We start from the raw sequence: 105,941 nt of genomic DNA on the forward strand, positions 1-105,941 counted from the left end.
TCTCAAGTCTACATTTCACAGAGCTGTCTTTTTTTCTGTTAGTGTGCCAATACCAATCGCACATTCACAAACATTTTAGTATTGCACTTCTGGTAAATGCAGGAAAATTCACCGTCTTTAACAGAAGCCCTTGGGAAGACAGCCCAGAATCACTTCGACAAGAGGACTTGCCTTAAGCTTTGCATCGCTATGTTGTAGGTCACTGTAGCAACGGGAACGTTTTGCTGATTGAATATTACTCGAAATATTTTTATTATTTGTACTAGAGGTTTGAAAAGAGACCCAATTGTAGAGTGCTTCATGCAGATTTCATATATTCCATTAGCTTCTGTTTAGCTGCTTCTTGAGTTATGTCCTACACAACAGCAAAATATAGTCATATTTGCAGGCACTTTCTTGTGTATTAAATTTTCACAAAAAGCAGTGTGCTGCAGTTAACTCAACTCCCTGTAGACTGCAAGGTGCCGATATCTATTCAAACAGCACGTAAAGTTACTAGAAGTATGCAAGATTAGTAGGCAGGCAGGCCTGCATACTAATCTTGCATACCTCTCATGTACTCTGAAAAAAAATTATTGAGAATACTTCAATAATTTTTTCACACAATAGCATGAGAATGAGCTTGTGCACTTATAATTGTCCTACACAAATTAAATTTCGCGTACATACTCTTCAAGATAAGCAGAACACCAATATCTAATTGAAATTGCAATCTGCAAAAATTATTTAAAGTGGCCTAATATTTTTTGCATAGTTCCAGAAATTGTACAAGCTGTTTGGATAGGTATCGCCACTTTGCGGTATACAACTAGCTAAATAAGATACAGCATGAAACTATTTGTGAAACTTTTATAAACAAGTGCCCATAAAAATATATTGCCACTATGTAGGACATAACTAAAGAACACCAGCTACACAAAAACCAATGACAATTCAAATCTACATAAAACTCCCTATGAATGGCCGTACATTCAAATTTCTAGCACAAATAATTTAAAAAGTTGTTTCGAGGAGCATTTCCCCTTAAGTGGGTGTCAGTGTTTCTACCAAAGGGTTACAAAATACCTTGAGGCATACCATAGGGAGTTTTATATATAGCACACACGCATCTGCCTAAAAAGCCCCATGCCCTGCTTGCATTCCTTAGACATTTTCCTGCGTTCTGTTGTATGTCACCGTTTGCATCCCTTAACACTGACGGCGCAAACCCCAAAAAAACAGCCTATTAACACACTGAATCTTTAGGCTGTAAAGGGGTTGTATGCGAATGGGGGCAGCCAACTCTAGCATGAGAATAAAGAAACATTTGTTCTCGCATTAATGAAACCAGTCAAAATATAATCTCGCAAATGTGGAAATGAATGCACGAAGAACCTTGCCGATTGTTACATTAGTGTCCCGAACAAGATCTTTTGATGTTTATAATTCCTAGTTTAATTCACTTTCCTATATTAACTGGGCTCTGACCTAGAATAATAAGTGTAGGAGACTAACCCAGGCCTGGAAGCCAATATTTAAATCTGAAATAGACAATCATTCCCCGACCACATGGCACTGCTACGTCATCAGAAGAAGCATGCATCCATGGACATATAGTCTGTAAAATTATTTTTACATGATCTGTAGCGTTACTCTTGCACTAACAAATTCTGAAAATTTGGAAATACATCTGCTATTTAAAGCACTGTTGCAAACCCATGTTTTTGAGAAATGCAATACTCAAAAGGTGTAATACAACCAATGTGTGCATGAAACCTATGCAGCTGCCTTTGACATTCGTCAGTGTGGCAAATAAGCACTGAGAAATGCCAAGGGTATCATAGCTTTCATGTTTCAAACCTTGTATGCGAGTACCAGTATCTTTGCAGTGAAAGGAAGTCACATTATTACCAGACTCATGAGGGGAATTTATGTTTCTCTAGTTCAATATATTCTTTCTTGTGCTCCTATATCCTTGAGTTTTTCAAAAATAACGGGTGCTTGAAATAAGTGCTCTATATTGCTCTCAAATTTATCCTGCACCAGAGCCTGTGTTATGTTACATTTCTTGAACACATTGCAGTGCTGTAGATTATCAAAGGAAGAAAAAATGCAGTAAGTTCGCATTTTAGCCTTCTGTACAACAAGAATTAAGAACCTATCAATTACATCCACAAGTACAAAAGAACTACGAGAAACGGGGCTTAAAGGCAGGTATACATTAGAATAGCAGGAGCTGATGGTGAGAATTCTAAGAGAAAGGAACTATTAAAAACTAGATACTAAAGACACATATGAATTATAATAACAGAAATATTTGCAAAGAATTCGAAGAGACAAATAGAATGTCTGTTCAAATCACTCCACCCCAACACTCATCCATGGTTCGATAAGTGATCACAGTCGGTGATGCTGTTTGGATAGATGAAAGTGAGGCACAGCTGTCAAATAGGTAGCACATGTAGAGGGGTCACCAAAGGTTGCACGCTGGTTGCCTTGATCTCCGGACTCCCTCGACCCTGATGCGTTGAGCCTGGTTATACGTCGTTTGCACGAGGCCTGGCCCGAGTGTGCGGCATGGCTTGGGTAAAATTTCGAGGCAACCTGAAAAACACAGATCCATATATTTAGCCCCAAAATATTCTGTACCATAGGGCAAATCTGAAGTTTACCCTCTGCACATAGCAGATGACGAAAACAGACACAAGTCACCAGACTCAAGGTATATAAATGTGCAAAAGTGGAAATGAATGCAAAGAGCTGCTTATAGGATGGAATCCTTCATTTTGTCTTTTGTGGATCAATAATAGTATATTAACATAAAGTGTACATGACCCTCCCTATTTGTGTAGGTAGGCTATTCCATGCCAGCTGTTCCAACCTGGCACACGACCACTTGGAATTTTATTTTGAACACTGAGGGCCCTTCAATATAGAACAAATCTCAATTTCACGCAATAATTAAAGCAAAAAAAATTTTTACTGGCATAAACATTATGTCAAATTTTCTGTAACGCACCAAAGAATGCATCATAAAATGGCATAGCCAAAAATATGGTTCCTTCATTAAGAGGGCCGAATCTTTAACGACAATGAAGAGAGGCCTTACACCAAAAACTTAACTGCTTATTAGCCACGACTCAGTTTATTATGGCAGATTAAAAATGGACAAAATGGCTTATTAACTTTATTTTCATAGAAGTGACCTACAGCAAAAGCTGCAAATTTATGCAATCTATGTGTTTAGGACTTGGCCTGTGTGCAAGAATGGTATCAGAAAGATACATTATGCAGCAGTGCAGAGAGAGGAGGATGAACTTGGAAAAGAAGTCAGTTTTGGCGTACGTTTATCGGCCTACTTACCATTGAGGCAGCCCTAGTAAATTTATGCCAAATACCATGTATGAGAGTACATTGTATTGTTTTTAAATTGGTAAAGCTTTATCAAAGTAGTTTTTGTGTTAAGCAAGAAAAAAATTGTACAAGTGGTCTCTTGTAGTTTCAAAATTTGCATCGCATTTCGCCTAATACACATAGCCTCTTGGCGGCTAAGACAAAATGCATGGACTTGAGCATCCCTGCACGGATAGCAGGGAGTCTAAACTGCTTCGAAGTTACTTCTGTTATTGCTGAGTGACTACAAGCCATTTCACTCAAAAAGACGCCGCTTAATTACAGGTATTTACCTGAATTTTTCTGTCGGCTGTCAGCCTGCTGGCATCATCACTAAGGCTGCCAACTCCCTAGTGGACATAGTCGGGACATGGTGGCGGCTGGATGCAGTAACAGAAGCCACCAAAGGCTCCCAACTACCTAGTGGACGTAGTCAGGACAGGGTGGTGGCAGGACGCAGGGGTAGGAGCCGCCAGAGTGCACCTGCAACAAATTTGCACAAATGTTCTTAGTCCTACCATGTCACGATTTACAATAAAAATTGAGCTGTCTGTGTAACATGGCTACCAATACAAATAAAGATAAACAGTTAGGTCCTACGACACAACTAGAAGCCCGACAAAAAGAAACAGTACTTATGTTTATGAAAATCCAAACAATGAAACAAAAATGTGTAACTGGTTTGTGCATGGAAGCTCGGTTTAAACCTGAGCTCATACCATCAAGTGACCTGCTAAGTCAACTGTAAGCCTGCCACCTGAAAATGTCATTGTAAATTCTTTTACATGCATTATGTTAAGCTTCATTAATACAAGTTCAAAATCTTTTAATATAAGTAAATCACCAAGGTAATTCAATTAACGAATTCCAGTGGTCGTTAATGCAACAAAGTGCAAGCTCGGAATGAAGCTGGCCAAACTGGGCAGTGAAAAATAACAATGTGATTCTCTACATCTTGTTTTCCTGGTTTTCGCTCTAGCACTGGAATATACAAGAATTTTGACATTCCTGATATTTCACCCTGCTAATTTTTATGCCATAATGCATAATACTTCAGCAAGAGCAATGATGCTTTCTTTTAACTGTAAATAGTGATAGAACAAGAAAATTTATTGGAGCCAACGTTTTGAGAAGAAAAATCTTCTCTGTCGAAATATTGGCTCCAGCGATTCTTGTTCAACGGCTCTTCATCAGTTCATGTCTCTGTCTTCCTGTGCACCTCTGTACTTTCAATGTTATGTCAATAAAACTGTAATAACGGATCATTAGTAAATGTAGCTGATGAGGAACTTGGGCTTGTTGGTAGATAACAACAGAGTAACTGCGCAACGTAGAGATACGGACAAAGGAGGCTTGTGTGTGTTGTCTCTTCCAGCCATGTCTCCCCTTTGGGCGATTACTCTGTCTAAATGTAAAACTGTTACCCTTTGCACAATAATAGTAAAATGCATAAAGACAGGAAAGTGGACACAAAAATTACAACAAATGGCATCATATGCTAATGAGATATGCAAAAGTGCCTGCTACGATCTGTCTCACCCATAACGTGCTGGATAAGATGGCGTCTTCTTCTGAATGTTGGCATTTCTTGAATACCTAAAGTACATTTCAAAATTACAAAAATACACAGAACAACAGCAGTAGCAGAAGAGACAATGCATTGTTTAGTAAAAGAAAGTAAACTAATCTCTGATACACCGCAGACGAAATTTCCTTTATTAAATTAGTCGAAAAATACACCACACCTCATCTCATTCAATGCTGTGAGCGGTTCTTGGTACAAGAAAAAAAGGTATTTCTGCATGAAAACAGTAAAATAATCATAGCCTTCTACTTTTACAAAATACGCTACAGCGACTAAGCCAACTACGGCTGTATATACTTAAAATTGTTATATGCACATTGCAATAGCCAAGACAGGATAAATTTGGGTTCATATACAGCTCACCGGGAGATACAACTTTGCAATCAACTCATTCCTGCTTGCCAAATATCTGCACTAACATAAGACTACAAATAAAAAGACCCTCTTTTTCATAAAACACCGGACTCAAAATAGAAAATCCAGTAGCAATATTACAATTTCACCACATAACACAGCCAGGTTTTGTAAGCCTAGTAGGATTTACTATATAAATGTTGCAGCATATTCATGCTTTCAAATATTTACAACCGTGAAAATAAAGATTAAGTAAAAATAATACATTATATATAGGCTTAGATTGTGAGCTAATGTGTTTTCTACTTACAGCCAAATGCACAAAAAATTTGTTCTCTTTCAGCGCTTTTAAAGCGCTGTGTCTGTTCGCTTGTGCATGCAGCCGCTTTACCGCTCTTAAAATTTCTGTGCTGCCACATCGCCTGACACTGCCGTACAGCGTTGTAGCGCTTTTATTATTCGCGGTAATATACCTAAAGCGCTAGTAAATCTTCAGAATACACAAGCTGCCTTTTCGACTACCTGTCTTCGCCATGCGAAAGTCACACTGGCGCTAGTATTGTATCTACACTTCAAGTTACGCAGTACTTGATATTCTACGTATTTTTCGATGCGACAGCCCACTCGTCACTAAAGTCCTTAAGAACGGTGTTTCTCCTGGCAGTAGAGCTTTGCAATAATTTCAGATGCTCTCCTGAGGCTTCCGTCGGTCAGTAGTATTTTCGCATACATACGCGCACGCATGCCTAAGAAACGTCTGTGAACTGCCAAGAGAAACGTGGCGAAAAATGTAGCCATACCGGAAGGGCCGAGTACGCGCCGTTTGTAAACTCGGAACAAAAGCTGATATGCTTACCTGAGACGTTAAGAGAAATATGGCACAGGTCACTCCCCGCTGGTAGTCGTTCGTATGCATCTGGTCGTCTCAGTCCGTTGCGATCTCCCATATCACAATAAAAGATGCTGTGCAAACCGCAGCACTTCGGGCGCTTGTGACGGTCCGGCGAGCTGCACTTGCGCGATGTCGGCAAAGACGAAATAGGCGACACGCTGCTACTGGCGGCGGTCCCCCTCGTCGCAATCACACAGCACGGACAGAAGCTCCCACCGTTACTTGCCGCAACGCCTGGTTGCAGTCGCCCCTAACGCGGCGATTTCAAAACCACTCAACGACAACGTACCCGCGCGTGATGCAGCGCAACTGTAAAACGCGTCATGCTACTGACGGCTTCGGCTTTGGATCATTTTGTGTCTGCACAACTGGGCAAAACAGTTGCGCTAGTTTCGGTTTTGTTTCCTTGCGTTGAAATAAAAACTGTTTTGCTCACTGATAATTTTACGTTACTTAAGTAATGTTCACGAATGAAACAGCCATGAATTTAACACGTGTCTTGAAATACCCGCTACGTTCACTTGGCAGAAGCAAAATTTGCTCGTCCGAGTGTGGTTGTGTTTGAAATATCTATCGCTGGGCTGTCGGAGCGTGCTCGAAGTGTGAAGACGCGGCGTAATTGTCCTTAATTTGCTTAGCTATAATGGTGCGGCTGCCCTTGATTTCTGTCGAGTGCAGTTTGCTCTGATGTAAGGTAGAACTACAAAGCCACCCATGTTACTGAATGATCTAGTGCACCTGAAGCTGCCAGAACTCCGGTATTTCCTCCACAAGTTCTTGCGACTGTGTGCCGCGATCACAAAATGGGAGCGTAGTCATTTGGCGGAGATTTAGCAACACATTTTCTAGAGCTATCGTTCACCGCTATATCACGACATGGAGAAGCAGCGGGGTTGGTCCTTAGTGAAATTTTCTATTTATTGCGAATTTTGCGATAGCAATTATATGGACACAACCGTCGAAATATATCTGTCGGTGTTGCCGTGACCTTACGCATAAAGTCAAGTGCGATAAGATCCTATCCTGCGCCGTTAGCTGTGCGCGTTAAAAGAAGTGTACGAGGGCGAGCCGAGATGTATAGTGTCTGGATGGGTGCCCCAAGTATCTATAGGTGGTCACGTGATAAAACGCGCGCAAGCCGGGGAAAGGAGGCGCTTATTTAGCACGCTTCTCCTCTGGCCGTTGCTCTAGCCCGGTCTGGCGCCACTCTCGCTCTGTCTTGGAGATAATTTCCGATGGGCGCAAAGCGGCGAGGGGAGGGGGGGTGAGGTGAAGGGCGCTTTTATTGCGCCATTTCAAGTTTCGGAGGCGCTTCGAAGGATGAGGCAGCAGCAGTGTTCTGTCCGCTCTGTTCGCGCCCTTCATCACGCCGAGGCTGTGACAGCGAGTGTTCGCGGTCATTGAGTGAAATCTGTTCATGTTTGCACGTGCGCGTGTGACCCCGTGCTTGCTAATTTACGGAGTAAGCGATTGTTTACTGCAGTTTATTCAGGTGATGAAACTACGAACCTTGGTTCGTGCAGTTGTTCGTGCAGTGGTTCATGCAGCATTGGGGGGAAACTGCTACATTTTTCTTTTTAAATTTCTAGGGGGTTCAAAAGCAGTGCTGCGTTCGTTAATGTTTGTTTCTGGTCGCGGAACGCAACGCACTCCGGTAGCCCAGTGGCTTTGGTGTTCCGCTGCTGAGCTCGAGGTAACGGGAACAATCACACCCGCAGCAGTCGCGTTCCAATGGGGGCAGAATGCGAAAACGCGCGTATATTGTGCATTCCGTGCGCGTTAAATAACCCGAGCTGCTGAAAATAAATCTGCAGTTTTCCATTACCGTGCGCCTCAAAACAAGATCTTGATTTTGGAACCTAAATCCTCAAAATTTAACTTTACGTAGTGCAATTACATTTACAATCGACACTGTTGAGTGCGCCTATACTGAACTTGTTATCTCGTTGCTGTGCTCTCTGTAGTAGCCAATGCTATATTTTTTAGATTTACTTATGGTCAGAATCCAGTTTGACAAATCTGGGTATTCCTTAGCATAGGATGCCAGCGTGTGAGATATTAACAAACATGTTCAAGGAAAATCGATATTTAGAGTTCGATGTAATTGCAGAACATGACAAGCTTGACGAAAGAATGATACACCGCATTACAACCAGGACAGGAAACCGAGGGCCTGCCTAAAACATAAGACGTTATCCGGTATTTCTTCTCCTGCATTTTAATCTTTCTCTCGCCAGACTCATCTCGAATATCAGAGGAGTCGCGATCTTGCACGACGACTCTTCGCGTGCTATTAAGAGTCAAACGACCCACACACAAATGTTGACTCTTGTTTTGTGACTCTACCCGCGCGAAAATGGGTCTTCGTAAGAAAAAAGAGAGTCAAGTTGCCGTGACTCACTTTTTACTCTCTTTTTTCTTAGAGTGTACTTACGGGGCCGGGTGATGGAACTTTTGAGGCATATACACGTAATAACTTATTGCGATGCCTCTCCTTATCAAAACACTGACGATAATGGCGGAATTACTGCGAGCACCATAATCGTGGCTGTGAAATTCGCGAGAAGTGTCAAGAACAGCTCCCACTGAGTAAAAACCACTTGACTGCTCCTCGTTCACTCCGTAATGGTAGGCTGACAGAAAACGGCGCCAGCGACCAGGAACACTACAGTGCATACCTGCACTCGATCTTTTTTGTTGAGATAACATTCAGGCCCTAATCGGTCAATATTCTAGGTTCCCGCCATAACGAGCAGACCACAGGTCCCTCTTATATCTATGGCAGAGGTGAACACACTTCTCCGCATACGAAGATGTGTCCGTGTCCTGCTGCACTTATTCCAAAGAATTTCCGAAATAAAGGTTGACAGGACTTCTTAGCGAGAAGTGCAATAGTCCTTAGTGCAATGCCAAGTGAACTTTATCCTAGTGTGAACAAGATTTCATTCGAGTAGGCCAGAGCCGAATGGTTTTACAATACCTTTCGTCTGGCCTGGCACGCAAGTGATTACGTGGTGCTGTCCACATCACGTTGTAGCCTCTGAAATGATTGCGCTCTCGTTGCTGGTGTTCCCAGGAATAGTATTGAAAATGAGAGGAACAGTAAGAAGGAAGTGACATTTTCTCCCCTTTTTTCTTGCCCCGTAGCGTCGCGCTTTAAAAGCGGGATCGCGGAATCTTTCTTAGGAACGCCACTTCAATTACAATAACGTTTATTTCAAGCACACAGAACAATAAAACATTCACACGAATAAATTGCGAAAATAAAAAAAAAATCAAACGATAAACAAAGGCGCTGAAAGAGAGCGGCGCCCCCGCTTCGCTGCACCATCGTCCCGAGTTCGGCGGCGCCGAGACTAGCTCGCAGCGGTAGCCGCGAGCGTGCTCGACAAGCCTCGGCCGACGAGACCAGCAGCTCAGCGTGGCGGGGTGAACAACCCGCCTCCACGCGTCTAGGGAAGAGACGGGTGTTGCCCGCCACGGTGACGGCAGCGAGCGCACCGTCAGCTCCTCGGCTGCCGGCGATACAGGGCGGGAGGCAGCACGAGCGCCCGGAGGACCTGCTGCTGTTCCGCAGGGACAGCTGGGACGCGGTGCTGCCGAGATGACGGCCGGCACAAGCGCGATGCTGCACCAGCTGACGGGCGCCTCCGGTCGACATCGCGCTGCGTCCCGAGCCTACACCGCCGTACGGCCGGCAACCCTGGGCCAGGGCAACCTGCCGGAAGAAGAGGAAATTGTGCGATTCTGTGCGACTGAGCCACGAAGAGGATCAATAACTCTTAATAAATATCCTAATAAACTTAACACGTCTTAATAGATACGCACCAGCTCTCATATTTTTCTACTGTTTACCTTTATTTACTCAACGTATTGTCAATTGTATTTTTCACTTCACTGACTGTATTTCTGGCCTATACTCTTGCATTTTTGTTCAGATCATTGAAGTTCACATGATCTTTACGCCCTTATGCCCCCTTATGTAATGCGTTCAGGCCTTTAAGGATAAATAGATGAAATGAAATGAAATGTGTAACATTCGGCACTCGCAGGAAATAAAATATTTTGTATAGCAGATTGAAAGCCCCATCGGACCGTGTAGGACTATTCGAGTATTCGGGGGTGTCTGAAGCGGCTAATAAGGGGGTTTCTGTACGGATAATTTATTATGCTGCAGAGGAAACCATAGTTATTTCAAATTCTTTAGTTTGAAGAATGAACTGAACATTTATCTGTCTCTTCTAGGCAAGAAGGCCTAACCGCAGTCACATGACGTTAGAACATTATCGAAGTTTTGCCCGAAATGATTCGCAACGATGTCACGAGGACCAAGGCGATTTTAGATGTTTGTTCAAGGAATGGGAGCAAGGAGAAGTGTATGCAGAGAAATCTTATAGGCATGTGTAGATACACCAAGGGCTTTGACGTCTCTGTGTCAGAGGGGTAACTAACCTGTGCCCCTATAACAGGATAATAATAATAATATTTGGGGTTTTACGTGCCAAAACCACTTTCTGATTATGAGGCACGCCGTAGTGGAGGACTCCGGAAATTTTGACCACCTGGGGTTCTTTAACGTGCACCTAAATCTAAGCACACGGGTATAACAGGATAGGCCATGTGTGACAAATACAAGAAATTTACAGAAGCCACTAAATGTCCCGCGCTATTCCATTAAGTGATATTTGTGATACCTATAAGTAGAATGATATGTGAAGGTAATATACATTATTTATTCTGTATTTACACACAATAATAGTGCGTTTACTGGTACTACTTTGTTGGTCGAATTTCCATGCTATACATGGTGTTCCAACTAACGTTAGCCAAATTGTTAAAGAAAGCGTTTACAGTATAGAATATGAGCTCCCACAGAGTTCGGTATTCAGTCCTCTTCAGCCACCGGGACAGTATTGTTATGTAATTACATAGCGGGCCAGAGAAGGTTAGATAAAGAAGATAATAATTTTTAAATTAAGAATATGTCTTTCGACGAGGAAGCTTTGGTTAAGTCATTCACAGCTCTCAATGAATCTTTTTCAGCCCGATATGTCCTGCGTAATTATTTTTTTCAGCACTTTCCCTGTAACAAAAATACGAAAAAATGACGTGGTTTTAGGCTTTCGTGCTCCGCGACGCATGAGCTCCCAAAAACTAGTAGAATAAACTAACTCCCCTCATTCCACGATTCGGCAACCACCAGGCCATGGCGAAGTGGAACACCGGAGTTGGAATGATTCAGGAAATATTCCACACATTTTCCAACAATCGGTATGGAATGTAAGCGGAATGATGGACCAGTCGGCAAGGTGGGATGGCAGTGGAATGGGAGCCCGAGATTGCGCACTGTAGTTTGAGTGGAATGGGCACGTAGTCCTGGAAAGGTAGTGTCTATTTTACATGAGTCTACAAGACAAGAAAACTTGCCAATAAGACTAAAGTAGACGTGGTAAATTCATTACACTTCTCAATTTTGACTCAATATCGGCTCTTTTAGTATTCACCTACAGGTGACTACCTCTGCAGCGGTAATTATAAGGAACACGGTAGTCTACGCTTTCGAAGACCCGGGAGAATTTCTGCATTCCGATCTTGAACCGCATTGAAAGACAACAGCTTGACCTGTACGACTCAAGGATTGAGGCCAAAAACAAATGGTCACACCCTGCGCAAGTCTACATTGATTAGGAAAGCACACGATGTTTTTTTCAATCACTGTCTATTACCGAGAAGGTGCGAGAAGAGGTAGAGAGGCGTGGTGAAAAAAATGGTGTTCGTAAACGCTCCAGTGGCTGTGAACAAAAAGAACAGATCATACCGCAATACATATCAATGCGTTTCGCCTTTTGCTTCATGTTAGTCTTCAAAGGAACAGAATGAGCTAGCTGGACGCATGACATGTGCAAACGTGTAAGATTATTTTTTACTTTGCTTCACTATACTCAGAATTTCGTCAGAATAATGAAAGATTTTGGAAAATGGTCGATTTTATTCAGAAAACATATAAACCTTGCTTGTATCGCAACGAAGAGCACGGCGCGGGGCTTCCTTTAGTATCCCTACCGGGCCCAATAGATTCAGGCCCTGTCCGGCCCGGGCCAACCCGGTTCGGTTCAACCAGTTAACCCTTGAGTGTATGCGAAGCATGCTGAAGTTCTCCGTTATTTTGAAGATACTAAACGCACACAAATTTGAAGAGGTAGATTTCACTGGGTCACTTTCAGCTGCAGTTGCTGTTTTAATGAATAAATAATAAATGTGGGAAAATATTTAAAATAAATTATGGGGTTTTACGTGCCCAACCCACTTGCTGATTACGAGGCACGCCATCGTGGAGGACTCCGGAAAGTTTGACCACCTGGGGTTCTTTAACGTGCACAGGCCGCCATTGGAATCGTTTAACGTTAGAACGTTATCTAGTGAGGCGAGTCTAGCCGTGTTATTGGCGAAATTAGAGGGTAGTAAATGAGATATAATAGGGCTCAGTGAGGTTAGGAGGACAAAAGAAGCATATGCAGTGCAAGAAGCGGGCACGTACTGTGCTACCGGGGCTTAGCGGAGAGACGGGAACTAGGAGTCGGATTCCTTATTAATAAGGATGTAGCTGCTAACATACAGGAATTCTATAGCATTAACGAGAGGGTGGCAGGTCTTGTTGTGACAGTTAATAAGAGGTACAAACTGAAGGTAGTACAGGTCTACGCCCCTACATCCAGCCATGATGACCAGGAAGTCGAAGGCTTTTATGAAGACGTGGAATCGGTGATGGGTAAAGTCAAAACAAAATACACTATACTGACGGGCGACTTCACTGCCAGGGTAGCTGGAGACAAGTCAGTGGGGGAATATGGCATAGACTCTAGGAATAGCAGGGGAGAGTTATTAGTACAGTTTGCAGAAGAGAATAATCTGCGCATAATGAATACCTTTTTCCGCAAGCGGGTTAGGCGAAAGCGGACGTGGAGGAGCCCGAATGGTGAGACTAGAAATGAAATCGACTTCATACTCTGCGCTAACCCTGGCATCATACAAGATGTAGACGTGCTCGGCAAGGTGCGCTGCAGTGACTATAGGATGTTAAGAACTAATTAGCCTAGACTTGAGGAGGGAACGGAAGAAACTGGTACATCAGAAGCCAATCAATGAGTTAGCGGTAAGAGGAAAACTAGTGGAATTCCGGATCAAGCTACAGAACAGGTATTCGGCTTTAACTCAGGAAGACGACCTTAGTGTTGAAGGAATGAACGACAATCTTATGTGCATCATTAGGGAGTGTGCAATAGAAGTCGGTGGTAACTCCGTTGGACGGGAGACCAGTAAGCTATCGCAGGAGACGAAAGATCTGATCAAGAAACGCCAATGTATGAAAGCCTCTAACCTTACACCTAGTATAGAACTGTCAGAACTTTCTAAGTTAATCAACAAGCGTGAGACAGCTCATATAAGGAAGTATAATATGGATAGAATTGAACGTGCTCTCAGAAACGGAGGAAGCTTAAAAGCAGTGAAGAAGAAACTAGTGTTGCGTTTCGCCTGCAACGCGCGGTTTTGCCGGCGCGACTGCGGCGGGGCGGCAGACATTTTGGCCCGTTCGGCGTCGCCGCAACGCTCCCCGCCAGGCGTTTCCAGGCGTTTCCAGGCATGTTCCGATGCCACGTGTCTTCATGTGCGTGTGTGAGTGTATGTGCCATTGTGGCCGAACGGCGGCGATGCGATAGCAGGGGGTCACCCTCTCCTTCCAGTCATTGTGCCCGACCAGAGGCGCTCCGAGAGCCGAAGTTACCTTCTCCTCCCAGTCTTTGTGCCCGACCGGCGGCAGTGTGCGTCACCTTAGCCCATTGTACAATCACGTGCTCGTCTATTGAGGGGTTCCTTCTTGCCCTCAACTGCGAGAGTATAAAAACAGCTGCCCCCGGACGCCAAAAGGAGGGCTCCGATTTCTTCTGTTGAGTAAAGTGCTCTCCCGTCTCTCTACTTCGGTCAACCTGACCGCCAACTCTTTGCAATGTTAAAATAAACAAGTTGTTTTGTTGTTACCAGTCGACTCATGCTTTGCCGGGACCTTCGGATGCTTCCAGTTGTACCCCAGGCCGCCAGGCCAACGCTACCCTTGGGGCTTGCGACCCAGGTACAACCACGGGCGTAAGCGCCGAGTCCCCAACCGATCGCACCAGCGGTGCGACCACAACAACTCGCGCCATCGGTGCGATCCAAACAACTGCCTGCCAGCGGTGAGATCGCGACAACGGAGGCCAGCAGCGAAGAGATGCAGTTGACTGTATGCTGAGCAGCTCAACAACGATCCGGGAGCAGTGCAACGAGCCCTGTGTGATGACTGGTTGCCTGCAGCGGAACGACTGCGCTGAACTCTTGACTGCGAGGTTTGGTGAGTGCGGGACTTTCTTCTTCTGAGCTTTGCCAGGCTTTTGTTAGTGTCAGAAACAGAGCTGGTAATTGTGGTTGTCGTTGCTGCCGGGATAGTTTGCGGCAAGACAATAGTAAGCAGTAGAGAAAGCAGCATTCAGAGCAGCCATGGATTTGAAGTCGTTGCGCAAACCGAAATTGTTGGAGCTTGCAAGAGAGTTGGGTCTGGATGTCTCAGACAAACTCAGAAAACCGGAACTGCTAAAGGCTATTCTTGAGTTAGAAGCTGAGGATGACGAGCTGTCGGAATGCCTTGAGACCATTGAGGAAAGGGAGACTGCAAAAAGACAGGAGCGCGAACTTAAAGAACAGAAAGAGCGAGAGCAACAAGAGAAAAAAGAAGAGCGTGACCGTCAACACGCTTTGGAAATGAAGCGTCTCGAGATAGAGATGGAACGCGCTCGTAATGGAAGTCAGGCACACGGTGCAGGAGAACGCGTATTGTTCAAAATGACTGACCTGATGCGGCCGTTTAAGCTTGGAGAGGACATTGGTTTGTTCCTGGTTAACTTTGAGCGAACGTGCGAGAAGCAGGGGTTCTCTCGGGAAACGTGGCCACAGCGCTTGCTCACTTTGTTACCCGGCGAGGCGGCCGACGTAGTCGCTCGCTTGGATAGAGAGGAGGCAGAGGATTTCGACACAGTGAAATCGAGTCTTCTAAAAAAGTACCGGCTGTCTGCGGAGGCGTTCCGTCGGAAGTTTCGGGAAAATGAGAAAAGCAGAAGTGAGTCATACACAGAGTTTGCGTACAAGCTTATGTCAAACATGCAAGAGTGGCTCAAAGAAGAGAAAGCGTTCGGTGACCACGATAAAGTTCTGCAGTGCTTCGGGCTAGAACAGTTTTATAGTCGGTTACCGGAGAACGTGCGGTACTGGGTCTTGGATAGGCCAGACGTTTGTACGGTGGCTAAAGCCGCTGAGCTAGCCGAGGAGTTTGTGACGCGTCGGGCTCGCGGAGCTAAGGACGGTCAAAAGGGTGAATTTGGCTCGAAGTTTGAGAGGCCGAAGTTCCCACCCATGAGAGCAAAGGGGAACACGCGTAGTGCGGATGCGAGTGGAAGCAGTGCGACCGAACCTAAGGAGACGGCGGCAGCCGAAGCCGAACGCAGAAAGCGGTTCGAGATGAGGCAAGCGCGCGTTTGTTATACGTGCCAGAAGCCGGGTCACTTTTCGGCGCAGTGTCCGGAAACAACACCAAAAGTTGTGTTTTTTTCAATAGGCAGCACTGACGAGAACATGAAGCTTCTCGAGCCTTACATGCGAGACCTCCTCGTGAACGGGAAAGAGTGCCGAGTGCTTCGCGATTCCGCAGCTACAATGGATGTAGTTCACCCGTCTTATGTAGAACCCCATATGTTCACGGGCGAGTGCGCATGGATCAAGCAAGCCGTGGAAGCTCATAGCGTGTGTCTGCCGGTAGCAAAAGTGCTTATTGAAGGACCTTTCGGAGCGCTTGAGACGGAGGCGGCAGTGTCATCTATGCTGCCCCCCCAGTACCCGTACCTATTTTCAAACAGGTCCGATCACCTCCTGCGCGTGAAGGGGCTTTTGTTTGGTGAAGCTAGTGTTCAGGCCTTAACCAGGTCGAAGGTTCGGGAGCTCGCTGCAAAGGCGGTAGTTGCGGGGCCGACGTTATCAAACAACGAAAAAGGGTCAGAGGTGCAGCAAGCTGATATTCAGAGCACGCCCGAACTGAATAAAATTGAGTCTGTAACGTTAAAGGCACCAGATACTGGAGAGGAAAATCCCGATGCGGGAAAGTTAGAAGAGCTATCTACTGATTTGCTCATCGCGCCTACGTCAGACGGACTTGATAGGTTGCTAAAGGTCAGCCGGTCGGCTTTGATAGCCGAGCAAAAGAAGGATGGTAGCCTAGAAAACATACGCTGCAATGTCAAGGAAGGTATCGCCAGGAAAAATGCGCGTTTTGTGGAAAGAGGTGGAGTCCTGTACCGGAAGTATCTAGACCGCAGAGGAGTGGAGTTCGATCAGCTGATCGTGCCTCAATGCTATCGTCAGGATCTGTTGCGCTTGACGCATGGGGGTTCGTGGTCCGGACACCTAGGAGTTAAGAAAACTAAGGACCGTCTCTTGCAAGAGTACTATTGGCCAGGGTGTTTTCGGGACGCAGACCATTTCGTGAGGACATGTGACACCTGTCAGCGGGTGGGCAAACCAGGGGACAAATCAAGGGCGCCGTTGAAGTTGGTACCTATCATTACGGAGCCTTTTAGACGGCTCGTTATTGATACAGTGGGACCTCTGCCGGTAACAGCCACGGGGTACAGACACATTTTGACTGTGATCTGCCCAGCGACAAAGTTCCCTGAAGCAGTGCCGCTTAAAGAACTCAGCTCAGTTGAGATGGTCAATGCACTACTGTCCATATTTGCGCGAGTTGGTTTTCCTGCGGAAATCCAATCAGATCAGGGCACAGTGTTTACTAGCGCTTTGACGACAACTTTTCTCGAAAGGTGTGGGGTAAAGCTGCTACACAGCTCAGTGTACCACCCACAGTCGAATTCCGTTGAGAAGCTCCACTCCGTCATGAAGCGCGTGTTGAGAGCCTTGTGTTTTGAACATCAAACTGACAGGGAGCTGTGTCTGCCTGGGGTGATGTTTGCGTTAAGAACCGCGCCGCATGCAGCTACGGGGTTTTCGCCAGCTGAGCTGGTGTACGGTCGCTCGCTTCGGTCTCCGCTTCGCATGCTTCGAGAATCATGGGAAGGCAGGGGCGACGACCCAGTCGTGGTGGAGTACGTGCTTAAGCTCCTCGAACGCTTAAGAAGGGCACAGGAGTTGTCAGGTGAAGCAATGACAAAGGCCCAGCAGAGGGCCAAGGTTTATTATGATCGGACAGCCAGGGCCCGTCGTTTTGAGGTGGGCGATGAGGTCATGATATTGCGCACATCGCTAAACAACAAACTAGACGTGCAGTGGGAGGGCCCAGCACGAATTGTTCAGAAACTGTCGGACGTTAACTACGTGGTAAGTCTGCCAGGAAAGCGGAAAGTACAGCAAGTTTACCACTGTAATCTGCTCAAACCTTATAGACAAAGGGAAGCAGTGGTGTGCATGATGGTAAACGTTCCTGAAGAGCTTCCGGTCGAGCTTCCGGGACTAGGCTCAGTGACGAACAGGGAAGACACCGGTCAAGTCATTAGTGACCTTATCAGTAAAGCACCGCTGTCGCCCGAGCAGAAAACCGAACTACACCAGCTATTACAAGAGTTTCAAGGTCTGTTCTCTGAGAGGCCTGGTAGGACTTCTGTACTTACTCATGATATAGAACTTACCTCCCCAGAGCCAGTACGATCCAAGGCGTATCGGGTGTCACCCCGCCAGAGCGATGTTATGGAGGCTGAGGTAAAGAAAATGCTACAGCTCGGTGTTATTGAGGCAGGTGAGAGTGATTATACCTCCCCTTTGATTTTAGTTGAGGTACCGGGCAAGGAACCTCGTCCTTGCGTCGACTACCGCAGGCTTAATTCCATCACTAAGGATCAAATTTATCCCATCCCTAACATCGAGGAGCGCCTTGAGAAAGTTAGTAGCGCTCAGTTTATTTCCACCCTAGATCTTGTCAGGGGATATTGGCAGGTTCCACTTACAGAAGAGGCTAGTAGGTATGCGGCGTTCATTTCACCAATGGGAACATTCCGTCCTAAAGTGTTGAGTTTTGGTTTGAAGAACGCGCCATACTGTTTTTCAAGCCTCATGGATAAAGTGTTGCGGGGACAGCAAGAATTCGCTTTACCGTATCTAGACGACGTAGCGATATTCTCGGCATCCTGGTCTGAGCATATGGCACACTTGCGGGCAGTGCTAACCCGCCTGCGCGAAGCGGGCTTGACAGTAAAGGCTCCTAAGTGCCAGTTAGCACAGGCCGAGGTTGTCTACCTCGGTCACGTGATTGGTCAGGGTCGTCGCCGCCCCTCTGAAATAAAAGTAGCCGCTGTGCGAGACTTTCCGCAACCGCGCACAAAGACCGATATTCGGTCGTTCTTAGGTGTCGCCGGCTACTATCAGAGGTACATCCCCAGGTACTCTGATATCGCGGCTCCCCTGACGGATGCTCTAAGAAAGACAGAGCCTCAAACAGTCGTCTGGGACGAGGCAAAGGAAAGAGCTTTTAGCGCCCTAAAGAGTGCCCTAACAAGCCAGCCTGTGCTACGATCGCCAGACTATACAAAAGGGTTCGTTGTTCAGTGCGATGCTAGTGAGCGAGGCATGGGCGTTGTACTGTGCCAACGGGAAAAGGGAGAAGTAGAACACCCCGTCCTGTATGCTAGTCGTAAGCTGACCAGTCGTGAGCAGGCGTATAGCGCCACCGAGAAAGAGTGTGCATGTCTCGTGTGGGCCGTTCAGAAATTGTCATGCTATCTAGCCGGCTCGAGGTTTATCATTGAGACGGATCACTGCCCTCTCCAATGGCTGCAGACCATCTCTCCCAAAATTGGCCGCCTCCTGCGCTGGAGCCTCGCTTTACAACAATATTCCTTTGAGGTGCGTTACAAAAAGGGGAGTCTCAACGGTAACGCCGATGGCTTAAGTCGAAGCCCCTAACGTAGGAATCAGCCTCAAAATTGTTTGTTACTGATGTTTTTCTTCCTGAGGCAGGATTTTTTTTAACATATTGCTTTTGTTTAGTGTTTCAAAGTGATGATATGCTTTCTAGTGCAATTTTCCATTTTGTGGACGCGTTCTGAGTGATGCTAGACTACTGTAAGGAACTAGGCAGTGGTATAAAAAGGGGAAAGAGCCTGGCAGGGCTTAGTGAGGGTTGTGCCGTGCTTGCTGACTGAGCGGTTGAGTTTCAGCGTAGTTCTAACGCTTGCCGGGAACGAGAACAAAAATGTGAACTCTCCCGAAGTCACTTTGCAGTGTCCCGTGCGAACCTGAACGAGAGAACGAGGCCTTCTCTGTGCGCTGCGCTCAAGAAACGTCGAGGGACGCCCGACTTCGGTTATGAGCATCATCGAGCGACATCCCTCCGGACAGCGGATGCAGTCCCCTGCCCATCGGGATCTCCTTCCCCCGGCGGGGCGGTCTGTTGCGTTTCGCCTGCAACGCGCGGTTTTGCCGGCGCGACTGCGGCGGGGCGGCAGACATTTTGGCCCGTTCGGCGTCGCCGCAACGCTCCCCGCCAGGCGTTTCCAGGCGTTTCCAGGCATGTTCCGATGCCACGTGTCTTCATGTGCGTGTGTGAGTGTATGTGCCATTGTGCCCGAACGGCGGCGATGCGACAGCAGGGGGTCACTCTCTCCTTCCAGTCATTGTGCCCGACCAGAGGCGCTCCGAGAGCCGAAGCTACCTTCTCCTCCCAGTCTTTGTGCCCGACCGGCGGCAGTGTGCGTCACCTTAGCCCATTGTACAATCACGTGCTCGTCTATTGAGGGGTTCCTTCTTGCCCTCAACTGCGAGAGTATAAAAACAGCTGCCCCGGGACGCCAAAAGGAGGGCTCCGATTTCTTCTGTTGAGTAAAGTGCTCTCCCGTCTCTCTACTTCGGTCAACCTGACCGCCAACTCTTTGCAATGTTAAAATAAACAAGTTGTTTTGTTGTTACCAGTCGACTCATGCTTTGCCGGGACCTTCGGATGCTTCCAGTTGTACCCCAGGCCGCCAGGCCAACGCTACCCTTGGGGCTTGCGACCCAGGTACAACCACGGGCGTCAGCGCCGAGTCCCCAACCGATCGCACCAGCTGTGCGACCACAACAACTCGCGCCATCGGTGCGATCCAAACACTAGGAATAGGCAAGAATCAGATGTATGCGTTAAGAGACAAAGCCGGCAATATCGTTACTAATATGGATGAGATAGTTCAAGTGGCTGAGGAGTTCCATATAGATTTATACAGCACCAGTGGCACCCAAGACGATAATGTGAGAGAGAATGGTCTAGAGGAACTTGAAATCCCACAAGTAACGCAGGAAGAAGTAAAGAACGCCTTGGGAGCTATGCGAAGGGGGAAGGCAGCTGGGGAGAATCAGGTAACAGCAGATTTGTTGAAGGATGGTGGGTACATTGTCCTAGAAGGACTGGCCACCCTATATACACAATGCCTCATGACCTTGAACGTACGGAATCTTTGAAGAACGCTAACATAATCCTAATCCATAAGAAAGGGGACGCCAAAGACTTGAAAAATTATAGACCGATCAGCTTACTGTCCGTTGCCTACAAAGTATTTACTAAGGTAATCGCAAATAGAATAAGGAACACCTTATACTTTTGTCAACCAAAGGACCAGGCAGGATTCCGTAAAGGCTGCTCAACAATAGACCATATTCACACTATCATCATGTGATAGAGAAATGTGCAGAATATAACCAATCCTTACATATAGCTTTCATTGATTACGAAAAAGCGTTTGATTTATTTTAAACCTCAGCAGTCATGGAGGCATTATGGAATCAGGGTGTAGATGAACCATATGTAAAAATCCCGGAAGATATTTATCGCGGCTCCACAGACACCGTAGTCCTCCATAAAGAAAGCAACAAAATCCCAATAAAGAAAGGCGTCAGATAGGGTGATACGATCTCTCCAATGCTATTCACAGCATGTTTACAGGAGGTATCCAGAGACCTGGAGTGGGAAGGATTGGGGATAAAAGTTGATGGAGAATACCTTAGCAACTTGAGATTCGCTGATGATATTGCCTTGCTTAGTAACTCAGGAGACCGATTACAATGCATGCTCACTGACATGGAGAGGCAAAGCAGAAGGGTGGGTCTGAAAATTAATCTGCAGTAAACTAAAGTAATGTTTAACAGTTTTGGAAGAGAACAGCACTTTACGATAGGTAGTGAGGCACTGGAAGTGGTAAGGGAATACATCTACTTAGGGCAGGTAGTGACCACGGATCCGGATCATGAGACTGAAATAACCAGAAGACTCAAAATGGGCTGGGGTGCATTTGGCAGGCATTCTCAAATCATGAACAGTAGGTTGCCGCTATCCCTCAAGAGAAAAGTGTATAACAGCTGTGTCTTACCAGTACTCACGTATGGGGCAGAAACCTAGAGGCTTACGAAAAGGGTTCTGCTGAAATTGAGGACGACGCAACGAGCTATGGAAAAAAGAATGATGGGTGTAACGTTAAGGGATAAGAAAAGAGCAGATTGGGCGAGGGAACAAACGCGGGTTAATGACATCTTAGTTGAAATCAAGAAAAAGAAATGGGCATGGGCAGGACATGTATAATGAAGAGGGAAGATAACCGATGGTCATTAAGTATTACGGACTGGATTCCAAGGGAAAAGTAGCGTAGAAGGGGGGGGGGCAGAAAGTTAAGTGGGCGGATGAGATTAAGAAGTTTGCAGGGACAACATGGCCACAATTAGTACATGACCGGGGCAGTTGAAGTATGGGAGAGGCCTTTGCCCTGCAGTGGGCGTAACCAGGCTGATGATGATGACCTAAATATAAGTACACCGGTGTTTTCGCATTTGGCCCCCATCTAAATGCGGCCGCCGTGGCCGGGATTCGATCCCGCCAACTCGTGCTCAGCAGCCCAACACCATTGCCACTGAGCAACCACGGCGGATATCAAAGGAGCACGGCAGGAACACGACAAAGGGAGGACAAGGAAAATGGGTGTTACACTCCCGTGATTGTGGGTGTGCTCCGTCTTTTGACAACACTGCAGTCTTGTTCAGAGGCAAAGATGGTTGCACGCGCGTGAATGTTGAAGCTACGGTAATGAATAGTGATGATTAGTAGTGCGTCAGCTCATCGCCTCTTTTGTGATTTGCGAAATGAACAACTTTTCTTGAAGGCAGCTGGTAACAAGTGCTTCGTAATGCACACGCGTTGGTATGATAAATTCATTCGTTATGTTCTTTTCTTGTTTGTCTATTTTGCAGTATATATTCAGAACATCTGGCATTAAGCGTTAGTTGGAAGTTAGCGCCTTGTCATAAACGCACGGCGGCCCTCAGCCGCAAAGGCTTCCACGGTGATGCTTCACCGCTAGACTCCAAACGCCGCTCCCTGGGAAGGTGCTTCGCCGCCGAGGTGCGGCCATGTCGGAACGCGCAGTGCTCTCTCCCTTGATGGCACCCTTCTTGGACACACTGCACGCGCCCGGTAGTGCAGAGCTGCAACCTCCTCCTCCGGTGTACATAAAAGGCCGGCGCCTCTGGCGTTCCGTGCCTTTTCGTCATCGTACTTCGTCCTCGTTAAGAAGTAAACGCATTATTCCTTGGCCTACCTCTTGCCTCGTGACTGTCAGCATCTCCTTCAGCCCATACCTCTGACCTTCGTGTCATGCTGCCCATGGGAGCTTGGTGACTCTCATAACAGCCTGTTTCGTTCGTGTCTCTGTCTGCGGCTTTGCAAGTTCTGCACTAGAACACCAAAAAGTATCTTTGTATGTTTGTATCTAACGGTTTTCTCGCATGCCTGGGTCACTGTGAAATACATGGCTGAATGGTGAGAGCATCGGGCTGATATGCTTGGGGAACTGGTTTCGAAACCAACCGTCTGACAAACTTCACTCACTGAGTGTGTGGGAATGTTGTATATATGTATTTGCCGCTCTTCGATGAAACTCTTTGGCGCCAACATGGAGCACTAGGTATGTCCCAGTAAGTGCGTGCCGCTCATCAATGAACGGTATTTGAAGCCAACTTGTGTAAGCTTGATATGTGCCACTCGTTACGATGGTGGCAATGCGTTGTTTTGCTGTATTGATTCAATGCTGAACCCATTACCGTCGATAGTCATCGCGAGGTGGGTTCTGCGGTTTTAAATGCGGTTAGCATTATTAGGATATTTCACGCATTTTGCCGGGGATATCTGTCGGTCTGTATATCTGGCTGCCTAGGTGGCTGCGTATCAACCGTTTTCCCGCCAAATTGGGTCACTGGGTAGTTCAAGGTCTACTGGTTAGAGCATGGCGCCGTTGTGGTGAGGGAACCGGGTTCGAAAGCAATAGTCGGGCCAACTTGGGTCATGGGTACATGAGATTTTATATGTGCCGCTCATGAGTTAGCCCGCTTCACGCCAATTTGTGTTATTGGGGATGGGCTACTACTTAAGTGCAGCTCTTCACTGAACCTTGTTCACCTCAACTTGAATTACAGGGGTCGTGAAACTAGCCATGTGCCACACATCAGTGAACATCATTGATGGCAATTTGGGTAATTGGGTGTGTGCAAGTGGGTACATGCCGCTGTTCAATGAACCTCTTAACCGCAAACTTGGTAATTGGGTGTATATCGCTGAATGTGCCAGAAGGTATGTGTCGCTATGCAATAAACGTTTTTCACGGCCAACTTAGATTACTGAGTACGTTCCGCCCTTCAATGAACGTATTTTACGCCGACTTGGGTCACTAGCTATGTGTAACTGGGTATATGCCGACCTTCAATGAACCTCTGTGACGCCGACTTGATTCACTGAGTATTTGCCATGCCACTGCGTATATGCTCTGTCATTCAACGAGAAAAGTCAAAAATTTCTCCGATGGTAGGTGGAGTCGAACTCGTGTCATAAGTATTTAGAACATATTGTCCGAATTTTAATGCACACGTGCGCCACACGAGAAATTTGTTGTGGTGGCGCTAGATGGCGCAGTGTGTCCAGAGCGAAGCGCAAGAGAGGAGCCAGGCTGCATACATGCTTCACACATGACGCATCTCTGCGGTGTCTATACGATGTATGGCTACACTGCTTCATTGCCAATCGCATTAACGTCGACACTCATCGTGACATGTGTTCTGCCACAATCACTCTAGCCTACACCGCCGGTGCGTCTCAAAAATGAGCTGCTGGCCAACGCTACCGGGGCATATAGTTGGCGTGGTGACCAATGGTACGATTTTCTCAGTGATCAAAGAGTACCGTTAATGTAGAGTAATCTATGCAGTGCATCGCTGCCGTGTCGTGGCCTGCCCCTTACAAAAATGAGGTTGGACTGTCTATAAAAAGTCTATATACATTTTATAGACGGCCTTGCCTTTCTATAGATTTGGTCTTTTGTTGATACAAAGTCCACAGACGAAAGTCGATAAGATTTCTATTTATTTTTGTCTCCGGGCATACTATAGTCCGTCTATAGGAAAAAAGTCGCTAAGACGTTTGTTTCTTTTTGTCTATGTCCGCTCTATAGACTGGCTGTAGACGAAAGTCAATGCAGCCTCTATTTACTTTTGTCCATTCTATACCTATAGACTGTCTATAGATGAAAGTCGATAAAGTTTCTATCCCTTTTTGTCTACTCGAATTCTATAGACTGTCTGTCTATAGAAGTCGATATTTGTTTCGTTTTGTCTACTTTCGCCCTATAGATTACCTGTAGACAAAATTCGATGCAGTCTCCATTTATCCTTATTGGTTCTTTGTCTATAGACTGTCTATAGACTGTCTATAGACTGTCTATAGACGAGAGTCGGTAAGGTATTGATTACTTTTGTCTAATATGGTTTATAGATGGTCTGTAGACAAAAGTTGATAAGGATAAGGTTTTTTTTCTATGATGGTGAGCTTGAAATTCACATCCTCCAGTACACAGCATTTGCAGGCTTGGAGTGACGCCAGTCACCGGCAAAAGATGCTGAAAGCGAGTGGGGCTATACTAATCCAGGTACAACCAAATTAGGAAGTCCCGCTAAGCTTGAACAAGACACTCCCTCACCAGAACAGGAATTGGCCTCCCTGGTGCAGCATTCGGCGAACCCCTCCCACAAGACTCACTCAACTACCTAATGGCCTTCAGTACCCAGCAGCTGCGGAGCTCTTGACCAAGACGACGGTCAGACCTGTAACGCAGCAGAGTCTGCTAAGAATCTCTGGGTCCCGACAGGCCGCCAATGGAAACTGACCCTTGCAACGTTTAACACCCGGACACTCTCGAGTGAGGGTAACTTAGCAGGACTCTTTGAGGAACTATCAGACATTGTTTGGTATATCATCGGCCTTAGCGAGATTAGGAGAACTGGTGAAGCTTATACATTGCTGAATAACGGGCATGTCCTCTGCTATAGACGTCTCCTAGATAAGAAGCAATACGGGGTAAGATTCCTAATTGACAAATTCTACAGCAATAATGAGAGGGTAGCTGCAATAAGAGGTGTAGATTAAAGGTGGTACAAGCCTACGCTCCAACATCCAGTCTCGATGATCGGGAAGTAGATCCATTTTATGATGATGTTGAATTAGCGATGAGAAAAGTGCAAACTCAGTATAATGTAGTAATGGGCGACTTCAATCCAAAAGTGGGGGAAAAGCAGGCTGGTGAACAAGCAATAGGCAACTACGGCGTTGATTCTAGGAACGCTAGAGGAGCAATGCTGGTAGAATTCGCAGAAATGAAGAAGCTTCGAATAATGAACCTCCTTTTCAGGAAGCGTAGCAACAGAAAGTGGACTTCATTGACTTCATACTTTCTGCTGATCCCAGCATAGTGCAGGATTTATAAGTGATAGGTAGGGTAAAGTGAAGTGATCATAGGTAAGTGAGGGCTAGGATTCACCTCAATTTGAAGACAGAAAGAACAAAATTGGTCAAGAAGAAACAGGTCAACCTAGAGGCAGTGAGGGTAAAAGCATACAAGTTCAGGCTGGTGCTTGGAAACAAATATGCAGCCTTAGAAAAGAGAGATGATGATATAGAGCTAATGAATGAAACCGTAACTAGGTTGGCTTCAGAGGCAGCCGTTGAAGTGGGAGGCAAGGCATCAAGGCAACCAGTAGGAAAACTCCCCCAAGCAACAAAGGACCTAATAAAGGAACGACGAAAAGTGAGAGTGTTACACTAAAGAGATAACATGGAATTCGCGGAACTGCCAAAACTGATCAACAATGCGAAAATAAGCGATACTGGAAACTATAACGTGAGAAAGGCTGAAGAAGCCGTAAAAAATGGACGCAGCCCGAAATAAGTGAGAAAGAAACTTGGCATAGGATAAACCAAGATGTATGCACTAAAAGCTAAGCAGGGTAATAGGATAGGGATAACATTAATAAAGTGCCGGCAAACGACGGTTTAACGCGTCGTGACGCTAGACAAGCCTCGACCCGGGATTATGCCCTACTCTGCACTACCCCAGTTGGGCCCGTTTGTAGTGGGTCTTGGGGCTTGTGCTTTTCGAGCGCACCCCGAACCTTCTGGACGGCCCATAATTGTGTGTCCTTGTCTGCAGACTCCAGTGCACCTTGCAGTTCGGGCGGGAAAGTCCTGGAGGTAGCTGCTGTCGGGAACCTGGCACAGTTCTACATGATGTGCCATTGGTCCACCGGACCCGCTGCACCAACACCGTACAGCCCACTCGGATAGAGCTCTGGGTGAAGCACGTGCAGCATTGCGGGGGCGAGGAGTGAACGCGGTCTGTTTTTGCCTTAGGATTACGGCCTCCTCCCGACTGAGTGCCAGGTGGGGAGGCGGCATTGCAGGGTAATATCATCAGCAATCTCTAAGATATAGTAAAAGCAGCGGAAGAATTCTATGCTGGCCTGTGCAGTACCCAGAGCAGTCGGGAACCTCAATTAGAAACAGTAATGAACAGGATGCAGAAATTCCTCCTATACCTAGCGATGAGGTCGGAAGGGCCTTGCAAGACATGAAACGAGGAAGATCGGCAGGAGAAGGTGGAATAACGGTCGATTTATTCAAAGATGGATGAGACATAATACTTGGAAAACTGGCGGCTCTCTATAAGAAGTGTCTATCGACTGCAAGGGTACCAGAAAACTGGAAGAATGCAAACATTACACTAATTCACAAAAAGGGAGACGTTAAAGAATTGAAAAATTATAGGCGCATTAGCTTACTCCCAGTATTGTATAAAATATTTACCAAAATAATCTCCAATAGAATAAGGCCAACACTGGACTTTAGTCAACCAAGGGAACAGGCTAGCTTCTGGAAGGGATACTCTACAATGAATCACATCCATGTCATTAATCAGGTAATGGAGAAATCCGCTGAGTACAATCAGCCTCTCGATTGGGGGCGAGCTCCACCACTGGAAAAGCAGGCGCCACCGTCAGCGTGACATGCATGAGGGATCACGTGGAAACAGCGACCGCGTCGGCTGCTTCGGAAGCGCCGAAGCGAGCTGAAAACGAAAGTTTAAAGTCCCACCTGCGCTGCGATTCTGATTAAGCGTTGAGGCTTTCACGCCTTGGGTGTCTCCTTGACAACATTTGCAATCACTATAATAGGTAGTGGCTGCCTTTGGAAGCGTGCAGCATGGTAGGCTACTGCTCGGTGCCACAGGGCCGGACGTGCGCAATGGAGCCCCGGTGACTGCCTTATTCACACGTCGCCGAAGGACAAGAAGCTGCGTGAAGCTTGGCTCACGAAACTAAGGACCGGCAAACAGCCATCAGCTACAACTCGGGTATGCAGCAAGCACAGTAGCAGAAAACGCGCACTGAGACGTTCGCCCGCGCTCGCTGGCCGACTAATGTCACGACGGTTTGGCCTATGAACTTGTTGGTGCTAGACACTGGGAAGTTTACGGAAATGGAAAGGGAGTGGTAAGCAACACATTAAACAAAGGCATGGCATATGGTCATGTTTGTGTTATGAATTAACGCACTGGATTACGAAGCAGCAGCGCGAAATTGCCCGCTGAGTGCATACAGTGGGACGCAACTTTAGAAATAATATTGAAACGTCCAAGAAATTAGAAGAAAAATAATACTGAATCGTCGCGACGGTACATCACAAGTGCCGTAGGCGTCGAAGTATCTTGTTAAAACGAAATTGTTTTTGAACAGCTCTGATAACGTCCACGCAACATTGGTTACTTCTGGACTGTCAAGTGCTCATATTCTGCGGGCTAAATCTCACGGCAATGTGCGAAAACGCGCTCACAGCGAAAGCAAAACATTGTGCGCGGACGTGCATGCAGATGCGCAGCCGGTCGCTGCGAACACGTGCGATCGCTGCATGCATTGAGGCTTCGTTCTGTTATGCGCCATTTGGTTATACGGACAACCCTCTGTAAGAACATATTTCACATAGTTTGCGCTCAGCGACTGCCGACCTTTCACGCAAGCCGGTTCGGGAGACTCCATCGCGGCGACCGCGCGCAGTTGTTTTCATTGTACGTATTCGGTAAAGAGATGGCGTCTATAAATAATGCTGCGCTTTCAGTTTGCCCAAGACTATTATATCGACAGCAATTTATATTATCAGGTTCCCTCGTTTTGAGAGTACTTCCAGAAATGTGCAGGAGGGCTGCCACGTAGTGTTTTTATTAAGCACCGTAAGCCAAACCTATGAGGAGCGCGAAGCGTGATCCCTCATACTACGCAAGGGCGGCGCTTCCGACAGATGGCGACTCCGTAAGTCCTCCCCTCAAATATGGCTTTCATGGATTACGAAAAAGGCATTTGATTCAGCAGAGATACAAACAGTCATAGCGGCATTGCGTAATGAAGGAGTACAAAATGCTTATGTAAATACCTTGGAAGATATCTATAGAAGTTCTACGGGTACATTAATTCTACACAAGAAAATCAGGAAGATACCCATAAAGGAAGGGGTCAGGCAGGGAGACACAATCTCTCCAATGCTATTCACTGCGTGCTTGGAAGAAGCATTCAAGCTATTAAACTGGGAAGGGTTAGGAGTAAAGATCGACGGCGAATATCTCAGCAACCTTCGGTTTGCCGATGACATTGTTCTATTCAGCAACAATGCAGACGAGTTACAAGAAATGATTGAGTACCCTAACAGAGAGGGTGTAAGAGTGGGATCGCATATTAATATGCAGAAGACAAAGATAATGATAAATAGCCGGGCAAAGGAACAAGAGTTCAGGATCGCCAGTCAGCCTCTGGAGTTTGTGAAGGATTACGTTTGCCTAGGTCAATAAATCACAGGGAACCCTTATCATGAGAAGGAAATTCACAGAAGAATAAAAATGGGTTCGATCGCATACCGCAGACATTGCCAGCTGCTGACTGGAAGCTCACCATTATCATTGAAAAGGAAAGTCCACAATCGGCATTTTACCAATGCTGACATATGGGGCAGAGACTTGGGGACTGACAAAGAAGCTTGAGAACAAGGACAGCGCGAAGAGCGATGGAACGAAGATTGCAAGGCATAACGTTAAGAGACAGAAAGAGAGCGGTTTGGATCCGAGAGCAGACAGGTATAGACGACATTCTAATTGACATCAAGAGAAAGAAATGGAGCTAGGCAGGTCATGTAATGCGTAGGTTAGATAACCGTTGGACCATTAGGGTTACAGAATGGGTACCAAGAGAAGGGAAACGCAATCGAGGACGACTTCGTCGTGCACTGGACATAAAACAGGCTGCTGCTGCTGCTGATGATGATGATGTGTACATTTCTTTTTGTCTATTCCCAGCCTACATAGTTCCTCACACACACACACACACGCACACACACACACACACACACACACACACACACACACACACACACACACACACACACACACACACACACACACACACACACACACACACACACACACACACACACACACACACACACACGCACGCACGCACGCACACACACACACACACACACACACACACACATGCGCTCGCCGCTCGAGGCACATTGCGTGTAATCGCGGGCGTTTTCATGTTCGGGAAAAACACTTCTATGGAGCACGTCTTGAGCAACAGAAAGCTGTATCGGGAGTTTCTCATGTTGCTCTACATTTTCCCATTGAGAATTTTATCTAATTATAGTAATTGAGAGAAATTATAATAACACTAACTATCTAATCAGGGGGAATGCAAAAAAAGGAGACGACAAACAACATTATGTTGGTTCTCTCCAGCTACGTAGCATTTCCATATTGCAAAGTCTGGCTCAACTTAAGTGAAAGTGCCCGTATACTTCTTTACAATTGGAATTGTTCTCCACGGTTTTCTATATCACAGCCGATGAAGGCCATGGGGTGGGACGTCACCAAAGGACATGTTAACTTGAGCGAACTGCCCGTATACCGATTGTGGTAAGGTGTGAGATGAAGTAGAAAAACAGCATGAAGCCTGCGATAAGCTCAGTCACTCGCTACTCCGTAACTTAGCCGAAAGAACTAGGGAAGAATAAATTAGTTGCTCGGGGAAGCACCTTTACAGGTTTCAAACTGAAGGCATCGCGTTTGACGATAGTTGGAAGATTTCATTTTTTTTGTCTCTTTTATGAACAGTTTAGCAGCAGAAGTTATTTTTCGGGCTATTTGAAAAGCGTTAAGCGCCTTTCCATGCTTCGGCGTTGTGAAGTTGACGTGCTGTTAATCACTAGGCAGCTGCTGACGCAGAGTCGCATTTTGCCAATCGTGCATGGTTTGAAGCCCTTGTCGTGCGTGCGTAATAAGTGTTCCGGCTTTCATTAATGTTGCGTTCAGTGCCGTCTTCTACAGACTGTATACTACATGAGCTGTAAAAAAGAAAAAAAAACAAGCCAGATTATTCATTTGGTGGTCTTTTCTTAGTAGATAAGGCACATATTATTAAAATAATTTAGCGTACATTGTACTTGTTTTATCCTTATCAACAGACCTAAGAGACCGCAACATGTTTTAGCTGATAAGTAACCTTATCAATACCCGCCCCCCCCCCCCCCCCCAATCATGAGCATTCTACTGAAATTGTGGCAAATGTATTCATCTCGGAGTATGAGGAAAGAGCCCATGCAGACTGTTCTAAGCGGAAATAAATTGCAATTCATAACGTGATTGTTCAAAACTGCAGTCACTATTCGCAGCATGTTCGTTCGGCACGGGCATATTGCATTAACACCCGAAAAATGTGCACATTCCAGCCGGGTATCTTTGTTTCAGCAATTATTATTATAGGAATTGTTTGGGATTCTCGCATTTGTTTATTATTTGGATAAATACGCTATGTGTCCCTTGAACCTGTCTTGAAACAAAACGTACCGTTCATACTCTAACTTAATTAATAAAGGGAAAATCCGACATGCACCCTTCCGTAGCAATTGCTACAAACGAAACCCATAGGGGTTCCTCGAAAGAAAAAACCTCGCAGTTGAAGAAAAATTCGTCGCGGACCAGGGCAAAATTTTTTTCTGTTTATGCAACATATGAGAGTGCAGCTGGTTCAGGAGAATTATTAAGCTATCGATAATAATGCATAAGTACAGATGACAAGCAACACGTCGACATAATATTACACATTCAAAATTTTTTGTGGCGCCATATGTAAACGAAAATGTTAACTAACTTGTATTTAACAGATAGCTAACAGATATCCTTCGATTAAGCGGTTGCATTGCATGCAACTGCAATATTTCTTAAATGTTCTCGTGCACAAATACTCATGTCTTCCATAGAGATTCACGGCTACATGCCTTTGAGATATTTCGACCGCTTCCATCCGCATGCATGATTTTCTATGTACAGTTCCCTGGGTATGTTCCCATATGCATGCTGGATGCAGTACATATTTACACACATTTCCAATAAACTGCTTATTAGCAACCCCAGCAGCGAGTGTTTATATATAATCGAAACATAGTTGGCAAAATGTATGATTTATATAGATAGTATATAAGTTGTCGATCCCGGCTATTTTAGCCAATCTGGGCAACGAAAATAAAAGATTTAAAAGAACCCGGTGCAAGATATGCTAGAATAAAAAGACCTACAAGCCATATCTCTGACGGCTGCACACTATAAGTCCTAAATTCTGATCTTACTGCACTGTCTTTTTTTGCATTATTCTTCGTTGAACAGCTTCACTGAATTTATGTTAGCTCGGACACCCTGTATCGACAACAGTCCACAAATAGTGTAAGGCTAAAGTCTATGCATTAGCTATAGACCGATCTGCAGGAATTTTCTACAGACAGTCTATGAACTTATGACCTTACCCTTTTGTAGCTAGTCTAAAAAATGTGCGAGTCTATAGACACTCTATAAACTGTTTATAGATTAATGAAAATTCATGTTTGTAGACAAATGTCTGCAGAATGTCTATAGAGAAAAGTGTATAGGACTATACAGTTCTACTTTTGTAGACTATTATGCTAAGTCTATAGAATGCCTACTGACAAATGTCTATAGATAGCCTATAGACATTTGCTTATAGACATGTTACAGACTTCAGTCTGCAAAACGAAAACTGTATATATCTACATTTTTGTAGACTGAAGTTTGTGTAATGTCTATAGACAGATGTCTATAGATAGTATAAATACATTTGCTTATAGACATTTTATAGATTTGAGTCTACAAAAGTAGAGCTGCTGTATAGAGTTCTATTTTTGTAGACTGAAGTCTATGGAATGTCTATAGACAAATGTCTATTGATAGCCTATAGACATTTACTGATAGACATATTATAGATTAGAGTCTACAAAAGTAGAACTGCTGTATAGAATTCTATTTTTTCTACAATTTCTATTTTATAATTTTTTTAGCTTTTGTTTGGAGAAACCTAGAGAGTGTCTAAGCCTTTGCTTTGTCTCTTGGCTTTTTTTATGTGGGAGGTGTTTCGGAAGAGATGACCAAATAAATCACAGGCTTGCAGCCTGTCATACGGCCAACTATAACGAATTTGACATGTCTTGGAGACATTTGTTTTAAAAGTGCAACAACAGAACATATTTTTCGATCACGTCATTTATTTGCGATTTCAGCCCGCAAGGCTAAGATTACTGCTGAAACAGCCCTGGTTAAGAGCAGTGTACATATGTTAAGAGATTACCGGCAACAATGCACTGCAAGGACAACAGGCCCCATAGCGTGTTTGTTCTCGTGGGAAAAATAGTACGTGACATTACTTGTAACGTTGTGAACAGGTCAAAAATATGTGTTAGTTAATAGGCCCGCAAGAGGGACGGGGGAGGGGGGGAAGGTGGCGCAAGTAATAAGGAATTGTACCAATAGCGTTTTACTTACTGTAATTGGAGGATTGGAATAGATTAGTTCAACCACTCGAGGAGTGGGAATGGTCCAACTGTCAGAATTCCGAGGAGCTAAAAGGAGGGGAATCACATAAACCACAGCTCTGCGGAATGGAGTAGGAATAGAATCGAGCGCCCCCACTCCCGGCACCATGCCATTACATCCAGTGCTTGGACCAATTCGAGCGCAGCTCTACAAACACAAAGACGACCGCGCCACCTGGGCGAAACGCGTCGAAGGCCCGTCAGCTGCCGCACGATCACGCGCCGCCAACGAGCAATCCTGCACAACCTAAATATATAGGCAGTGCGCAGACTGGTACCCTAGGTAGGGGCTAGAGCTCGCGAAAACTATAGTGTTTTCCCCAACTGGGCGGAGTACCAGGCGACCAAACTCCTTGCCCTGCGCACGTTGCCGTACGACGCCATCTGGCGTCTACCTTCATGAGATCCCGATACAAACACTGGTGCCACGCTGCTATTTTCAAAGGCCCCCACTTGGTGAAGCGACGGGGCCCGCCCAGGTCAGGGGACATTGGCTTGGTCCGATACACAGATGACAGTAAACTGAGCGTGTCCAATTAGCAGCAACCAGGTTCCCCAGCTAGTATTAATGACTAAGCACTATATGAGTGCTTCCCCGGGACAGACGTCCGTCCGTCTGTCTGAACGCATGACACGATGCCCTCCATAAGTATACATGGGATCCTAAGGGAGTATATATTTATTATTTATATAAAAATACCTTGCAGGCCTCAAAGTAAGGCATTCAGTAAGGGGGGCAGCACATAGACAATACATAGAACATATGACATGTATAGAACCGTAGCAGTTTACATACTACAACCGTAAGTGCAACCGAGGTAAAAAAGAATTACTTAGCTCACGATTCACTAATAAAAAAACGTAATATAATGATCGATACTAGCGCCTCGGCGATAGTATTGCCGTAAGGTATGCGCTAATTGGCTGGTTGAGCAAAATCGCATTAGGCAGCTGATACGTTTTTGCTAAAACAATCAATCAGTGCGCGCAGATGGTGAAGGCGTGGCCGAGCCGATAGTATCGCCGAAGTGGATCGTTTCAGGATACGGCCCCAGTTAGCCTCACCTCGTGTGTAGCCTCCAAAGGCAGCTGCTGCTTGGCGTAGCCATCCCGGCCATGTCGCTGTTGCACTCGGCCTTGCAGTTGCTCAGCGTCGTCAACCGAAGCGGCAGCGTGTCGCGCAGGTGCATGTGTGGTCTGCAGCCCAAGACCTCCAACCTGTAATCGGGCCAAGCAACTGCGCTCCAATCCTTGTCGGGGTGATTGCCACTCACGGCAGCTTCCAATCCACGCGTAACCGGCTTCTCCGAACTGCGTTGACAACACAGGGCGTAACCGAACACAGCGTTTGAAACGCACTTGCCAAAGACTGCTGCTGTTTCAATGAAACGTTTCCTTTTTTGTATAGTTATGGCGTTTTCGGATGAGCTGTGCAGCCAGTGCTTACCCACGTCTACCAGAGAACTGAAAGACCAATAGCTACTCTTCGCCCTATTCATAAATCACTCCTGGTCGATGTGATTGCCGCCAGTTTACTGGACAGTTTCTTCTTGAGGCTTAGGACGCAAAATTTGCTTTTTCCCAAGGAAAAGAAAAGGAAATTGTTTCTGCTGCGGCCTTTCTTCCAAGATTCAGTGGAGGGCAGCTCAGCTGTTCATTTTTCGCCGAGCTGCGTTTAGAATTCATTAGGCGGCATCTGCAGGAATTCTCTCGCTTTGCAAAGTGTATACGAGTGCAGTTTTTTCGTTTGTTAAAATGTTAAGCGCGCCTCGATCATTGAAGGAGCCTGAATGGAATCTCTTTCCACCACAACAATATCCCGTCTTCGCTTCTAGAGCATTCTCTTGTGACACCGCGCCGACTAAGTTTTGTGCAACCCTCTTTTGGCAGTTAAAGGGTGCATTCATATTCGTCTGCTAAGTAGATGCCAAGTAAAGAGTGAATGACGAAAGTACGCAGTACTTGCTGTGTTCGCGTAAACCGATCGACGACTTCTTTCTAGGTACCAAACTCGAGGGCGGATAAATCGTGCCCGACAGGTGCGTGATTCCCCTGACCCGTGGTTGTTCTTTCTACGAAATTTCGCGTGCATATATAGCGCAGGTCGCGCCGCTCCCCACGAGAAACGAGCGTGCATTACCACTGTTGTGGGTGCCTCCATCGTGCTTCCGCGCGGACAAGGTGGATCGCCAGAATCGGTGATTACCGGCGGGCGCGTCGTCGGCGGTAACCAAGACGCGACATGTCATCTCACTAGTGCGTCCGATGAGCGCTACTTGCATTGTGAGCGAACTGCAGCCCTGTCTTTCTATGTAGACTTCTTGCAGTGCTGCATACACACACCTTGCGTTTCTACCGCTCGATCGATTGTACTGACTTCAATGCTCCGTTTTTTTGTAGCTTCCGTAAAATGAAATTTCAATACACGATACAGTCTGATTTGTAGCGCGTCTATTTATGGAAAATACTACAGTCAGTTGTGAAGAAGTTTTACTGCCATGAGGGATTGGCCGTATGTGTAAATATATAAATAAAATAAAAGTGGGCTCTGAAGCCTTTGTCAAACCCAGTTCTGGAGATGTATTCTCGGGCGATCACTTGCGGCGGCGGTATAGTGGGCAGGCCAAACGCGAGAAAGGATTCCTCGTTGGCGCACGTGGACTGAGTCTCACGAAATCTCGCGAAAGTGGCACTATCTCTGATAGTGGTCGCACGAGAATATCTCCTCCGATTATGACTACCGAAAGGTTTGTGCCTTCAGGTCATCGCCCATGTACATCTCTTAAAGTGCAAAGCCCGCAATATAGTGCCGACGTCCCGGGTGCATTTGGCGCATGAGACCGGTGCAGGAGATTGACCGCGAAAGTGCAAAACTAGCGAAGGAAGTGGCACTATTTGCAAGATGAAAGAAACAAAAGAAACAGGAGTGGTTGTCCTCTGACTTCTCTGAAAAATGTATACATTTCTCGCGAACCGTATTTGCATCCGCAAATAAAATGACGTCGTGCGGTACCGCAATTTGAGCTCGGCGACTAAAGAGGAGGGTTTAGCTCAGTACCAACTCCTATTTCTCTAAACGCAGAAATGTTGTGATTAGACAACAGAGCTCAACCGATTTGCATGAGAGTTGATTCTTTTATGTGCGCTTACATTCCGATAGGCGCAAGCAGAATTTCGGTTTAGGGCGTATGAGCTTTTACTAGTTTTGCAGAAATTGGTACGTTAAAAATATATATAAGCACTAAGCATGAATGTTCTTAACTCTGCAACAAAAAAAAAGTACCGTTGTTCTGTAAACCTGTTAGAGCATCTCTTACGGGCAAATGTGACACGCGAGTTCAAAGGTTACATGAAATTGATGCAATATTTGCAAGGGTTGTTTAAGCTACTTACTCACACATTAGTGGTATACTTAGCGCAGTGTTTAATTGATCACTTTTATTCTTGTTATATGTTTTTAAATGTGCAGTTTGCACCATTGCGATGTTACGCCTTTGTGAGGCAGCGTGAGGCAGAGTGAGGCAGCGTGAGGCAGCTGTACATCCTCCGGAAGGTGGTTGAAGACTTCATCTGCCTTCACCGCCTAATGTGAAGCGACCAACGGAAAAGTGTCGCCGCCCAAGCGCACATCAAGGTCAGAGCATGGTAAAAGCAGCAACATGGATGCGCCAGCTAATCATGCGTGCGACTGTTTAAAGGGGCATATCAAGAAGGAACCTAACTACCACGCAGGTGTCTCAAGATCACACTGTGCTAAAATGTGAACGAAACGGTGCGTTGTGTACGGTCGGCGAGGGCATTAAGAGTTTTCTTTTTATTTCACTTCTGTGACTACATTATCATCGCTCTGCGACAACAGCGTAGTTATTGCAACAACACGAAATACTGTTGCTGGCTTAGCGCAATGTGAGGTGTATAAGCACGGCAATAAATCGCATTACTATACGCAAATCAATATGTTTTATGCACCCTGGCTGATACACCTTACTACAGCTATACTTTCCTTATAGGGCACAGTAATAAATAACCTCAATTACGTTTTGTTAGCAGGACATAGCAAATAGTAAATGTCATTTCACAAACTGAGGATATTCGTAACGGCCCTTGGATATGGAGCACAAAAGACCCAATTATCTTTACCTGTATATCATTCGGTGCCCGGTGCCCTGCGATACGTCCTCCACCTGGTGACCAGCTCCTTGCACGGTGCACGGTGCTTGCATGGAGTTGTACTCAGGCAGGTTGTCCTTGACGTCCATCTCAACGAACCGGTCGCACTCGGCCCTCGGAACCAGTCTCCGCCGATGTGCGGCGCTGCTGCTGCAAGCCTCCTCCTCAGCCATGTTCACAGTCTTGACCGCAGGGTCGCAGCTCCTCGGGAGGACGTCCTCCATGGCCAAGTAGCCGAACGTGTAGGACGCGTCGGCCTTGGCTTTCTCTGGAAGTAGGTCGTGCAATATGGACGAAGGCATCTTCTGGGGTGACGGCGCTTCTGAGAAGGCGGATGCACCGCCGTGGAGGAGACGATAAGTTCGGATGCCGCTCGGTACATCGATTCCCATGGCTGACGCTAAGCCAGGCCCGTTCTTCGGAGAGATGCTCGGATATGCGCGCGCCACAGCCCCCGGCGCGTTCGAAAGTGCGAGCAGGCTTTTCCTGTGCCACACGAGCCTCTCGCGCCAGCGCACGAGGGCACGACCTCGGTGTCGTTCTTCTTTTTCCTTTACTCCATCTTGAGGTTTGTGTTTCGACTGGTCTCCAATATCTCATCGGTCCTCACTTTAAAACATTTCGACAATGGCAATGACTCTGGAAAATAAAATATCCCAGGGAGAGAGAGATAGAGACAATAAACACTTTTCTTTACCGTGTAGTCCGTTGTATTACGGCTCCGATTCGGACCAAATGTGGGATAATGGGATTTCCAGGCAGATCAAACAGTTAGCAGGAATTCAGGATAACCTCACCTTGCTAAATTTTGTTTTCGTAATTATCTCTCTGTAAATTTTTGTATTCTTTCTTTTAATTCCATTTTTCACAGCATGACATTTTTTGCCATAAGTTTCAACTTCCAAATCGCCTTTATCCTTTTTTTTCTCTTTACCCTTAACTTTTCTTTATTCAATTCACATAAGCTCTGAATTAGTGGACAATCGCCCACTGCACGAATGCGTGACGTACCTCCGTAAAAAAAAAAGAAGAAAAAAGAAAACAAGAACCAGGCGTGAATTGCCAACAAACTGCTAACATCAATGTGATTACGGTAAATGTGACATAAGAATAATTATTTCCTTTGGACTTGCTGTAGAAAATTAAGGATTATCACCATCTACTCGTTGTTTTTGCATTCGTAAATGGGGTGTCCTGGGTGGCGTTAGCCACGTTTTAAGAAATATCAATCAATCAATCAATTTATCTAACTATAAAATCTTACCAATGTGTTCAGGCACGAAGAAAACTGGCATACAGTGGCAGCAAGTTGATAAGCGTACAGAGAGCACTTTGGTTAATAAATAACCTCCTGCATTAGAGTAAATTTACATGTAACATATACACAACTAGGCACATCTTATAAACACATCTAATTATACAAGTATGAAATTCGCTCTTCGCAAATTATCAATATGAGAAATAGAAATTACTAGGAACAGAACTGTTGATAAAGCTTATACTCAGTTACTGGCAGTATTTACTTAATACCGCGGCTGCTGGGAGGTACATTCTAAATTTATGTCACTCGTATAACAAGACTTGAATTCTAAACGTATCACTCGTTTTAACGTAATCAGTACGACATTCGTTGAGTTTCTTTTGTTCTAGATTACGTGTGGTAGACCGGTGGAATTGATCTTTAATTGAGCCTTTAAGTGGTTTAAAATACGGACAATTATTTGACCTTAGAGTGTCCGATCTTTGGTCCTCTACCAGCTGCAATTATTCTGGGATAAATATCCGACTAAAGAGAGAAGATAATTTAAACAAGTTTTTACCTTTTGAATTCTGTGCCTGGCTTCACACCGGAAATCATGTGGGGTCTTAGGGTCTCACAGGAGTACTGACTCCCGCGGGTTCGAGCTTAGCGAGCCACAGGGCTGCGTCAGTCGTCGCCTCGAGCGCCGCTGCGCGCGAGCTCAGGCCGCAAGGGCTACCGGGTGACGCACGCAAGAACACAGTATTGCCCTGAGTTAACTGATAGAGTTTATTTATCTGGCGCCACCAGACATTGCACAAACGCCTGGTCTCAAGGCGGCGGGGAACCAAAGGGGTCCCCCACCAAGGGCGGAAAATGTAGTCAGGGACGCCGATAGCACGTCGCTGCGAGAGCACAGGCTGAAGCTGGGACACGGCACTAGGAAAAGTCCCGGCGGCTATGCTACTTGCTCTCGCGATAACCAATGGGCCAATTCGCGAGAACTCGGGCAATCTCCTTCGAGTTGGGCCTCCGATGAGTGCGGCTCGGCGTGGTACGACCTCGCGCGAGCACTAGGCACCCGTTCTTCGGCTTAGCGTCCGGACAGGATGAACACGAGGTACGCGCCCCCCGCACGGGCAAAGGCACCGTGCGTGAGCTCAGACCTAGTCGCAAAGGTGTCGGCGGACGAGAGGAAGCATGTACGTACCCGGTACAGTCCCGAGGGAGAACAGGCACGCTAACCCCACGAGAGTAGCCGCCGGGGGCGTTTCGTGACGTCGAAGCTCCACCCCATGCTCCGCCTTCACCGCGAACCATCGCTAGTGGAGCGCCACCGCTGAACTCTGGTTCGGAGCGAGTGAAGAAGTGAGGCGTAGGGATTGCAGAACAGGTGAAATGCGCCTGCGCAATGGTGCGTCGAATTCCCCAAATCCGCACAACCTAAAACAACACATTCAGTCGCTTTCATAGAGCTATGTCCTGCGTCAATAACTTTTTTTTTTACAAGAAAGTGTTATATGCAGGGGTGCACCATCAGCTTCCTCTAAGGCATGTGACGTCGGCGCATCGAATCGCGGGCACAATTCGACGGCGACCTCTTCGCAGGGCCATTGGACGCCAGAGAGTGGGGACCAAGAGCTCCGATGTGGTCTCGAACTGTTTCAAAGCAGACGACCCAACTGTCGCCTCTCATTTCCTGACATTATACAGCAATGGCGAGATGAGTGTCTCTGTCAGTAGGAGGCGTTTAGAGGCAGTGACCTAAAGTTGAAATTTCGAGTTGAAGTGTGCACTGAAAGACCAGTTTTTTTGTGTATAATCATATTGGGCCATATAATCTTAGTTACAATATAAACTGAGAACACTGCGATCGCCATGTCATGGCTGGTTTACCTATCACCGCAGCCTTCATGAAACATCGTCATGCACCAAATAGTGGGGACATTGTCACAAGCTTTAGTGTTTCCCTTCGCTTCATTCCCTATAATGCTCTGTAATCCACGCCAACACCTTGCAAATGCGTAGAGCCGCACCTTGTGCCATGATTTATCAAACGTAGCACACAAGCGGACTTTATGGTTTAGGCCGATGACGGTATCCTTCGACATACGAGGGACGTTACGAAAGTAAGTTTCGTCATTAATTTTCAGTCGTAAACTTTTTTGGCAAAAGAAAATACACCATGGAATGACGGACTGGGCACCTTGCATTATTTTTGCATATAGTTGACATCGACATTGAGACATTTGTCGTAGCGTGCAATCAGTTTGAAGAAAACACTCTGGCAAAGCTTGGTGCCCTGCGATGCAAGGCCTGAGACCTGACCTCTTCACCATACACGATCTGTAGGCGTTCATGGATGACGGACACACTGGTCCAACGTGTCCATTCATACCAGCTAACAATACGCATTCCCATTGGCGACCACGTTGTCAGCAAACGTCTGTCTGCCATCGTGATGTGTACTAGAACACATACAGTTTCATAGAATAATAACGAGGGGGAACTCTGGCGCTAGTGTCTTCGGGAGCTGCAATGGGAGTGGTTGAGCCAGCATAGGAATTATGGGAAGAACATGGATTTGCCTAAGCTTCGTCCTTCTGGCTTCAAACGGCTTCGTGAGTTTGCAAACTCGTCGTTTTCAACAAAGTGCTGGGTAATAAATAATTAGGTACACATTATTAAAATTATCCGGCGGCAGAATTCGAACACAGGACCTCTAGCACAGACTCCCGATATTGAAAGCATTACGCCACGGAGGCATGTATCGTCAAACAACATATAAATCCCTTATGAATTGATCGCGGGGAAGCCAGTGCCTTTAGACGCTTCGCGCGTTTCAATTTGGCCACCTCGACAAGCTTAACCGTTGCAATTAACAGCGGTTTTGCTTGTTGGCGGCGACTTTGGCACTTAGAAAAGTTTAGATTGCTGTGAAATTTATAATGAAGGCATACAAAGCGGAAAAACGAATCAACAAGAACGTCTGAATCCACAAGCACGAAGATCAGACAAAGCCATGTACTTCGCGTCATTCCCATGGTGGCTCATTGATTGCAGCGCTAGAGTTCCCTCTGATATATTGTAGGAAACTCTATGCTCGAACATCCTCGGGCACGACGGTCTGCTGCTACTTTCTCTTTTTCGGCGCTCTGCACATGCGTCATTCCTCCTCCGCTGTAGCTCCTTCGGTCGTTGAACCAGCGACGGGCGTGGATCAATTCTTATGACGATTGTTTGTTTCACCTGGTGTACCATCTTCTCCTACAAAAAAAAATGACGAAACCTACTTTCGGAACGTCCTTTGTAACTGCAGAAAGTAACAGAATACTAACACTTCGGATCCACATAACACCGAATTCAGTCTGGACAATACATATAGTTCGTAAAGCTAACAAAAGACTAGGCTACATTAGACGAATGCTTAAATACACTACGCCAGAAACGAAGCTGGCATGTTACGAATTGGTAAGAGCGATAGCTGAATGCCCCTGCGAGGCCTGGGGCCTACACACACAGACGTGTATCGCACAACTGGAACAGGCTCAACGGCGCGCGTTTTATTTCCTCTTCTTACAGTAGAAAATACTCAGTATGTTCAGTTTATCAGCTACCAAACTTATCCTTTCCTGATTCAAGAATAAATAACAACAGGGTTACTCTCTTTCACAGTAAAGTGGGCGACCATGTGTTAAATGAAAAAAAATTCGGTACATGCGCGAGACAACACTGTATGTTACACGAAAGAAACATAATACACATGTAGAGCAAAAATGGTTCACAAACTGGTTTCAGTAATCGTTTTCCTTAGAAGAAGCACGAAGCTGTAACAGCTAGGCTGCCAGCAAACGTTGTGGATATAGAAAAACCATGAGGAGCTGTCTTCCATCCTACTCGATTGTTTTAGTACTGCATTCCATTATTTTCTAGCACTGTATTATGGCGTTGTACTGTACTGGTATTGCACCAAGTGTATTACTTGATATTCTTTGGTTTGCGTATTACCGCTCCTATTTTGTACCTAGCTACGTTTGACTACAGTATGTATAAAGCAACGATAGTTTCATTTATGGCAACGGTTTAGCTGAACTTCCTTGGCTCTGAGTGATGGCTTATGCCTCCCTCGTTCGCCGCGTTCCGAAGCGGCAGCTTTGATCGCAAGGTATTCTTGTTCTTAGCATTGCCCAGTTGATTGGTCTGGAAGTTTCCAGAGTGGTAGACCATACTTACGGGGCCGGGTGATGGAAGTTTTGAGGCATATACACGTAATGACTCATTGCGATGCCTCTCCTTATCAAAACACTGCGACGATAATGGCGGAATTACTGCAAGCACCATAATCGTGGCTGTGAAATTCGCGAGAAGTGTCAAGAACAGTTCCCACTGAGTAAAGACCACTTGACTGCTCCTCGTTCACTCCGTAATGGTAGGGCGACAGAAAACGGCGCCAGCGACCAGGAACACTACAGTGCATACCTGCACTCGATCTTTTTTGTTGAGATAACATTCAGGCCCTAATCTGTCAATATTCTAGGTTCCCGCCATAACGAGCAGACCACAGGTGCCTCTTACATCTTTGGCAGAGGTGAACACACTTGTGTGCATACGAAGATGTGTCCGTGTCCTGCTGCACTTATTCCAAAGAATTTCCGAAAGAAAGGTTGGCACGACTTCTTAGCGAGAAGTGCAATGGGCCTTAGTGCAATTCCAAGTGAACTTTATCCTAGTGTGTACAAGATTTCGTTTGAGTAGGCCAGAGCCGAATTGTTTTACAGTACCTTTCGTCTGGCCTGGCACGCAAGTGATTACGTGGTGCTGTCCACTTCACGTTGTAGCCTCTGAAATGATTGCGCTCTCGTTGCTGGTGTTCCCAGGAAGAGTATTGAAAATGAGAGGAACAGTAAGAAGGAAGTGACATTTTCCCCCCTTTTTTCTTGCCCCGTAGCGTCGCGCATTAAAAGCGGGATCGCGGAATCTTTCTTAGGAACGCCACTTCAATTACAATAACGTTTATTTCAAGCACACAGAACAATAAAACATTCACACGAATAAATTGCGAAAATCCAAAAAATTTCAAACGATAAACACAGGCGCTGAAAGAGAGCGGCGCCCCCGCTTCGCTGCACCATCGTCCCGATTTCGGCGGCGCCGAGACTAGCTCGCAGCGGTAGCCGCGAGCGTGCTCGACAAGCCTCGGCCAACGAGACCAGCAGCTCAGCGTGGCGGGGTGTAGAACCCGCCTCCACGCGTCCAGTGAAGAGACGGGTGTTGCCCGGCACGGTGACAGCAGCGAGCGCACCGTCTGCTCCTCAGCTACCGACGATACAGGACGGGAGGCAGCACGAGCGCCCGGAGGACCTGCTGCTTATCCGCAGGGACAGCTGGGACGCGGCGCTGCCGAGATGGCGGCCGGCACAAGCGCGATGCTGCACCAACAGACGGGCGCCTCCGGTCGACATCGCGCTGCGTCCCGCGCCTACACCACCGTGCGGCCGGCAACCCTGGGCCGAGGCAACCTGCCGGAAGAAGAGGAAATTGTGCGATTCTGTGCGACTGAGCCACGAAGAGAATAGATACGCACCAGCTCTCATATTTTTCTACTGTTTACCTTTATTTACTCAACGTATTGTCAATTGTATTTTCACTTCACTGACTGTATTTCTGGCGTATACTCTTGCATTTTTGTTCAGATCATTGAAGTTCACATGATCTTTATGCCCTTATGCCCATTATGTAATGCGTTCAGGCCTTTAAGGATAAATAGATGAAATGAAATGTGTAACATGAGGCACACGCAGGAAATAAAATATTTTGCATAGCAGATTGAAAGCCCCATCGGACCGTGTAGGACTATTCGAGTATTCGGGCGTGTCTGAAGCGGCTAATAAGGGTGTTTCTGTACGGATAACATATTATGCTGCAGAGGAAACCATAGTTATTTCAAATTCTTTAGTTTGATGAATGAACTGAACATTTATCTGTCTCTTCTAGGCAAGAAGGCCTAACCGCAGTCACATGACGTTAGAACATTATCGAAGTTTTGCCCGAAATTATGCGCAACGATGTAACGAGGACCAAGGCGATTTTAGATGTTTGTTCAAGGAATGGGAGCAAGGAGAAGTGTATGCAGAGAAATCTAATAGGCATGTGTAGATACACCAAGGGCTTTGACGTCTCTGTGTCAGAGTGGTACCTAACCAGTGCCCCTATAACAGGATAGGCCATATGTGACAAATGCAAGAAATTCACAGAAGCCACTAAATGTCCCGCGCTATTCCATTAAGTGATATTTGTGATACCTATAAGTAGAATGATATGTGAAGGTAATATACATTATTTATTCTTTATTTACACACAATAATAGTGCGTTTAATGGTAATACTTTGTTAGTCGAATTTCCATGCTATACATGGTGTTCCAACTAACGTTAGCCAAATTGTTAAAAACAGAGTTTACAATATAGAATATGAGCTCCCACAGAGTTCGGTATTCAGTCCTCTTCAGCCACCGGGACAGTATTGTTATGTAATTACATAGCGGGCCAGAGAAGGTTAGATAAAGAGGATAATAATTTTTAAATTAAGAATATGTCTTTCGACGAGGAAGCTTTGGTTAAGTCATTCACAGCTCTCACTGAATCTTTTTCAGCCCGATGTGTCCTGTGTAATTATTTTTTGCAGCACTTTCCCTGTAGCAACAAAAATGTGAAAAAATGCCGTGGTTTTAGGCTTCCGTGCTCCTCGACGCATGAGCTCCCAAAAAGTAGTAGAATAAACTAACTCCCCTCACTCCATGATTCGGCAACCACCAGGCCATGGCGAAGTGGAACACCGGAGTTGGAATGATTCTGGAAATATTCCACACATTTTCCAACACTCGGTATAAAATGTAAGCGAAATGATGGACCAGTCGGCAAGGTGGCATGGCAGTGGAATGGGAGCCCGACATTGCGCACTGTAGTTTGAATGGAATGGGCACGTAGTCCTTGAAAGGCAGTGTCTATTTTAAATGAGTCTAGAAGACCGGAAAACTTGCCAATTAGACTAGAGTAGACTTGTTAAATTCATTACAGTTCTCAATTTTTACTCAATATTGGCTCTTTTATTATTCACCTACAGGTGACTACCTCTGCCACGGTAAGTATAGGGAACACGGTAGTCTACGCTTTTGAAGACCCGGAAGAATTTCTGCATTCCAATCTTGAACTGCATTGAAAGACAACAGCTTGACCTGTACGACTCAAGGATTGAGGCTAAAAACAAACGGTCACACCCTGCGCAAGTCTACGTTGATTCGGAAAGCACACGATGTTTTTTTTTAAATCACTGTCTATTACCGAGAAGACGCGAGAAGAGGTAGAGAGGCGTGCTGAAAAAAATGGTGTTCGTAAACGCTCCAGTGGCTTTGAACAAAAAAAAAAATAGATCATCCCGCAATACATATCAATGCGTTTCGCCTTTTGCTTCGTGTTAGTCTTCAAAGGAACAGAATGAGCTAGCTGGACGCATGACATGTGCAACCGTGTAAGATTATATTGTACTTTGCTTCACTATAATCAGAATTTCGTCAGAATAATGAAAGATTTTGTAAAATGGTGGATTTTATTCAGAAATCATATAAACCTTGCTTGTATCGCAACGAAGAGCACTGCGCGGGGCGTCCTTTAGGATCCCTACCGGGCCCAATATATTCAGGCCCTGTCCGGCCGGGCAAACCCGGTCCGGTTCAACCAGTTAGCCGTTGAGTGTATGCGAAGCATGGTGAAGTTCTCAGTTATTTTGAAAATACTAAACGCACACAAATTTGAAAAGGTAGATTTCACTGGGTCGCTTGCCGCTGCAGTTTCTGTTTTAAGAAATAAATAACAAATGTGGGAAAATATTTAAAATAAATTTTGGGGTTTTACGTGCCAAAACCACTTGCTGATTATGAGGCACGCCATAGTGGAGGACTCCGGAAAGTTGGACCACCTGGGGTTCCTTAACATGCACAGGCCGCCATTGGAATCTGAACCTGGCAACGTTTGACGTTAGAACGTTGTCTAGTGAGGCGAGTCTAGCAGTGTTATTGGAGGAATTAGAGGGTAGTAAATGGGATATAATAGGGCTCCGTGAGGTTAGGAGGACAAAAGAAGCTTATACAGTGCTAAAAAGCGGGCACATACTGTGCTACCGGGGCTTAGCGGAGAGACGAGAACTGGGAGTCAGATTCCTGATTAATAAGGATATAGCTAGTAACATACAGGAATTCTGTAGCGTTAACGAGAGGGTGGCAGGTCTTGTTGTGAAACTTAATAAGAGGTACAAATCGAAGGTAGTACAGGTCTACGCCCCTACATCCAGTCATGATGACCAGGAAGTCGAAAGCTTTTATGAAGACGTGGAATCAACGATGGGTAAAGTCAAAACAAAATACACTATACTGATGGGCGACTTCCATGCCAGGGTAGGCAAGAAGCAGGCTTGAGACAAGTCAGTGCGGGAATATGGCATAGGCTCTAGGAATAGCAGGGGAGAGTTATTAGTAGAGTTTGCAGAACAGAATAATATGCGCATAATGAATACCCTTTTCCGCAAGCCGGTTAGACTAAAGTGGACGTGGAGGAGGCGGAATGGTGAGACTAGAAATGAAATCGATTTCATAGAAATGAAATCGATTTCATACTCTGCGCTAACCCTGGCATCATACAAGATGTAGACGTGCTCGGCAAGGTGCGCTGCAGTGACCATATGATGGTAAGAACTCAAATTAGCCTAGACTTGAGGAGGGAACAGAAGAAACTGGTACATAAGCCAATCAATGAGTTATTGGTAAGAGGGAAACTAGAGGAATTCCGGATCAAGATACAGAACAGGTATTCGGCTTTAACTAAGGAGGAGGACCTTAGTGTTGAAGCAATGAACGGCAATCTTATGGGCATCATTAAGGAGTGCGCAATAGAAGTCGGTGGTAACTCCGTTAGACAGGAGACCAGTAAGCTATCGCAGGAGACGAAAGATCTGATCAAGAAACGCCAATGTATGATACCTCTAACCCTACAGCTAGAATAGAACTGGCAGAACTTTCTAAGTTAATCAACAAGCGTAAGACAGCTGACATAAGAAAGTATAATATGGATAGAATTGAACACGCTCTCAGGAACGGAGGAAGCCTAAAAGCAGGGAACAAGAAACTAGGAATAGGCACGAATCAGATGTATGCGTTAAGAGACAAAGCCGGCAATATCGTTACTAATATGGATGAGATAGTTCAAGTGGCTGAGGAGTTCTATAGAGATTTATACAGTACCAGTAACACCCACGACGATAATGTGAGAGAGAATAGTCTAGAGGAACTTGAAACCCCACAAGTAACGCCGGAAGAAGTAAAGAACGCCTTGGGAGCTATGGAAAGGGGGAAGGCAGCTGGGAGGATCAGGTAACAGCAGATTTGTTGAAGGATGGTGGGAACATTGTCCAAGAAAGACTGGCCACCCTATATACACAATGTCTCATGACCTCAAACGTACCGGAATCTTGGAAGAACGCTAACATAATCCTAATCCATAAGAAAGGGGACGCCAAAGACTTGAAAAATTATAGACCGATCAGCTCACTGTCCATTGCCTACAAAGTATTTACTAAGGTAATCGCAAATAGAATCAGTAACAACTTCTGGAAACCAAAGGACCAGGCAGGATTCCGTAAATGCTGCTCAACAATAGACCATATTCACACTATGAATCAGGTGATAGAGAAATGTGCGGAATATAACCAACCGTTATATATAGCTTTCATTGATTAAGAAAAAGCGTTTGATTCAGTCGAAACATCAGCAGTCATGGAGGCATTACGGAATCATGGCGTAGATGAGCCATATGTAAAAATACTGGAAGATATATATAGCGGCTCCACAGCCACCGTTGTCCTCCATAAAGAAAGCAACAAAATCCCAATAAAGAAAGGCGTCAGACAGGGAGATACGATCTCTCCAATGATATTAACGGCATGTTTACAGGAGGTATTTAGAGACCTTGAGTGGGGAGAATTGGGGATAAAGGTTCATGGAGAATACCTTAGCAACTTGAGATTCGCTGATGATATTGGCTTGCTTAGTAACTCAGGAGACCGATTGCAATGCATGCTCACTGACCTGGAGAGTCAAAGCAGAAGGGTGGGTCTGAAAATTAATCTGCAGTAAACTAATGTTTAACTGTCTCGGAAGAGAACAGCAGTTTACAATAGGTAGCGAGGCACTGGAAGTGGTAAGGGAATACATCTACTTAGGGCAGGTAGTGAGCACGGATCCGGATCATGAGACTGAAATAACCAGAAGACTCAAAATGGGCTGGGGTGCATTTGGCAGGCATTCTCCAATCATGAACAGCAGGTTGCCGCTATCCCTGAAGAGAAAAGTGTATAGCAGCTGTGTCGTACCAGTACTCACGTATGGGGCAGAAACCTGGAGGCTTACGAAAAGGATTCTGCTGAAATTGAGGACGACGCAACGAGCTATGGAAAGGAGAATGATGGGTGTAACGTTAAGGGATAAGAAAAGAGCAGATTGGTTGAGGGAACAAACAGGGGTAAATCAAGAAAAAGAAATGGGCATGGGCCGGACATGTAATGAGGAGGGAAGATAACCGATGGTCATTAAGGGTTGCGGACTGGATTCTAAGGGAAGGGAAGCGTAGCAGGGGGCGGCAGAAAGTTAGGTGGGCGGATGACATTAAGACGTTTGCAGGGACAACATGGCCACAATTAGTACATGACCGGGGTAGTTAAAGAAGTGTGGGAGAGGCCTTTGCCCTGCAGTGGGCGTAACCATGCTGATGTTGATGATCTAAATATAAGTACACCGGTGTTTTCGCATTTCGCCCCCATCGAAATGCGGCCGCCGTGGCCGGAATTCCATCCCGCCAACTCGTGCTCAGCAGCCCAACACCATAGCCACTGAGCAACCACGGCGGATTGGGAAAATATCAAAGGAGCACGGTGTTTGGATCGGACCGCTGGTACGATCTGTTGGGAACTCGGCGCTGACGCCCGTGGTTGTACCTGGGTCGCAAGCCCCAAGGGTAGCGTTGGCCTGGCGGCCTGGGGTACAACTGGAAGCCTCCGAAGGTCCCGGCAAAGCATGAGTCGACTGGTAACAACGAAACAACTTGTTTATTTTAACATCGCAAAGAGTTGGTGGTCAGGTTTGACCGAAGTAGAGAGACGGGAGAGCACTTCACTCAACAGAAGAAATCGGAGCCCTCCCTTTGGCGTCCGGGGGCAGCTGTTTTTATACTCTCGCAGTTGAGGGCAAGAAGGAACCCCTCAAAAGACGAGCACGTGAATGTACAATGGGCTAATGGTGACGCACACTGTCGTAGCGATGCCGTAGCACCATGTCGAGCACGATCTCGTAGCACCCTGTCGTGGCGCTGCCGGTCGGACACAATGACTGTAATGAGAGGATGGTCCCTGCTTTGGCATCGCCTGTTTCGGGCATAATGACTGGAACGAGATCCCTGCTTTGGCATCGCCTGTTTCGGGCCCAATAACTGGAATGAGATCCCTGCTTTGGCATCGCCTGTTTCGGGCACAATGACTGGAATGCGAGGATGATCCCTAGGCGGTCGCACCGCCGCAGTCGCGCCTGGAAACACCTGGCGAAGAGTGTTGCGGCGACGACGATCGGGCCAAAATGTCTGCCGCCCCGCCGCAGTCGCGCCGGCAAAACCACGTGTCGCAGGCGAAACGCAACAGACCGCCCCGCCGGGGGAAGGAGATCCCGATGGACAGGGGACTGCATCCGCTGTCCGGAGGGATGTCGCTCGATGATGCTCATAACCGAAGTCGGGCGTCCCTCGACGTTTCTTGAGCGCAGCGCACAGAGAAGGCCTCGTTCTCTCGTTCAGGTTCGCACGGGACACTGCAAAGTGACTTCGGGAGAGTTCACATTTTTGTTCTCGTTCCCGGCAAGCGTTAGAACTACGCTGAAACTCAACCGCTCAGTCAGCAAGCACGGCACAACCCTCACTAAGCCCTGCCAGGCTCTTTCCCCTTCTTATACCACTGCCTAGTTCCCTACAGTAGTCTAGCATCACTCAGAACGCGTCCACAAATTGAAAAATTGCATTAGAAAGCATATCATCACTTTGAAACACTAAACAAAAGCAATATGTTAAAAAAAAATCCTGCCTCAGGAAGAAAAACATCAGTAACAAACAATTTTGAGGCTGATTCCTACGTTAGGGGCTTCGACTTAAGCCATCGGCGTTACCGTTGAGACTCCCCTTTTTGTAACGCACCTCAAAGGAATATTGTTGTAAAGCGAGGCTCCAGCGCAGGAGGCGGCCATTTTTGGGAGAGATGGTCTGCAGCCATTGGAGAGGGCAGTGATCCGTCTCAATGATAAACCTCGAGCCGGCTAGATAGCATGACAATTTCTGAACGGCCCACACGAGACATGCACACTCTTTCTCGGTGGCGCTATACGCCTGCTCACGACTGGTCAGCTTACGACTAGCATACAGGACGGGGTGTTCTACTTCTCCATTTTCCCGTTGGCACAGTACAACGCCCATGCCTCGCTCACTAGCATCGCACTGAACAATGAACTCTTTTGTATAGTCTGGCGATCGTAGCACAGGCTGGCTTGTTAGGGCACTCTTTAGGGCGCTAAAAGCTCTTTCCTTGGTCTCGTCCCAGACGACTGTTTGAGGCTCTGTTTTTCTTAGAGCATCCGTCAGGGGAGCCGCGATATCAGAGTACCTAGGGATGTACCTCTGATAGTAGCCGGCGACACCTAAGAACGACCGAATATCGGTCTTTGTGCGCGGTTGCGGAAAGTCTCGCACAGCGGCCACTTTTATTTCAGAGGGGCGGCGACGACCCTGACCAATCACGTGACCGAGGTAGACAACCTCGGCCTGTGCTAACTGGCACTTAGGAGCCTTTACTGTCAAGCCTGCTTCGCGCAGGCGGGTTAGCACTGCCCGCAAGTGTGTCATATGCTCAGACCAGGATGCGGAGAATATCGCTACGTCGTCTAGATACGGTAAAGCGAATTCTTGCTGTCCCCGCAACACTTTATCCATGAGACTTGAAAAACAGTATGGCGCGTTCTTCAAACCAAAACTCAACACTTTAGGACGGAATGTTCCCATTGGTGAAATGAACGCCGCATACCTACTAGCCTCTTCTGTAAGTGGAACCTGCCAGTAACCCCTGACAAGATCTAGGGTGGAAATAAACTGAGCGCTACTAACTTTCTCAAGGCGCTCCTCGATGTTAGGGATCGGATAAATTTGATCCTTAGTGATGGAATTAAGCCTGCGGTAGTCGACGCAAGGACGAGGTTCCTTGCCCGGTACCTCAACTAAAATCAAAGGGGAGGTATAATCACTCTCACCTGCCTCAATAACACCGAGCTGTAGCATTTTCTTTACCTCAGCCTCCATAATATCGCTCTGGCGGGGTGACACCCGATACGCCTTGGATCGTACTGGCTCTGGGGAGGTAAGTTCTATATCATGAGTAAGTACAGAAGTCCTACCAGGCCTCTCAGAGAACAGACCTTGAAACTCTCGTAATAGCTGGTGTAGTTCGGTTTTCTGCTCAGGCGACAGCGGTGCTTTACTGATAAGGTCACTAATGACTTGACCGGTGTCTTCCCTGTTCGTCACTGAGCCTAGTCCCGGAAGCTCGACCGGAAGCTCTTCAGGAACGTTTACCATCATGCACACCACTGCTTCCCTTTGTCTATAAGGTTTGAGCAGATTACAGTGGTAAACTTGCTGTGCTTTCCGCTTTCCTGGCAGACTTACCACGTAGTTAACGTCCGACAGTTTCTGAACAATTCGTGCTGGGCCCTCCCACTGCACGTCTAGTTTGTTGTTTAGCGATGTGCGCAATATCATGACCTCATCGCCAACCTCAAAACGACGGGCCCTGGCTGTCCGATCATAATAAACCTTGGCCCTCTGCTGGGCCTTTGCCATTGCTTCACCTGACAACTCCTGTGCCCTTCTTAAGCGTTCGAGGAGCTTAAGCACGTACTCCACCACGACTGGGTCGTCGCCCCTACCTTCCCATGATTCTCGAAGCATGCGAAGCGGAGATCGAAGCGAGCGACCGTACACCAGTTCAGCTGGCGAAAACCCCGTAGCCGCATGCGGCGCGGTCCTTAAAGCAAACATCACCCCAGGCAGACACAGCTCCCAGTCAGTTTGATGTTCAAAACACAAGGCTCTCAACACGCGCTTCATGACGGAGTGGAGCTTCTCAACGGAATTCGACTGTGGGTGGTACACTGAGCTGTGTAACAGCTTTACCCCACACCTTTCGAGAAAAGTTGTCGTCAAAGCGCTAGTAAACACTGTGCCCTGATCTGATTGGATTTCCGCAGGGAAACCAACTCGCGCAAATATGGACAGTAGTGCATTAACTATCTCAACTGAGCTGAGTTCTTTAAGCGGCACTGCTTCAGGGAACTTTGTCGCTGGGCAGATCACAGTCAAAATGTGTCTGTACCCCGTGGCTGTTACCGGCAGAGGTCCCACAGTATCAATAACGAGCCGTCTAAAAGGCTCCGTAATGATAGGTACCAATTTCAACGGCGCCCTCGATTTGTCCCCTGGTTTGCCCACCCGCTGACAAGTGTCACATGTCCTCACGAAATGGTCTGCGTCCCGAAAACACCCTGGCCAATAGTACTCTTGCAAGAGACGGTCCTTAGTTTTCTTAACTCCTAGGTGTCCGGACCACGAACCCCCGTGTGACAAGCGCAACAGATCCTGACGATAGCATTGAGGCACGACCAGTTGATCGAACTCCACTCCTCGGTGGTCTAGATACTTCCGGTACAGGACTCCACCTCTTTCCACAAAACGCGCAGTTTTCCTGGCGATACCTTCTTTGACATTGCAGCGCACGTTTTCCAGGCTGCCATCCTTTTTTTGCTCGGCTATCAAAGCCGACCGGCTGACTCTTAGCAACCTATCAAGTCCGTCTGACGTAGGCGCGATGAGCAAATCTGTAGATAGCTCTTCTAACTTTCCCGTGTCGGGCGTTTCCTCTCCAGTATCTGGCGCCTTTAACGTTACAGACTCAAGTTTATTCAGTTCGGGCGTGCTCTGAATATCAGCTTGCTGCGCCTCTGACCCTTTTTCGTTGTTTGATAACGTCGGCCCCGCAACTACCGCCTTTGCAGCGAGCTCCCGAACCTTCGATCTGGTTAAGGCCTGAACACTAGCTTCACCAAACAAAAGCCCCTTCTCGCGCAGGAGGTGATCGGACCTGTTTGAAAATAGGTACGGGTACTGGGGTGGCAGCATAGATGACACTGCCGCCTCTGTCTCAAGCGCTCCGAAAGGTCCTTCAATAAGCACCTTTGCTACTGGCAGACACACGCTATGAGCTTCCACGGCTTGCTTGATCCATGCGCACTCGCCCGTGAACATATGGGGTTCTACGTAAGATGGGTGAACTACATCCATCGTAGCTGCGGAATCGCGAAGCACTCGGCACTCTTTCCCGTTCACGAGGAGGTCTCGTATGTAAGGCTCGAGAAGCTTCATGTTCTCGTCAGTGCTGCCTATTGAAAAAAACACAACTTTTGGTGTTGTTTCCGGACACTGCGCCGAAAAGTGACCCGGCTTCTGGCACGTATAACACAAGCGCGCTCGCCTCATCTCGAACCGCTTTCTGCGTTTGGCTGCCGCCGTCTCTTTACGTTTGGTCGGACTGCTTTCGCTCGCATCCGCACTACGCGTGTCCCCCTTTGCTCTTATGGGTGTGAACTTCGGCCTCTCGAACTTCGAGCCAAATTCACCCTTTTGACCATCCTTAGCTCCGCGAGCTCGACGCGTCACAAACTCCTCGGCTAGCTCAGCGGCTCTAGCCACCGTACTCACGTCTGGCCTATCCAAGACCCAGTATCGCACGTTCTCCGGTAACCGACTATAAAACTGTTCTAGCCCGAAACACTGCAGAACTTTATCGTGGTCACCAAACGCTTTCTCTTCTTTGAGCCACTCCTGCATGTTCGACATAAGCCTATACGCAAACTCTGTATATGACTCACTTCTGCCTTTCTCATTTTCCCGAAACTTCCGACGGAACGCCTCCGCAGACAGCCGGTACTTTTTTAGCAGACTCGATTTTACTTTGTCGAAATCCTCTGCTTCCTCTCTATCCAAGCGAGCGACTACGTCGGCCGCCTCGCCGGGTAACAAAGTGAGCAAGCGCTGTGGCCACGTTTCCCGAGAGAACCCCTGCTTCTCGCACGTTCGCTCAAAGTTAACCAGGAACAAACCAATGTCCTCTCCAAGCTTAAACGGCCGCATTAGGTCAGTCATTTTGAACAATACGCGTTCTCCTGCACCGTGTGCCTGACTTCCATTACGAGCGCGTTCCATCTCTATCTCGAGACGCTTCATTTCCAAAGCGTGTTGATGGTCACGCTCTTCTTTTTCTTTCTCTTTTTGTTCTTTAAGTTCGCGCTCCTGTCTTTTTGCAGTCTCCCTCTCTTCAATAGTCTCAAGGCATTCCGACAGCTCGTCATCCTCAGCCTCTAACTCAAGAATAGCCTTTAGCAGTTCAGGTTTTCTTAGTTTGTCTGAGACATCCAGACCCAACTCTCTTGCAAGCTCCAACAATTTCGGTTTGCGCAACGACTTCAAATCCATGGCTGCTCTGAATGCTGCTTTCTCTACTGCTTACTATTGTCTTGCCGCAAACTAACCCGGCAGCAACGACAACCACAATTACCAGCTCTGTTTCTGACACTAACAAAAAGCCTGGCAAAGCTCAGAAGAAGAAAGTCCCGCACTCACCAAACCTCGCAGGCAGGAATTCCGCGCAGTCGTTCCGCTGCAGGCAACCAGTCGTCACACAGGGCTCGTTGCACTGCTCCCGGATCGTCGTTGAGCTGCTCAGCATACAGTCAACTGCATCTCTTCGCTGCTGGCCTCCGTTGTCGCGATCTCACCGCTGGCAGACAGTTGTTTTAAGTCGGAGGTGATCTCACCGCTGCCAACCAGATGTTTGGATCGGACCGCTGGTACGATCTGTTGGGAACTCGGCGCTGACGCCCGTGGTTGTACCTGGGTCGCAAGCCCCAAGGGTAGCGTTGGCCTGGCGGCCTGGGGTACAACTGGAAGCCTCCGAAGGTCCCGGCAAAGCATGAGTCGACTGGTAACAACGAAACAACTTGTTTATTTTAACATCGCAAAGAGTTGGTGGTCAGGTTTGACCGAAGTAGAGAGACGGGAGAGCACTTCACTCAACAGAAGAAATCGGAGCCCTCCCTTTGGCGTCCGGGGGCAGCTGTTTTTATACTCTCGCAGTTGAGGGCAAGAAGGAACCCCTCAAAAGACGAGCACGTGAATGTACAATGGGCTAATGGTGACGCACACTGTCGTAGCGATGCCGTAGCACCATGTCGAGCACGATCTCGTAGCACCCTGTCGTGGCGCTGCCGGTCGGACACAATGACTGTAATGAGAGGATGGTCCCTGCTTTGGCATCGCCTGTTTCGGGCATAATGACTGGAACGAGATCCCTGCTTTGGCATCGCCTGTTTCGGGCCCAATAACTGGAATGAGATCCCTGCTTTGGCATCGCCTGTTTCGGGCACAATGACTGGAATGCGAGGATGATCCCTAGGCGGTCGCACCGCCGCAGTCGCGCCTGGAAACACCTGGCGAAGAGTGTTGCGGCGACGACGATCGGGCCAAAATGTCTGCCGCCCCGCCGCAGTCGCGCCGGCAAAACCACGTGTCGCAGGCGAAACGCAACAACGGCAGGAACACGACAAAGGGAGGACAAGGAAAATTGGTGTTACACTCCCGTGATTGTGGGTGTGCTCCGTCTTTTGACAACACTGCAGTCTTGTTCAGAGAAAAAGATGGTTGCACGCGCGTGAATGTTGAAGCTACGGTAATGGATAATGAGGATTAGTAGTGCGTCAGCTCATCGCTTCTTTTGTTATTTGCGAAATAAACCTTTATTGAAGGCAGCTGGTAACAAGCGCTTAGTAATGCACACGCGTTGGTATGATCAATTGATTCGTTATGTTCTTTTCTTTTTTGTATATTTTTCAGTATATATTCAGAACATCTGGCATTAAGCGTTAGTTGGAAGTTAGCGCCTTGTCGTAAACGCGCGGGGGCCCTCAGCCGCAAAGGCTTCCACTGTGATGCTTCACCGCTAGACTCCAAACACCGCTTCCTGAGAAGGTGCTTCGCCGCCGAGCTGCGGCCATGTCGGAACGCGCAGTGCTCTCTCCCTTGATGCCACCCTTCTTGGACACACTGCACGCGCCCGGTAGTGCAGAGCTGCAACCTCCTCCTCCGGTGTACATAAAAGGCCGGCGCCTCTGGCGTTCCGTGCCTTTTCGTCATCGTACTTCGTCCTCGTTAAGAAGTAAACGCATTATTCCTTGACCTACCTCTTGCCTCGTCACTGTCAGCATCTCCTTCTGCCCATACCTTTGACCTTCGTGTCATGCTGCCCATGGGAGCTTGGTGCATCTCATAACAGCCTGTTTCGTTCGTGTCTCTATCTGCTGCTTTGCAAGTTCTGCGCTAGAACACCAAGAAGTATCTTTGTATGTTTGTATCTAACGGTTTTCTCGCACACCTGGGTCATTGTGTCATCCATGGCCGAATGATTAGAGCATCGGGCTGATATGCTTAGGGAACTGGTTTCCAAACCAACTGTCTGACAAACTTGACTCATTGAGCATGTGGGAATCTTGTATATATGTATGTGCCGCTCTTCAATGAACCGCTTTACAGCCGACATGGGTCACTGTAGATGCGGGACTGGGTATGAACTGCTTTTCAATGAAACTCTTTGGCGCCAACATAGAGCACTAGGTATGTGCCAGTAAGTGCGTGCCGCTCATCAATGAACCGTATTTGAAGCCAACTTGTGTAAGCTTGGTATGTGCCACTCGTTACGACGGTGGCAATATGTTGTTTTGCTGTATTGATTCAATGCTGAAACCATTACCGTCGATAGTCATCGCGAGGTGGGTTCAGCGGTTTTAAATGCGGTTAGCATTATTAAGATATTTCACGCATTTTGCCGGGGATATCTGTCGGTCTGTATATCTGGCTGCCTGTGTGACTGCGTATCTAACCGTTTTCCCGCCATATTGGGTCACTGGGTAGTTCATGGTCTACTGTTTAGAGCATCGCGACATTGTGGTGAGAGAACCATGTTCGAAAGCAATAGTCGGGCCAACTTGGGTCATGGGTATATGAGATTTTATATCTGCCTCTCATGAGTTAGCCCGCTTCAGCCAATTTGTGTTATTGGGGATGTGCTACTACATAAGTGCAGCTCTTCAATGAACCTTGTTCACGTGAACTTGGATTACAGGGGTCGCGAAACTAGCCATGTGCCCCACATCAGTGAACATCATTCATGGCAATTTGGGTAATTAGGTGTGTGCAAGTGGGTACATGCCGCTGTCCAATGAACCTCTTAACCGCACACTTGGTAATTGGGTGTATATCACTGAATGCGCCAGAAGGTATGTGTCGCTATTCAATAACCGTTTTTCACGGCCAACTTGGGTTACTGAGTACGTTCCGCTCTTCAATGAACGTATTTTACGCCGACTTGGGTCACTACCTATGTGTAACTGGGTATATGCCGACCTTCAATGAACTTCTGTGACGCCAACTTGATTCACGGAGTATTTGCCATGCCACTGCGTATATACGCTGTAATTCAACGACAAAAGTCACAAATTTGACTTTTGGGTGGAGTCAAACTCGTGTCATAAGTATTTAGAACATATTGTCTCAATTTTAATGCACACGTGCGTCACACGAGAAATTCGTAGTGGTGGCGCTAGATGGAGCAGTGTGTCCAGAGCGAAGCGCGAGAGAGGAGCCAGGCTGCATACATGCTTGAGACATGACGCATCTCTGCGGTGTCTATACGGTGTATTGCTACACTGCTTCATTGCCAATCGCATTAACGTCGACACTCATCGTGACATGTGTTCTGCCACAATAACTCTAGCCTACACCGCCGGTGCGTCTGAAAAATGAGCAGCTGGCCCACGCTACCGGGGCATATAGTTGGCGAGATGACCAATGGTACGATTTTCTCAGTGATCAAAGAGTACCGTTAATGTGCAGTAATCTATGCAGTGCACCGCTGCCGTGTCGTGGCCTGCCCCTTACAAAAATGAGGTTGGACTGTCTATAGAAAGTCTATATACTTTTTATAGACGACCTTGCCTTTCTATAGATTTGGTCTTTTGTTGATACAAAGTTCATAGACGAAAGTCCATAAGGTTACTATTTCTTTTTGTCTATGTCTCCTCTATAGACTGTCTATAGATGAAAGTCAATAAAGTCTGCTTAATTTTGTACATTATTTGCCTATAGACTGTCTATAGGCGAAAGTCGATGAGATTTCTATTTATTTTTGTCTGCGGGCATTCTATAGACCGTCTATAGAAAAAAAGTCGCTAAGACGTTTGTTTCTTTTTATCTATGTCCGCTCTATAGAGTGGCTGTAGACGAAACTCAATACAGCTTCTATTTACTTTTCTCCATTCTATACCTATAGACATTCTATAGATGAGAGTCGATAAAGTTTCTATTCCTTTTTGTGTACTCGAATTCTATAGACTGTCTGTAGATAGAAGTCGATAAGATATTTGTTTCATTTGGTCTACTTTCGCCCTATAGATTACCTGTAGACAAAATTCGATGCAGTCTCCATTATTCCTTATTGGTTCTTTCTCTATAGACTGGCTATAGACTGCCTATAGACGAGAGTCGGTAAGGCATTGATTACTTTTGTCTACTACCGGTTTGTAGATTGTCTGTAGACAAAAGTTGCTAAGGATAAGGTTTTTTTTTCTATGATGGTGAGCTTGAAATTCGCATCCTCCAGTACACAGCATTTGCATGCTTGGAGTGACGCCAGTCACCGGCAAAAGATGCTGAAAGCGAGTGGGGCTTTACTAATCCAGGTGCAACCAAATTAGGAAGACCCACTAAGCTTCAACACGACACTCCCGCACCAGAACAGGAATTGGCCTCCCTGGTGCAGCATTCGGCGACCCTTTCCAACATGGCTCAGTCAATTACCTAATAACCTTCAGTACCCAGCAGTTGCGGAGCTCTTGACCAAGACGACGGTCAGGCCTGTAACGCAGCAGAGTGTGCTAAGAATCTCTGGGTCCGGACAGGCCGCCAATGGAAACTGACCCTTGCAACGTTTAACACCCGAACCCTCTCGAGTGAGGGTAACTTAGCAGGACTCTTTGAGGAACTATCAGACATTGTTCGGGATATCATCGGTGTTAGTGAGATTCGGAGAACTGGTGAAGCTTATACATTGCTGAATAACGGACATGTCCTCTGTATAGACGTCTCCTAGATAAGAAGCAAGAATCCATAAGGACATAGCGGGCAACATTGACAAATTCTACAGCATTAATGAGAGGGTAGCTGCAATAAGAGGTGTAAATTAAAGGAGGTACAAGCCTACGCTCCAACATCCAGTCTCGGTGATGAGGAAGTAGATCAGTTTTATGACGATGTTGAATTAGCGATGATAAAAGTGTAAACTGAGTATAATGTAGTAATGGGCGATTTCAATGTGAAAGTGGGGGAAAAGGAGGCTGGTGAACTAGCATTTGGCAACTACGGCGTTGATTCTAGGAACGCTAGAGGAGCGATGCTGGTAGAATTCGCCGAAATGAATAAGCTTCGAATAATGAACCCCTTTTTCAGGAAGCGTAGCAACAGAAAATGGACCTTGAAAAGCCCTAACGGTGAAACAAGAAATGAAATTAACTTCATACTTTCTGCTGATCCCAACATAGTGCAGGATTTAGAAGTGATAGGTAGGGTAAAGTGAAGTGATCATAGGTTAGTGAGGGCTAGGATTCACCTCAATTTGAAGACAGAAATAACAAAATGGTTCAAGAAGAAACAGGTCAACCTAGAGGCAGTGAGAGTAAAAGCATACAAATTCAGGCTGGTACTTGCAAACAAATATGCAGCCTTAGAAGAGAGAGATGATGATATAGAGCTAATGAATGAAACCGTAACTAGGTTGGCTTCAGAGGCAGAAATTGAAGTGGGAGGCAAGGCACCAAGGCAACCAGTAGTAAAACTCTCCCAAGTAACAAAGGACCTAATAAAGAAACGACGAAAAATGAGAGTGTTCAACTAAAGAGATAAGATAGAATTCGCGGAACTGCCAAAACTGATCAACAAGGAGAAAATAAGCAATATTGGAAACTATAACGTGAGAAAGGCTGAAGAAGCCGTAAAAAATGGACGCAGCCGGAAATAAGTGAGAAAGAAACTTGGCATAGGACAAACCAAGATGTATGCACTAAAAGATAAGCAGGGTAGTAGGATAGGGATAACATTAATAAAGTGCCGGCAAACGACGGTTTAACGCGTCGTGACGCTGGACAAGCGTCGACCCGGGATTATGCCCTACTCTGCACTACCCCAGTTGGGCCCGTTTGTAGTGGGTCTTGGGGCTTGTGCTTTTCGAGCGCACCCCGGACCTTCTGGACGGCCCATAGTTGTGTGTCCTTGCCTGCAGACTGCAGTGCACCTTGCAGTTCGGGCGGGAAAGTCCTGGAGGTAGCTGCTGTCGGGAACCTGGCACAGTCCCACATGATGTGCCATTGGTCCACCGGACAAGCTGCACAAACACCGCACAGCCTACTCGGATTGAGCTCCGGGTGAAGCACGTGCAGCATTGCGGGAGCGAGGAGTGACGCGGTCTGTAATTGCCTTAGGATTACGGCCTTTTCCCGACTGAGTGCCGGGTGGGGAGGCGGCATTGCAGGGTAATATCATCAGCAATCTCTATGATATAGAAGAATTCTATACTGGCCTGTGCAGTACCCAGAGCAGTCGGGAACCTCAATTAGAAACAGTAATGAACAGGATGCAGAAATTCCTCCTATAACTAGCGATGAAGTCGGAAGGGCCTTGCAAGACATGAAACGAGGAAGTGCGGCTGGAGAAGGTGGAATAACGGTCGATTTATTCAAAGATGGATGAGACATAATATTTGGAAAACTGGCGGCTCTTAATAAGAAATGTCTATCGACTGCAAGGGTCCCAGAAAACTGGAAGAATGCAAACATTATACTGATTCACAAAAAGGGAGACGTTAAAGAATTGAAAAATTATAGGCCCATTAGCTTACTCCCAGTATTATATAAAATATTTACCAAAATAATCTCCAGTAGATTAAAGCCAACACTGGACTGTAGTCAACCAAGGGAACAGTCTAGCTTCAGGAAGGGATACTCTACAATGGACCACATCCCTGTCATTAATCAGGTAATGGAGAAATCCGCTCAGTACAATCAGCCTCTCGATTGGGGGCGGGCTCCACCACTGGAAAAGCAGGCGCCACCGTCAGCGTGACATTTATGAGGGATCACGTGGAAACAGCGACCGCGTCGGCTGCTTCGGAAGCGCCGATGCGAGCTGAAAACGAAAATTTGAAGTCCCACCTGCGCTGCGATTCTAATTAAGCGTTGACGCATTGTGTGTCTCCTTGACAACATTTGAAATCACTATAATAGGTAGTGGCTGCCTTTGGAGGCGTGCAGCATGGTAGGCTACTGCTCGGTGCCACAGGGCCGGACGTGCGCAACGGAGCCCCGGTGACAGCCTTATTCACAAGTAGCCGCAGGACAAGAAGCTGCGTGAAGCTTGGCTCGCGAAACTTAGTACCGGCAAACAGCCATCAGCTACAACTCGTGTATGCAGCAAGCACAGACGCGAGAAATATTTCTTCTACGGCGCCGGGACTGCGATGTTCGGTGAGTAGCAGAAAACGCGCACTGAGACGTTCGCCCGCGCTCGCTGCCCGACTAATGCCACGGCGGTTTGGCCTATGAACTTGTTGGTGCTAGACACTGGGAAGTTTACGGAAATGGAAAGGGAGTGGTAAGCAACACATTAAACAAAGGCATGGCATATGGTCATGTTTGTGTTATGAATTAACGCACTGGATTACGAAAAAGCAGCGCGAAATCGCCCGCTGAGTGCATACAGTGGGACGCAACTTTAGAAATAATACTGAAACGTCCAATATATTAGAAGAAAAATAATACTGAATCGTCGCGACGGTACATCACAAGCGCCGTAGCCGTCGAAGTCCCTGTTAGAACGAAATTGTTTTTGAACAGCTCTGATAACGTCCACGCAACATTGGTTACTTGTGGACTGTCAAATGCTCATATTCTGCGGGCTAAATCTCACGGCATGGTGCGAAAACGCACTCACAGCGTAAGCAAAACATTGTGCGCGGACGTGCATGCAGATGCGCAGTCGGTCGCTGCGAACACGTGCGATCGCTGCATGCATTGAGGCTTCGTTCCGTTATGCGCCATTTGGTTATACGGACAACCCACTGTAAGAACATATTTCACATGGTTTGCGCTCAGCGACTGCCGACCTTTCACGCATGCCGGTTCGGGAGACTCTATCGCGGCGACCGCGCGCAGTGGTTTTCATTGTACGTATTCGGTAAAGAGATGGCGTCTATAAATAATGCTGCGCTTTCAGTTTGCCCAAGATTATTATATCGACAAAGGTTCCCTCGTTTTGAGAGTACTTCCAGAAATATACAGGAGGGCTGCCACGTAGTGTTTTTATTAAGCGCCGTAAGCCAAACCTATGAGGAGCGCGAAGCGTGATCCCTCATACTACGCAAGGGCGGCGCTTTCGACAGATGGCGACTCTGTAAGTGCTCCCCTCAAATATGGCTTTCATGGATTACGAAAAAGGCATTTGATTCAGCAGAGATACAAACAGTCATAGCGGCATTACGTAATGAAGGAGTACAAAATGCTTACGTAAATACCTTGGAAGATATCTATAGAAGTTCTACGGGTACATTAATTCTACACAAGAAAATCAGGAAGATACCCATAAAGAAATGGGTCAGGCAGGGAGACACAATCTCTCCAATGCTATTCACTGCGTGCTTGGAAGAAGCATTCAAGCTATTAAACTGGGAAGGGTTAGGAGTAAAGATCGACGGCGAATATCTCAGCAACCTTCGGTTTGCCGATGACATTGTTCTATTCAGCAACAATGCAGACGAGTTACAACAAATGATTGAGTACCTTAACAGAGAGAGTGTAAGAGCGGGATTGAATATTAATATGCAGAAGACAAAGATAATGATATATAGCCGGGCAAAGGAGCAAGAGTTCAGGATCGCCAGTCGGCCTCTGGAGTTTGTGAAGGATTACGTTTACCTTGGTCAATTAATCACAGGGAACCCTTATCATGAGAAGCAAATTCACAGAAGATTAAAAATGGGTTGGATCGCATACTGCAGACATTGCCAGCTCCTGACTGGAAGCTCACCATTATCATTGAATAGGAAAGTCCACAATCAGGGCATTTTACCAATGCTCACATATAGGGTAGAGACTTGGGGACTGACAAAGAAGCTTGTGAACAAGGACAGCGCGAAGAGCGATGGAACGAAGATTGCAAGGCATAACGTTAAGGGACAGAAAGAGAGCGGTTTGGATCCGAGAGCAGACAGGTATAGACGACATTCTAATTGACATCAAGAGAAAGAAATGGAGCTAGGCAGGTCATGTAATGCGTAGGTTAGATAACCGTTGGACCATTAGGGTTACAGAATGGGTACCAAGGGAAGGGAAACGCAATCGAGGACGACAGAAGACTAGGTGGAGCGATGAAATTAGGAAATTCGCGGGTGCTAGTTGGAATCGGTTGGTGCAGGAGAAGGTTAATTCGAGACCGCAGGGAGAGGCCTTCGTCGTGCACTGGACATAAAACAGGCTGCTGCTGCTGCTGCTGATGATGATGTGTACATTTCTTTTTGTCTATTCCCAGCCTACATAGTTCTACACACACACACACACGCACACACGCACACACACACACACAGACACACACACACACTCACACTCACACACACACACACACACACACACACACACACACACACACACACACACGCGCGCGCGCGCGCGCGCGCGCGCCGCTCGAGGCACATTGCCTGTAAGCACGTCTTGAGCAACAGAAAGCTGTATCGGGAGTTTCTCATGTTGCTCTACATTTCGCCAATGAGAATTTTATCTAATTATAGTAATTGAGAAATTATAATAACACTAACTATCTAATCGGGGGAATGTAAAAAAATCTCCAAGCGACGACAAACAACATTATCTTGGTTCTCTCCAGCTACGTAGCATTTCCATATTGCAAAGTCTAGCTCAACTTAAGTGAAAATCCCCGTATACTTCTTTACAATTCGAATTGTTCTCCACGGTTTTCTATATCACCGCCGATGAAGGCCATGGGGTGGGATGTCACCAAAGGTCATGTTAACTTGAGCGAACTGCCCGTATACCGATTGTGGTAAGGTGTGAGATGAAGTAGAAAACAGCATGAAGCCTGCGATAAGCTCAGTCACTCGCTACTCCGTAACTTAGCCGAAAGAATTAGAGAACAATAAATTAGTTGCTCGGGGAAGCACCTTTACAGGTTTCAAACTGAAGGCATCGCGTTTGACGATAGTTGGAAGATTTCATTTTTTTTCTGTCTCTTTTATGAACAGTTTAGCAGCAGAAGTTATTTTTCGGGCTATTTGAAAAGCGTTAAGCGCCTTTCCATGCTTCGGCGTTGTGCAGTTTACGTGCTGTTAATCACTAGGTAGCTGCTGACGCAGAGTCGCATTTCGACAATCGTGCATGGAATGAAGCCCTTGTCGTGCGTAATAAGTGTTCCGGTTTTCATTAATGTTGCGTTCAGTGCCGTCTTCTACAGTCTGTATACTACATGAGCTGTAGAAAAGAAAAAAAAAACAAGCCAGATTATCCATTTGGTGGACTTTTCTTAGTAGATAAGGCACATATTATTAAAATAATTTAGCGTACATTGTACTTGTTCTATCCTTATCAACAGACCTAAGAGACCGCAACATGTTTTAGCAGATAAGTAACCTTATCAATACCCCCCCCCCCCCCCATTCATGAGCATTCTACTGAAAGTGTGGCAAATGTATTCACCTCGGAGTGTGAGAAAAGAGCCCATGCAGACTGTTCTAAGCGGAAATAAATTGCAATTCATAACGTGATTGTTCAAAACTGCAGCATGTTCGTTCGGCACGGGCATATTGCATTAACACCCGAAAAATGCGCACATTCCAGCCGGGTATCTTTGTTTCAGCAATTATTATTATAGGAATTGTTTGGGATTCTCGCATTTGTTTATTATTTGGATAAATACGCTATGTGTCACTTGAACCTGTCTTGAAACAAAACGTACCGTTCATACTGTAGCATAATTAATAAAGGAAAAATCCGACATCCACCCGTTCGTAGCAATTGCTACAAACGAAACCCATAGGTTCCTCGAAAGAAAAACCTCGCAGTTGAAGAAATATTCGTCGCGGAGCAGGGCAAATTTTTTTTCTGTTTATGCAACATAAGTGAGTGCAGCTGGTTCAGGAGATTTATTAAGCTATCGTTATTAATGCATAAGTACAGATGAGAAGCAACACGTCAACATACATAATACACATTCAAAACTTGTAGATAACAGATAGCTAACAGATATCGTACGATTAAGCGGTTGAACTGCTTGCAACTGTAATATTTCTTAAATGTTCTCGTGCGCAAATACTCGTGCAGTCTTCCATAGAGATTCCCGGCTACATGCCTTAGAGATTTTTCGACCGCTTCCAACCGCATGCATGATTTTCTTTGTACAGTTCCCTGGGTATGTTCCCATATGCATGCTGGATGCAGTACATATTTAGAGACATTTCCAATAAACTGCTTATTAGCAACCCCAGCAGCGAGTGTTTATATATATTCGAAACATAGTTGGCAAAATATATGATTTATATAGCTAGTATATAGGTTGTCGATCCCGGCTATTTTAGCCAATCTGGGCAACGAAAATAAAAGATTTAAAAGAACCCGGTGCAAGATATACTAGAATAAAAAGACCTACACGCCATATCTCAGACGGCTGCACACTATAAGTCCTAAATTCAGATCTTACTGCACTGTCTTTTTTTGCTTTATTCTTCGTTGAACAGCTTCACTGAATTTATGTTAGCTCGGACACCCTGTATCGACAACAGTCCACAAATAGTGTAAGGCTAAAGTCTATGCATTAGCTATAGACCGATCTGCAGGAATTTTCTACAGACAGTCTATGAACTTATGACCTTACCCTTTTGTAGCTAGTCTAAAAAATGTGCGAGTCTATAGACACTCTATAAACTGTTTATAGATTAATGAAAATTCATGTTTGTAGACAAATGTCTGCAGAATGTCTATAGAGAAAAGTGTATAGGACTATACAGTTCTACTTTTGTAGACTATTATGCTAAGTCTATAGAATGCCTACTGACAAATGTCTATAGATAGCCTATAGACATTTGCTTATAGACATGTTACAGACTTCAGTCTGCAAAAGGAAAACTGTATATAGCTCCATTTTTGTAGACTGAAGTTTGTGTAATGTCTATAGACAGATGTCTATAGATAGTATAAAGACATTTGCTTATAGACATTTTATAGATTTGAGTCTACAAAAGTAGAGCTGCTGTATAGAGTTCTATTTTTGTAGACAGAAGTCTATGGAATGTCTATAGACAAATGTCTATTGATAGCCTATAGACATTTACTGATAGACATATTGTAGATTAGAGTCTACAAAAGTAGAACTGCTGTATAGAATTCTACTTTTTCTGCAATTTCTATTTTATATTTTTTTTAGCTTTTGTTTGGAGAAACCTAGAGAGTGTCTAAGCCTTTGCTTTGTCTCTTGGCTTTTTTTATGTGGGAGGTGTTTCGGAAGAGATGACCAAATAAATCACAGGCTTGCAGCCTGTCATACGGCCAACTATAACGAATTTGACATGTCATGGAGACATTTGTATTAAAAGTGCAACAACAGAACATATTTTTCGATCACGTCATTTATTTGCGATTTCAGCCCGCACGGCTAAGATTACTGCTGAAACAGCCCTGGTTAAGAGCAGTGTACATATGTTAAAGAGATTACTGGCAACAATGCACTGCAAGGACAACAGGCCCTATAGCGTGTTTGTTCTCGTGGGAAAAATAGTACGTGACATTACTTGTAACGTTGTGACCAGGTCAAAAATATGTGTTAGTTAATAGGCCCGCAAGAGGGACGGGGGAGGGGGGGAAGGTGGCGCAAGTAGTAAGGAATTGTACCAATAGCGTTTTACTTACTGTAATTGGAGGATTGGAATAGATTAGTTCAACCACTCGAGGAGTGGGAATGGTCCAACTGTCAGAATTCCGACGAGTTAAAAGGAGGGGAATCACATAAACCACAACTCTGCGGAATGGAGTAGGAATAGAATCGAGCGCCCCCACTCTCGGCACCATGCCATTACATCCAGTCCTTGGAACAATTCGAGCGCAGCTCTACAAACACAAAGACGACCGCACCACCTGGGCGCAACGCGTCGAAGGCCCGTCAGCTGCCGCACGATCACGCGCCGCCAACGAGCAATCCTGCACAACCTAAATATATAGGCAGTGCGCAGACTGGTACCCTAGGTAGGGGCTAGAGCTCGCGAAAACTATAGTGTTTTCCCCAACTGGGCGGACTACCAGGCCACCAAACTCCTTGCCCTGCTCACGTTGCCGTACGACGCCAGCTGGCGTCTACCTTTCATGAGAGCCTGATACAACCACTGGTGCCACGCTGCTATTTTCAAAGGCCCCCACTTGGTGAAGCGACGGGGCCCGCCCAGGTCAGGGGACATTGGCTTGGTCCGATACACAGATGACAGTAAACTGAGCGTGTCCAATTAGCAGCAACCAGGTTCCCCAGCTAGTATTAATGACTAAGCACTATATGGGTGCTTCCCCGGGACAGACGTCCGTCCGTCTGTCTGAACGCATGACACGATGCCCTCCATAAGTATACATGGGATCCTAAGGGAGTATATATTTATTATTTATATAAAAATACCTTGCAGGCCTCAAAGTAAGGCATTCAGTAAGGGGGGCAGCACATAGACAATACATAGAACATATGACATGTATAGAACCGTAGCAGTTTACATACTACAACCGTAAGTGCAACCGAGGTAAAAAAGAATTACTTAGCTCACGATTCACTAATAAAAAACGTAATATAATGATCGATACTATCGCCTCGGCGATAGTATTGCCGTAAGGTATGCGCTAATTGGCTGGTTGAGCAAAATCGCATTAGACAGCTGATACGTTTTTGCTAAAACAATCAATCAGTGCGCGCAGATGGTGAAGGCGTGGCCGAGCCGATAGTATCGCCGAAGGGGATCGTTTCAGGATACGGCCCCAGTTAGCCTCACCTCGTGCGTAGCCTCCAAAGGCAGCTGCTGCTTGGCGTAGCCATCCCGGCCATGTCGCTGTTGCACTCGGCCTTGCAGTAGCTCAGCGTCGTCAACCGAAGCGGCAGCGTGTCGCGCAGGTGCATGTGTGGTCTGCAGCCCAAGACCTCGAACCTGTAATCGGGCCAAGCAACTGCGCTCCAATCCTTGTCGGGGTGATTCCCACTCACGGCAGCTTCAACTCCACGCGTAATCTGCTTCTCCGAAATGCGTTGACAACACAGGCCGTAACTGAACACAGCGTTTGAAACGCACTTGCCAAAGACTGCAGCTGTTTCAATAAAACGTTTCCTTTTTTGTATAGTTACGGCGTTTTAGGATGAGCTGTGCTGCCAGTGCTCACCCAAGTCTACCAGAGCACTGAAAGACCAATAGCTACTGTTCGGCCTATTCATAAATCACTCCTGGTCGATGTGAATGCCGCCAGTTTACTGAACAGTTTCTTCTTGAGGCATAGGACGCAAAATTTGCTTTTTCCCAAGGAAAAGAAAAGGAAATTGTTTCTGCTGCGGCCTTTCTTCCAAGATTCAGTGGAGGGCAGCTCAGCTGTTCATTTTTCGCCGAGCTGCGTTTAGAATTCATTAGGCGGCATCTTCAGGAATTCTCTGGCTTTGCAAAGTGTATACGAGTGCAGTTTTTTCGTTTGTTAAAACGTTAAGCGCGCCTCGATCATTGAAGGAGCCCGAATGGAATCTCTTTCCACCACAACAATATCCCGTCTTCGCTTCTAGAGCATTCTCTTGTGACACCGCGCCGACTAAGTTTTGTGCAACCCTCTTTTGGCAGTTAAAGGGTGCATTCATATTCGTCTGCTAAGTAGATGCCAAGTAAAGAGTGAATGACGAAAGTACGCAATACTTGCTGTGTTCGCGTAAACCGATCGACGACTTCTTTCTAGGTACCAAACTCGAGGGCGGATAAATCGTGCTCGACAGGTGCGTGATTCCCCTGACCCGTGGTTGTTCTTTCTACGAAATTTCGCGTGCATATATAGCGCAGGTCGCGGCGCTCTCCACGAGAAACGAGCGTGCATTACCACTGTTGTGGGTGCCTCCATCGTGCTTCCGCGCGGACAAGGTGGATCGCCAGAATCGGTGATTAGCGGCGGGCACGTCGTCGGCGGTACGCAAGACGCGACATGTCATCTCACTAGTGCGTCCGATGAGCGCTACTTGCATTGGGAGCGAACTGCAGCCCTGTCCTTCTATGTAGACTTCTTGCAGTGCTGCATACACACACCTTGCGTTTCTACCGCTCGATCGATTGTACTGACTTCAATGCTCCGTTTTTTTGTAGCTTCCGTAAAATGAAATTTCAATACACGATACAGTCTGATTTGTAGCGCGTCTATATATAGAAAATACTACAGTCAGTTGTGAAGAAGTTTTACTGCCATGAGGGATTGGCCGTATGTGTAAATATATAAATAAAATAAAAGTGGGCTCTGAAGCCTTTGTCAAACCCAGTTCTGGAGATGTATTCTCGGGCGATCACTCGCGGCGGCGGTATAGTGGGCAGGCCAAACGCGAGAAAGGATTCCTCGTTGGCGCACGTGACTGAGTCTCCCGAAATCTCGCGAAAGTGGCACTATCTCTGATAGTGGTCGCACGAGAATATCTCCTCCGATTATAACTACCGAAAGGTTTGTGCCTTCAGGTCATCCCCCATCTACGTCTCTTAAAGTGCAAAGCCCGCAATATAGTGCCGACGTCCCGGGTGCATTTGGCGCATGAGACCGGTGCAGGAGATTGACCGCGAAAGTGCAAAACTAGCGAAGGAAGTGGCACTACTTGCAAGATGAAAGAAACAAAAGAAACAGGAGTGGTTGTCCTCTGACTTCTCTGAAAAATGTATACATTTCTCGCGAACCGTATTTGCATCCGCAAATAAAATGACGTCGTGCGGTACCGCAATTTGAGCTCGGCGACTAAAGAGGAGGGTTTAGCTCAGTACCAACTCCTATTTCTCTAAACGCAGAAATGTTGTGATTAGAAAACAGAGCTCAACCGATTTGCATGAGAGTTGATTCTTTTATGTGCGCTTACATTCCGATAGGCGCTAGCAGAATTTCGGTTTAGGGCGTATGAGCTTTTACTAGTTTTGCAGAAATTGGTACGTTAAAGATATATATAAGCACTAAGCATGAAGATTCTTAACTCTGCAACAAAAAAAAAAGTACCGTTGTTCTGTAAACCTGTTAGAGCATCTCTTACGGGCAATTGTGACACGCGAGTTTCAAGGTTACATGAAATTGATGCAATATTTGCAAGGGTTGTTTAAGCTACTTACTCACACATTAGTGGTATACTTAGCGCAGTGTTTAATTGATCACTTTTATTCTTGTTATATGTTTTTAAATGTGCAGTTTGCACCATTGCGATGTTACGCCTTTGTGAGGCAGCGTGAGGCAGCGTGAGGCAGCTGTACATCCTCCGGAAGGTGGTTGAAGACTTCATCTGCCTTCACCGCCTAATGTGAAGCGACCAACGGAAAAGTGTCGACGCCCAAGCGCACATCAAGGTCAGAGCATGGTAAAAGCAGCAACATGGATGCGCCAGCTAATGATGCGTGCGACTGCTTAAAGGGGCATATCAAGAAGGAACCTAACTACCACGCAGGTGTCTCAAGATCACACTGTGCTAAAATGTGAACGAAACGGTGCGTTGTGTACGGTCGGCGAGGGCATTTAGAGTTTTCTTTTTATTTCACTTCTGTGACTACATTATCATCGCTCTGCGACAACAGCGTAGTTATTGCAACAACACGAAATACTGTTGCTGGCTTAGCGCAATGTGAGGTGTATAAGCACGGCAATAAATCGCATTACTATACGCAAATCAATGTTTTATGCACCCTGGCTGATACACCTTACTACAGCTATACTTTCCTTATAGGGCCCAGTAATAAATAACCTCAATTACGTTTTGTTAGCAGGACATAGCAAATAGTAAATGTCATTTCACAAACTGAGGATATTCGTAACGGCCCTTGGATATGGCGCACAAAAGACCCAATTATCTTTACCTGAATATCATTCGGTGCCCGGTGCCCTGCGATACGTCCTCCACCTGGAGTCCAGCTCCTTGCACGGTGCACGGTGCTTGCATGGAGTTGTACTCAGGCAGGTTGTCCTTTACGTCCATCTCAACGAACCGGTCGCACTCGGCCCTCGGAACCAGTCTCCGCCGATGTGCGGCGCTGCTGCTGCAAGCCTCCTCCTCAGCCATGTTCACAGTCTTGACCGCAGGGTCGCCGCTCCTCGGGAGGACGTCCTCCATGGCCAAGTAGCCGAAAGTGTAGGACGCGTCGGCCTTGGCTTTCTCTGGAAGTAGGTCGTGCAATATGGACGAAGGCGTCTTCTGGGGTGACGGCGCTTCTGAGAAGGCGGATGCACCGCCGTGGAGGATACGATAAGCTCGGATGCCGCTCGGTACATCGATTCCCATGGCTGACGCTAAGCCAGGCCCGTTCTTCGGAGAGATGCTCGGATATGCGCGCGCCACAGCCCCCGGCGCGTTCGAAAGTGCGAGCAGGCTTTTCCTGTGCCACACGAGCCTCTCGCGCCAGCGCACGAGGGCACGACCTCGGTGTCGTTCTTCTTTTTCCTTTACTCCATCTTGAGGTTTGTGTTTCGACTGGTCTCCAATATCTCATCGGTCCTCAATTTAAAACATTTCGACGATGGCAATGACTCTGGAAAATAAAATATCCCAGGCAGAGAGAGATAGAGACAATAAACACTTTTATTTACCGTGAAGTCCATTGTAATACGACTCCGATTCGGACCAAATGTGGGATAATGGGATTTCCAGGCAGATCAAACAGTTAGCAGGAATTCGGAATAATCTCACCTTGCTAAATTTTGTTTTCTTAATTATCTGTCTATACATTTTTGTATTCTTTCTTTTTAATTCTATTTTTCACAGCATGACATTTTTTGCCGTAAGTGTCAACTTCCAAATCGCCTTTATCCTTTTTTTTCTCTTTCCCCTTAACTTTTCTATATTCAATTCACATAAGCTCTGAATTAGTGGACAATCGCCCACTGCACGAATGCGTGACGTACCTCCGTAAAAAAAAAGAAGAAAAAAGAAAACAAGAACCAGGCGCGAATTGCCAACAAACTGCTAACATCAATGTGATTACAGTAATTGTGACATAAGAATAATTATTTCCTTTGGACTTGCTGTAGAAAATTAAGCATTATCACCATCTACTCGTTGTTTTTGCATTCGTAAATGGGGTGTCCTGGGTGGCGTTAGCCACGTTTTAAGAAATATCAATCAATCAATCAATTTATCTAACTATAAAATCTTACCAAGGTATTCAGGCACGAAGAAAACTGGCATACAGTGGCAGCAAGTTGATAAGCGTACAGAGAGCACTTTGGTTAATAAATAACCTCCTGCGTTAGAGTAAATTTACATGTAACATATACACAACTAGGCACATCTTATAAACACATCTAATTATACAAGTATGAAATTCGCTCTTCGCAAATTATCAATATGAGAAATAGAAATTACTAGGAACAGAACTGTTGATAAAGCTTATACTCAGTTACTGGCAGTATTTACTTAATACCGCGGCTGCTGGGGGGTACATTCTAAATTTATGTCACTCGTATAACAAGACTTGAATTCTAAACGTATCACTCGTTTTAACGCAATCAGTACGACATTCGTTGAGTTTCTTTTGTTCTAGATTACGTGTGGTAGACCGGTGGAATTGATCTTTAATTGAGCCTTTAAGTGGTTTAAAATACGCACAATTATTTGACCTTAGAGTGTCCGATCATTGGTCCTCTACCAGCTGCAATTATTCTGGTATAAATATCCGACTAAAGAGAGAAGATAATTTAAACAAGTTTTTACCTTTTGAATTCTGTGCCTGGCTTCACACCGGAAATCTTGTGGGGTCTTAGGGTCTCACAGAAGTACTGACTCCCGCGGGTTCGAGCTTAGCGAGCCACAGGGCCGCGTCAGTCGTCGCCTCGAGCGCCGCTGCGCGCGAGCTCAGGCCGCAAGGGCTACCGGGCGACGCACGCAAGAACACAGTATTGCCCTGAGTTAACTGATACAGTTTATTGTATCAGGCGCCACCAGACACTGCACAAACGCCCGGTCTCAAGGCGGCGGGGAACCAAAGGGGTCCCCCACCAAGGGCGGAAGATGCAGCCAGGGACGCCGATAGCACGTCGCTGCGAGAGCACAGGCTGAAGCTGGGACACGGCACTAGGAAAAGTCCCGGCGACTATGCTACTTGCTCTCGCGATAACCAATGGGCCAATTCGCGAGAACTCGGGCAATCTCCTTCGAGTTGGGCCTCCGATGAGTGCGGCTCGTCGTGGTACGACCTCGCGCGAGCACTAGGCACCCGTTCTTCGGCTTAGCGTCCGGACAGGATGAACACGAGGTACGCGCTCCCCGCACGGGCAAAGGCACCGTGCGTGAGCTCAGACCTAGTCACAAAGGTGTCGGCGGACGAGAGGAAGCATGTACGTACCCGGTACAGTCCCGAGGGAGAACAGGCACGCTAACCCCACGAGAGTAGCCGCCAGGGGCCGTTTCGTGACGTCGAAGCTCCACCCCATGCTCCGCCCTCACCGCGAACCATCGCTAGTGGAGCGCCACCGCTGAACTCTGGTTCGGAGCGAGTGAAGAAGTGAGGCGTAGGGATTGCAGAACAGGTGAAATGCGCCTGCGCAATGGTGCGTCGAATTCCCCAAATCCCCACAACCTAAAACAACACATTCAGTCGCTTTCATAGAGCTATGTCCTGCGTCAATAACTTTTTTTTTTTACAAGAAAGTGTTATATGCAGGGGTGCACCATCAGCTTCCTCTAAGGCATGTGACGTCGGCGCATCGAATCGCGGGCACAATTCGACGGCGACCTCTTTGCAGGGCCATTGGACGCCAGAGAGTGGGGACCAAGACCTCCGATGTGGTCTCGAACTGTTTCAAAGCAGACGACCCAACTGTCGCCTCTCATTTCCTGACGTTATACAGCAATGGCGAGATGAGTGTCTCTGTCAGTAGGAGGCGTTTAGAGGCAGTGACCTAAAGTTGAAATTTCGAGTTGAAGTGTGCACTGAAAGACCAGTTTTTCTGTGTATAATCATATTGGGCCATATAATCTTAGTTACAATATAAACTGAGAACACTGCGATCGCCATGTCATGGCTGGTTTACCTATCACCGCAGCCTTCATGCAACATCGTCATGCACCAAATAGTGGTGACATTGTCACAAGCTTTAGTGTTTCCCTTCGCTTCATTCCCTATAATGCTCTGTAATCCACGCCAACACCTTGCAAATGCGTAGAGCCGCACCTTGTGCCATGATTTATCAAACGTAGCCCACAAGCGGACTTTATGGTTTAGGCCGATGACGGTATCCTTCGACATACGAGGGACGTTACGAAAGTAAGTTTCGTCATTAATTTTCAGACGTAAACTTTTTTGGCAAAAGAAAATACGCCATGGAATGATGGACTGGGCACCTTGCATTATTTTTGCATATAGTTGACATCGACATTGAGACATTTGTCGTAGCGTGCAATCAGTTTGAAGAAAACACTCTGGCAAAGCTTGGTGCCCTGCGATGCAAGGCCTGAGACCTGACCTCTTCACCATACACGATCTGTAGGCGTTCATGGATGACGGACACACTGGTCCAACGTGTCCATTCATACCAGCTAACAATACGCATTCCCATTGGCGACCACGTTGTCAGCAAACGTCTGTCTGCCATCGTGATGTGTACTAGAAAGCATACAGTTTCATAGAATAATAACGAGGGGGAACTCTGGCGCTAGTGTCTTCGGGAGCTGCAATGCGAGTGGTTGAGCCAGCATAGGAATTATGGGAAGAACATGGATTTGCCTAAGCTTCGTCCTTCTGGCTTCAAACGGCTTCGTGAGTTTGCAAACTCGTCGTTTTCAACAAAGTGCTGGGTAATAAATAATTAGGTACACATTATTAAAATTATCCGGCGGCAGAATTCGAACACAGGACCTCTAGCACAGACTCCCGATATTGAAAGCATTACGCCACGGAGGCATGTATCGTCAAACAACATATAACTCCCTTATGAATTGATCGCGGGGAAGCCAGTGCCTTTAGACGCTTGGCGCGTTTCAATTTGGCCACCTCGACAAGCTTAACCGTTGCAATTAACAGCGGTTTTGCTTGTTGGCGGCGACTTTGGCACTTAGAAAAGTTTAGATTGCTGTGAAATTTACAATGAAGGCATACAAAGCGGAAAAACGAATCAACAAGAACGTCTGAATCCACAAGCACGAAGATCAGACAAAGCCATGTACTTCGCGTCATTCCCATGGTGGCTCATTGATTGCAGCGCTAGAGTTCCCTCTGATATATTGTAGGAAACTCTATGCTCGAACATCCTCGGGCACGACGGTCTGCTGCTACTTTCTCTTTTTCGGCGCTCTGCACATGCGTCATTCCTCCTCCGCTGTAGCTCCTTCCGTCGTTGAACCAGCGACGGGTGTGGATCAATTCTTATGACGATTGTTTGTTTCACCTGGTGTACCATCTTCTCCTACAAAAAAAAAATGACGAAACCTACTTTCGGAACGTCCTTTGTAACTGCAGAAAGTAACAGAATACTAACACTTCGGATCCACATAACACCGAATTCAGTCTGGACAATACATATAGTTCGTAAAGCTAACAAAAGACTAGGCTACATTAGACGAATGCTTAAATACACTACGCCAGAAACGAAGCTGGCATGTTACGAATTGGTAAGAGCGATAGCTGAATGCCCCTGCGAGGCCTGGGGCCTACACACACAGACGTGTATCGCACAACTGGAACAGGTTCAACGGCGCGCGTTTTATTTCCTCTTCTTACAGTAGAAAATACTCAGTATGTTCACTTTATCAGCTACCAAACTTATCCTTTCCTGATTCAAGAATAAATAACAACAGGGTTACTCTCTTTCACAGTAAAGTGGGCGACCATGTGTTAAATGAAAAAAAATTCGGTACATGCGCGAGACAACACTGTATGTTACACGAAAGAAACATAATACACATGTAGAGCAAAAATGGTTCACAAACTGGTTTCAGTAATCGTTTTCCTTAGAAGAAGCACGAAGCTGTAACAGCTAGGCTGCCAGCAAACGTTGTGGATATAGAAAAACCATGAGGAGCTGTCTTCCATCCTACTCGATTGTTTTAGTACTGCATTCCATTATTTTCTAGCACTGTATTATGGCGTTGTACTGTACTGGTATTGCACCAAGTGTATTACTTGATATTCTTTGGTTTGCGTATTACCGCTCCTATTTTGTACCTAGCTACGTTTGACTACAGTATGTATAAAGCAACGATAAAGTTTCATTTATGGCAACGGTTTAGCTGAACTTCCTTGGCTCTGAGTGATGGCTTATGCCTCCCTCGTTCGCCGCGTTCCGAAGCGGCAGCTTTGATCGCAAGGTATTGTTGTTCTTAGCATTGCCCAGTTGATTGGTCTGGATGTTTCCAGAGTGGTAGACCATACTTACGGGGCCGGGTGATGGAAGTTTTGAGGCATATACACGTAATGACTCATTGCGATGCCTCTCCTTATCAAAACACTGTGACGATAATGGCGGAATTACTGCAAGCACCATAATCGTGGCTGTGAATTTCGCGAGAAGTGTCAAGAACAGTTCCCACTGAGTAAAGACCACTTGACTGCTCCTCGTTCACTCCGTAATGGTAGGGTGACAGAAAACGGCGCCAGCGACCAGGAACACTACAGTGCATACCTGCACTCGATCTTTTTTGTTGAGATAACATTCAGGCCTGCACTTATTCCAAAGAATTTCCGAAAGAAAGGTTGGCACGACTTCTTAGCGAGAAGTGCAATGGGCCTTAGTGCAATTCCAAGTGAACTTTATCCTAGTGTGAACAAGATTTCGTTTGAGTAGGCCAGAGCCGAATTGCTTTACAGTACCTTTCGTCTGGCCTGGCACGCAAGTGATTACGTGGTGCTGTCCACTTCACGTTGTAGCCTCTGAAATGATTGCGCTCTCGTTGCTGGTGTTCCCAGGAATAGTATTGAAAATGAGAGGAACAGTAAGAAGGAAGTGACATTTTCCCCCCTTTTTTCTTGCCCCGTAGCGTCGCGCATTAAAAGCGGGATCGCGGAATCTTTCTTAGGAACGCCACTTCAATTACAATAACGTTTATTTCAAGCACACAGAACAATAAAACATTCACACGAATAAATTGCGAAAATCCAAAAAATTTCAAACGATAAACACAGGCGCTGAAAGAGAGCGGCGCCCCCGCTTCGCTGCACCATCTTCCCGAGTTCGGCGGCGCCGAGACTAGCTCGCAGCGGTAGCCGCGAGCGTGCTCGACAAGCCTCGGCCGACGAGACCAGCAGCTCAGCGTGGCGGGGTGTAGAACCCGCCTCCACGCGTCTAGGGAAGAGACGGGTGTTGCCCGCCACGGTGACAGCAGCGAGCGCACCGTCTGCTCCTCAGCTACCGACGATACAGGACGGGAGGCAGCACGAGCGCCCGGAGGACCTGCTGCTGTTCCGCAGGGACAGCTGGGACGCGGTGCTGCCGAGATGACGGCCGGCACAAGCGCGATGCTGCACCAGCTGACGGGCGCCTCCGGTCGACATCGCGCTGCGTCCCAAGCCTAAACCGCTCTACGGCCGGCAACCCTGGGCCAGGGCAACCTGCCGGAAGAAGAGGAAATTGTGCGATTCTGTGCGACTGAGCCACGAAGAGAATCAATAACTCTTAATATCCTAATAAACTTAACACGTCTTAATAGATACGCACCAGCTCTCATATTTTTCTACTGTTTACCTTCATTTACTCAACGTATTGTCAATTGTATTTTTCACTTCACTTACTGTATTTCTGGCGTATACCCTTGCATTTTTGTTCAGATCATTGAAGTTCACGTGATCTTTATGCCCTTATGCCCCCTTATGTGATGCGTTCAGGCCTTTAAGGATAAATAGATGAAATGAAATGAAATGTGTAACATGCGGCACACGCAGGAAATAAAATATTTGGTATAGCAGATTGAAAGCCCCATCGGACCGTGTAGGACTATTCGAGTATTCGGGCGTGTCTGAAGCGGCTAATAAGGGTGTTTCTGTACGGATAACGTATTATGCTGCAGAGGAAACCATAGTTATTTCAAATTCTTTAGTTTGAAGAATGAACTGAACATTTATCTGTCTCTTCTAGGCAAGAAGGCCTAACCGCAGTCACATGACGTTAGAACATTATCGAAGTTTTGCCCGAAATGATTCGCAACAATGTCACGAGGACCCAGGCGATTTTAGATGTTTGTTCAAGGAATAGGAGCAAGGAGAAGTGTATGCAGAGAAATCTAATAGGCATGTGTAGATACACCAAGGGCTTTGACGTCTCTGTGTCAGAGTGGTACCTAACCAGTGCCCCTATAACAGGATAGGCCATATGTGACAAATGCAAGAAATTCACAGAAGCCGCTAAATGTCCCGCGCTATTCCATTAAGTGATATTTGTGATACCTATAAGTAGAATGATATGTGAAGGTAATATACATTATTTATTCTTTATTTACACACAATAATAGTGCGTTTAATGGTAATACTTTGTTAGTCGAATTTCCATGCTATACATGGTGTTCCAACTAACGTTAGCCAAATTGTTAAAAACAGAGTTTACAATATAGAATATGAGCTCCCACAGAGTTCGGTATTCAGTCTTCTTCAGCCACCGGGTCAGTATTGTTATGTAATTACTTAGCGGGCCAGAGAAGGTTAGATAAAGAAGATAATAATTTTTAAATTAAGAATATGTCTTTCGACGAGGAAGCTTTGCTTAAGTCATTCACAGCTCTCACTGAATCTTTTTCAGCCCGATATGTCCTGTGTAATTATTTTTTGCAGCACTTTCCCTGTAGCAACAAAAATGTGAAAAAATGCCGTGGTTTTAGGCTTCCGTGCTCCGCGACGCATGAGCTCCCAAAAACTAGTAGAATAAACTAACTCCCCTCATTCCACGATTCGGCAACCACCAGGCCATGGCGAAGTGGAACGCCGGAGTTGGAATGATTCTGGAAATATTCCACACATTTTCCAACAATCGCTATGGAATGTAAGCGAAATAATGGACCAGTCGGCAAGGTGGCATGGCAGTGGAAAGGGAGCCCGAGATTGCGCACTGTAGTTTGAATGGAATGGGCACGTAGTCCTTGAAAAGCAGTGTCTATTTTAAATGAGTCTACAAGACCGGAAAACTTGCCAATTAGACTAGAGTAGACTTGTTAAATTCATTACAGTTCTAAATTTTTACTCAATATCGGCTCTTTTAGTATTCACCTACAGGTGACTACCTCTGCCACGGTAATTATAGGGAACACGGCAGTCTATGCTTTTGAAGACCCGGGAGAATTTCTGCATTCCAGTCTTGAACTGCATTGAAAGACAACAGCTTGACCTGTACGACTCAAGGATTGAGGCTAAAAACAAACGGTCACACCCTGCGCAAGACTACGTTGATTCGGAAAGCACACGATGTTTTTTTTTCAATCACTGTCTATTACCGAGAAGACGCGAGAAGAGGTAGAGAGGCGTGCTGAAAAATATGGTGTTCGTAAACGCTCCAGTGGCTTTGAACAAAAAAAATAGATCATCCCGCTATACATATCAATGGGTTTCGCCTTTTGCTTCGTGTTAGTCTTCAAAGGAACAGAATGAGCTAGCTGGACGCATGACATGTGCAACCGTGTAATATTATATTGTACTTTGCTTCACTATAATCAGAATTTCGTCAGAATAATGAAAGACTTTGTAAAATGGTGGATTTTATTCAGAAAGCATATAAACCTTGCTTGTATCGCAACAAAGAGCCCTGCGCGGGGCGTCCTTTAGGATCTCTACCGGGCCCAATATATTCAGGCCCTGTCCGGCCGGGCAAACCCGGTCCGGTTCAACCAGTTAGCCCTTGAGTGTATGCGAAGCATGGTGAACTTCTCAGTTATTTTGAAGATACTAAACGCACACAAATTTGAAGAGGTAGATTTCACTGGGTCGCTTGCCGCTGCAGTTTCTGTTTTAAGAAATAAATAACAAATGTGGGAAAATATTTAAAATAAATTGTGGTTTTTTACGTGCCAAAACCACTTGCTGATTATGAGGCACGCCATAGTGGAGGACTCCGGAAAGTTGGACCACCTGGGGTTCCTTAACATGCACAGGCCGCCATTGGAATCTGAACCTGGTAACGTTTGACGTTAGAACGTTGTCTAGTGAGGCGAGTCTAGCAGTCTTATTGGAGGAATTAGAGGGTAGTAAATGGGATATAATAGGGCTCCGTGAGGTTAGGAGGACAAAAGAAGCTTATGCAGTGCTAAAAAGCGGGCACATACTGTGCTACCGGGGCTTAGCGGAGAGACGAGAACTGGGAGTCGGATTCCTGATTAATAAGGATATAGCTGGTAACATACAGGAATTCTACAGCATTAACGAGAGGGTGGCAGGTCTTGTTGTGAAACTTAATAAGAGGTACAAATCGAAGGTAGTACAGGTCTACGCCCCTACATCCAGTCATGATGACCAGGAAGTCGAAAGCTTTTATGAAGACGTGGAATCAACGATGGGTAAAGTCAAAACAAAATACACTATACTGATGGGCGACTTCAATGCCAGGGTAGGCAAGAAGCAGGCTGGAGACAAGTCAGTGCGGGAATATGGCATAGGCTCTAGGAATAGCAGGGGAGAGTTATTAGTAGAGTTTGCAGAACAGAATAATATGCGCATAATGAATACCTTTTTCCGCAAGCCGGTTAGCCTAAAGTGGACGTGGAGGAGCCCGAATGGTGAGACTAGAAATGAAATCGATTTCATACTCTGCGCTAACCCTGGCATCATACAAGATGTAGACGTGCTCGGCAAGGTGCGCTGCAGTGACCATATGATGGTAAGAACTCGAATTAGTCTAGACTTGAGGAGGGAACAGAAGAAACTGGTACATAAGCCAATCAATGAGTTATTGGTAAGAGGGAAACTAGAGGAATTCCGGATCAAGATACAGAACAGGTATTCGGTTTTAACTAAGGAGGAGGACCTTAGTGTTGAAGCAATGAACGGCAATCTTATGGGCATCATTAAGGAGTGCGCAATAGAAGTCGGTGGTAACTCCGTAAGACAGGAGACCAGTAAGCTATCGCAGGAGACGAAAGATCTGATCAAGAAACGCCAATGTATGATACCTCTAACCCTACAGCTAGAATAGAACTGGCAGAACTTTCTAAGTTAATCAACAAGCGTAACACAGCTGACATAAGAAAGTATAATATGGATAGAATTGAACACGCTCTCAGGAACGGAGGAAGCCTAAAAGCAGGGAACAAGAAACTAGGAATAGGCACGAATCAGATGTATGCGTTAAGAGACAAAGCCGGCAATATCGTTACTAATATGGATGAGATAGTTCAAGTGGCTGAGGAGTTCTATAGAGATTTATACAGTACCAGTAACACCCACGACGATAATGTGAGAGAGAATAGTCTAGAGGAACTTGAAACCCCACAAGTAACGCCGGAAGAAGTAAAGAAAGCCTTGGTAGCTATGGAAAGGGGGAAGACAGCTGGGAGGATCAGGTAACAGCAGATTTGTTGAAGGATGGTGGGAACATTGTCCAAGAAAGACTGGCCACCCTATATACACAATGCCTCATGACCTCAAACGTACCGGAATCTTGGAAGAACACTAACATAATCCTAATCCATAAGAAAGGGGACGCCAAAGACTTGAAAAATTATAGACCGATCAGCTCACTGTCCGTTGCCTACAAAGTATTTACTAAGGTAATCGCAAATAGAATCAGTAACAACTTCTGTCAACCAAAGGACCAGGCAGGATTCCGTAAAGGCTGCTCAACAATAGACCATATTCACACTATGAATCAGGTGATAGAGAAATGTGCGGAATATAACCAACCCTTATATATAGCTTTCATTGATTACGAAAAAGCGTTTGATTCAGTCGAAACATCAGCAGTCATGGAGTCATTACGGAATCATTGCGTAGATGAGCCATATGTAAAAATACTGGAAGATATCTATAGCGGCTCCACAGCCACCGTTGTCCTCCATAAAGAAAGCAACAAAATCCCAATAAAGAAAGACGTCAGACAGGGAAATACGATCTCTCCAATGCTATTAACAGCATGTTTACAGGAGGTATTTAGAGACCTTGAGTGGGGAGAATTGGGGATAAAAGTTGATGGAGAATACCTTAGCAACTTGAGATTCGCTGATGATATTGGCTTGCTTAGTAACTCAGGAGACCGATTGCAATGCATGCTCACTGACCTGGAGAGTCAAAACAGAAGGGTGGGTCTGAAAATTGATCTGCAGTAAACTAAAGTAATGTTTAACGGACTCGGAAGAGAACAGCAGTTTACAATAGGTAGCGAGGCACTGGAAGTGGTAAGGGAATACATCTACTTAGGGCGGGTAGTGAGCACGGATGTGGATCATGAGACTGAAATAACCAGAAGACTCAAAATGGGCTGGGGTGCATTTGGCAGGCATTCTCAAATCATGAACAGTAGGTTGCCGCTATCCCTCAAGAGAAAAGTGTATAACAGCTGTGTCTTACCAGTACTCACGTATGGGGCAGAAAGCTGCAGGCTTACGAAAATGGTTCTGCTGAAATTGAGGACGACGCAACGAGCTATGGAAAGAAGAATGATGGGTGTAACGTTAAGGGATAAGAAAAGAGCAGATTGGTTGCGGGAACAAACAGGGGTAAATGACATCTTAGTTGAAATCAAGAAAAAGAAATGCGCATGGGCCGGACATGTAATGAGGAGGGAAGATAACCGATGGTCATTAGGGGTTGCGGACTGGATTCTAAGGGAAGGGAAGCGTAGCAGGGGGCGGCAGAAAGTTAGGTGGGCGGATGACATCAAGACGTTTGCAGGGACAACATGGCCACAATTAGTACATGACCGGGGTAGTTAAAGAAGTGTGGGAGTGGCCTTTGCCCTGCAGTGGGCGTAACCATGCTGATGTTGATGAGCTAAATATAAGTACACCGGTGTTTTCGCATTTCGCCCCCATCGAAATGCGGCCGCCGTGGTCGGAATTCCATCCCGCCAACTCGTGCTCAGCAGCCCAACACCATAGCCACTGAGCAACCACGGCGGATTGGGAAAATATCAAAGGAGCACGGCAGGAACACGACAAAGGGAGGACAAGGAAAATTGGTGTTACACTCCCGTGATTGTGGGTGTGCTCCGTCTTTTGACAACACTGCAGTCTTGTTCAGAGAAAAAGATGGTTGCACGCGCGTGAATGTTGAAGCTACGGTAATGAATAATGAGGATTAGTAGTGCGTCAGCTCATCGCTTCTTTTATTACTTGCGAAATAAACCTTTATTGAAGGCAGCTGGTAACAAGCGCTTAGTAATGCACACGCGTTGGTATGATCAATTGATTCGTTATGTTCTTTTCTTTTTTGTATATTTTTCAGTATATATTCAGAACATCTGGCATTAAGCGTTAGTGGGAAGTTAGCGCCTTGTCATAAACGCACGGCGGCCCTCAGCCGCAAAGGCTTCCACGGTGATGCTTCACCGCTAGACTCCAAACACCGCTCCCTGAGAAGGTGCTTCGCCGCCGAGCTACGGCCATGTCGGAACGCGCAGTGCTCTCTCCCTTGATGGCACCCTTCTTGGACACACTGCACGCGCCCGGTAGTGCAGAGCTGCAACCTCCTCCTCCTCCGGTGTACATAAAAGGCCGGCGCCTCTGGCGTTCCGTGCCTTTTCGTCATCGTACTTCGTCCTCGTTAAGAAGTAAACGCATTATTCCTTGGCCTACCTCTTGCCTCGTCACTGTCAGCATCTCCTTCAGCCCATACCTCTGACCTTCGTGTCATGCTGCCCATGGGAGCTTGGTGCCTCTCATAACAGCCTGTTTCGTTCGTGTCTCTGTCTGCTGCTTTGCAAGTTCTGCGCTAGAACACCAAAAAGTATCTTTGTATGTTTGTATCTAACGTTTTTCTCGCATGCCCGGGTCACTATGTAATACAAGGCTGAATGGCGAAAGCATCGGGCTGATATGCTTGGGGAACTGGTTTCGAAACCAACCGTCTGACAAACTTGACTCACTGAGTATGTGGGGATGTTGTATTTATCTATGTGCCGCTCTTCGATGAAACTCTTTGGCACCAACATGGAGCACTAGGTATGTGCCAGTAAGTGCGTGCCGCTCATCAATGAACGGCATTTGAAGCAGACTTGTGCAAGCTTGGTATGTGCCACTGGTTATGACGGTGACAATACGTTTTTTTGCTGTATTAATTCAATGCTGAACCCATTACCGTCGATAGTCATCGCGAGGTGGTTTCTACGGTTTCAAATGCGCTTAGCATTATTAGGATATTTCACGCATTTTGCCGGGGATATCTGTCGGTCTGTATATCTGGCTGCCTGTGTGGCCGCGTATCTAACAGTTTTCCTGCCAAATTGGGTCACTGGGTAGTTCATGGTCTACTGGTTAGAGCATCGCGCCGTTGTGGTGAGGGAACCGGGCTCGAAAGCAATAGTCGGGCCAACTTGGGTCATGGGTACATGAGATTTTATATGTGCCGCTCATGAGTTAGCCCGCTTCACGCCAATTTGTGTTATTGGGGATGGGCTACTACTTAAGTGCACCACTTCAATGAACCTTGTTCACCTCAACTTGCATTACAGGGGTCGTGAATCTATCCATGTGCCACACATCAGTGAACGTCATTGATGGCAATTTGGGTAATTGGGTGTGTGCAAGTGGGTACACGCCGCTGTTCAATGAACCTCTTAACCGCAAACTTGGTAATTGGGTGTATATCACTGAATGCGCCAGAAGGTATGTGTCGCTATTCAATAAACGTTTTTCACGGCCAACTTGGGTTACTGAGTACGTTCCGCTCTTCAATGAACGTATTTTACGCCGACTTGGGTCACTTGCTATGTGTAACTGGGTATATGGCGACCTTCAATGAACCTCTGTGACGCCAACTTGATTCACTGAGTATTTGCCATGCCACTGCGTATATACTCTGTCATTCAACGACAAAAGTTACAAATTTCTCCGATGGTGGGTGGAGTCGAACTCGTGTCATAAGTATTTAGAACATATTGTGTGAATTTTATTGCACACGTGCGCCATACGAGAAATTCGTTGTGGTGGCGCTAGGTGGAGCAGTGTGTCCAGAGCGAAGCGCGAGAGAGGAGCCAGGCTGCATACATGCTTCACACATGACGAATCTCTGCGGTGTCTATACGGTGTATTGCTACACTGCTTCATTGCCAATCGCATTAACGTCGACACTCATCGTGACACTTGTTCTGTCACAATAACTCTAGCCTACACCGCCAGTGCGTCTCAAAAATGAGCAGCTGGCCCACGCTACCGGGGCATATAGTTGGCCTGGTGACCAATGGTACGATTTTCTCAGTGATAGAAGAGTACCGTTAATGTGCAGTAATCTATGCAGTGCACCGCTGCCGTGTTGTGGCCTGCCCCTTAGAAAAATGAGGTTGGACTGCCTATAGAAAGTCTATATACTTTTTATAGACGACCTTGCCTTTCTATAGATTTGGTCTTTGGTTGATACAAAGTCTATAGACGAAAGTCGATAAGATTTCTATTTATTTATGTCTGCGGGCATTCTATAGACCGTCTATAGAAAAAAAGTCGCTAAGACGTTTGTTTCTTTTTGTCTATGTCCGCTCTATAGACTGGCTGTAGATGAAAGTCAATACAGCCTCTATTTGCTTTTGTCCATTCTATACCTATAGTCTGTCTATAGATGAGAGCCGATAAAGTTTCTATTCCTTTTTGTCTACTCGAATTCTATAGACTGTCTGTAGATAGAAGTCGATATTTGTTTCGTTTTGTCTGCTTTCGCCCTATAGATTACCTGTAGACAAAATTCGATGCAGTCTACATTTATCCTTATTGGTTCTTTGTCTATAGACTGTCTATAGACTGTCTATAGAATGTCTATAGACGAGAGTCGGTAAGGTATTGACTACTTTTGTCTACTACCGGTTTATAGATTGTCTGTAGACAAAAGTTGATAAGGATAAGGTCTTTTTTTTCTATGATGGTGAGCTTGAAATTCACATCCTTCAGTACACAGCATTTGCAAGCTTGGAGTGACGCCAGTCACCGGCAAAAGATGCTGAAAGCGAGTGGGGCTATACTAATCCAGGTACAACCAAATTAGGAAGGCCCATTAAGCTTCAACAAGACACTCCCTCACCAGAACAGGAAATGGCGTCCCTGGTGCAGCATACGGCGAACCCCTCCCACATGGCTCACTCAATTACCTAATGGCCTTCAGTACCCAGCAGCTGCGGAGCTCTTGACCAAGACGACGGTCAGACCTGTAACGCAGCAGAGTGTGCTAAGAATCTCTGGGAACGGACAGGCCGCCAACGGAAACTGGCCCTTGCACCCGAACCCTCTCGAGTGAGGGTAACTTAGCAGGACTCTTTGAGGAACTATCGGACATTGTTTGTGATATCATCGGCCTTAATGAGATTAGAAGAACTGGTGAAGCTTATACATTGCTGAATAACGGACATGTCCTCTGCTATAGACGTCTCCTAGATAAGAAGCAATACGGGGTAAGATTCCTAATCCATAAGGACATAGCGGGCAACATTCACAACTTCTACAGCATTAATGAGAGGGTAGCTGCAATAAGAGGTGTAGATTAAAGGTGGTACAAGCCTACGCTCCAACATCCAGTCTCGATGATGAGGAAGTAGATCAGTTTTATGACGATGTTCAATTAGCGATCAGAAAAGTGCAAACTCAGTATAATGTAGTAATGGGCTACTTCAGTGCAAAAGTGGGGGAAAAGCAGGCTGGTGAACAAGCAATTGGCAACTACGGCGTTGATTCTAGGAACGCTAGAGGAGCGATGCTGGTAGAATTCGCAGAAATGAATAAGCTTCGAATTATGAACCCCTTTTTCAGCAGGCGTAGCAAGAGAAAGTGTACCTTGAAAAGCCCTAACGGTGAAACAAGAAATGAAATTGACTTGATACTTTCTGCTGATCCCAGCATAGTGCGGGGTTTAGAAGTGATAGGTAGGGTAAAGTGAAGTGATCATAAGTAAGTGAGGGCTAGGATTCACCTCAATTTGAAGGCAGAAAGAACAAAATTGGTCAAGAAGAAACAGGTCAACCTAGAGGCAGTGAGGGTAAAAGCATACAAATTCCGGCTGGTACTTGCAAACAAATATGCAGCCTTAGAAGAGAGAGATGATGATATAGAGCTAATGAATGAAACCGTAACTAGGTTGGCTTCAGAGGCAGCAATTGAAGTGGGAGGCAAGGCACCAAGGCAACCAGTAGGAAAACTCTCCCGAGTAACAAAGGAACTAATAAAGAAACGACGAAAAATGAGAGTGTTCAACTAAAGAGTTAAGAGAATCCACGGAACTGCCAAAACTGATCAACAAGGCGAAAATAAGCGATATTGGAAACTATAACGTGAGAAAGGCTGAAGAAGCCGTAAAAAATGGACGCAGCCCGAAATAAGTGAGAAAGAAACTTGGCATAGGATAAACCAAGGTGTATGCACTAAAATATAAGCAGGGTAGTAGGATAGGGATAACATTAATAAAGTGCCGGCAAACGATGGTTTAACGCGTCGTGACGCTAGACAAGCGTCGACCCGGGATAATGCCCTTTTCTGCACTACCCCAGTTGGGCCCGTTTGTAGTGGGTCTTGGGGCTTGTGCTTTTCGAGCGCACCCTGGACCTTCTGGACGGCCCATAGTTGTGTGTCCTTGTCTGCAGACTGCAGTGCACATTGCAGTTCGGGCGGGAAAGTCCTGGAGGTAGCTTCTGTCGGGAATCTGGCACTGTTCTACATGATGTGCCATTGGTCCACAGGACCCGCTGCACAAACACCGCACAGCCCACTCGGATAGAGCTCTGGGTGAAGCACGTGCAGCATTGCGGGGGCGAGGAGTGAACGCGGTCTGTATTTGCCTTAGGATTACGGCCTCCTCCCGACTGAGTGCCAGGTGGGGAGGCGGCATTGCAGGGCAATATCATCAGCAATCTCTAAGATATAGTAAAAGCAGCGGAAGAATTCTATGCTGGCCTGTGCAGTACCCAGAGCAGTCGGGAACCTCAATTAGAAACAGTAATGAACAGGATGCAGAAATTCCTCCTATAACTAGCGATGAGGTCGGAAGGGCCTTGCAAGACATGAAACGAGGAAGAGCGACTGGAGAAGATGGAATAACGGTCGATTTATTCAAAGATGGATGAGGCGTAATACTTGAAAAACTGGCGGTTCTCTATAAGAAGCGTCTATCGACTGCAAGGGTTTCAGAAAGCTGGAAGAATGCAAATATTATACAAATTCACAAAAAGGGAGACGTTAAAAAATTGAAAAATTATAGGCCCATTAGCTTACTCCCAGTATTATATAAAATATTTACCAAAATAATCTCCAATAGAATAAGGCCAACACTGGACTTTAGTCAACAAAGGGAACAGGCTAGCTTCAGGAAGGGACACTCTACAATGGATCACCATCCATGTCATTAATCAGGTAATGGAGAAATCCGCTGAGTACAATCAGCCTCTCGATTGGGGGCGAGCTCCACCACTGGAAAAGCAGGCGCCACCGTCAGCGTGACATGTATGAGGGATCACGTGGAAACAGCGACCGCGTCGGCTACTTCGGAAGCGCCGAAGCGAGCTGAAAACGAAAGTTTAAAGTCCCACCTGCGCTGCGATTTTGATTAAGCGTTGAGGCTTTCACGCCTTGGGTGTCTCCTTGACAAAATTTGAAATCATTATAATAGGTAGTGGCTGCCTTTGGAGGCGTGCAGCATGGTAGGCTACTGCTCGGTGCCACAGGGCCGGACGTGCGCAATGGAGCCCCGGTGACTGCCTTATTCACACGTAGCCGCACGACAAGAAGGTGCGTGAAGCTTGGCTCGCGAAACTTAGGACCGGCAAACAGCCATCAGCTACAACTCGGGTATGCAGCAAGCACAGTAGCAGAAAACGCGCACTGAGACGTTCGCCCGCGCTCGCTGGCCGACTAATGTCACGACGGTTTGGCCTATGTCACGACGGTTTACGGAAACGGAAAGGGAGTGGTAAGAAACACATTAAACAAAGGCATGGCATATGGTCATGTTTGTGTTATGAATTAACGCACAGGATTACGAAAAAGCAGCGCGAAATTGCCCGCTGAGTGCATACAGTGGAACGCAAGTTTAGAAATGATACTGAAACGTCCAACAAATTTGAAGAAAAATACTGAATCGTCGCGACGGTACACCACAAGCGCCGTAGGCGTCGAAGTCCCTTGTTAAAACGAAATTGTTTTTGAACAGCTCTGATAACGTCCACGCAACATTGTTTACTTCTGGACTGTCAAATGCTCATTTTCTGCGGGCTAAATCTCACGGCAAGGTGCGAAAACGCGCTCACAGCGAAAGCAAAACATTGTGCGCGGACATGCAAGCAGATGCGCAGTCGGTCGCTGCGAACACGTGCGATCGCTGCATGCATTGAGGCTTCGTTCTGTTATGCGCCATTTGGTTATACGGACAACCCTCTGTAAGAACATATTTCACATAGTTTGCGCTCAGCGACTGCCGACCTTTCACGCAAGCCGGTTCAGGAGACTCCATCGCGGCGACCGCGCGCAGCGGTTTTCATTGTACGTATTCGGTAAAGAGATGGCGTCTATAAATAATGCTGTGCTTTCAGTTTGCCCAAGACTATTATATCGACAGCAATAAGGTTCCCTCGTTTTGAGAGTACTTCCGAAAATGAACAGGAGGGCTGCAACGTAGTGTTTTTATTAAGCGCCGTAAGCCAAACCTATGAGGAACGCGAAGCGTGGTCCCTCATACTACGCAAGGGCGGCGCTTCCGACAGATGGCGACTCCGTGAGTCCTCCCCCCAAATATGGCTTTCATGGATTACGAAAAGGCATTTGATTCACCAGAGATACAAACAGTCATAGCGGCATTATGTAATGAAGGAATACAAAACGCTTACGTAAATACCTTGGAAAATATCTACAGAAGTTTTACGGGTACCTTAATTCTACACAAGAAAATCAGGAAGATACCCAAAAGAAAGGGGTCAGACAGGGAGACGCAATCTCTCCAATGCAATTCACTGCGTGCTTGGAAGAAGCATTAAGGCTATTAAACTGGGAAGGCTTAGGAGTAAAGATCGACGGCGAATATCTCAGCAACCTTCAGTTTGCCGATGACATTGTTCTATTCAGCATCAATGCAGACGAGTTAGAACAAATGATTGAGTACCTTAACAGAGAGAGTGTAAGAGTATGATTGGAATATTAATATGCAGAAGACAAAGATGATAAATAGCCGGGCAAAGGAACAAGAGTTCAGGATTGCCAGTCGGCCTCTGGAGTTTGTGAAGCATTACGTTTACCTAGGTCCATTAATGACAGGGAACCCTTATCATGAGAAGGAAATTCACAGAAGAATGAAAATGGGTTGGATCGCATACTGCAGACATTGCCAGCTTCCTACTGGAAGCTCACCATTATCATTGAAAAGGAAAGTCCATAATCAGGGCATTTTGCCAGTGCTGACATATGGGGCAGAGACTTGGGGACTGACAAAGAAGCTTGAGAACAAGGACAGCGCGAAGAGCGATGGAACGAAGATTGCAAGGCATAACGTTAAGAGACAGAAAGAGAGCGGTTTGGATCCGAGAGCAAACAGCTATAGACGACATTCTAATTGACATCAAGAGAAAGAAATGGAGCTAGGCAGCTCATGTAATGCGTAGGTTAGATAACCGTTGGACCATTAGGGTTACAGAATGGGTACCAAGAGAAGGGAAACGCAATCGAGGACGACCGAATACTAGGTGGTGCGATGAAATTAGGAAATTCGCGGGCGCTAGTTGGAATCGGTTAGCGCAGGACAAGGTTAATTCAAAATCGCAGGCAGAGGTCTTCGTCGTGCACTGGACATAAAACCGGCTGCTGCTGCTGCTGATGATGATGATGATGAAGTGTACATTTATTTTTGTCTATTCCCACCCTACATAGTTCACGCACACACACACACACACACACACATGCCGCTCGAGGCACATTGCCTGTAATTGCGGGCGTCTTCATGCTCGGGAAGAACACTTCTATGGAGCAAGTCTTCAGCAACAGAAAGCTGTATCAGGAGTCTCTCATTCCCATTGAGAATTTTATCTAATTATTGTAATTGAGAAATAATAAGACTAACTATCTAATCAGGGGGAATGCAAAAAAATTAATCTTTCTCCAAGCGACGACAAACAACATTATCTTGGTTCTCTCCAGCTACGTAGCATTTCCATATTGCAAAGTCTGGCTCAACTTAAGTGAAAATCCCCGTATACTTCTTTACAATTCGAATTATTCTCCACGGTTTTCTATATCACCGCCGATGAAGGCCATGGGGTGGGATGTCACCAAAGGCCATGTTAACTTGAGCGAACTGCCCGTATACCGATTGTGGTAAGGTGTGAGCTGAAGTAGAAAAACAGCATGAAGCCTGCGATAAGCTCAGTCACTCGCTACTCCGTAACTTAGTCGAAAGAACTAGGGAACAATAAATTAGTTGCTCGGGGAAGCACCTTTACAGGTTTCAAACTGAAGGCATCGCGTTTGACGATAGTTGGAAGATTTAATTTTTTTGTCTCTTTTATGAACAGTTTAGAAGCAGAAGTTATTTTTCGGGCTATTTGAAAAGCGTTAAGCGCCTTTCCATGCTTCGGCGTTGTGCTGTTTACGTACTGTTAATCACTAGGCAGCTGCTGACGCAGATTCGCATTTTGCCAATCGTGCATGGTATGAAGCCCTTGTCGTGCGTAATAAGTGTTCCGGCTTTCATTAATGTTGCGTTCAGTGCCGTCTTCTACAGACTGTATACTACATGAGCTGTAGAAAAGAAAAAAAAACAAGCCAGATTATCCATTTGGTGGACTTTTCTTAGTAGATAAGGCACATATTATTAAAATAATTTAGCGTACATTGTACTTGTTCTATCCTTATCAACAGACCTAAGAGACCGCAACATGTTTTAGCTGATAAGTAACGTTATCAATACCCCCCCCCCCCCCAATCATGAGCATTCTACTGAAAGTGTGGCAAATGTATTCACCTCGGAGTGTGAGAAAAGAGCCCATGCAGACTTTTCTAAGCGGAAATAAATTGCAATTCATAACGTGATTGTTCAAAACTGCAGTCACTATTCGCAGCATGTTCGTTCGGCACGGGCATATTGCATTAAAACCCGAAAAATATGCACAGTCCAGCCGGGTATCTTTGTTTCAGCAATTATTATTATAGGAATTGTTTGGGATTCACGCGTTTGTTCATTATTTTGATAAATACGCTATGTGTCACATGAACCTGTCTTGAAACGAAACGTATCGTTCATACTCTAACATAATTAATAAAGGGAAAATCCGACATGCACCCTTTCGTAGCAATTGCAACAAACGAAACCCATAGGGGTTCCTCGAAAGAAAAAACCTCGCAGTTGAAGAAAAATTCGTCGCGGACCAGGGCAAAATTTTTTTCTGTTTATGCAACATATGAGAGTGCAGCTGGTTCAGGAGAATTATTAAGCTATCGATATTAATGCATAAGTACAGATGAGAAGCAACACGTCGACATAATAATACACATTCAAAATTTTTTGTGTCGCCATATGTAAACGAAAATGTTAACTAACTTGTATTTAACAGATAGCTAACAGATATCCTTCGATTAAGCGGTTGCATTGCATGCAACTGCAATATTTCTATAGTGTTCTCGTGCACAAATACTCATGCAGTCTTCCATAGAGATTCACGGCTACATGCCTTTGAGATATTTCGACCGCTTCCATCCGCATGCATGATTTTCTATGTACAGTTCCCTGGGTATGTTCCCATATGCATGCTGGATGCAGTACATATTTACACACATTTCCAATAAACTGCTTATTAGCAACGCCAGCAGCGAGTGTTTCTATATAATCGAAACATAGTTGGCAAAATGTATGATTTATATAGATAGTATATAGGTTGTCGATCCCGGCTATTTTAGCCAATCTGGGCAACGAAAATAAAAGATTTAAAAGAACCCGGTGCAAGATATACTAGAATAAAAAGACCTACAAGCCATATCTCTGACGGCTGCACACCATAAGTCCTAAATTCAGATCTTACTGCACTGTCTTTTTTGCATTATTCTTCGTTGAACAGCTTCACTGAAATTATGTTAGCTCGGACACTTCACTGAATCTATGTTAGCTCGGACACCCTGTATCGACAACAATCGACAAATAGTGTAAGGCTAAAGTCTATGGATTAGCTATAGACCGATCTGCAGGAATTTTCTACAGACAGTCTATGAACTTATGACCTTACCCTTTTATAGGCTAGTCTAAAAAATGGGCGAGTCTATAGACACTCTATATACTGTTTATAGATTAATGAAAATTCATGTTTGTAGACAAATGTCTGCAGAATGTCTATAGAGAAAAGTGTATAAGAATATACAGTTCTACCTTTGTAGACTATTACGCTAAGTCTATAGATGGCCTATAGACATTTGCTTATAGACATTTTACAGACTTCAGTCTGCAAAAGGAAAACTGTATATAGCTCCATTTTTGTAGCCTGAAGTTTGTGTAATGTCTATAGACAGATGTCTATAGATAGTATAAAGACATTTGCTTATAGACGTTTTATGGATTTGAGTCTACAAAAGTAGAACTGCTGCATAGAATTCTATTTTTTCTACAATTTCTATTTTATATTTTTTTAGCTTTTGTTTGGAGATACCTAGAGAGTATCTAAGCCTTTGCTTTGTCTCTTGGCTTTCTTTATGTGGGAGGTGTTTCGGAAGAGATGACCAAATAAATGACAGACTTGCAGCCTGTCATACGGCCAACTATAACGAATTTTACATGTCTTGGAGACATTTGTATTAAAATTGCAACAACGGAACATATTTTTCGATCACGTCATTTATGTGCGATTTCAACCCTCACGGCTAAGATTACTGCTGAAACAGCCCTGGTTAAGAGCAGTGTACATATGTTAAAGAGATTACCGGCAACAATGCACTGCAAGGACAACAGGCCCCATAGCGTGTTTGTTCTCGTGGGAAAAATAGTGCGTGACATTACTTGTAACGCTGTGAACAGTTCAAAAGTATGTTTTAGTTAATAGGCCCGCAAGAGGGACGGGGCAGGGGGGAAGGTGGCGCAAGTAGTAAGGAATTGTACAAATAGCGTTTTACTTACTGTAATTGGAGGATTGGAATAGATTCGTTTAACCACTCGAGGAGTGGGAATGGTCCAACTGTCAGAATTCCGACGAGTTAAAAGGAGGGGAATCACATAAACCACAACTCTGCGGAATGGAGTAGGAATATAATCGAGCGCCCCCACTCTCTGCACCATGCCATTACATCCAGTCCTTGGACCAATTCGAGCGCAGCGCTACAACCACAAAGACGACCGCGCCATCTGGGCGAAACGCGTCGAAGGCCCGTCAGCATCCGCACGATCACGCGCCGCCAACGAGCAATCCTGCACAACCTAAATATGTAAGCAGTGCGCAGACTGGTACCCTAGGTAGGGGCTAGAGCTCGCGGAAACTATAGTGTTTTCCCCAACTGGGCGGAGTACCAGGCCACCAAATTCCTTGCCCTGCGCACGTTGCCGTACGACGCCAGCTGGCGTCTACCTTCATGAGATCCCGATACAAACACTGGTGCCACGCTGCTATTTTCAAAGGCCCCCACTTGGTGAAGCGACGGGGCCCGCCCAGGTCAGGGGACATCGGCTTGGTCCGATACACAAATGACAGTAAACTGAGCGTGTCCAATTAGCAGCAACCATGTTCCCCAGCTAGTATTAATGACGAAGCACTATATTTGTACTTCCCCGGGAAAGACGTCCGTCCGTCTGTCTGAACGCATGACACGATGCCCTCCATAAGTATACATGGGATCCTAAGGGAGTATATATTTATTATTTATATAAAAATACCTTGCACGCCTCAAAGTGAGCCATTCAGTAAGGGGGGCAGCACATAGACAATACATAGAATATATGACATGTATAGAACCGTAGCAGTTTACATACTACAAGCGTAAGTGCAACCAAGGTGAAAAAGAATTTATTTAATTTACGATTCATTAATAAAAAAACGTAATATAATGATCGATACTATCGCCTCGGCGATAGTATTGCCGTAAGGTATACGCTGATTGGCTGGTTGAGCAAAATCGCATTCGGCAGCTGATACGTTTTTGCTAAAACAATCAATCAGTGCGCGCAGATGGTGAAGGCGTGGCCGAGCCGATAGTATCGCCGAAGTGGATCGTTTCAGGATACGGCCCCAGTTAGCCTCACCTCGTGGGTAGCCTCCAAAGGCAGCTGCTGCTTGGCGTAGCCATCCCGGCCATGTCGCTGTTGCACTCGGCCTTGCAGTAGCTCAGCGTTGTCAACCGAAGCGGCAGCGTGTCGCGCAGGTGCATGTGTGGTCTGCAGCCCAAGACCTCGAACCTGTAATCGGGCCAAGCAACTGCGCTCCAATCCTTGTCGTGGTGATTCCCACTCAGGGCAGCTTCCACTCCACGCGTAACCGGCTTCTCCGAACTGCGTTGACAACACAGGCCGTAACCGAACACAGCGTTTGAAACGCACTTGCCAAAGACTGCAGCTGTTTCAATAAAACGTTTCCTTTTTTGTATAGTTATGGCGTTTTCGGATGAGCTGTGCAGCCAGTGCTTACCCAAGTCTACCAGAGAACTGTAAGACCAATAGCTACTCTTCGCCCTATTCTTAAACTACTCCTGGTCGATGTGAATGCCGCCAGTTTACTTCTTGATTCTTCTTGAGGCATAGGACCTAAAATTTCCTTTTTCGCAAGGAAAAGAAAAGAACATTCTTTCTGCTGCGGCCTTTCTTCCAAGATTCAGTGGAGGGCAGCTGAGCTGTTCATTTTTCGCCGAGCTGCGTTTAGAATTCATTAGGCGGCATCTGCAGGAATTCTCTCTCGCTTTGGAATGTGTATACGAGTGGAGTCGTCAATATCGCACATGCTTTTTCGTTTGTTAAAATGTTAAGCGCGCCTCGATCATTGAAGGAGCCTGAATGGAATCTCTTTCCACCACAACAATATCGCGTCTTCGCTTCTAGAGCATTCTCTTGTGACACCGCGCCGACTAAGTTTTGTGCAACCCTCTTTTGGCAGTTAAAGGGTGCATTGATATTCGTCTGCTAAGTAGATGCCAAGTAAAGAGTGAATGACGAAAGTACGCAATAATCGCTGTGTTCGCGTAAACCGAACGACGACTTCTTTCTAGGTACCCAACTCGAGGGCGGATAAATCGTGCTCGACAGGTGCGTGATTCCCCTGACCCGTGGTTGTTCTTTCTACGAAATTTCGCGTGCATATATAGCGCAGGTCACGGCGCTCTCCACGAGAAACGAGCGTGCATTACCACTGATGTGGGTGCCTCCATGGTGCCTCCGCGCAGACAAGGTGGATCGCCAGAATCGGTGATTAGCGGCGGGCACGTCGTCGGCGGTACGCAAGACGCGACATGTCATCTCACTAGTGCGTCCGATGAGCGCTACTTGCATTGTGAGCGAACTGCAGCCCTGTCCTTCTATGTAGACTTCTTGCAGTGCCGCATACACACACCTTGCGTTTCTACCGCTCGATCGATTGTACTGACTTCAATGCTCCGTTTTTTCGTAGCTTCCGTAAAATGAAATTTCATTACGCGATACAGTCTGATTTGTTGCGCGTCTATTTATGGAAAATACTACAGTCAGTTGTGAAGAAGTTTTACTGCCATGAGGGATTGACCGTTTGTGTAAATATATAAATAAAATAAAAGTGGACTCTGAAGCCTTTGTCAAACCCAGTTCTGGAGATGTATTCTCGGGCGATCACTTTCGGCGGCGGTATAGTGGGCAGGCCAAACGCGAGAAAGGATTCCTCGTTGGCGCACGTGGACTGAGTCTCACGAAATCTCGCGAAAGTGGCACTATCTCTGATAGTGGTCGCACGAGAATATCTCCTCCGATTATGACTACCGAAAGGTTTGTGCCTGCAGGTCATCGCCCATGTACATCTCTTAAAGTGCAAAGCCCGCAATATAGTGCCGACGTCCCGGGTGCATTTGGCGCATGAGACCGGTGCAGGAGATTGACCGCGAAAGTGCAAAACTAGCGAAGCAAGTGGCACTACTTGCAAAATGAAAGAAACAAAAGAAACAGGAGTGGTTGTCCTCTGACTTCTCTGAAGAATGCATACATTTCCCGCGAACCGTATTTGCATCCGCAAAGAAAATGACGTCGTGCGCAAGGCTTAAGGAACGCCGTGCGGTACCGCAATTTGAGCTCGGCGACTAAAGAGGAGGGTTTAGCTCAGTACCAACTCCCATTTCTCTAAACGCAGAAATGTTCTGATGAGACAAGAGAGCTCAACCGATTTGCATGAGAGTTGATTCTTTTATGTGCGCCTACATTCCGATAGGCGCAAGCAGAATTTCAGGTTTAGGGCGTATGAGCTTTTACTAGTTTTGCAGAAATTGGTACGTTAAAGATATATATAAGCACTAAGCATGAAGATTCTTAACTCTGCAACAAAAAAAAGTACCGTTGTTCTGTAAACCTGTTAGAGCATCTCTTACGGGCAAATGTGACACGCGAGTTCAAAGGTTACATGAAATTGATGCAATATTTGCAAGGGTTGTTTAAGCTACTTACTCACACATTAGTGGTATACTTAGCGCAGTGTTTAATTGATCACTTTTATTCTTGTTATATGTTTTTAAATGTGCAGTTTGCACCATTGCGATGTTACGCCTTTGTGAGGCAGCGTGAGGCAGCTGTACATCCTCCGGAAGGTGGTTGAAGACTTCATCTGCCTTCACCGCCTAATGTGAAGCGACCAACGTAAAAGTGTCGACGCCCAAGCGCACATCAAGGTCAGAGCATGGTAAAAGCACCAACAAGGATGCGCCAGCTAATCATGCGTGCGACTGTTTAAAGGGGCATATCAAGAAGGAACCTAACTACCACGCAGGTGTCTCAAGATCACAGTGTGCTAAAATGTGAACGAAACGGTGCAATGTGTACGGTCGGCGAGTGGATTTAGAGTTTTCTTATTATTTCACTTCTGTGACTACATTATCATCGCTCTGCGACAACAGCGTAGTTATTGCAACAACACGAAATACTGTTGCTGGCTTAGCGCTATGTGAGGTGTATAAGCACGGCAATAAATCGCATTACTATACGCAAATCAATATGTTTTATGCACCCTGGCTGATACACCTTACTACAGCTATACTTTCCTTATAGGGCACAGTAATAAATAACCTCAATTACGTTTTGTTAGCAGGACATAGCAAATAGTAAATGTCATTTCACAAACTGAGGATATTCGTAACGGCCCTTGGATATGGCGCACAAAAGACCCAATTATCTTTACCTGAATATCATTCGGTGCCCGGTGCCCTGCGATACGTCCTCCACCTGGAGTCCAGCTCCTTGCACGGTGCACGGTGCTTGCATGGAGTTGTACTCAGGCAGGTTGTCCTTGACGTCCGCCTCAACGAACCGGTCGCACTCGGCCCTCGGAACCAGTCTCCGCCGATGTGCGGCGCTGCTGCTGCAAGCCTTTTCCTCAGCCATGTTCACAGTCTTGACCGCAGGGTCGCAGCTCCTCGGGAGGACGTCCTCCATGGCCAAGTAGCCGAACGTGTCGGACGCGTCGGCCTTAGCTTTGTCTGGAAGTAGGTCGTGCAATATGGACGAAGGCATCTTCTGGGGTGACGGCGCTTCTGAGAAGGCGGATGCACCGCCGTGGAGGAGACGATAAGTTCGGATGCCGCTGGGTACATCGATTCCCATGGCTGACGCTAAGCCAGGTCCGTTCTTCGGAGAGATGCTCGGATATGCGCGCGCCACCGCCCCCGACGCGTTCGAAAGTGCGAGCAGGCTTTTCCTGTGCCACACGAGCCTCTCGCGCCAGCGCACGAGGGCACGACCTCGGTGTCGTTCTTCTTTTTCCTTTACTCCATCTTGAGGTTTGTGTTTCGACTGGTCTCCAATATCTCATCGGTCCTCACTTTAAAACATTTCGACAATGGCAATGACTCTGGAAAATAAAATATCCCAGAGAGAGAGAGATAGAGACAATAAACACTTTTATTTACCGTGTAGTCCGTTGTATCACGGCTCCGATTCGGACCAAATGTAGGATAATGGGATTTCCAGGCAGATCAAACAGTTAGCAGGAATTCAGGATAATCTCACCTTGCTAAATTTTGTTTTCTTAATTATCTCTCTATAAATTTTTGTATTCTTTCTTTTAATTCCATTTTTCACAGCATGACATTTTTTGCCGTAAGTGTCAACTTCCAAATCGCCTTTATCCTTTTTTTTCTCTTTACCTTTAACTTTTCTTTATTCAATTCACATAAGCTCTGAATTAGTGGACAATCGCCCACTGCACGAATGCGTGACGTACCTCCGTAAAAAAAAAGAAGAAAAAAGAAAACAAGAACCAGGCGTGAATTGCCAACAAACTGCTAACATCAATGTGATTACGGTAATTGTGACATAAGAATAATTATTTCCTTTGGACTTGCTGTAGAAAATTAAGCATTATCACCATCTACTCGTTGTTTTTGCATTCGTAAATGGGGTGTCCTTGGCGGCGTTAGCCACGTTTTAAGAAATATCAATCAATCAATCAATTTATCTAACTATAAAATCTTACCAAGGTATTCAGGCACGGAGAAAACTGGCATACAGTGGCAGCAAGTTGATAAGCGTACAGAGAGCACTTTGGTTAATAAATAACCTCCTGCATTAGAGTAAATTTACATGTAACATATACACAACTAGGCACATCTTATAAACACATCTAATTATACAAGTATGAAATTCTCTCTTCGCAACATATCAATAAGGAAAATAAAGGGTCGATGTGCTGCAGAAGTACTGTGAGGACATATGAGGAATACAAATTACTAGGAACAGAACTGTTGATAAAGCTTATACACAGTTACTGGCAATATTTACTTAATACGGCGGCTGCTGGGAGGTACATTCTAAATTTATGTCACTCGTATAACAAGACTGGAATTCTAAACGTATCACTCGTTTTAACGTAATCAGTACGAAATTCGTTGAGTTTCTTTTGCTCTAGATTACGTGTGGTAGACCGGTGGAATTGATCTTTAATTGAGCCTTTAAGTGGTTTAAAATACGCTCAATTATTTGACCTTAGGGTGTCCGATCATTGGTCCTCTACCAGCTGCAATTATTCTGGGCTAAATATCCGACTAAAGAGAGAAGATAATTTACACAAGTTTTTACCTTTTGAATTCTGTGCCTGGCTTCACACCGGAAACCTTGTGGGGTCTTAGGGTCTCACAGGAGTACTGACCCCCGCGGGTTCGAGCTTAGCGAGCCACAGGGCCGCGTCAGTCGTCGCCTCGAGCGCCGCTGCGCGCGAGCTCAGGCCGCAAGGGCTACCGGGCGACGCACGCAAGAACACAGTATTGCCCTGAATTAACTGATACAGTTTATTGTATCTGGCACCACCAGACACTGCACAAACGCCCGGTCTCAAGGTGGCGGGGAACCAAAGGGGTCCCCCACCAAGGGCGGAAGATGCAGCCAGGGACGCCTATAGCACGTCGCTGTGAGAGCACAGGCTGAAGCTGGGACACTGCGCTAGAAAAAGTCCCGGCTGCTATGCTACTTGCTCTCGCGATAACCAATGGGCCAATACGCGAGAACTCAGGCAATCTCCTTCGAGTTGGGCCTCCGATGAGTGCGGCTCGGCGTGGTACGACCTCGCGCGAGCACTAGGCACCCGTTCTTCGGCTTAGCGTCCGGACACGATGAACACGAGGTACGCGCTCCCCGCACGGGCATAGGCACCGTGCGTGAGCTCAGACCTAGTCACAAAGGTGTCGGCGGACGAGAGGAAGCATGTACGTACCCGGTACAGTCCCGAGGGAGAACAGGCACGCTAACGCCACGAGAGTAGCCGCCAGGGGCCGTTTCGTGACGTCGAAGCTCCACCCCATGCTCCGCCCTCTCCGCGAACCATCGCTAGTGGAGCGCCACCGCTGACAACTGGTTCGGAGCGAGTGAAGAAGTGAGGCGTAGGGATTGCAGAACAGGTGAAATGCGCCTGCGCAATGGTGCGTCGAATTCCCCAAATCCCCACAACCTAAAACAACACATTTAGTCGCTTTCATAGAGCTATGTCCTGCGTCAATAACTTTTTTTTTTACAAGAAAGTGTTATATGCCGGGGTGCACCATCAGCTTCCTCTAAGGCATGTGACGTCGGCGCATCGAATCGCGGGCACAATTCGACGGTGACCTCTTTGCAGGGCCATTGGACGCCAGTGCGTGGGGCCATGACCTCCGATGTGGCCTCGAACTGTTTCAAAGCAGACGACCCAACTGTCGCCTCTCATTTCCTGACGTTATACAGCAATGGCGAGATGAGTGTCTCTGTCAGTAGGAGGCGTTTAGAGGCAGTGACCTGAAGTTGAAATTTCGAGTTGAAGTGTTCACTGAAAGACCAGTTTTTTGTATAATCATATTGGGCCATATAATCTTAGTTACAATATAAACTGAGAACACTGCGATCGCCATGTCATGGCTGGTTTACCTATCTCCGCAGCCTTCATGAAACATCGTCATGCACCAAATAGTGGGGACATTGTCACAAGCTTAAGTGTTTCCCTTCGCTTCATTCCCTATAATGCTCTGTAATCCACGCCAACACCTTGCAAATGCGTAGAGCCGCACCTTGTGCCATGATTTCTCAAACGTAGCCCACAAGCGGACTTTATGGTTTAGGCCGATGACGGTATCCTTCGACATACGAGGGACGTTACGAAAGTAAGTTTCGTCATTAATTTTCAGACGTAAACTTTTTTGGCAAAAGAATATACGCCATGGAATTATGGACTGTGCACCTTGCATTATTTTTGCAAATAGTTGACATCGACATTGAGACATTTGTCGTAGCGTGCTATCAGTTTGAAGAAAACACTCTAGCAAAGCTTGGTGCCCTGCGATGCAAGGCCTGAGACCTGACCTCTTCACCATACACGATCTGTAGGCGTTCATGGATGACGGACACACTGGTCCTCCGTGTCCATTCATACCAGCGAACAATACGCATTCCCATTGGCGACCACGTTGTCAGCAAACGTCTGTCTGCCATCGTGATGTGTACTAGAACACATACAGTTTCATAGAATAATAACGAGGGGGAACTCTGGCGCTAGTGTCTTCGGGAGCTGCAATGGGAGTGGTTGAGCCAGCATAGGAATTATGGGAAGAACGTGGATTTGCCTAAGCTTCGTCCTTCTGGCTTCAAACGGCTTCGTGACTTTGCAAACTCGTCGTATTCAACAAAGTGCTGGGTAATCAATAATTAAGTAAACGTTATTAAAATTATCCGGCGGCAGAATTCGAACACAGGACCTCAAGCACAGACTCCCGATATTGAAAGCATTACGCCACGGACGCATGTATCGTCAAACAACATATAAATCCCTTATGAATTGATCGCGGGGAAGCCAGAGTGCCTTTAGACGCTTGGCGCGTTTCAATTTGGCCACCTCGACAAGCTTAACCGTTGCAATTAGCAGCGGTTTTGCTTGTTGGCGGCGACTTTTGCACCTAGAAAAGTTTATATTGCTGTGAAATTTAGAATGAAGGCATACAAAGCGCAAAAACGAATCAACAAGAACGTCTGAATCCACAAGCCCGAAGATCAGACAGATCCATGTACTTCGCGTCATTCCCATGGTGGCTCATTGATTGCAGCGCTAGAGTTCCCTCTGATATATTGTAGGAAACTCTATGCTCGAACAACCTCGGGCACGCCGGTCTGCTGCTTCTTTCTCTTTTTCGGCGCTCTCCACATGCGTCATTTCTCCTCCGCTGTAGCTCCTTCCGTCGTTGAACCAGCAACGGGCGTGGATCAATTTTTATGACGATTGTTTGTTTCACCTGGTGTACCATCATCTCCTTCAAAAAAAAATGACAAAACCTACTTTCGGAACGTCCTTAGTAACTGCAGAAAGTAACAGAATACTAACACTTCGGATCCACATAACACCGAATTCAGTCTGGACAATACATATAGTTCGTAAAGCTAACAAAAGACTAGGCTACATTAGACGAATGCTTAAATACATTACGCCAGAAACGAAGCTGGCATGTTACGAATTGGTAAGAGCGATAGCGGAATGCCCCTGCGAGGCCTGGGGCCTACACACACAGACGTGTATCGCACAACTGCAACAGGCTCAACGGCGCGCGTTTTATTTCCTCTTCTTACAGTATAAAATACTCAGTATGTTCACTTTATCAGCTACCAAACTTATCCTTTCCTGATTCAAGAATAAATAACAACAGGGTTACTCTCTTTCACAGTAAAGTGGGCGACCATGTGTTAAATGAAAAAAATTCGGTACATGCGCGAGACAACACTGTATGTTACACGAAAGAAATATAATACACATGTAGAGCAAAAATGGTTCACAAACTAGTTTCAGTAATCGTTTTCCTTAAAAGAAGCACGAAGCTGTAACAGCTAGGCTACCAGCAAACGTTGTGGATATAGAAAAACCATGAGGAGCTGTCTTCCATCCTACTCGATTGTTTTAGTACTGCATTCCATTATTTTCTAGCACTGTATTATGGCGTTGTACTGTACTGGAATTGCACCAAGTGTATTACTTGATATTGTTTGGTTTGCGTATAACCGCTCCTATTTTGTACCTAGCTACGTTTGACTACAGTATGTATAAAGCAACGATAAAGTTTCATTTATGGCAACGGTTTAGCTGAACTTCCTTGGCTCTGAGTGATGGCTTATGCCTCCCTCGTTCGCCGCGTTCCGAAGCGGCAGCTTTGATCGCAAGGTATTGTTGTTCTTAGCATTGCCCAGTTGATTGGTCTGGAAGTTTCCAGAGTGGTAGACCATACTTACGGGGCCGGGTGATGGAAGTTTTGAGGCGTATACACGTAATGACTCATTGCGATGCCTCTCCTTATCAAAACACTGACGATAATGGCGGAATTACTGCAAGCACCGTAATCGTGGCGTTGAAATTCGCGAGAAGGGTCAAGAACAGCTCCCACTGAGTAAAGACCACTTGACTGCACCTCGTTCACTCCGTAATGGTAGGGTGACAGAGAACGGCGCCAGCGACCAGGAACACTACAGTAAATACCTGCACTCGATCTTTTTTGTTGAGATAACATTCAGGCCCTAATCGGTCAATATTCTAGGTTCCCGCCATAACGAGCAGACCACAGGTGCCTCTTACATCTATGGCAGAGGTGAACGCACTTGTCTGCATACGAAGATGTGTCCGTGTCCTGCTGCACTTATTCCAAAGAATTTCCGAAAGAAAGGTTGACACGACTTCTTAGCGAGAAGTGCAATGGGCCTTAGTGCAATTCCAA

General features: G+C 46.2%; 2 protein-coding genes across 2 annotated transcripts; both read right to left on the reverse strand.

Moving 5' to 3' along the window:
• Window positions 1-9,405: 9,405 nt before the first annotated feature.
• Window positions 9,406-101,144, reverse strand: LOC142570657 (uncharacterized). Its single transcript, XM_075679017.1, has 3 exons — window positions 99,914-101,144; window positions 96,817-97,062; window positions 9,406-9,921 (listed from the first exon to the last, which is right to left on the reverse strand). The coding sequence occupies exons 1-3, from the start codon at window positions 100,333-100,335 to the stop codon at window positions 9,882-9,884; spliced, it is 708 nt and encodes a 235-aa protein (XP_075535132.1). The 5' UTR covers window positions 100,336-101,144; the 3' UTR covers window positions 9,406-9,881.
• LOC142573972 (uncharacterized) lies at window positions 43,956-72,812 on the reverse strand. Its single transcript, XM_075683172.1, has 3 exons — window positions 72,391-72,812; window positions 69,328-69,480; window positions 43,956-44,478 (listed from the first exon to the last, which is right to left on the reverse strand). The coding sequence occupies exons 1-3, from the start codon at window positions 72,810-72,812 to the stop codon at window positions 44,439-44,441; spliced, it is 615 nt and encodes a 204-aa protein (XP_075539287.1). The 3' UTR covers window positions 43,956-44,438.
• Window positions 101,145-105,941: the final 4,797 nt, after the last annotated feature.

This window comes from Dermacentor variabilis, chromosome 1 (assembly GCF_050947875.1).
Source record: "Dermacentor variabilis isolate Ectoservices chromosome 1, ASM5094787v1, whole genome shotgun sequence".
Lineage (NCBI taxonomy): Eukaryota > Metazoa > Arthropoda > Arachnida > Ixodida > Ixodidae > Dermacentor > Dermacentor variabilis.

What these genes read in the sequence shown, in the direction of transcription:
- LOC142570657 (XM_075679017.1), bottom strand. Translation starts at nt 100,335, where the DNA reads ATGGGAATCGATGTACCCAGCGGCATCCGAACTTATCGTCTCCTCCAC. An exon ending in GGGCACCGAATGATATTCAG is followed by an intron (nt 97,063 to 99,913) that starts GTAAAGATAATT and finishes TTGTCAACGCAG; the next exon opens with TTCGGAGAAGCCGGTTACGC. An exon ending in CTTTGGAGGCTACCCACGAG is followed by an intron (nt 9,922 to 96,816) that starts GTGAGGCTAACT and finishes TTCTTCCGGCAG; the next exon opens with GTTGCCCTGGCCCAGGGTTG.
- LOC142573972 (XM_075683172.1), bottom strand. Translation starts at nt 72,812, where the DNA reads ATGGGAATCGATGTACCGAGCGGCATCCGAGCTTATCGTATCCTCCAC. An exon ending in GGGCACCGAATGATATTCAG is followed by an intron (nt 69,481 to 72,390) that starts GTAAAGATAATT and finishes GCCCGATTACAG; the next exon opens with GTTCGAGGTCTTGGGCTGCA. An exon ending in CTTTGGAGGCTACGCACGAG is followed by an intron (nt 44,479 to 69,327) that starts GTGAGGCTAACT and finishes TTCTTCCGGCAG; the next exon opens with GTTGCCTCGGCCCAGGGTTG.